Source organism: Saccopteryx leptura, chromosome 4 (genome assembly GCF_036850995.1).
Source record: "Saccopteryx leptura isolate mSacLep1 chromosome 4, mSacLep1_pri_phased_curated, whole genome shotgun sequence".
Lineage (NCBI taxonomy): Eukaryota > Metazoa > Chordata > Mammalia > Chiroptera > Emballonuridae > Saccopteryx > Saccopteryx leptura.
In genome coordinates this window covers 188,065,295-188,209,473 of record NC_089506.1, presented here as the reverse complement: position 1 = coordinate 188,209,473, position 144,179 = coordinate 188,065,295, and the positions used below count along the sequence as shown (strand labels likewise).

Genomic DNA, 144,179 nt, shown 5'->3' with positions numbered 1-144,179 from the left:
TGGACCCACATTTGGTTCTCCAGACCCTTGCCTCCTCTCTGATGTGACTAGTTGATGCCTATGGCCCAATCCCAAATTCAGGTTGCTTTCCTGTCAAGGTCTTGTGACCCTCCCCTCTCAGCTGCCTCTGCCCTCCTGGTCAGCAACAATCTTTCTATCTTTTCTTGGCAAATTATCTTCGGTCTTCGCACCTCCTCTGAAATCAGAATCCCTCTGTGGTGAGTGTTCTCTGTGCCTTCTCCTCCTGCCCCACATCTGGCCAGGACTCAGGTCTTCTGAGCTTTCCTCCCTCTCATCCGGATGGGCCCCTCATTCCTCTCATGGGCTGGGTGTGATCCAACATTCCCATCTTTACTGGCCCTGGCCACTTCACATGGATTCTGGGTTTTCTCATTGATCTGAGATTTTTCTCCGGTGAAGTTTTCTTATTTTTTTTCAAAATATCATAATATTTTGAAATATTAATTGTACATTGTTGCCTCTTAACTATTTGAATTTTTCTTCCCTGCAGTCATCCTTATGTTCAGACAGGACATTATTCTGCCCCAGGGAAGGGGAATGTGGATTTCACTTAAAGAAGCTGTTTCTCAGCTCTGATTTTGAAATTGAAGTAACCAAAAAAAAAAAGTATAGTCCTTAAATTAAGGCTTTTAGAAAGACAAGAGAGTTGGCTCAGCATTCAGAAAGCTGGGGATGATTTCCTTTAGGAGCTCAGCTTAGGGGGTAGAGTTTGGACAATTAGGAGTAGATGTCATTAATGTGATCAATTGTTATAAAACTCATATTTTGACAGTCTGTGTATGTAATGAATTCAAAACCTGCACATTTTAGCTTATATTTCTTCATTCTTAAATTTTGTTTGCCCCTCAACCCCCCAAAAAGGGCCTCATTCTCAGTCTTAGAATTTACTGGTTCTTCCCAAGCTCCCCGTGGGCTGCTTTCCCACAGCTTCCATGCTGTGGCATTTATTGCTTCTGTTGGCAGCAGCATGTTATTATAGAACGGGTTCCATAATAACTTGCCTTCCAGGCCCACTGGCATAGACTGTGGAGTGAGGGCATGGGTGTCCTTCAGGAATCATCCCTCCAGGTAACCTGCCTTCACATTTCTCCCTTAGGGTTGCTGTCTCTTTTCCTGGGGGTCAGACAGGTACATCCAGTCACTGGAAAAAAGAAGGAACAAAAAGTTCCACATGTGTGATTCTTACTCTGTCCTGGGAATGTGACCTTAGTTAAGATCACTTTGTTTCTTTGGGTCTTGGTTTTGTTCATCTATATACTAAAATTTTTTAAAATCATTATTCTTTGAGATCTGATTTAGAATAAGTCCAGAGGCTTTCTGAATCCTTCTAGATGAGTGTGAGAGTGTGAGCTGAGTTAGTTGAGAGCTTCAGACAGCCTTTTTCACTGTACACTGGGAGTTCCAGCTCCTTCAGGGGCCTTTCTGCCTTCATCCCATTCATCACTTCTTCTTCATTCTTCTCCACAGCTAGCCCTTGCTTCCACACTCAGCAGCTTGGGTCTCCAAGGGCACTTCAGGGTCCAGAGGAGCAGCAGGGACCACAGGAAATGCACTATTTTGCTCATGGTTCTTGACTAGAAGATTCTCAACTTCAGACTATTTGGAGACAGAGCCAGGTGTCGTTTTGGGAATGGCTGGCTTTGATCAAGGGGTCACTGGCTCACCTTGAGCTCTCCAGTTTAGGCACATATGAGAAGCAATCAATGAACAACTAAGGTACCACAGCTATGAGATGATGCTTTTTATCTCTCTCTCTGAAAAAATCTAGGATAGTTAAGTCTACGAGTGCTGGAAAGATTAAAGAAAGAAATCAAAATCAAAAGCAGAAATTATTGACTCAAGCAGAGTCTGAACACCAGGAAATTCCTATGATGGTGCAGAAAGAATATTTTGTCTTTTCTAGTTGCAAGAATAAAACAGATGAAACTTAATAATGCCTAATGATTAAAACCTAAGAACAAAAAATGAGCTTTCATAACTTATATACAAAAACCTAAGAAAATCATTAACCAACTCTGACCAAGACACTCCTACCTATCTTATACAATTGTAATATGATGAGTGTTGACAAGAGCTTCGTTAGAGAAGGAAGTCAAGTGTGAAAAGGCATTGGCAAAGGCTTCAGAAGAGATGTAAACAGTGATAAAATTTCTGTTGGCACCTTAAGGGCAAATTTTATAAGAACAGGGCTGGTGTGTGCCATGTTCATTTTTCTGTCCCTAGCAATAGTCCATTTCCTGGCAGAAAGAAGACAATGAATAAACACTTACAAAAATAGATCAATGGGTAAATGAAAATAGAACAAAAGGGACAGCACCAGACCTATCTGAAAGTCTATTTCAAAATTAGTGGAAATAGAGTTCAGTAATAAGATTGAGGGGTGGGCAGTTTGTGTGATATATATTCAGAAGGGATATAGAGAATTTTAAGAACTATCATCTGGAAAAACTAACTTTGAACTAAACTAAGAGGACTCTTCAACTAAGGAACATTATAGAAGTCACACCGAGACTGGTAGGAAATGCGGAAACATGGAGAATGCTGCCCAGCTCCACGGAGCTAATGGCAGCTGGGAGAGACTTGTGTGGCAGTAAGTGAGTTTAGCAGAGAGGAGTGGGTCCTGAGCCCCAGGAACAAAGCCGCAGGCTGCATCCCCTGAGCCTAGAAGAGGCATATGGACAGTATTTAGCTGGAAACAAGACAGGATATTGTTTGTGAGAAAGAGACTGATTTCTCAGACCCAGGATTCTTCTTCAAGGGACTGCACAGAACACCTCTCTCAACCACTCACCCAGGGCTCTGGGGGTAGGGAGAGAGGACAGGACCAGAGTAGCAGGAAGAGAGTGTAATCTAGGAGGCACAGGGGAAACATTTTGAGAGACAGCCACCCTAACCACTGGGACAAATCACTCCCCAAATCTGAAGGGAATATTTCCCCTGGAAACAGCAATACCAGCAAAGGGAAGTAGGACACCAGCCAAACAAGCTCTCCAGCGGCACTCAGAGCAGAGTCGCTTAGAAGGAGGGAGCTTTCGGGACTACAGTAGTGAGTGTTAGGGTCTGAGCTGCAGCGCCCCCACCCACATGGCTGAGGGGTCGCTAGGAGGGCGGGCGGTCGCGGGATGCTGAAGCGCAGTTCTGTCGGCAGGGGCGGAAGCCGGCTGGCAACTACTGGGCCCAGGTGTGAGCTCTGTCTTGCCTCGCTCGGGAGGAGTAGGCGTGCAAAAGTGGTCAAGCCCAGCTGTGGGCCGCCTGTAATCCAGCCTGAGGGAGAAGGGTGGGAACCCCGGAAGAAGTGGAGACCAGCCCTTGATCAAGGGCACAGGAGCATAGCCTTTCCCCACCTGTGGAACCGAGGCTAGTGGCCTGACTTGGGAACCGGCTCCTCCCACAGGGGTGTAGCCAAAAACCCAGAACAGGTAGAGTCCCGCTACTGAGCGTGGGTATGCAGTCCCACCTGGCCTGTGGAGCCAAGATTTGCAGCCATCCCACGATTGGGCTTCTCTTGCTAGGGCGAGGCGGAAGCCTAGAAACAGGCGGAGGCCCACAGCTGAACAAAGGTGCTCACCACTGCCCTCAGGGCCGAGCATAATGCCACCCATGGGGGCGGGGCCAAGGCCAAGGCCAACAAGGCTAGTACACCCAAGCACATGATCACAGCTGCTCCCTTGAAGGAGAGGTGAAAACCACAGCAACAGCCCCAGTAGGCAGGCACCAGCAACACCCATACCCAAATGCCCTAGGCAGCAACAGCAGAGGTGGTGACAGACCTGTAGACAGACCATACCTAGAGAACAGAGGCCACACCCAGTGGACTCCAGTGGCCAAGACCTTCTTTTACACAAAGAAGATAAAAAGGCAGAGACATGCGAAACAAATGAATCAAGAGAAATCCCCAGAAAAGGACTCGAATGAATCAGATATAACCAAATTACTAGATACAGAGTTTAAAATTATGATTGTTAGGATGCTCAAAGATATTAGAACAACCATAGATGTTCATTATGAACACCTAAATAAAGAGATAGCAAATATAAAAAGGACATTGAAATAATAAAAAAGAATCAGTCAGAAATGACAAATACAATATCAGAAATGAAGAACACAATGGAAGGAATTAAAGCAGGATGGATGAGGCTGAGAATCAAATCAGCGAGTTAGAGGACATGATAAATAAAGGTACGGAAGCAGAGCAGAAAAAAAAAGAAACTCAAAAAGTCTGAGGAAACTCTAAGAGAGCTCTGTGACAACATGAAGAGAAATAACATCCGCATCATAGGGGTTCCTGAAGAAGAAGAGAAAGAACAAGGGATAGAGACTTTGTTCAAGCATATCATAGCTGAAAACTTACCTCAGTTAAAGCAAGAAAACATATCACATGTTCAGGAGCACAGAGAACTCCATTAAAGAGAAACCCAAAGAAATCAACACCAAGACACATCATAATTAAAATACCAAAGCTAAGTGATAACGAGAAAATATTAAAAGCTGCTAGAGAAAAAAAGGCTATCACCTACAAGGGAGCCCCCATAAGGAGGACTTCCAACTTCTCAACAGAAACACTTGAGGCCAGAAGGGAATGGCAAGAAATATTCACGGTAATGCAGAATAAGAGCCTACAACCAAGACTACTTTATCCAGCAAGGCTATCATTTAAAATTGAAGGAGAAATAAAATGCTGTCCAGACAAAAAAAAACAACCTCAAGGCATTCACTATAGCCAAACCAAACCAAGGCTGCAAGAAATGCTAAGGGGCCTGTTTTAAACAGATCAAAGGCGAAAAAGAATATAGCAAAAGAGGAATACAATTTTAAAGAATAAAATGGCAATAAACAATTACATATCAATAATAACCTTAAATGTAAGTGGATTAAATGATCCGATCAAAAGACATAGGGTAGCTGTGTGGATAAGAAAACTGGACCCATATATAGCTGTCTACAGGAGACACACCTTAAAACAAAAGATACACATAGACTGAAGATAAAAGGATGGAAAAAAAATATTTCACGCAAAAGTAAATGAAAAAAAGCTGGCGTAGCAATACTTATATCAGACAAAATGGACTTTAAAACAAAGACTATAGTAAGAGATAAAGAAGGTCACTACATAATGATAAAGGGAACAATCCAACAGGAAGATATAACCATTATAAATATCTATGCACCTAATATAGGAGCACCTAAATATATAAAGCAGACTTTGATGGAATTAAAGGGCGAGATCAACAGCAATACTATAATAGTAGGAGATTTCAATACCCCACTAACATCACTAGATAGATCCTAAAGAAAGAAAATTAACAAAGAAACAGCAGACTTAAAGGACATACTAGATCAACTCGATTTAATAGATATCTTCAGAACCTTTAACCCTAAAGCAGCAGAATATACATTCTTATCAAGTGCTCATGGTACATTGTCTAGAATAGACCACATGTTAGGGCACAAAAGTGGTCTCAACAAATTTAAGAAGATAAATCATATCGAGCACTTTCTCTGATCACAATGGCATGAAACTAGAAATCAACCACAACAGAAAAACTGAAAAATACTCAAACACTTGGAAACTAAATAGCACGTTATTAAATACCGAATGAGTAAACAATTAGATCAAAGAAGAAATAAAAAAATTTCCAGAAATGAATGATAATGAGCATACATCAACTCAAAATTTATGAGACATAGCAAAAGCAGTCTTGAGGGGGAAGTTCATAGCATTACAGGCATACCTCAAGAAGCTAGAAAAAGCTCAAATAAACAACTTGACCCTACATCTAAAAGAACTAGAAAAAGAACAGCAAGTATAGCCCAGAGCTAGTAGAAGGAAGGAAATAATAAAGATCAGAGCAGAAATAAATGACATAGAGGCTAAAGAAACAATACAGAGGATCAATGAAATCAGGAGCTGGTTCTTTGAAAAGGTAAACAAGATCGATGAACCTTTAACTAGACTCACCAAGAAAAAGAGAGAGAGGACTCAAATAAATAAAATTAGAAACGAGAGTGGAGAAATAACAACTGACACAACAGAAATACAAAATATTGTAAGGAAATACTATGAAGAACTGTACGCCAAAAAACTAGACAACCTAGATGAAATGGACAACCTCCTTGAAACGTATAATCTTCCAAAAATTAATCTGGAAGAATCAGAAAACCTAAACAGACTGATTACAACAAATGAGATTGAAACAGTTATCAAAAAACTGCCAACAAAGAAAAGTCCTGGGCCTGACGTCTTCATAAGTGAATTCTACCAAATATTCAAAGAAGAACTAACTCCTATCATTCTCAAGCTATTTCAAAAAGTTCAAGAGGAAGGAAGACTTCTAAGCTCCTTTTATGAGGCGAGCATAATTCTGATTCCAAAACCAAGCAAAGACAACACAAAGAAAGGAAATTATAAGCCAATATCCCTGATGAATTTAGATACTAAATCCTCAACAAAATATTAGCAAAACAGATCCAGCAATATATGAAAAAAATCATACACCATGGTCAAGTGGGATTTATTTTAGGGAGGCAAGGCTGGTACAATATTTGCAAATCAATCAATGTGATTCATCACATAAACAAAAGGAAGGAGAAAAACCTCATGATAATTTCAATAGATGCAGAAAAAGCATTTGATAAAATCTAGCACCCATTCATGATCAAAACTCTCAGCAAAGTGAGAATACAGGGAACATACCTCAACATGATAAAGGCCATCTATGACAAACCCACAGCCAAAGTCATACTCAATGGGCAAAAATTAAAAGCAATCCCCTTAAGATCAGGAACAAGGCAAGGTTGCCCCCTTTCACCACTCTTATTCAACATAGTTCTGGAAGTCCTAGCCACAGCAATCAGAGAAGAAAAAGAAAAAAAGTGCATCCAAATAGGAAAAGAAGAAGTAAAACTATCATTATTTGCAGATGACATGATATTGTATATAGAAAATCCTAAAGTCGCAGTCAAAAACACTACTAGACCTGATAAATGAATTCAGCAAGGTGGCAAGATATAAAATAAATACTAAAAAATCAGAGGCATTTTTATACTCTAACAATGAATTGTCAGAAAGAGAAATTAAGGAAGCAATCCCCTTTACCATTGCAACCAAAAAAAATAAAGTAACTAGGAATAAATTTAACCAGGGAGATTAAAGACTTATACTCGGAAAATTATAAAACGTTGATAAAAAAAAATCAGGGAAGATACAAACAAGTGGAAACATATACTGTGCTCATGGTTCGGAAGAATAAACATCATTAAATTGTCTATATTACCCAAAGCAATTTATAAATTCAATACAATACCGATTAAAATACCAATGACTTACTTAAAAAATATAGAACACATATTCTAAAAATTTATATGGAACAAAAAGAGAACACGAATAGCCTCAGCAATCTTGAAAAGGAAGAATAAAGCGGGAAGTATCACACTTCCAGATATGAAGTTATACTATAAGGCCATTGTACTCAAAACAGCCTGATACTGGAATAAGAACAGGCATATAGATCAATGGGACAGAACTGAGAACCCAGAAATTAACCCACACCTTTATGGACAGGTGATATTTGACAAAGGAGGTAAGAGCATACATTGGAGTAAAGACAGCCTCTTCAACAAATGGTGTTGGGAAAATTGGACAGCTATCTGCAAAAAAATGAAACTAGACCACTAACTTACACGATTCACAAAAATAAACTCAAAATGGGTAAAAGACTTAAATGTAAGCCGTGAAACCATAAGCATCTTAGAAGAAAATATAGGTAGTAAGCTCTCTGACATTTCTCGCAGCAATATATTTGCCGATTTGTCTCCACAAGCAAGTGCAATAAAAGACAGGATAAACAAATGGGACTATATCAAACTAAAAAGCTTCTGCACAGCTAAAGACAATAAGAACAGAATAAAAAGACAAACTACACAATGGCAGAATATATTTGACAATGCATCTGATAATGGGTTAATAACCAAAATTTATAAAGAACTTGTAAAACTTAATACCAGGAAGACAAACAATCCAATCCAAAAATGGGCAAAAGAAATGAATAGACACTTCTCCAAAGAGGACATACAGATGGCCAATAGGCATATGAAAAAATGCTCAACATCACTAATGATTAGAGAAATACAAATTAAAACCACAATGAGATATCACCTCACACCAGTCAGAATGGTGCTCATCAACAAAACAACACAGAATAAGTGCTGGCAAGAATGTGGAGAAAAGGGAACCCTCCTGCACTGCTGGTGGGAACGCAGACTGGTGCAGCCACTGTGGAAAACAGTATGGAGATTATAAAATTATAAATTGAACTGCCTTTTGACCCAGCTATCCCACTGTTAGGAATATACCCCACGAACACTATAGCACTGTTCAAAAAGAAGAAATGCACCTCCATGTTTATGGCAGCATTGTTCACAATAGCGAAGATCTGGAAACAGCCCAGTGTCCCTTAGAGGACAAGTGGATTAAAAAGCTTTGGCACATATATACTATGGAATACTACTGAGCCATAAGAAATGATGACATTGTATCATTTACAACAACATGGATGAACCTTGATAACATTATACTGAGGGAAATAAGTAAATCAGAAAAAACTAAGAACTATATGATTCCATACATAGGTGGGAGATAAAAATGAGACTCAGAAACGTGGACAAGAGTGTGGGGGTTACGGGGTGGGGGAAGGAGAGGGAGAGGGTTGGGAGAGGGGAGGGGCACAAAGAAAACCACTTAGAAGTTGACGGAAGACAAGTGGACTTTGGGTGATGGGAATGCAGCATAAGCAAATGTCAAAATAACCTAGAGCTGTTTTCTCTGAACATATTACTCTGATTTATCAATGTTGCCCTATTAAAATTAATAATAAAAAAAAGAATTTGTCTCAGGGCTAATTCAGGCAGTTAGAAGAATAGTATAAGGATGCTAAGTCTGCTTCTCAGGCCACATCCTGCAAAAGGGGCCCCAAGAAAACTGGTGATTTGGCTTCTCTGATTCTGCCAATTGGATTTAAAAATAGGTCAGGAACACCCTGAAATGGAACTAACAATACAAGGGCATAAATTTAAAGGACTTTTAGATAGTATAGCTGATGTATCTGTTATTGCTAAGCTACATTGGCCTCCTTCCTGGCCCACTCATGCAGCAGCCACAGAATTACAAGGTATAGGGCAGAGTAAATCCCCTGAACAAAGTTCTAGTTTTTTACACTGGGAAGATTAAGAAGGTCATTCTGGATTTTTTAAGCCTTATGTGCTCCCTGGGTGGCCAGTTAATTTGTGGGGTAGAGATATTTTGAAAAATATGGGAGCATTGCTTGTCAGTCCTAATGGTTTAGTCAGTACTCAGATGCTTGATCAGGGATTTTTGCCCACTAAGGGACTAGGGAAAGAACAGCGAGGAATTCTCACCCCCATAGAAATGGCACTCAGTACCAGAAGGTGTGGATTAGGATATCAAAATTTAGCATAGGGGCCTTGGTAGCTCCTGCTACCCCAATAATGCATTGTGCAGACCCAATTACTTGGAAATCAGATAATTCTGTATGGGTAGACCAACGGCCCCTTTTTCAGGAGAAATTTAGGGCAGCTGCTCGAATGGTACAAGAGCAGCTAGAGCTTGGACACATTGAACCATCTAACAGCCCATGGAATACACTTCCATATTTTGATCTTGTCACCTCCTTGATTATCATGGGGCATAGACGACCCTTACAGCTTATAGGTTTTGGGCCTCAAAATTATTGTTGTTCCTTTTTTCAAAGGATCAACAACAATGGCTCTGGGAAACTTCCACTAAATGGCAAATCACTTTTGCAAATCAATGGACAACTTTATACTGAAACAGTCAACTTAAAATCAGCTCAAAGACTAGAATTATATGCCATTATCATGGCTTTTCAGCATTTGCCATATTCCTCCTTTAATCTATATACAGACAGCAAATATTTACTTATGGTTATTTCCAGTATAAAGACTGCTGTCTTAGGGACAACTGCAGATAAACTATTTCAGCAGTTCCTCCTTCTTCAAAGACTTGTATGTCAACACAGAGCTCTATGTTTTATAGGACATACTCGAGCTCACTCCATGCTCCCTGGAGCTTTAGCATAAAGGAATGCCCTTGTTGATCAAGCTACCCAAAAGAAAATTATTTGGAGCAACCATGACAGATCAAACAACTCAGTCTCATACTGTTCATCACCAGAATGCTGCAGCCCAGTGTAAACAGCTTCAACTTTCTCAGGAAGCAGCACAGCAGATTGGTAAATCCTGTCCAAGGTGTCCTATTCTACAATCTGTCCCTTCATTTGGAGTTAACCCTCAAGGACTCCTACCAGGACAACTTTGGCAAATGGAGTTTACTCATATACCTTCATTTGGCAAACAGGCCTATGTCCACATTACAGTGGATACTTATTCTGGATTTATATACATAGTAACTTCTGCCAGAACAGGAGAGGCTGATAAGCAGGTTATAGCTCATTGTATGCATTTTTCTATTATTGGATTTCCTAAACTGGTTAAAACTGACAATGCTCCTGCATATGTAGCAAAAGCATTTACTGTATTTTGTCAAACCTTTCGAATTATGGGTATTTCTTACAATCTTTAAAGTCAAGGTATTATTAAAGCATACCCAGCAAATATTTTAAGGTCAATTCAAAAAAATTTAAAAGGGGGGAGTCATATCCTGGAACTCCTACGGGTCTACCATATCATGCTTTTTACTTAAAAATTTTTAAATTTCTTTTGAATGCTGATGAACAGGAGACACCAAATCTTCTCCTGCAAACTTCTACCTTTTTTTATTTGATCCAGCTAATAACACTGTTTTGTCTTTTTCCAAATAGCTCCAGATATACGGAAAAGGTTTATATAGGTGGATGGGGATCCTCAAACCCCTCAGCGAGACCTTCTGAGCATGGCTTTTAAGGTACCAAGAGGCAGAAAAAGCCCAATAGAGATCAGGTGAACTACCAGCTTTTAGGATATGCCATTAAAGGCTCCAATGCCCCAAAGGAGTCTCATAGGAATCCATCTGGGTCCTGCTTCAATATTGAAAAGGATGGTCATTGAGCTAAAGCCTGCTAGGCTTACATGCCTTTGCTGTGAGGAAAAAAGGGACACTGGAAGGTAGGCTTTTCCCTCTCTCCTCTAAGGGAGGGTTCAGTCTCTTCCAGCCCTGCTCCAGCCACCTATGACCTAACCTTGCCCATTATGCTGGGGTTTGCCACTGAAGGCTGAAGGTACCCAGGGCCGTCGGCCCCATCTACGATACTGTGGATGAGCCTAAGGTATTTCTTCCAAGAAGCAGGTAAACTGATCTCATTTACACAAGGGCCACTTTACTATGTCTTGCCTGAATAGTCAGGTTTTTTATTCTTTCCTCAAAGATCTCTGTTGTGGGTGTTGATAGTCCTATTTTCTGCTGCTTTGTTTAATATATAGTGTTTCCTTTATTCCTCCTACCTCAATGCCCCACTCATATTCCAGGCTGGGACCTACTCCTAATTTAGAGCTCCCTCTCCCCCTTTTGCCAACTTCTATTGTGAATTTACCTTTGCCACCCAGCTTAGTGTATCCTAAGGTTCTCTTTACTATGCCACAGTTGCAGAGCTCCAGGGAAAAGCACCCTGGTCTCATCTCTCCAGGCAGAGGAGAACAGAAGCTCCATCTCTACTCATGCTGCAGATGGCTTTTCCAGTCTACCTGAATCATTACCAGCTAGAAGCAGCGGTCATTGGGACTTGGACGTGAGCTGCAAAGTATAGAATTGTGACAACAATTCCAGTACCATGAGGACTTTTCCTGGATGTGGACTTTTTCTGGACTCCCGCTCCTTGTGATAGCTCCTAATGGACTGAACTGTGGTTGGGTTGCATTCGCAGGGATTTGGAATGGTGTAGGTGCCAACTTGGACTTGGTGAACATGTTAAGGACACTATTCTTTTATAGATTCTTGTTGTATTGTCCAAGAGTTTGCTTAAAGGCTTTAATCACTGTAAAAAAAAACCCCCACACATATATATAGAAGACTGGATAAAGAAGATGTGGCACATATACACCATGGTATACTACTCAGCCATAAGAAATGATGACATCGGATCATTTACAACAAAATGGTGGGATCTTGATAACATTATACGGAGTGAAATAAGTAAATCAGAAAAAACCAAGAACTGCATGATTCCATACTTTGGTGGGACATAGAAATGAGACTAAGAGACATGGACAAGAGTGTGGTGGTTATGGGGGGAAGAGGGAAGGAGGGAGAGAAGAAGGGGGCGGGGTAGGGGCACATAGAAAACTAGACAGAAGGTGACAGAGGACAATCTGACTTTGGGTGAGGGGTATGCAACATAATTGAATGAAAAGATAACCTGGAGATGTTTTCTTTGAATATATATACCCTGATTTATTGATGTCACCCCATTAAAATTAATAAAAATTTATTTACAAAAAAAGAAGGGATATAGAAGTCAAATTCTGGAGGCACCCCCCTAATCCAATGAACATCCCATGTCTTCCAATGAATGAGGCACATTCTGCTATTGCATCTTTTCCCTCACAGCCGGTATTTTCTGCATATCTCCTTCCTCTAGTTCAGTGGTTTTTAGTTAGTTTGTTTGTGTTTACAGAGACAGAGACAGTCAGAGAGAGAGACAGAAAGGGACAAACAAGAACAAAAAAAAAAAGAAAAAGAGAAGCATCAAACATCAGTTTTTTGTTGCGGCACCTTAGCCGTTCATTGATTGCTTTCTCATATGTGCCTGGACCATGAGCCTTCAGCAGTCCGAGTAACGAGCCAGAGACTTTGGGTCCAAGCTGGTGAGCTTTGCTCAAACCAGATGAGCCCGCGCTCAAGCTGGCGACTCTGGGTCTTGAACCTGAAGTACTCAGCATCCCAGTCAAACGCTCCATCCACTGCGCCACCGCCTGGACAGGCAAGATATTTCTTATATTGGCATTTACTTGGCAGAGTCAGTGGGATTCTGAAAAAGCCCACACAAGACCTCCCTGCAGACCTGGACCCAGTGCGATGTACAATCAAGGGTCCATTGTGCCCTAAGGCTTCCCATTTTGCATTGGGGGAACTTGAGTTTTTCTCAAAATTCTGGGCCTCCTGGCCTTAAGTAGCAGTCCCTGAGTTTATCTGAGCTGGTTTTAGAGGAACCTTGAGGTGAATAAGAATTGTAGTAACACAGGGAAAAGAAAAAAATGGGTTGCTGCTTTAATATTGTCTTTCTAATTGTAGTGTTTGCTGAGGATCTCAACAAAATTTTTGCTGACTAAACAAGAGCCTAAACTTTCTTTAGCTTGGAAAGAGAGAGGACTCTTGCATCCTCTACCGTAATATCTAGTGAGATCATTATAGTTGTTGAGATCCCGAATCTGGCGTGGTGGAGATGGGTGCTGGGCTCGCTCAATGCAGTAACACGTGATCTTGGAGAAGTCAATGGGAATCCAGGGAAGAGGGGCAGGGCAAACTGAAACAGGAGCACCTCGAAAGAGGGGCTCATGCATTGGAGTGTTGAGATTTGGGTGGCATCTGGCAAGTTTCCCCACCCTTGTTAGGGTATTCTTAGGTGCCTGAGAAAAAAATTTCTCTAGGACATAAATCAGCCCTACAGGGATATCACTGCATTAGGCTCATCGGGACACGTGCATGTAGGTTATGTTATCCCCTAGAACTTTGATCAGACTCTACAGATCTCAAAATAAACATGGGAAATTGTGCCTTCCAGGTCAACAAGGCCAGCACTGTCAGCCTCCCATTTGTAAGTGTAGCAGGCAGTTAGACAGGCATGAGCGGAGTAAGAATGATAGGCCAGGTGCAGAGAGTCACCAGGGCAGAGAGCCCCAGGTGCCTAGCAATGGGCACGACTACAAGTCCTTGCACAGACTTATCCATTGACATTAACACCTGGAGATGACATGTAGTCCTCACCTGTGTTTCAGTTCCAGGCCCAGAAAAGCAGCAAAACTAGGAGGTGAGATCAGTGGTGTAGCGAACATAACTGACACCTCCCTCCCCTTCTACTAGGTTTTTCTTGTTTGTCTTGGATACCATTTGGCGCCCCTCTGCAAGGGGTGACTGGGGCATGATAGACCTCCTTGTCTCCCCTCCACACCCCCCCTATGCTACTGGGAGAGATCCATGGACATCAGGATCAGCTGCAATGACTGATGACCTCTTCCCCTGGTGCTGACCAACAGTAGAGGCCACAACCTTGAGGAAACACACTGAGGAAGCTGATGAGTATTCTACTGAGGTCCTCCCCTGAGACCTCAGATTAAAGCCCTCAGGATGGAGGACCCAGGTCTCTACAAAACATGCCTGCTCTCCCCCTCCCCCTTCCTCTTGGGTGTTTTCCTTGCCTCTCTCTTTCTCCTAAGTTCCAAGGGCCCTTCTTTTGCTTCTGTAACTTGTTTCTTGAGCCCATTTATTCTAAGGCTTTGTTTTCTACTCTGTGACTTCCTAAATGAACTTTCTCATATGGTTTGAGTCTTGGTTCTAAATTCTTTCTTGTCTAGAACTCAAGTACTTAGGTTGTTGAACTGAGGTCTGGCCTGAGTTCACTCATCACTAATGCCTGGTGCCTCTTTTGCACTGATAACATAACTACAGTGGCCGACATGAGGATCCTTTGCTACTTCTAAATTAATCTTTCACATGCACAATTAGAGAAAGCCATGTATAAAACTAGGTGGTATGAATGGAAACCAAATTTAATTAGTCTCTTGAAACTTCAAGATGAAGATTTAGATAAATAGATCCACCTATGATGTTATTTAGGTGTCAATCCAATTCTTTGAAGAATTAATAAATGGCTGTCTTTATTTTAAAAGGAGAAAGGTCATTTGGAATTTGACTTGTCAAAGACAATTATAAATTGTAAATACCTCCAGGGAGAAGTCAGATCTAATTGTTCTTTTATAACTAGTGAGATTGTTTCATGGCTAAATGGTCTTTGTTTGTGTCTGTGTATGTGTATCTATATATATGTATACTGTATATGTGAGATTCCTTTCTATCTCCTGATAGTTCTGTTAAAATTGATTTAAAGGCAATGCTTGCTTATAAGAATTGGATATTCTAAAATTTGCAGTAATATAGGCACTAACCTAAATGTTTTTTCAAGTTCATGTGATCTAAGATTAATCTTTACTTAATAAGCTAGCTTAAGTTTGTTGGTTTAAGTACAACAGATATGTCATTTTGCCTGGGTTTTACAAAAATAAGTTTATGTTGATAATTTGCTTTTATGTTTCTGAAAAATGTTTCTTAAGGTTATAAAATGTTCAAGCTAAAGTATGCTATTTGGCTTCTTACTTTTCATTAGACATTGGGATTTTTTAGAAAGGCTTTAGTTATTGATTTTACAGAGAGAGGAGGTGTGGGTGGCTACAAGAAGTAGTTTCTTCACTGTAGCTGTTCATTGGTTACTTGTCATATGTGCCTTGACCCAGTAGGTCCAGGGTTTCCAACTGGTGACCTCAGTGTTCCAGGTTGGTGCTCTATTCACTGTGCCACCTCAGGCTACAATTCACATTGAGGTTTTAAGGGTTAAAATTTTAATATATCGCCCTGAAAAGTTGGCTCACTAGTAGATTGTAGGCCCAGCATGTGGATGTCCTGGGTTGATTCCCCTTCAGGACACACAGGAGCAGCAACCATCTGCTTCTCCACCCTTCCCCCTCTCCCTTCTCTGTCTCTCTCTTCCCCTCTCATAGCCAATGCTCCACTGGAGGAAGTTGGCCTGGTAGCTAAGGATGGCTCTATGGCCTCGCCTCAGGCGTTAAAATGGCTCTAGTTACAACGGAGCAGATTGCCCCCGTTGGGCAGAGTATCACCCCCTAGTTGGCTTGCTGGGTGGATCCTGGCCAAGCACATGTGGGAGTCCATCTCTTTGCCTCCCTGCTTCTTACTTAAGAAAAATACAGAAACAAAACAAAAATTGTAATATATATAGAAATAACTTTGTAATGTTTCAGCAGGGCCCCTGGAGTTCCTCAAAAAATTATGAAAACTCGTGGGTAGCATTGTCAAAAAAGTGATGTGAACATCTAGGTTATATTGTGCAAATAAACAATGGTTATCATTAAATGAATAGTCAGTGCTATGCAAACCCAAGACAGCCACTTGGTTTTTCCCCGCTCCCTGCCTCCTCATTTTTCAGATTTTGCATTACTTCATGCATCACAGTGCATTTAAGCCAGACCTAGTTGAAGAAACTTCTCAGCTGACATTATTAGAAGGAGACATCTTACACTATTGTCAAAGTTTGATAGAGTCACTTCAAGAATATACCAAGTTGGTAATCACTTTTTTTCACAGTCAGCATTCAGAAGACAATGACATTAAAAATTATTTGACTGCCACCTGGAGATTTTGTTCATTGGAAAGGATACCAAATAAAAGACAGTCTCATTGGAAGGGACCTTATCAGGAACTTAACCCAAAAGTGGACATCCTTTTATTTCTGTTTATGAACATCAAAGACTGCTGGAGGATGGGAAGCTGATGGCACCAGGGGTAGACAGCTATCTCTAGACATCAACAAGGCTTTTATGCCTACTCTTTGATATTGAACTCAGTCTATTTGGAGTAGTTATCCTCTTTTCTTCTTCTTTTTCAAGTGAGAGGAGAGGAGATAGAGAGACAGACTCCGGCATGTGCCCTGATTGGGATCCACCCAGTGATCCACGTCTGGGGACATTGCTCTGCCTATTTGGTGCCATGCTTGCAACTGAGCCATTTTTAGTGCCTGAGGCAGAGGTTGCACAGAGCCATCCTAGGGTCCAGGGAGATGTACTCAAATTAAGCAAGTCTTGGCTACAGGAGGGTAAGAGAGAGAGAGACAGAAAGGGGGAAGGGAAAGGGTGAAGAAGCAGATGGTCGCTTCTTCTGTGTGCCATGACCGCAAATCAAACCCAGGACATCCACACTCCAGGCTGGTGCTCTACCACTGAGCCAACTGGTCAGGGCCTTAGTTTGGTTATCTTTATCTCTCTGATAATGATATTAGTCATTGTGATTGTTGTACTTGCCCTTGGGTTTTTCTATATAGTCCAACTATTTATGATTACTGAACATGTATAATGTAACTATTAATACTCTTTCTGTGGCTTATGTAAGTGTTATACTGGATGCCAAATACAGAAAAAATGAGACAGAAGGCAGAGCTCATATTATGATAGTTCACAGAATAGAAACGATGAAGAATTTTGTTTTTGTTTGTTTAGTTTTGTTTTTGTAATGAAGGCCATAAGACCTGACAGCTTTACACTTTCCTGCCCTTCCGTTTCGGGAAAAATTCAACCTCATCTCCGGTCCATGGTTGTAGTATTACCCCATGTCCAGTGGTCAACAAGACAACTTCAACACTGAGACTTCCTAGGATTGAGCTTCCGAGTACTGTGAGATCACACCATTCAAGCAAGATTGGTCATCCATGCATCCTTTGTGTTGATTTATGACCAAAAATGAGAAATATGGATGAAAAAAAAGGGGGGGGGTTCCATGGAAAGTAATGTCATAGGATGACCTGTGAATAAATTCCTCACAGGGCAGGTCGTGGTGGGTAGTCATGTCCCATGCCTATAACTTCTTTGGTGAAAGGTCATAAGCCAGCCTTGTTCATTGTTCTTATGCATCTAGGTTAACACACCTCTGAATTATCAGAACTAATAACCGTCAAAGGGGATATGAACTCTCAAGAAAGCACATAATCTTGTTAATGATCCTGCAATATAATCTCTGCTTTTCCTTCTCTCACCTGCATACATTCCATTCTTATTTTCTTTTTCTTTCTTTTTATTTTACCAAGAGAAAGAGAGAGAGAGAGAGAGAGAGAGAGAGAGAGAGAGAGGAACAGGAATGGAGAGAGATGAAAAGCATCAACTCGTAGTTTCATCACTTTAATTGTTCATTGATTGCTCTCCATATGTGTTTTGATGGGGGGTGGGGGTCTAATTGGGCCAGTGACCCCTTGCTAAAGCCAGAGACCTTGGGCTTCAAGTCAGTGACCATGGGATCATGTGGATGATCTCATGCTCAAGCTAGTGACTTCAGGGTTTCCAACCTGGGACCTCAGTGTCCAAAATTGATGCTCTATCGACTGTACCACCACAAGTCAGGCAACTTTCTTATTTTCAGATGAATAAAAGAATCTTTAAAACGGTTATTCTCCAGAGCATTTGAGATCTTGCTCTGTGGCATATGTCATCAGTTTGTCTCAAATAAACTGTTATAAAATTCTCTATAGGTTCAAATACTTTTTACATGCACAAACCTGTGTATGGCGGTGGGAGACAATTCAAAAACCTACTGACCACAAGAAATTCATTTAAAAATAAATAAATAAAATTATACAAGTTTTTCATTTCAAAAAAACTTCCAGTTAAATGAATTTGGGTGAATCCAAGAATTCAGATTATTCTTGCCTGCCAGGGAGTGCATCCTGGAGGGATGAAGCCTCTGAAATAGCCTATAGCTGTGTGTGGACCCAAAGGCCAGCTTGGTGTGGGAGAGCTGGAGTAGCTGGAGTAGAAAGCAGTGTCTCATGGGGGTAAGGGAATGCTGGGGAAACTGAGGTACAGAAGAGGCTTCAGATTGAATTAAAGGAGTCGCAGAGTTCCATGACCTCATAACTATAGGGGACATCAGAAGTGGGTGCCTGAACAACACTCAGGAAAATACAGGCAGTGAACATTGCTTCCAATGGGTACCAAGATTTTAAAATGATTCAATTGCTTGGGGGCAGGATGAATGATAATATCGAGTGACATTTCTGTAGCATCTAAAGTTTAATAATCTGACTTACTATGTTTGTCAGGCAAGGTGATTAGTGTTGATTAGGTATCACAGATTAGATCATGGGAAACACTAAGGGGAAACACAACAGTGAGTCAGCTCAGGGACCAGCATTCAAGCCTGTGTCTCCAAATTCACCACCTGTCTGTTTTCTTCACAGCTTCTCCAGGTCTTGGCGATGGCGGTGATGGTCATTCTGAGCTCTCCTCTGTCATGCCCCAGTGAAAGGGTGACTACTGTTTTCCAGATTCCTGCCCCTCATTCCATGGGACAACGAGAGGCTGGGCCAGGCTGCTGTGTTCCACGTGGCAGTAGTAGGGGCCTCTGTACAAAGTGGGGAATGCCACCACCACCCAGTACATATAAGTGCCATCTTTAGTGATAGGACCCTCATTCTGGAAATCAGTCTCTGTTACATTGCTTCCCTGAGTCCAGTACATATTAATTGACCGTGGGTAGAAGTTGTTGGCCTGGAACTTGAGGGTCCTCATGTGTCGTGGGCCCACCTGGCTGGTGATTGACACAGATGGAGGATCTGTGGAGAGACACAGCATGGAGGTTGAGGGTCTGAAGGGGCTGGTTCCTTGTTCTCGTCTCCCTCCAGCCCCGGAGTCAGGGATGAGCCGAGCTCTCAGCTTTTATCTACCTCACCAAGGAAATTTCCAGAGCAGAAGACTTGAGGCATTCTATGAGCCTTCATTGCTGGATAGTGGAATATCTGTGGCTACTTTCTTGCTTCCCAGCACCCCCTGCCCACCCTCGTGCATTGACTACTGCAACTGAGAAATGTGAATGCTCATGCATTGTTTTCTTTTTTCCCAAACATCCAGTGGGCTTGATGGCTCCTGCCTCTCCTGGTTTGAGCCCTGCTCCTAGATTCTGCCTGCTGCTGTGATTCAGACCTTTCTCTGCTCCTCGTACGAGAACATCTTTCTTATTAATTCTCTTTTTTTAACTTAAAAAAATAAAGTTTTTATTGTTATTAGAGAGGGATAGAAGGAGAGGGAAGCATCAACTCATAGTTGCTCCTCGTATGTGCCTTGACCAGGCAAGCCTGGGGTTTCGAACCAGCAACCTCAACACTCTTGGTTGTAGCTTTTTCCACTGCACCACCATAGGTCAGGCTCTGCTTAATATTTCAACCAAGGTCTCAGCTGTTTTAAGCAATCCTGCTCACTCTTACTCATCTTCATCCTTTCTGGGCAGACATTTTATACACCTGCCTTCTCCCCACTGCCAAGCCAACAGGCATATCATAGAGAAATTGACTAGAAACCTCAGGTTATGACTTAGAATGGATCAGAAAAAGCTAAGACCAGAATGGACCTCAGAATTGCCATGCCTGTCCCTGCACTTTAGTGTGAGGTAGGAAGTGTTAGAGGCTTGGGCATTTTCATAATTAATTTTGAAATGGAATCCTGATCTAACTCTCATGGATGTTACTAATGTTAGGCCATATCGCAGGTTTCTAGTTTCAGTACAGAAGTTACTCTCAGTAATTAGTTTATACATGTGATTACCATTTTACTCAGTGGATGCTGAGTGAAGCAGATTACCCTCTGTAATGTGACTGGGCCTCCACTAATCAGTTGAAGGCCACAGAGAGAGGGCTGAGTTCTCCACAGGAAGCAGGAGCTCTGCCTCCAGACTGCCTTTGGGTTCGAGATAGCAGCGTAATCTCTTCTCTGGTCTCCAGTGTGCTGACCTACCCTGTAGATTTCAGACTTCCCAGATTCCACAATGGTTTTGAGTTGTATCCTTAAAAGAAACCTCTCGGATGACGTCAGCAAAATGGCACAGTAGGAAGCGATACCAATAAATCTCCCCCAAAACTCAACAAGATCTTCATCCAGAAACAGAAAAACCTATCTTTGGAGCCTCCAGATGTTTCGCAATACACCCAAAGGTATGGTCGAGCGAAATATTGACTAAATATATAATCAAACCCCGAAGGAGATAGGGAGTAAGAAATGCTACGCTTTCCTCACTAACTTAAACAGGGTGGCTTTCACTGGGAACTGAGAATATAGAAACCGAGGCAGCAAAGGGGGTGAATAGATCCAGGTCGCGGCACAAATGGCCGAACCAGGCTGTGGCACGGAGATCCAAGCTGAGGAAAAACTGTGCCTATGGCAACCCAGTCAATACAAGCTAAGACCCAGCCAAAGAAAGACAAGTGGGGCAGCCATTTTCCCTGATCTCCTGGTCAGCGCACAGATAGTGGGCGAGAGATTCCTCCGACTGCCTCAGCAGTGGGCGCTGGTGTTACCCCATAGAGAGACAGAGTCAGGGGCCTTTGTGTGGGCCAAAAGCTGAATCTTGGGCCACCCCAGCACCCTGAGGGAGCTGCGCACGGGGAGGGAGTGAGAGCCAATTCCAACACTGCAACTTTTCCATGCGAGCGGGGGTTTCACTCAGAGGGTGAGACTTCCGGTCTAATATCCTGGTCTGCGCGCGCAGATAGTGAGCGAGAGTTTCCTCTGAGTGCCTCTGCAGTGCGCACCCGTGTTATCCCACAGAGGGGCAGAGTCAGGGGCCTTTGTGTGGGCCAAAAGCAGAATGTCCAGGCCACCCCAGTGCCCTAAAAATGGTGCGCATGGGGAAGGAGCGAGAGCCAATTCCAACACTGGAACTTTTCCATGTGGGCGGGGATTTCACTCAGAGTGTGAGACTTCCGGCCTGACATCCTGGTCTGTGCACAGATAGTGAGCGAGAGTTTCCTCCAAGCGCCCCAGGAGTGGGTGCCCACTCGTGTTACTGGACAGAGTGGCAGAGCCAGAGGTCTTTGACTGGGCGGAAGCCCCACCTGATTATGCTAGCAGCCCTGACTGACTGAGCCTTACCCACAGCCCTGTGCTGAGTGGAAATAGAGTGGGGAGTGGCCAGTTCTTTGAGCCTCTTACTATCCAGGCAGAGGCAGCAGCAACCGCATATCTGGATTATCAGGCTACTAATTGAGGAAGGAAAGACTAGGAGAAAGGCTCCAGGAACACAGACTCTCTCACTGTCGGAGCCTATAAATGCTAATGAGCCTTGACTGCCAACGAGACTGAAGCACAATACATGACATTGCCATAGAGACTTATCAACTGCAAACCTTTACCTGAGCATGCCAAAGGGACAGAACCCGGGGTACAGAGTCACCGACCAGGAAGAGGGAGAGAAAAGAAAAAGCAAGAAGATAACCTCTCAAAATCAAGAATAATCTGCAGACTTTATAACCTATCCCATTTTATTATATTTGTTCGTTTCTTTCTCATATCTTTATTTTTTATTTTATTTTTTCCTCCTCCAATTTGGTCGTTTAACTCTCTGCTGGTCTTACTCTTTCCTCTCCTTGAACTACACTACCCATAAGTGTTACATCTCCTATTATCTTTTCTTTCCTCTTCCTTTCTCTCTATGAGGGGTGCACTCCAAAACCCTTAACTCTCTCTCTCTCTCTCTCCTCTTTTTTCTTCTTTTAGTGGTTCTCTCTTTTTTCTCTCTCTCTTTCTTTCTTTTCTCCCTCTTTATTAGTTTCTTCCTTTCTCCTTTACATCTCCTCTCATTCAAACCTCAATAACGAACAAATTATCTTATCTGGGATTCAAACTTATGTTTGTGGCATTTGGGTTTTTTTTTACTTCACCTTTTTAACTCACTAGCAGTGCTCCCATCCCTGGCTCTCCATTTTATCTAGTTCTTGTTCCACTAAATACAATAGTAATTTTTTAATTTGTCCCCCCATTTTCCTATTTCCCTCTTATTCCTCTCATCATAACTCTTAGTCAACCAACACCTAAAAGCAAATCATTTTATTCTTGACCCAAATTTTTTCCTTATTTGCTTTTTGTGGGTCCATACCCCCTTTTTTGTTTTGTTTTTTGCCCCTTTATTACTTCTCCCCAATTCAGGCCCTCCAGTACAGGCATTATTTGTTCTATTTAGTACAATATAATTCACAGTTCACAACAAGATTTTCTCAAGAAAGAGGAGAGAGGAGAGGAGAGAAAAAAAGGAGGGGGGGGAATAATTTCCTTTTTTTAAATTTTATTTTTCTTTACTTAATTATTATTTTAAAAAAAACTTTTTGATTTTTGATTTTTATTTTTTTAACTTTTTATTCTTTATTAAATCTCATTAATACTATCAACAAACCACCCTCAGATGCCATTAAGGAAGAGAAAATCGAATATCATGGATACAAAAGAAAGAGAGGTAACACAGCTAGATGAGGAAAAATCTATGGAGAAAAAATTTAATATATTGGAAACCTTGGAGCTAAATGACAGAGAATTCAAGATAGAAATCCTAAAAATCCTCCGAGATATACAAGAAAACACAGAAAGGCAATTTAGGGAGCTCAGAAAACAACTCAATGAACACAAAGAATATATGTCCAAGGAAATTGAAACTATAAAAACAAATCAAACAGAGATGAAAAACTCAATACACGAGCTGAAAAATGAGGTAACAAGCTTAGCTAATAGAACAGGCCAGATAGAAGAGAGGATTAGTGAAATAGAAGACAAGCAACTTGAGGCACAACAAAGAGAAGAAGAAAGAGACTCAAAAATTAAAAAAAATGAGATAGCCCTACAGAAATTATCTGACTCCATCAAAAAGAATAACATAAGAATAATAGGTATATCAGAGGGAGAAGAGAGAGAAAATGGAATGGAGAACATACTCAAACAAATAATAGATGAGAACTTCTCAAGCCTGTGGAAAGAACTGAAGCCTCAAATTCAAGAAGCAAACAGAACTCCGAGTTTTCTTAACCCCAACAAACCTACTCCAAGGCACATCATAATGAAATTGGCACAAACCAACAGCAAAGAAAAAATTATCAAGGCAGCCAGGGAAAAGAAGAATACAACATATAAAGGAAGGCCCATTAGATTATCCTCAGATTTCTCAGCAGAAACTCTACAAGCTAGAAGAGAGTGGACCCCAATATTTAAAGTCCTGAAAGAGAGTAACTTTCAGCCATGAATAGTATAGCCATCAAAGCTATCCTTCAAATATGAAAGAGAAATAAAAACATTCACAGATACAGAAAAGATGAGGGAATTTATCATCAGAAAACCCCCACTCCAGGAATTACTAAAGGGGGTTCTCCAATCAGATATAAAGAACAAAAAAACCACAAAGCCACAAGTAAAAGCTCCAAGAAGAACACAATAAAACCAAATTTAAACTGTGACAACAACAAAAAGAAAGGGGGAGGATAGGATGGAGATTAACAGTAGCAAAGGACAATGGAGTGCAAAAGTACTCACAAAATAGTGCACTACAATGAACAGGGTATGAACCCTTTTCATTACTTAAAGGTAACCACCATTGAAAAAACCACCACAGACTGTAAAGTAGTACAACCATTATGGAGGAAAGTATGGTGGTTCCTCAAAAAACTGCAAATAGAACTACCTTATGACCCAGCAATTCCTCTACTGGGTATATACCCCAAAACCTCAGAAACATTGATACGTGAAGACACATGTAGCCCCATGTTCATTGCAGCACTGTTCACAGTGGCCAAGACATGGAAACAACCAAAAAGCCCTTCAATAGAAGACTGGATAAAGAAGATGTGGCACATATACACTATGGAATACTACTCAGCCATAAGAAATGATGACATCAGATCATTTACAGCAAAATGGTGGGATCTTGATAACATTATAAGGAGTGAAATAAGTAAATCAGAAAAAAACAAGAACTACATGATTCCATACATTGGTGGAACATAAAAATGAGACTAAGAGACATGGACAAGTGTGTGGTGGTTACCAGGGGTGGGGGGAGGGAGGACAGGGGGAGAGTTAGGGGGAGGGGGAGGGGCACAGAGAACTAGATAGAGGGTGGCGAAGGACAATCTGACTTTGGGCGAGGGGTATGCAACATAATTTAATGACAAGGTAACCTAGACATGTTTTCTTTGAATATATGTACCCTGATTTATTAATGTCATCCCATTACCATTAATAAAAATTTATTTAAAAAAAAAAAAAAAGAAAAAGAAAAAACCACCACAGAAGCACATGATTTAAAAAAGATAGCAACAGAGAAAAGATGTATGGAATACAACCAAATAAAAACAAAAGATAGAAAGATGAAAGAGAAGGATCAAACAAGACACAAAACTAACAGAAAGCAATATATAAAATGGCAATAGGGAACTCACAAGTGTCAATAATTACACTAAATGTAATCAGATTAAACTCACCAATAAAAAGGCACAGAGTAGCAGAATGGATTAAAAAAGAAAATCCAACTGTATGTTGCCTACAAGAAACTCATCTAAGTAACAAGGATAAAAACAAATTCAAAGTGAAAGGCTGGAAAACAATACTCCAAGCAAATAACATCCAAAAAAAAGCAGGCGTAGCAATACTCATATCTGATAATGCTGACTACAAGACAGCAAAAATACTCAGAGACAAAAATGGCCATTTCATAATGGCTAAGGGGACACTGAATCAAGAAGACATAACAATTCTTAATATATATGCACCAAACCAAGGAGCACCAAAATATATAAGACAGCTACTTATTGACCTTAAAACAAAAACTGACCAAAAATACAATCATAGTTGGAGACCTCAATAAACCGCTGACGGCTCTAGATAGGTCATCCAAACAGAGAATCAACAAAGATATAGTGGCCTTAAACAAAACACTAGAGCACCTGGATATGATAGACATCTACAGGACATTTCATCCCAAGGTGACTGAGTATACATTTTTCTCCGGTGTACATGGATCATTCTCAAGAATTGACCATATGTTGGGCCACAAAAAAAATCAGCAAATTCAGAAAAATCGAAGTTGTACCAAGCATATTTTCTGATAATAAAGCCTTGAAACTAGAATTCAATTGCAAAAAAGAGGAAAAAAGTTCCACAAAAATGTGGAAACTAAACAACATACTTTTAAAAAATGAATGGGTCAAAGAGGAAATAAGCGCAGAGATCAAAAGATATATACAGACAAATAAAAATGACAATACGACATATCAGAATCTATGGGATGCAGCAAAAGCAGTGATAAGAGGGAAGTTCATATCACTTCAGGCATATATAAACAAACAAGAGAGAGCCCAAGTGAACCACTTAACACCTTAAGGAACTAGAAAAAGAAGAACAAAGACAACCCAAAACCAGCCGAAGAAAGGAGATAATAAAAATCAGAGCAGAAATAAATGAAATAGAGAACAGAAAAACTAGAAAAAATTAATAGAACAAGAAGCTGGTTCTTTGAAAAGATCAACAAAATTGACAAGCCTTTGGCAAGACTTACCAAGGAAAAAAGAGAAAGAACTCATATAAAAAAAAATCCAAAATGAAAGAGGAGAAATCACCACAGACACCGTAGATATACAAAGAATTATTGTAGAATACTATGAAAAACTTTATGCCACTAAATTCAACAACCTAGAAGAAATGGATAAATTCTTAGAACAATACAACCTTCCTAGACTGAGTCAAGAAGAAGCAGAAAGCCTAAACAGACCTATTAATAGAGAAGAAGTAGAAAAAACCATTAAAAACCTCCCCAAAAATAAAAGTCCAGGCCCAGACAGCTATACCAATGAATTTTATTAAACATTCAAAGAAGACTTGGTTCCTATTCTACTGAAAGTCTTCCAAAAAATTAAAGAAGAAGCAATACTACCAAATACATTTTATGAGGCCAACATAACCCTCATACCAAAACCAGGCAAGGACTGCACAAAAAAAGAAAACTACAGACCAATATTTGTAATGAATACAGATGCTAAAATACTAAAACAAAACACTGGCAAACCGAATACAACAACATATTAAAAAAATAATACATCATGATCAAGTGGGATTCATCCCAGAATCTCAAGGATGGTTCAACATATGTAAAACGGTTAACGTAATACACTATATCAACAAAACAAAGAACAAAAACCACATGATCTTATCAATAGACGCAGAAAAGGCTTTTGATAAAATACAACACAATTTTATGTTTAAGACTCTCAACAAACTGGGTGTAGAAGGAAAATATCTCAACATGATAAAGGCCATATATGATAAACCATCAGCTAACATCATATTAAATGGCACAAAACTGAAGGCTTTCCCCCTTAAATCAAGAACAAGACAGGGTTGTCCACTCTCTCCACTCTTATTTAATGTGTACTAGAGGTTCTAGCCAGAGCAATCAGACAAGACAAAGAAATAAAAGGCATCCATATCGGAAAATAAGAAGTAAAGATATCACTTTTTGCAGATGATATGATCCTATACATCGAAAACCCCAAAGAATCCACAAAAAGACTACTAGAAACAATAAGCCAATACAGTAAGGTCGCAGGATACAAAATTAACATACAGAAGTCAATAGCCTTTCTATATGCCAACAATGAAACATTTGAGAATGAACTCAAAAGAATAATCCCCTACACGATTGCAACAACAACAACAACAACAAAAATACCTAGGAATAAACATAACAAAGAATGTAAAGGACTTATATAATGAAAACTATAAACTATTGTTAAGGGAAATCGAAAAAGATATAATGAGATGGAAGAATATTCCTTGTTCTTGGTTAGGAAGAATAAATATAATCAAGATGGCCATATTACCCAAAGCAATATACAAATTTAATGCAATTCCCATCAAAATTCCAATGACATTTTTTAAAGAAATGGAGCAAAAAATCATCAGATTTATATGGAACTATAAAAAATCTCGAATAGCCAAAGCAATCCTAAAGAAAAAGAATGAAGCTGGGGGCATTACAATACCTGACTTCAAACTATATTATAGGGCCACGACAATCAAAACAGCATGGTATTGGCAGAAAAATAGACACTCAGACCAATGGAACAGAATAGAAAACCCAGAAATAAAACCACATATATATAGTCAAATAATTTTTGATAAAGGGGCCAACAACACACAATGGACAAAGGAAAGCCTCTTCAATAAATGGTGCTGGGAAAACTGGAAAGCCACATGCAAAAGAATGAAACTGGACTATAGTTTGTCCCCCTGTACTAAAATTAACTCAAAATGGATCAAAGATCTAAACATAAGACCTGAAACAACTAAGTACATAGAAGAAGACATAGGTACTAAACTGATGGACCTGGGTTTTAAAGAACATTTTATGAATTTGATTCCAAAGGCAAGAGAAGTGAAGGCAAAAATTAATGAATGGGACTATATCAGAATAAGAATTTTTTGCTCAGCAAGAGAAACTGATTACAAAATAAACAGACAGCCAATTAAATGGGAAATGATATTTTCAAACAACAGCTCAGATAAGGGCCTAATATCCAAAATATACAAAGAACTCATAAAACTCAACAACAAACAAACAAACAATCCAAGAAAAAAATGGGAAGAGGACATGAACAGACACTTCTCCCAGGAAGAAATACAAATGGCCAACAGATATATGAAAAGATGCTCATCTTCTTTAGTTATTAGAGAAATGCACATCAAAACAGCAATGAGATACCACCTCACACCTGTTAGATTAGCTATTATTAACAAGACAGGTAATAGCAAATGTTGAAGAGGCTGTGAAGAAAAAGGAACCCTCATCCACTGTTGGTGGGAATGTAAAGTAGAACAACCATTATGGAACAAAGTATGGTGGTTCCTCAAAAAACTGAAAATAGAACTACCTTATGACCCAGCAATCCCTCTACTGGGTATATACCCCCCAAAACTCAGAAACATTGATACGTAAAGACACATGCAGCCCCATGTTCATTGCAGCATTGTTCACAGTGGCCAGGACATGGAAACAACCAAAAAGCCCATCAATAGATGACTGGATAAAGAAGATGTGGCACATATACACTATGGAATACTACTCAGCCATAAGAAATGATGACATCGGATCATTTACAGCAAAATGGTGGGATCTTGATAACATGATACGAAGCGAAATAAGTAAATCAGAAAAAACCAGGAACTGCATTATTCCATATGTAGCTGGGACATAAAAGTGAAACTAAGAGACATTGATAAGAGTGTGGTGGTTACGGGGGGAGGGGGGAGAGGGAGAGGGAAAAGGGGAGGGGGAAGGGCACAAAGAAAACTAGATAGAAGGTGACAGAGGACAATCTGACTTTGGGTGATGGGTATGCAACATAATTGAATGACAAGATAACCTGGACTTGTTATCTTTGAATATATGTATCCTAATTTATTGATGTCACCCAATTAAAAAAATAAGATTATTAAAAAAAAAAGAAAAAGAAACCTCTCTTTCTGGCATATGCATGAGATTCATGCTTTCTGTCTGGAGAACGCTGACTAAATTCTACTACAATGTAGGATGTGATTAACAATCAAAATATGATCAATTGTTATAAAACATACTTAATAGTTTGTCAGAAAATGTTATAAATTTTAATCTTACACAGTTGTGTTTACATTCCTCATCCTGAAATTTTGTATACTAAAAATGTCCTCAGTACTCTGTCCTAAAATCGACTCTGGTTCTGCCCGAGCTCCAGCTGGCCTGCAGGCCTACTGTCGTAGCATCTCACTGTGGAGTGAGGGAATGGGTCTGTTTCTAAAGCATCCTCCAGTTAATATGTTTTATAAGTGCTCTGTGGAGTTGTGTCTTTCTCCCTGAGAGTCAGACAGGTATGTCCAGCCATTGAAAGGAGGGAGAAACAAAAAGTTCCACCGGTGTGGGCTTTGCTCTGTCCTGGCTGCATGACCCAGGACAGGTCACTTCACTTGTCCGGGTCTTAGTTTTGTTCATTTGTCTAATAAGAATTTAGGTTCTAATTCTTTAAGGCCTTATTTAGCATGAGTCCACAGACTCCCTAAATGCTTCTACAAGTGTATAGTCTGAGTTAGTTGACAACCTCAAACAGCCATTCCTCCTGTACACTGGGAATCTTGGCTTCATCTGGGGCCCTCTCCTCGCTCACCTATCTCCTTCATTACCTCTCTTCTGTTCTTCTTTATATGCAGCCCTTATTTCCCAACTCACCATTTTGGGTCTTGTGGGAGAATGCAGGACCCAGAACAAGCAGTGGAGACAGCAGGACAGGCACCATTGTGCTCATTTTGTCGCAGTAGAAGGTACTGTGCTTCTCTGTGTCCTGGAGCAGACTACTTGGAGAGAGTGCCAGTATAGTTTTGAAAATGGCCTGCTTTGAGCCCTGTTCTGGTGAGTTAAATGCACAGGGCAATGAGTATGCCAGGATGGGCTCCTCTCCCAACTGTGAGAAAACAGGATACACAGGCCAGGCTGGGCGGATGGTCCTAATTTTTCTCACAAGACTTCAAAAGGCTTGCTTATTAAGAAATTGTCATAACATCAGGAGTAACTTTTGCTTAAAGATATATAGAGTGCACCTGTAAGATAGCTTAGTAGCAACATAATATCAGAAGACATTAATTGCTATTGCTTCTATGGATCCCCCCATATTTCTCTCATTATATGAAGAAAGAATTTTTGGAAGTATACAAACCTCATGAGAGTGTCTCACTGAGAAAGCCCAGCAACTGCCTTTAGTCATAAAACAAGTCTCTTAGCAAAACATTCTTTTCTTGCTGACTGCATTCCCATCCCAGGCCACGCAACGGGCCATTCCATTACTCCTTTCCTAAGATTCTATTGTCTAGTCAAATTTTATTTATTTACTATATTCACACACTAGTTAAGTTCTAACTATATTCTTCTCAGAGTGTTCCACCATCTGCAGGTCAGGTAAGCAAGAAGAAAGGAAAGTTTCTCTACTCTATCACATGAAAAGGCTAGGGAGGAAAAATGTTGAATTAAGTGAAGGCCGAAAGGTGCTCTGTGCACAGCCACTGCCTTCTACCCATTCACAAGTCACAATCTATTCTTTCTAACATGATTAAGAAGAAATTCTCCTACAAACTTAATCCTTTACGAGGGATATCATAGCCAGCCTCTTATGTTTATGAGCCCAGTTCAAGGGGCTTACAGGCTTCTCTGTGGAACTCACACCCTCTGTCTCATTTCCAAAGAAGTTACTACGAATCTACAGGGAAAGCACGGTACTATTATCTCTGTGCTATAAATAATAGCACACACCCAGAAAAAGGGGGGATATAAGGCCAGATTAATTCAAAAAGTCAAAGGGGGAAGTATCGTTGTGCCTTTCCTTTGCGGTGACTTTGTCAACCTGCAGCCATTGGTCTTCACTGCGGTGAATTTGTCAACCAGCAGCCGTTGGTCTTCTCTGCTGTGATTTTGTCAATCAGCAGTTTTTGATGTTCTTCTGCTGTGACCTTGTCAGCCAGCAGTTGTGGGTCTTCTCTTGCTGTGACCTTGTCAGCCAGCAGTTGTGGGTCTTCTCCTGCTGTGACCTTGTCAGCCGGCAGTCGTTGATCGGCTCCCGACAGGCGCTTCTCCTATGTGCCCTGGCCGGGAATCGAACCCGGGTCCCCCGCACGCCAGGCCGACGCTCTACCGCTGAGCCAACCGGTCAGGGCCATATTTAAATATGTTTTAGAAACTATTTACTCATTTTTTAAAGATAATTTTGTATGGTTTTCTTTTTTTGTGTGTGATAGACAGAGAGAGAAAGAGAGGAACAGACAGACTGGAAAGGAGAGAGATGAGACATATCAATTCTTTGTTGTGGCACCTTAGTTGTTCATTGATTGCTTTCTCATATGTGCCTTGAGCAGGGCCAACAGCAGAGTGAGTGACCTATTGCTCAATCAGTGACCTTGGGCTCAAGGTGGTTAGCCTTGCTCAAACCAGATGAGCCCGTGCTCAAGCTGGGTACCCTGGGGTCTCGAACCTGAGTCCTCTGCATCCCAGTCTGACGCTCTATCCACTGTGCCACCGCCTGGTCAGGCTCAAGATAATTTTGAATGCATAAATGAAAACATGGCAGATACAGAGGAAGCTACTCCTATGGAAATTCAGGTCTTTTCCTGTGCCCCTGTGAGCCATTGGACTATTGGCAGCCCCTCCACCCCTCAAACAGAGCAGGATGCTATTTTAAAGTGACTGTCTGAGGAATTGTGAAGAAGGAGATAGTTTGTGACAATGAAGTCCTCCTGGTGTGGGGCTTCCTGAAGTTACAGTGGTAGGTGTTCCTGCCAGCAGAGGAAGCTGTAGGTGATTTTAGTTGGGTGGGCAGAAAGTGACTGAGGATGGATCCACATTTGGTTCTCCAGACCCCTGCCTCCTCTCTGAATTGACTAGTCAATGCCTATGGCCCAGTCCCAAATTCAGGTCACTTTCCTGTCAAGGCCTTGTGACCCTCCCCTCTCAGCTGCCTCTGCCCTCCTGGTCAGCAACAATCTTTCTACCTTTTCTTGGCAAATTATCTTCAGTCTTTGCACCTCCTCTGAAATCAGAATCCCTCTGTGTGGGGGGGGAGGTGTTCTCTGTGCCTTCTCCTCCTGCCCCACATTTGGCCAGGACTCAGGTCTTCCGAGCTTTCCTCCCTCTCATCCGGATGGGCCCCTCATTCCTGTCATGGGCTGGGTGTGATCCAACATTCCCATCTTTACTGGCCCTGGCCACTAACTTGGATTCTGGGTTTTCTCATTCATCTGAGATTTTTCTCCAGTGATTTTTAAAATTTTTTTCAAAGTGTCATAATATTTTGAAATATTAATTGTACATTGTTGCCTTTTAACTATTTGAATTTTTCTTCCCTGCAGTCTCCTTATGTTCAAACAGGACATTATTCTGCCTGAAGAAAGGGAATGTGGATTTCACTTAAAGAAGCTGTTTCTCAGCTTTGATTTTGAAATTGAAGTATCAAAATAAAAAAGAATAGTCCTTAAATTAAAGCTTTGAGAAAGATAAGAGAGTTGGCTCAGCATTTCGAAGGTTGGGGATGAATTCCTTTAGGAGCTCAGATTAGGGGGTAGAGTTTGGAGAATTAGGAGTAGATGTTATTAATGTTATCAATGTGATCAATTTTTATAAAACTTATATTTTCACAGTTTGTGTATGTAATGAATTAGAAACTTGCACAATTTAGCTTATATTTCTTCATCCTTGAATTTTGTTTGCCTCTCACCCCCAAAAAAGGGCCTCAGTCTCAGTCTTAGAATTGACTGGTTCTTCCCAAGCTCCCCATGGGCTGCTTTCCCAGATACTTACCTTCCAGGCCCACTGTCATAGCCTGTGGGGTGAGGGCATGGGTGTCCTTCAGGAATCATCCCTCCAGGTAACCTGCCTTCACACTTTCCCCTTAGAGTTGCTGTCTCTTTCCCTGGGGGTCAGACAGGTATATCCAGTCACTGGAAAAAAAAAAAGGAACAAAAAGTTCCACGTGTGTGATTCTTACTCTGTCCTGGGAATGTGACCCTAGGTAAGGTCACTTTGTTTCTCTGGGTCTTGATTTTGTTCATCTGTATACTAAAATTTTTTTAAATTATTATTCTTTGAGGTCTGATTTAGAATAAGTCCAGAGGCTCCCTGTATCCTTCTAGAAGAGTGTGAGCTGAGTCTCAGACAGCCTTTCCCACTGTACACTGGGAATTCCAGCTCCATCAGGGGCTTTTCTTCCGTCATCCCATTCATCACCTCTCCTCCATTCTTCTCCAAAGCTAGTTCTTGCTTCCACACTCAGCAGCTTGGGTCTCCAAGGGCATGTCAGGACCCAGAGGAGCAGCAGGGACAGCAGGAAAGGCACTATTGTGCTCATGGTTCCTGACTAGAAGATTCTCATCTTCCTGAGGTCCAGGAGCTTGGAGCAGACTATTTAGAGACAGAGCCAGGGTCATTTTGGGAATGGCTGGCTTTGAGCTCTCCCCAGGTGAGGTGAATGCACAGGTGAGAGTGCCAGGATGGGCTCCTCACCTGACTGAGAAAACAGGATACTTAGTCCAGGCTGGGAAGATGTCTGCTCAGTGAGTCTGAAACCTGGAACAGGTATTCTGGGGACTGTGACCTTGTCTAGGGCTTCCATGGTGTGGCATTTATTGCTTCTGTTGGCAGCAGCATGTTATTATAGGACCGGTTCCACGGTGTGGTTTGGCTTATCTTTCTTCTGCCTAATTGAGTGTGGGTTCTTCAGGCTCTCCACTGATTCTAGAACAAACCTGTAAATAAATTTATTTTCTACTTAAAGTTGGAATAAGAATTTGTTTCTACAACAGATTTAATGATGTGACTCTACTGAAATGGGGAAAGGACTTTCTTAAAGCAACATTCGCGAAGGAAAATGGAGGAATGGGAACCAGGTTTGGTTATAGAACCATATTGGAGCTAAAGCCAGTGAAAACACAAATATCTTTGGGAGGTTCTTACAGACCTCAATATACAGTGGAGGGAGAAACAGCTGATTTAGTTAGGCCTTGTCAACTCAACGTAATGCTCATTGAAGGCAAAAGTTTAGTTTCCCTGAGGCTGCTACCATCAGACAGGGTGAAGGCCTTGAGCATTCAAGGACTAAATCTGGGATGGTTGTCTGATCAGTGTTGGCATAGTGCAGAGAGCATTGACCTGGGATGCTGAAGACCCAGGTTTGAAACACTGAGGTTACCATCTTGAATGCAAGTTGCCTGCTTGAACCTGGGCTTGCCAGGTTGAGTGTGGATTCATCAACATGATCCCATGGTCACTAGTTTGGGCCCAAAGGTTGTTGGCTTAAAGCCCAAGGTTACTGGTTTGAACCCAATGTTGTTGGCTTGAGGAAGGGGTCACTGGTTCACCTTGATCCCTCCAGTCAAGGCACATATGAGAAGCAATCAGTGAACAACTAAGGTGCCATAGCTATGAGCTGATGCTTCTCATCTCTATCTTTCTCTCTCTCTCTCTTAAAAAAAAATTCCTTGATAGTTAAGTCTACAAGTGCTGGAAAGATTAAGGAAAAAAACAAAATTAAAAGCAGAAATTATTGGCTCAAGCAGAGTCTGAACACCAGGCAATTCCTATGATGGTGCAGAAAGAATATTTTGTCTTTTCTAGTTGTGAGGATAAAACAGATGAAACTTAATAATGCCTAATGATTAAAACCTAAGAACAAAAAATGAGCTTTCATAACTTATATACAAAAACCTAAAAAAATCAATAACCAACTCTGACCAAGACACTCCTACCTATCTTATACAATTGTAATATGATGAGTGTTGACAAGAGCTTTTTTAGAGAAGGAAGTCAAGTGTGAAATGGCATTGGGAAAGGCTTCACAAGAAATGTAAACAGGGATAAAATTTCTGTTGGCACCTAAAGGGCAAACTTTATAAGAACAGGGCTGAAGTGTGCCATGTTCATTTCTCTGTCCCTAGCAATAGTCTGCTTCCTGGCAGAAAGAAGACAATGAATAAACACTTACAGGAATAGATCAATGGGTAAATGAACAAAGACCAAAAGGGACAGCACCAGACCTATCTGAGAGTCTATTTCGAACTTATCGGAAATAGCGTTCAGTGAGAAGATTGAGGGGTTGGGCATGTGGTGTGGTATATATTGAGAACGGATATAGAAGTAAAATTCTGGAGGCACACCCCTAATCCAATGAGCATGCTATATATATATATATTTTTTTTATTTTTTAATTTTTATAAAAAAAAATATATATATTTTTTAATTTTTTGCATTTTTCCGAAGCTGGAAACTGGGAGGCAGTCAGACAGACTCCCACATGCGCCCGACTGGGGTCTACCCAGCATTCCCACCAGGGAGCGATGCTCTGCCCATCTAGGGTGTCACTCTGTTGCATCCAGAGCCATTCTAACGCCTGAGGCAGAGGCCACAGAGCCATCCTCAGCGCCCGGCCCATCTTTCCTCCAATGGAGCTTCGGCTGCAGGAGGGGAAGAGAGAGACGGAGAGGAAGAAGAGGGGGAGGAGTGGAGAAGCAGATGGGCACTTCTCCTGTGTGCCCTGGCCAGGGATCAAATCTGGGACCCCTGCATACCAGGCCAATGCTCTACCACTAAGCCTACCAGCCAGGGCCTACATCCTATGTATTTTAATGAAAGAGGTACATTCTGTTGTTACATCTTTTCCCTCACAGCCTGTATTTTCTGCATATATCCTTCCTCTAGTTTAATAATTTTTTTTTTTTTACATAGACAGAATGAGAGAGAGAGTCAGAGAGAGGGATAGACAGACAGGAACGAAGAGAGATGAGAAGCATCAATCATCAGTTTTTGTTGCGACACCTTAGTTGTTCATGGATTGCTTTCTCATATGTGCCTTGACCATGGGCCTTCAGCAGACTGAGTAACCCATTGCTCAAGCCAGCGCCCTTGGGTCCAAGCTGGTGAGCTTTGCTCAAACCTGTTGAGCCTGCATTCAAGCTGGCAACCTCGGGGTCTTGACCCTGGGTGCTTTGCATCCTAGTCCAATGCTCTATCCACTGCACCACCACCTGGTCAGGCTAGTTCAGTAGTTCTTAACCTTTGTGCCATCTACTCCCTTGCTAACACAAATTTTATTTTTTCTTAATTTTTAGAAATTATTTATTCATTCACTATTTTCTTACAGGATAATATTATAAACCATTTTATTTATTCATTTTAGAGAGGAGAGAGGGAGAGAGAATGAGAGAGAGAGAAAGAAAGAGAGAAAGAGAGAGAGATATTAAGGAAGGAGAAGGAAGCATCAACTCCCATATGTGTCTTGACCAGGCAAGCCAGTGTTTCAAACTGGTGACCTCGATATCAGGATAATTTTTCATGCATTATATAAAACAGAATAAAGAGGAAGCCAGTGACATGGAAACACAGTGTTTCCATGCTGTGATGGGCTCTTTGCAGAGGGGTTCCTTGATACAGAGCCACATGCTATCCTAAAGTGACTGAGGAATTGTTAAGAAGGAGATAATGTGTGACAAGGAGGCCCTCCTGGGGTGTCCTGAAATTGCACTTGAAGTTGGTGTGCCTGCCAGAGGAAGCTGTTGGGGATGACTGTTGGCTGGGCAGAGGCGACCTTGGAGGGACTCCTTCATCTTCCCTGATGTGACTTGTTGGTGCCTGTAGCCAAGCCCCACCCTCAGGTCACCTGAGCCCTGTGACCCCTTCTCAGTTGTCTCCTAACCACCTCCTCATGAACACTTTCTACCACTTCTTGCCAAGCTCTCCGAGCCTTTCACTCCTCCTCTGCAATCTGAATCCCCCCAGGAAATTTCTCTGGGTGTGCTGAGTACCTCTTTGCTCTCCCCCCAGCCTCCCTACATCCGACCTGGCCTCAAGTTTTCTGAGGTTTCCTCCCTCTTGTCCACTTGGGCCCCATCACTCTTGTCACGGGGGTGGGGGTGGGATCTCATATTCCTGTCTGCCTGGACCCTGGCATATTCATGTGGACTTTGGGTTTCCTCATTGATCTGAGATTTTTTTTTGTCACGTGATTTTTATTTTTTTTAATTTTACATTGACATTTTAAAATTAGTGATTTATCACTGCATTGTTCCCTCTGGTATTGAATATTTTCCCTTGTAGTCTTCCTGATGTTCATTCAGGCAGGACATTATTTTGCCCAATGGGAGAGAATCTGGATTTCATGACTTAAAAGAGAGTCAGCTCAGAATTTTGAAGGCTGGGAATAATTTCCTTAAGTAGCTGTGCTTAGAGGAGCATCTGGAATAATATGGAATGTGAGGGCTACTAAGATGAAAGGTGGGCCCTGGCCGGTTGGCTCAGTGGTAGAGAGTTGGCCTGACGTGCTGGAGTACCTGGTTCGATTCCCGGCCAGGGCACACAGGAGAAGCGCCCATCTGCTTCTTCACCCCTCCCCCTCTCCTTCCTTTCTGTCTCTCTCTTCCCCTCCTGCCACTAGGCTCCATTGGAGCAAGGTTGGCCGTGGCTGGGGATGGCTCTGTGGCCTGTGCCTCAGGCACTAGAATGGCTCTGGTTACAACAAAGCAATGCCCCAGATGGGCAGAGCATCGCCCCCTGGTGGGCATGCTGGTCAGGCACATGCAAGAGTCTGTCTGACTGCCTCCCTGTTTCCAACTTTAGAAAAATTCCAAAAAAAAAAAAAAAAAAAAAAAAGGTGAAAGATATAGGAAGATCTTGTCACACACAAGAAGGAAAAAAACTGTCTTACGCTGTTGAGGGTTAATAAAAAGTCAGGCTTGAGAGTTATAATCTGTTTTGGGTGTGATCCTGTGACCAAAAGGGATTCTGTGAAAAGTGTCTTCATAGGGTGAGCTGATCATAAACTCCTAAGTAGGCACGGTAGGTAGCCATGCCCCAGACCCATACATTCTTCAATTACAGCCTGGTTTATTATTGTTCCTGTACATCCAGGTTAACACACCTTTGAAATATCAGAAGTAATATCCCTGGAAGGGGGTATTAACCCCTAAAAGAGCACAAAGTCTTGTTAACTATTCTATAAGCCAATCCCTGCCTTACTTTCTCTCCCTCACGTAATGCTCCTCATCATTCTTCCTTAATTTTAAATGCATAAAAAAGCCGCAAACCTGTTATTTTGTGGAGCTTTTGAGATTTTGCTTCTGGCATATGCCATCAGTTTGGCTCAAATAAACTCTTAGAAGGTTTCCCTACAGGTTTAGACATTTCTTATATTGGCATTTACTTGGCAGTGTGAAAAAGCCCACAAAGACCTCCCTGCAGACCTGGACCCAGTGCGACGTACCATCAAGGGCCCATTGTACCCACAGGCTTCCCATTATGCATTGGGGGAACTTGAGTTTTTATCAAAATTCTGGGCCTCCTGGCTTTAAGTAGCAGGCCATGATTTTATCTGAGCTGGTTTTAGAAGATCCTTGAGGTGAATAAGGATTGTAGTAACACAGGGAAAAGAAAAAAATGGGTTGCTGCTTTAATTTTATCTTTCTAATTGTATTGCTTGCTGAGGATCTGAACAAAATTTTTGATGATTAAACAAGAGCTTAAACTTTCCTTAGCTTGGAAATTGAGAGGATTCTTCCATTCCCTACCAGAATCTCCAGTGAGGTCATTATAGTTGTTCAGTTCCCGAATCTGGCGTGGTGGAGATGGGTGCTGGGCTCGTTCAATGCAGTAACACGTGATCCTGGAGAAGCCAGTGGGAATCCAGGGAAGAGGGGAAGGGCTCCCTAGAACGGGTGAACCTCGAAAGAGGGGCTCATGCATTGGAGTGTTGATATTTGGGTGGCATCTGGCAAGTTTCCCCACCCTTGTTCGAGTATTCTTAGGTTTCTGAGAAAAAATTTTCTCTAGGGCATAAATCAGCCCGACAGGGATATCACTGCATTTGGCTCATCTGGAGACGTGCATGTAGGTTATGTTATCCCCTAGAAGTGTGTTCAGACTCTACAGATCTCAAAATAAACATGGGAAATTGTGCCTTCCAGGTCAACAAGGCCCAGCACTGTCAGCCTCCCATTTGTAAGTGTAGCAGGCAGTTAGACAGGCATGAGCGGAGTAAGAATGATAGGCCAGGGGCAGAGGGTCACCAGGGCAGAGAGCCCCAGGTGCCTAGCAATGGGCACGACTACAAGTCCTTGCACAGACTTTTCCCTTGACATTAACACCTGGAGATGACAGCTAGTCCTCAACTGTGTTTCAATTCCAGGCCCAGAAAAGCAGCAAAACTAGGAGGAGAGATCAGTGGTGTAGGGAACATAACTGGTGCTCGGCACACGACTCTTTATTTGCGCCTCCCTCCCCTTCTACTAGGCTTTTCTTGTTTGTCTTGGAGACTATTTGGCGCCCATCTGCGAGGGGAGACTTGGGCATGATAAACGCCTTGTCCCTTCCCCACTCCTCGCCACTACGCTACTGTGAGAGATGCCATGGACATCAGGATCAGCTTCAATGACTGATGACCCTTCTTCTGGTGCTGACCAATCAGTGGAGACCACAACCCTGAGGAAACACACTGAGGAAGCTGATGAGTATTCTACTGAGGTCCTCCCCAGAGACCTCAGATTAAATCCCTCAGGATGGAGGACCCAGGTCTCTAGAAAACATGCCTGCTCTCCCCCTCCCCCTTCCTCTTGGGTGTTTTCCTTGCCTCTCTCTTTCTCCTAAGCTCCAAGGGCCCTTCTTTTGCTTCTGTAACTTGTTTCTTAAGCCCATTTATTCTAAGACTTTGTTTTCTACTCTGTGACTTCCTAAATAAACTTTCTCATATGGTTTGAGTCTTGGTTCTAAATTCTTTCTTGTCTAGAACTCAAGTACTGAGGTTGTTGACTGAGGTCTGGCCTGAGTCCACTCATCACTAATGCCTGGTGCCTCTTTTGCACTGATAACATAACTACAGTGGCCGACATGAGGATCCTTTGCTACTTCTAAATTAATCTTTCGCATGCACAATTAGAGAAAGCCATCTATAAATCTAGGCAGTATGATTGGAAACCATATTTAATTGGTCTCTTGAAACTTCAAGATGAAGATTTAGATAAATAGATCCACCTATGATGTTATTTAGGTGTCAATCCAATTCTTTGCAGAATTAATAAATGGCTGCCCTTATTTTAAAAGGAGAAAGGTCATTTGGAATTTGACTTGTGAAGAGAATTATAAATTGCAAATACCTCTAGGAAGAAGTTGAATCTAATTGTTCTTTTATAACTAGTGAGATTGTCTCATGGCTAAATGGTCTTTGTTTGTGTCTGTGTATGTGTATCTATATATATGTATACTGTATATGTGAGATACCTTTCTACCTCCTGATAGTTCTGTTAAAATTGATTTAAAGGCAATGCTTGCTTATAAGAATTGGATATTCTATAATTTTCAGTAATATAGGCACTAACCTAAATGTTTTTTCAAGTTCATGTGATCTAAGTTTAATCTTTAGTTCGTAAGCAAGCTTAAGTTTGTTGGTTTAAGTAGAACAGACATGTCATTTTGCCTGGGTTTTACAAAAATAAGTTTATGTTGATAATTTGCTTTTATGTTTCTTAAGGTTATAAAATGTTCAAGCTAAAGTATGCTATTTGGCTTCTTACTTTTCATTAGACATTGGGATTTTTTAAAAAAGGTTTTAGTTATTTATTTTACAGAGAGAGGAGGTGGGAGTGGCTACAAGAAGTAGTTGCTTCACTGTAGCTATCACTGGTTAATTGTCATATGTGCCTTGACCCAGTAGGTCCAGTGTTTCCAACTGGTGTCCTCAACGTTCCAGGTTGGTGCTCTATTTACTGTGCCACCTCAGACTACAATTCACATTGAGGTTTTAAGGGTTAATATTTTAATATATGACCCTGGCCAGTTGGCTCACTAGTAGAGTGTAGACCCGGAGTTTGGATATCCTGGGTTCGAATCCCAGACAGGGCACAGAGGAGCAGCGACCATCTGCTTCTCCACCCTTCCCCCTCTCCCTTCTCTATCTCTCTCCTCCCCTCTCATAGCCAGTGCTCCACTGGAGGAAGTTGGCCCGGGTGCTGAGGATGGCAACATAGCCTCACCTCATGTGCTAAAATGGCTCCAGTTACAATGGAGCAGATGGCCCCAGATGTGCAGAGCATTGCCCTCTAGTTGGCTTGCTGGATGGATCCCGGCCAAGCACATGCGAGAGTCTGCCTCTCTACCTCCCTGCTACTTACTTAGGAAAAATAAAAAAAATAAAAATAAAAATTGTAATATATGTAGAAATAACTCTGTAGTGTTTCAGAAAGGCTCCTGAAATTCCTCAAAAGATTTGAAAACTCATGGGTAGCATTGTCAAAAAAGTGATGTGAACATCTAGGTTATATTGTGCAAATAAACAATGGTTATTATTAAATGAATAGTCAGTGCTATGGAAACCCAAGACAGCCACTTGGTTTTTCCTGGCTCCCTGCTTCCTCATTTTTCAGATTTTGCAGTGTTTCATGCATCACAGTGCATTTAAGCCAGACCTAGTTGAGGAAACTACTCAGCTGACATTCTCACAAGGAGACATCTTACACTATTGTCAAAGTTTGATAGAGTCACTTCAAGAATATACCAAGTTGGTAATTACTTTCTTTCACAGTCAGCATTCAGGAGACAATGACATTAAAAATCATTTGACTGCCACCTGGAGATTTTGTTCATTGGAAAGAATATCAAATAATAGACAGTCTCATTGGAAGGGACCTTATCAGGCACTTAACTAAAAAGTGGACATCTATTCCTGTTTATGGACATCAAAGGCTGCTAGGGGATAAGAACCTGATGGCACCTGGGGTAGACAGCTATCTCTAGACATCAACAAGGCTTTTATGCCTACTCTTTGATATTGAACTCAGTGTATTTGGTTTAGTTATCCTTCTTTTCTTCTTCTTTTCCAAGTGAGAGGAGAGGAGATAAAGAGACAGACTCCGACATGTGCCCTGATTGGGATCCACCCGGCGACCCCCATCTGGGGACATTGCTCTGCCTATTTGGGGCCATGCTTGCAATTGTGCCATTTTTAGTGGCTGTGGCGGAGGCTGCACAGGGCCATCCTCAGGGTCCATGGCAATGTGCTCAAACTAATCAAGTTTTGGCTGCAGGAGGGTAAGAGTTTGAGAGAGAGAAAGGGGGAAGGAAGAGGTGAAGAAGCAGATGGCTGCTTCTCCTTTGTGCCTTGACTGGGAATCAAAACCAGAACATCCTCACTCCAGGCAGGTGCTCTACCACTGAGCCAACTGGCCAGGGCCTTGGTTTGGTTAACTTTACCCATTTGATAATGATAATAGTCATTGTGATAGTTGTACTTGTTCTTGGGTTTTTCTATATAGTCCAACTATTTATGGTTACTGAACATGTATAATATAAGTATAAATACTCTTTCTGTGGCTTATGTAAGTGTTATACTGGATGCCAAATACAGAAAAAAATGAGACAGAAAGCAGAGCTTATATCATGATAGTTCACAGAATAGAAACGATGAAGAATTTTGTTTTGTTTTGTTTTGTTTTGTTTTTGTAATGAAGGCCATAAGACCTTACTGCTTCCCACTTTCCTTCCCTTTTATTTTGGGAAAAATTCAACCTCAACTCAGGTCCATGGTTGTAGTATTACCCCATGTCCAATGGTCAACAAGACAACTTCAACACTGAGACTTCCTAGGATTGAGCTTCCTGGTACTGTGAGATCACACCATCCAAACAAGTTTGGTCATCCATGCATCCTTTTTGTTGATTTATGACCAAAAATGAAAACTGTGAATGAAAAAAAAGGGGGAGATTCCAAGGAAAATAATGTTATAGGATGACCTGTTTATAAATTCCTCACAGGGCAGGTCATGGTGGGTAGTCATGCCCCATGCCTATAACTTCTTTGGTGAAAGGTTATAAGCCAGCCTTGTTCATTGTTCTTATGCATCTAGGTTAACACACCTCCGAAATATCAGAAGTAATAACCTTCAAAGGGGATATTAACTCTCAAGGAAGCACATAATCTTGTTAATGATCCTTTAATCTAATCCCTGCCTTGCTTTCTCTCACCTGCTTACATTCCTTTCTTATTTTCTTTTTCTTTCTTTTTATTTTAGCCAGAATAGAGAGAGAGAGAGATAGAGAGGAACAGGAATGGAGAGAGATGAGAAGCATCACCTCGTAGTTTCGTCACTTTAATTGTTCATTGATTGCTCTCCATATGTGTTTTGATGGGGGGTGGGGGTCTAACTGAGCCAGTGACCCCTTGCTCAAGCCAGAGACTTTGAGCTTCAAGTCAGTGATTATGGGATCATGTGGATGATCTCATGCTCAAGCTAGTGACCTCAGGGTTTCCAACCAGGGACCTCATGTCCAAAATTGATGCTCTATCGACTGTACCTCCACAAGTCAGGCACCTTTCTTATTTTCAGATGAATAAAAGTATCTTCAAAATTGTTATTCTCCAGAGCATTTGTGATCTTGCTCTATGGCATATGTCATCAGTTTGTCTAAAATACACTGTATAAAATTCTCTATAGTTATGAATAGTTTTTACATGCACAAACCTGTGTATGGTGGTGAGAGACTCAATTAAAAAAACCTACTGACCACAAAAAATTCAATTAAAAATAAATAAATAAAATTATACAAGATGTTCATGTCAGAAAAACTTCCAATAAAATGAATTTGGGTGAGTCCAAGAACATCAGGTGATTTTTGCCTCCCAGGGAGTGCATCCTGGAGGGATGAAGCCTGTTAAGTAGCCTATAGCTGTGTGTGGACCCGAAGGCCAGCTTGGTGTGGGAGAGAGGAGTATCTGGAGGAGAAGGCAGTGTCTCACGGGGTTAAGGGAATGCTGGGGAAACTGAGGTACAGAAGAGGCTTTAGATTGATTTATAAGAGTTGCAGAGTTCCATGGCCTCATAACTAGAGGGAACATCAGGAATGGGTGCCTGAACAACACTCAAGATACCAAGTGGTCATGCCACACAACAGTGGGGACCCCAGGAAAAGACAGGCAGTGAACATTGCTTCCAGTGGGTACCAAGATTTAAAAATGATTCAAATGCTTGGGGGCAGGATGATTGATAAAATCGAGTGACATTTCTATAGCATCTAAAGTTTAATAATCTGACTTACTATGTTTGTCAGGCAAGGTTATTAGTGTTGATTAGGTATCACAGATTAGATCATGGGAAACACAACAGTGAGTCAGCTCAGTGACCAGCATTCAAGCCTGTGTCTTCAAATGCACCACCTGTCTGTTCTCTTCACAGCTTCTCCGGGTCTTGCCGATGGTGGTGTTGGCCATTCTGAGCTCACCTCTGTCATGCCCTAGTGAAAGGGTAACTACTGGTCTCCAGATTCCTGTCCCTCATTCCATGGAACAACGAGGGGCTGGGCCAGGCTGCTGTGCTCCACATGGCAGGAATAGAGAGGTATTTCCAAAGAGGGGACTTCCACCACCACCCAGTACAGGTAATTGCCATTTTCAGTGAGAAGACTGTCATTCTCCAACTCAGTCTCAACTACATTGCTTCCTCGAGTCCAGTACATACTAATTGGCTCTGGGTAAAAGCCGTTGATCATGCATTTGATGTACACGCTGTGTCCTCCTGGGCCCACCTGGCTGGTGATTGATACAGAGAGACTATCTGTGGAGAGACACAGCATGGAGGTTGAGGGTCTAAAGGGGCTGGTTTCCCGCTCACGTCTCCCCCCAGCCCCGGAGTCTGGGATGAGCATATCTCTCAGCTTTTACCTGCCTCATCAAGAAAACTTCCAGATCAGAGAACTTGAAGCATTCTATGAGCCTTCCTTGCTGGATAGTGGAATACCCGTGTCTACTTTCTTGCCTCCCAGCACCCACTACCCACCCTCGTGCATTGACTACTGCAACTGAGAAATGTGAATGCCATGCATTTTTTTGTTTTTTCCCAAACCTCCAGTGGGCTTGATGGCTCCTGCCTCCCCTAGTTTGAGCCCTGCCCGTAGATTCTGCCTGCTTCTGTGATTCAGACCTTTCTCTGCCCCCTCTCACAAGAACTTCTTTCTTATTAATTCTCTTTTTTCAACTTAGAAAGTAAAGATTTTATTGTTATTAGAGGGAGATAGAAGGAGAAGGAAGCATCAACTCATAGTTTCTCCTCGTATGTGCCTTGAGCAGGCAAGCCAGGGGTTTGGAACCAGCAACCTCAGCACTCTAGGTTGTGGCTTTTTCCCACTGCACCACCACAGGTCAGGCTCTGCTTAATATTTCAACCAAGGTGTCAGCTGTTTCAAGCAATCCTGCTCACACTTACTCATCTTCATCCTTTCTGGGCAGACGTTTTATACACCTGCCTTCTCCCCACTGCCAAGCCAACAGGCATATCATAGAGAGAAATTGACTAGAATCCTCAGGTTATGACTTAGAATGGATCAGCAAAAGCTAAGACCAGAATGGACCTCAGAATTGCCATGCCTGTCTCTGCACTTTAGTGGGAGGTAGGAAGGGGTAGAGGGTGGGGCATTTTCATAATTAATTTTGAAGTGGAATCCTGATCTAACTCTCATGGATGTTACTAATGTTAGGCCATATAGCAGGTTTCTAGTTTCAGTACTGAAGTTATTGTTACTAATTAGTTTATACACATGATTACCATTTTACTCAGTGGATGCTGAGTGAAGCAGATTACCCTCTATAATGTGACTGGGCCTCCACAAATCAGTTGAAGGCCACAGAGAAGAGGCTGAATTCTCCACAGGAAGCAGGAACTCTGCCTCCAGACTGCCTTTGGGCCCGAGATGGCAGCGTAAACTCTTCTCTGGTCTCCAGTGTGCTGACCTTTCCCGCCGATTTCACACTTCCCAGCCTCTATAATGGTTTTGAGTTGTATCCTTAAAATAAACCTCTCTTTCTGGCATATGCATGAGATTCATGCTTTCTGTCGGGAGAACGCTGACTATATTCTACTACAATGTAGGATGTGATTAACAATCAAAATATGATCAATTGTTATAAAAATATTCTTAATAGTGTGTCAGAAAATGTTATAAATTTTAAACTTACACAGTTGTGTTTACATTCCTCATTCTGAAATATTGTATACTAAAAATGTCCTCAATACTCTGTCCTAAAATTGACTTTGGTTCTGCCCGAGCTCCAGCTGGCCTCCCAGGCCCAGTGTAGTAGCATCTCACTGTGGAGTGACAGAATGGGTCTGTTTCTTTTTTTCCTTTTCTTTTCTTTTGAATTTTTCCGAAGCTTGAAACGGGGATGCAGTCAGACAGACTCCTGCATGCTCCCGACCGGGATCCACCCAGCCTGCCCACCAGGGGGCGATGCTCTGTCCATCTTGGGGTGTCGCTCTGCTGCAATCAGAGCCATTCCAGCACCATTCCAGCAGAGGCCACAGAACCATCCTCAGTACCTTGGCAAACTTTGCTCCAATGGAGCCTTGGCTGCGGGAGGGGAAGAGAGAGACAGAGAGGAAGGAGAGGGGGAGGGGTAGAGAAGCAGATGGGCGCTTCTTCTGTGTGCCGTACCGGGAATTGAACTCGGGATTCCCGCATGCCAGGCTGACACTCTACCACTGAGCCAACAGGCCAGGGCCTAGTCTGTTTCTAAAAGCATCCTTCAGTTAATATGTTTTACAAGTGCTCTATGGAGTTGCTGTCTTTCTCCCTGAGAGTCAAACAGGTATGTCCAGCCATTGAAAGGGGGAGAAACAAAAATTTCCACCTGTGTGGGCTTTGCTCTGTCTTGGCTGCATGACCCAGGACAGCTCACTTCACTTGTCCCGGTCTTAGTGTTGTTCATTTGTCCAATAAGAATTTAGGTTCTAATTCTTTAAGGCCTTATTTAGCATGAGTCCAGAGACTCCCTATATGCTTCTACAAGTGTATAATCTAAGGTAGTTGACAACCTCAAACAGCCATTCCTCCTGTACACTGGGAATCTTGGCTTCATCTGGGGCCTGCTTTCTGCCCACCTATCTCCTTCATTACCTCTCTTCTGTTCTTCTCCATACCCAGCCCTTACTTCCCAACTCACCATCTTGTGTCTTCTGGGAGAATGCAGGACCCGGAACAAGCAGCAGAGACAGCAGGACAGGCACTATTGTGCTCATTTTGTGTGAGTGGAAGGTACTGTGCTTCTCTGTGTCCTGGAGCAGACTACTTGGAGAGAGTTCCAGTTATATTTTTGGGAATGGCTGGCTTTGAGCCCTGTTCTGGTGAGTTAAAAGCACAGGCCAATGAGAATGCTAGGATGGGCTCCTCTCCCAACTGTGAGAAAACAGGATATACAGGCCAGGCATGGCGGATGTTGTATTCAGTGAGTCTATGGATTGTCTGCCAATGGGGAGCTCCGACAGCCAATCTGGTGTTTGGACTTTGCATGGGTCCACACATTTGTCACCTTGTTGGCGGCAGCATATGCTTATAGGAGTAGTTCTATGGTGTGGTTGGACCTGTGCTTCTCATGCCTAATTTGGAGTGTCTCCAATGATTCTGAGAAATAGCTGGTAAATAAATACATTTTCTGCTTAAAGTCAGAATAGGAATCTGTTCCATCAACTAATGATGTGACTGTTACTGGAATTGGGACAGGATGTTTTCAGGCAACAGTCACTCAGAGAAATAGAGGAAAGGGAACCAGGCTTGGTTAAGGGTTCAGATTGGAGCTAAATGCAGTTAAAAGCCCAACGTTGGGCACGGTCCTGCAGGCTGTGATAAACAGTGGAGGGTCAAACAGCTGCCTGAATCATCTATTTTGGTCAACTAGAATAAAATGCTTAGTAAAGGCAAATTTTTAGTTCCCAAGTAGCTGCTATCATAGGGCAGTGTGATGAGCTTGAGGAATTCAAGTAAAGAGTTTGGGATATTTGAGTCCATAAGTGCTGAAAAGCTTAAAGAAATACACAGTAAATCAAAAGAAAAATTATCAATTCAAAGCACAACCTGAAAACCAGGCCGTTTCTCATACAGCAGAAGAATTCTTTTGTCTCTTCTAGTTCCAAGGACAAAACAGATGTAAACCTAATAGTGCCTAGTGATTAAAACAAGGTTTCATAGCTCATTCACAAACCTAGAACGTCTAATAGTCAAGTGTGATGGAGACATTCCTACAAATCTTATACAATTGTTACTTACAGTGGGGGACAAGAGGTCTGGAGAACAAACCAAAGTGTGGAATGGCATCAAGAAAGGCTACATGAGATGTTGTCACTGGGCACGATATCGAACAGGTATAGAATTTCTTCTGGCACCAGGGAAAATTTTTCTACGTAATAGTGATGGTATTGTCATGTTCATTTTTATGTCCCTTATACTTAGACCAGTGCCTGGTGTAAAAGGAGATAGTAAACATTTTTAAAAATTTTTATTTATTTTTTTAATGTGAGAGACAAATGAGAAGAGAGAGGGGCAGACAGACAAGAAGGGAGAGAGATGAGAAGCATCAACTCATAGTTACTTCACTTTAGTTGCTCTTTAATTACTTTCTCATATGTGCCTTGACCAGGGGGTGGGGGAACTACAGCTGCGCCAGTGACTCCTTGCTCAAACAAATGACCTTGGGCTCAAGCCACGGACTTTGGGCACAAGCCAGAGAACATGGGGTCATGTCTCTAATCCCACGCTCAAGCCGGTGACCCTGTGCTCAAGCTGGTGAGCTTGTGCTCACACCAGATGAGCCCGCACTCCAGGCGTTGACCTTGCGTTTTGAACCTGGGTCCTCAGTGTCCCTGGCTGACATTCTATTCACTGCGCCACAGCCTGGTCAAGTAGGGACAGTAAACACTTATAAAAATAGGTGAATGGATAAATGAGCAAAAATGAAAAAGAGACAATGCCAGACCTCTCGAAAAGTCACGGAGGACAATTTGATAGAAACAGGGTTTAGATGGAAGACTGAGGGGAAGAGAGGTGGAGTGATAGAATCAAATGGAAGTTGGAGGTAGAATCTATAGGACGCTCATTCAATGAGTATCTCGGTCTTTGATCAATGAGGCACTTTTCACTACTGTGCGTTTTCCCTCACGGCCTGTCTTCTCCGCATACCCCATTCCTCTAAGGGTTATCAGTTCTTAGCCTTCTGTACATCTACATCCTTGTCAGTTATTCTCAAGATAAATTTTATTTAAATATTTTTTTAGAAACTATTTACTCATTTTTTTTCTTTCAAGATAATTTTGTATGATTTTCTTTTTTTGTGTGACAGACAGAGAGAAACAGAGATGGATGGACAGACTGGAAGGGAGAGAGATGAGAAGCATCAATTCTTTGTTGCGGCACTTTAGTTGTTCATTGATTGCTTGCTCATATGTGTCTTGACCAGGGGCCTACAGCAGAGTGAGTAACCTCTTGCTCAAGCCAGTGACGTTGGACTCAACGTGGTGAGCCTTGTTCAAACCAGATGAGCCCGTGCTCAAGCTGGCTACCCTGGGGTCTCGAACCTGGGTGCTCCGCATCCTAGTCAGATGGTCTATCCACTGTGGCACCGCCTGGTCAGTTTCAAGATAATTTTGAATACATAAATTAAAACATGGAAGATACAGAGGAAGCCAGTCCTATGGAAATTCAGGTCTTTTCACGTGCCCCTGTGGGCCATTGGACTGTTGGCAGCCCCTCCACTTCTCAAACAGAGCAGGATGCTATTTTAAAGTGACTGACTGAGGAATTGTAAAGGAGATAATTTGTGACAATGAAGTCCTCCTGGTGTAGGGCTTCCTGAAGTTACAGTGGTAGGTGGTCCTGCCAGCAGAGGAAGCTGTAGGTGATTTTAGTTGGGTGGGCAGAAAGTGACCGAGGATGGACCCACATTTGGTTCTCCAGACCACTGCCTCCTCTCTGATGTGACTAGTTGATGCATACAACCCAATCCCAAATTCAGGTTGCTTTCCTGTCAAGGCCTTGTGACGCTCCCCTCTCAGCTGCCTCTGCCCTCCTGGTCAGCAACAGTCTTTCCATCTTTTCTTGGACAATTATCTTCAGTCTTCACACCTCCTCTGAAATCAGAATCTCTCTGTGGTGAGTGTTCTCTGTGCCTTCTCCTCCTGCCCCACACCTGGCCAGGACTCAGGTCTTCTGAGCTTTCCTCCCTCTCATCCGGATGGGCCCCTCATTCCTGTCATGGGCTGGGTATGATCCAACATTCCCATCTTTACTGGCCCTGGTCACTGACTTGGATTCTGGGTTTTCTCATTGATCTGAGATTTTTCTCCGGTGAAGTTTTCTTATTTTTTTTCAAAGTGTCATAATATTTTGAAATATTAATTGTACATTGTTGCCTCTTAACTATTTGAATTTCTCTTTTCTGCAGTCCTCCTTATGTTCAGACAGGACATTATTCTGCCCCAGGGAAGGGGAATGTGGATTTCACTTAAAGAAGCTCTGATTTTGAAATTGAAGTACCAAATAAAAAAGTATAGTCCTTAAATTAAGGTTTTGAGAAAGATAAGAGAGTTGGCTCAGCATTCAGAAGGCTGGGGTTGATTTCCTTTAGGAGCTCAGTTTAGGGGGTGAGTTTGTAGAATTAGGAGTAGATGTTATTAATGTTATCATTGTGATGAATTGTTATAAAACTCATATTTTGACAGTTTGTGTATGTAATGAATTTGAAACCTGCACAGTTTAACTTATATTTCTTCATTCTTAAATTTTGTTTGCCCCTCAACACCCCAAAAAGGGCCTCATTCTCAGTCTTAGAATTGACTGGTTCTTCCCAAGCTCCCCATGGGCTGCTCTCCCAGATACTTGCCTTCCAGGCCCACTTCATAGCCTGTGGGGTGAGGGCATGGGTGTCCTTCAGGAATCATCCCTCCAGGTCACCTGCCTTCACATTTTCCCCTTGGAGTTGCTGTCTCTTTCCCTGGGGGTCAGACAGGTACATCAGGTCACTGGAAAAAGAGAAGGAACAAATGTTCCACGTGTGTGATTCTTACTCTGTCCTGGGAATGTGACCCTAGGTAAGGTCACTTTTTTTCTCTGGGTCTTGATTTTGTTCATCTATATACTAAAAAATTTTAAAATTATTATTCTTTGAGGTCTGATTTAGAATAAGTCCAGAGGCTTCCTGAATCCTTCTAGAAGAGTATGAGCTGAGTTACTTGAGAGCCTCAGACAGCCTTTCCCACTGTACACTGGGAGTTCCAGCTCCATCAGGGGCCTTTCTCCCGTCATCCCATTCATCACCTCTCCTCCATTCTTCTCCACAGCTAGCCCTTGCTTCCACACTCAGCAGCTTGGGTCTCCAAGGGCACTTCAGGACCCAGAGGAGCAGCAGGGACAGCAGGAAAGGCACTATTGTGCTCATGGTTCTTGACTAGAAGGTTCTCGACTTCCTGAGGTCCAGGAGCTTAGAGAAGACTATTTGGAGACAGAGCCAGGTGTTGTTTTGGGAATGGCTGGCTTTGAGCCCTGACAGGTGAGGTGAATGCACAGGTGAGAGTGCCAGGATGGAGTACTCACCTGACTGAGAAAACAGGATACTTAGTCCAGGCTGGGTAGATGTTTGCTCAGTGAGTCTGAGACCTGGGACAGGTGATCTGGGGACTGCGACCTTGTCCATCTGTCCATGCTGTGGCATTTATTGCTTCTGTTGGCAGCAGCATGTTATTATAGGATGGGTTCCACGGTGTGGTTTGGCTTACCTTTCTTCTGCCTAATTTGAGTGTGGGTTCCTCAGGCTCTCCACTGATTCTAGAACAAACCTGTAAATAATTTATTTTCTGCTTATATTGGAATAAGAATTTGTTTCTACAACAGATTTAATGATATGACTCTACTGAAATGGGGAAAGGACTTTCTTAAAGCAACATTCGCGAAGGGAAATGGAAGAATGGGAACCAGGTTTGGTTATAGGACCATATTGTAGCTAAAGCCAGTGAAAACACAAATATCTTGGGGAGGTTCTTACAGACCTCAATATGCAGTGGAGGGAGAAACAGCTGATTTAGTTAGGCCTTGTCAACTCAACGTAATGCTCGTTGAAGGCAAAAGTTTAGTTTCCCCGAGGCTGCTACCATCAGACAGTGTGAAGGGCTTGGGCATTCAAGGACTAAATCTGGGATGGTTGTTTGATCAGTGTTGGCATAGTGCATAGAGCATTGACCTGGGATGCTGAGGACCCAGGTTTGAAACACTGAGGTTACTGCCTTGAATGCAGCTTGCCAGCTTGAGAGTGGGATCATCAACAGGATTCTATGGTCACTAGTTTGAGCCCAAAGATTGCTGGCTTAAAGCCCAAGGTTACTGGCTTGAACCCAATGTTCCTGGCTTGAGCAAGGGGGTCACAGCTAACCTTGAGCCTGCCAGTCAAGGCACATATGATAAGCAATTAATGAACAACTAAGGTGCTACAGGTATGAGATGATGCTTCTCATCTCTCTTTCTCTCTCTGTCAGAAAAAAATCTGGGATAGTTAAGTCTACATGTGCTGGAAAGATTAAAGAAAAAAACAAAATCAAAAGCAGAAATTATTGACTCAAGCAGAGTCTGAACTCCAGGCAATTTTTATGATGGTACAGAAAGAATATTTTGTTTTTTTCTAGTTGCGAGGATAAAGCAGATGAAACTTAATAATGCCTAATGATTAAAACCTAAGAACAAAAAATGAACTTTCATAACTTATATACAAAAACCTAAAAAAATCAATAACCAACTCTGACCAAGACACTCCTACTTATCTTATACAATTGTAATATGATGAGTATAGACAAGAGCTTCTTTAGAGAAGGAAGTGAAGTGTGAAATGGCATTGGGAAAGGCTTCAGAAGAGATGTAAACAGGGATAAAATTTCTGTTGGCACCTAGAGGGCAAACTTTCTAAGAACAGGGCTGGTGTGTGCCATGTTCATTTCTCTGTCCCTAGCAATAGTCCGTTTCCTGGCAGAAAGAAGACAATGAATAAACACTTACAGGAATAGATCAACGGGTAAATGAACAAAGACCAAAAGGGACAGCACCACACCTACCTGAGAGTCTATTTTGAACTTAGTAGAAATAGAGTTCAGTGAGAAGATTGTGGGATTGGACAGGTGGTGTGGTATATATTCAGAAGGGATATAGAAGTCAAATTCTGGAGGCACCCCCCTAATACAATGAACATCCCATGTCTTCCAATGAATGAGGCACATCCGGCTATTGCATCTTTTCCCTCACAGCCGGTATTTTCTCGGTATCTTCTTCCTCTAGTTCAGTTTTTGTTGTTTGTTTTTTGTTTTTACAGAAACAGAGAGAGAGTCAGAGAGAGGGATAGATAGGGACAGGCAGACAAGAAAAAAAATGAGAAGCATCAATCATCAGTTTTTTGTTGTGACACCTCAATTGTTCATTGATTGCTTTCTCATATATGCCTTGACTGTGGGGCTACAGCAGACTGAGTAACCCCCTTACACAAACCAGCGACCTTGGGTCAAAGATTGTGAGCTTTGCTTAAACTCATTGAACGAGTACTCAAACTGGTGACCTCGGGGTCTCGAACCTTTGTTCTTTGCATCCCATTTTAATGCTCTATCCACTGCGCCACTGCCTGGTCAGGCTAGTTCAGTAGTTCTTAACCTTTGATGCCATCTATTCCCTTGCTAACACAAATTTTATTTTTTCTTTTTTTTTAGAAATTATTTATTCATTTACTATTTTCTTTCAAGATAATATTTTAAACCATTTTATTTATTCATTTTAGAGAGGAGAGAGGGAGAGAGAATGAGAGAGAGAGAAAGAGAGAAAGAGAGCAGGAAGGAGCAGGAAGCATCAACTCCCATATTTGCCTTGACCAGGCAAGGTAGTGTTTCAAACTGGTGACCTCAGCATCAAGATAATTTTTCATGCATTATATAAAACAGAATAAAGAGGAAGCCAGTGACTTGGAAACACATTGTTTCCATGCTGTGATGGGCTCTTTGCAGAGGGGTTCCTTGTACAGAGCCACATACTATCCTAAAGTGACTGAGGAATTGTTAAGAAGGAGATAATTTGTGACAAGGGGGCCCTCCTGGGGTGTCCTGAAATTGCACTTGAAGTTGGTGTGCCTGCCAGAGGAAGCTGTTGGGGATGACTGTTGGCTGGGCAGAGGCGACCTTGGAGGGACTCCTTCATCTTCCCTGATGTGACTTGTTGGTGCCTGTAGCCAAGCCCCACCCTCAGGTCACCTGAGCCCTGTGACCTCCCCTTCTCAGTTGTCTCCTATCCACCTCCTCATGAACACTTTCTACCACTTCTTGCCAAGCTCTCCGAGCCTTTCACTCCTCCTCTGCAATCTGAATCCCCCCAGGAAATTTCTCTGGGTGTGCTGAGTACCTCTTAGCTCCCCTCTCTCCCCCCGCCTCCCTACATCCAACCTGGCCTCACGTTTTCTGAGGTTTCCTCCCTCTTGTCCACTTGGGCCTCATCACTCATGTCACGGGGGTGCGGGTGGGATCTCATATTCCTGTCTGCCTGGACCCTGGCATATTCATGTGGACTTTGGGTTTCCTCATTGATCTGAGATTTTTTTTTGTCACGTGATATCATTTTTTTAAATTTTAAATTGACATTTTAAAATTAGTGATAAATCACTACATTATTCCCTTTGGTATTTGAATATTTTTCCTTACAGTCTTCCTGATGTTCATTCAGGCAGGTCATTATTTTGCCCCAGGGGAAAGGATGTGGATTTCAAGACTTAAAAGAGAGTCAGCTCAGAATTTTGAAGGCTGAGAATGATTTCGTAAAGTGGCTGTGCTTAGAGGGGACTCTGGAATAATATGGAATGTGAGGGCTACTAGGATGAAAGGTGTAGAATAGGAAGATCTTGTACACAAGAAGGGAAAAAACTGTCTCATGCTGTTATGGGTTAATAAAAAGTCAGGTGTGAGGGTTCTGCTCTGTTTTGGGTGTAATCCTGTGACCAAAAGGGGTTCTTTGAAAAGTCTCTTCATAGGGTGAGCTGATCATAAACTCCTAAGTAGGCACGGTAGGTAGCCATGCCCCAGACCCATACATTCTTCAGTTACAGCCTGGTTTATTATTGTTCCTGTACATCCAGGATAACACACCTTTGAAATATCAGAAGTAATATTCCTGGAAGGGGGTATTAACCTTCAAAAGAGCAGAAAATCTTGTTAACTATTCTATAAGCCAATCCCTGTTTTACTTTCTCTTCCTCATATAATGCTCCTCACATTTCCTCCTTAATTTCAAATGCATAAGAGAAGCTGCAAACCTGTTTGTTATTTTGTGGAGCTTTGAGATCTTGCTTCTGGCATATGCCATCAGTTTGGCTCAAATAAACTCTTAGAAGGGTTTCCTACAGGTTTACACATTTCTTATATTGGCATTTTACTTGACAGAGTCAGTGCGATTCTTTAAAACCCCACACAAGACCTCCCTGAAGACCTGGACCCAGTGCGAGGTACAATCAAGGGCCCATTGTACCCACAGGCTTCCCATTTTGCATTGAGGGAACTTGAGTTTTTCTCAAAATTCTGGGCCTCCTGGCCTTAAGTAGCAGGCCATGAGTTTATCTGAGCTGTTTTTAGAGGATCCTTGAGGTGAATAAGAATTGTAGTAACACAGGGAAAAGAAAAAAATGGGTTGCTGCTTTAATTTTGTATTCTTAATTGTATTGCTTGCTGAGGGTCTGAACAAAGTTTTTGCTGATTAAACAAGACCCTAAACTTTCCTTAGCTTGGAAATTGAGAGGACACTTGCATCTCCTACCTGAATCTCCAGTGAGATCATTATAGTTGTTCAGTTCCCGAATCTGGTGTGGTGGAGATGGGTGCTGGGCTCGTTCAATGCAGTAACACGTGATCTTGGAGAAGTCAGTGGGAATCCAGGGAAGAGGGGCAGGGCACCCTGGAATGGGTGCACCTCGAAAGAGGGGCTCATGCATTGGAGTGTTGATATTTGGGTGGCATCTGGCAAGTTTCCCCACCCTTGTTCGAGTATTCTTAGGTTTCTAAGAAAAAATTTTCTCTAGGGCATAAGTCATCCCTACAGGGATATCATTGCATTTGGCTCATCTGGAGACGTGCATGTAGGTTATGTTATCCCCTAGAAGTGTGTTCAGACTCTACTGATCTCAAAATAAACATGGAAATTGTGCCTTCCAGGTCAACAAGGCCCAGCACTGTCAGCCTCCCATTTGTAAGTGTAGCAGGCAGTTAGACAGGCATGAGCAGAGTAAGAATGATAGGCCAGGTGCAGAGAGTCACCAGGGCAGAGAGCCCCAGGTGCCTAGCAATGGGCAAAACTACAAGTCCTTGCACAGACTTTTCCATTGACATTAACACCTGGAGATGACAGCTAGTCCTCACCTGTGTTTCAGTTCCAGGCCCAGAAAAGCAGCAAAACTAGGAGGAGAGATCAGTGGCGTAGCGAACATAACTGACACCTCCCTCCCCTTCTACTAGGCTTTTCTTCTTTGTCTTGGAGACTATTTGTCGCCCCTCTGCAAGGGGTGACCGGGCCATAATAGATTCCTTTGTCTCCTCTCCACACACCTCCCTACGCTACTGGGAGAAATGCCATGGACATCAGGATCAGCTGCAATGACTGATGACCCCTTCCCCTGGTGCTGACCAATCAGTGGAGACCACAACCCTGAGGAAACACACTGAGGAAGCTGATGAGTATTCTACTGAGGTCCTCCCCTGAGACCTCAGATAAAAGCCCTCAGGATGGAGGACCCAGGTCTCTAGAAAACATGCCTGCTTTCCCCCTCCCCCTTCCTCTTGGGTGTTTTCCTTGCCTCTCTCTTTCTCCTAAGCTCCAAGGGCCCTTCTTTTGCTTCTGTAACTTGTTTCTTGAGCCCATTTATTCTAAGGCTTTGTTTTCTACTCTGTGACTTCCTAAATAAACTTTCTCATATGGTTTGAGTCTTGGTTCTAAGTTCTTTCTTGTCTAGAACTCAAGTACTGAGGTTGCTGAACTGAGGTCTGGCCTGAGTCCACTCATCACTAATGCCTGGTGCCTCTTTTGCACTGCTAACATAACTACAGTGGCCAACATGAGGATCCTTTGCTACTTCTAAAGTAATCTTTCACATGCACAATTAAAGAAAGCCATCTATAAATCTAGGCAGTATGATTGGAAACCATATTTAATTGGTCTCTTGAAACTTCAAGATGAAGATTTAGATAAATAGATCCACCTATGATGTTATTTAGGTGTCAATCCAATTCTTTGAAGAATTAATAAATGGCTGTCCTTATTTTAAAAGGAGAAAGGTCATTTGGAATTTGACTTGTCAAAGACAATTATAAATTGTAAATACCTCCAGGAAGAAGTCAGATCTAATTGTTCTTTTATAACTAGTGAGATTGTCTCATGGCTAAATGGTCTTTGTTTGTGTCTGTGTATGTGTATCTATATATATGTATACTGTATATGTGAGATACCTTTCTACTTCCTGATAGTTCTGTTAAAATTGACTTAAAGCCAATGCTTGCTTATAAGAATTGGATATTCTGCCTGACCAGGCTGTGGCGCAGTTGATAGAGCGTTGGACTGGGATGCGGAACACCCAGGTTCGAGACCCTGAAGTCACCGACTTGAGCGAGGGCTCATCTGGTTTGAGCAAAAGCTCACCAGCTTGAGCCCAATGTTGCTGGCTTGAGCAAGGGTTTTCTTGATCTGCTGAAGGCCCGCGGTCAATGTACATAAAAAAAAAAAGAAGAATTGGATATTTTAAAATTTGCAGTAATATAGGCACTAAATAATTGTTTTTTCAAGTTCATGTGATCTAAGATTAATCTTTACTTTGTAAGCTAGCTTAAGTTTGTTGGTTTAAGTAGAACAGATATGTCATTTTGCCTGGGTTTTTCAAAAATAATTATATGTTGATAATTTGCTTTTATATTTCTGAAAAATGTTTCTTAAGGTTATAAAATGTTCAAGCTAAGGTATGCTATTTGTCTTCTTACTTTTCATTAGACATTGGGATTTTTAAAAAAAGGCTTTAGTTATTGATTTTACAGAGAGAGGAGGTGGGGGTGGCTACAAGAAGTAGCTGCTTCCCAGTAGCTGTTCATTGGTTACTTGTCATATGTGCCTTGACCCAGTAGGTCCAGGGTTTCCAACTGGTGACCTCAGCATTCCAGGTTGGTGCTCTATTCACTGTGCCACCACAGGCTAAAATTCATATTGAGTTTTTCTTTGTTTTTTGTTTTATAAATAAATTTTTATTAATTTTAATGGGGTGACATCAATAAATCAGGGTACATATATTCAAAGAAAACATGTCCAGGTTATCTTGTCATTCAATTCTGTTGCATACCCATCACCCAAAGTCAGATTGTCCTCTGTCACCTTCTATCTAGTTTTCTTTTTGCCCCTCCCCTTCCCCCTCTCCCTCTCCCTCTCCCTCCTTCCCTCCCCCTGCCCCCCGTAACCACCACTCTCTTGTCCATGTCTCTTAGTCTCATTCTTATGTCCCACCAATGTATGAAATCCTGCAGTTATTGTTTTTTTCTGATTTACTAATTTTACTCCGTATAATGTTATCAAGATGCCACCATTTTGTTGTAAATGATCCGATGTCATCATTTCCTATGGCTGAATAGTATACCATGGTGTATATGTGCCACATCTTCTTTATCCAGTCTTCTACATATATATATGTTTTTTTTTTACAGTGATTAAAGCCTTTAAGCAAACTCTTGGCCAATACAGCAAGAATCCATAAAAGAGTAGTGTCCTTAACATGTTCACCAATTCCAAGTTGGCACCAATACCATTCTAAATCTCTGAAAAATGGAACCCAACCACAGTTCAATCTGTTAGGAGCTGTCACAAGGAGCAGGAGTCCAGGAAAAGTCTACCTTCAGATTAAGTCCGCATGGCACTGGAATTGTTTTCACAATTCTATACTTTGCAGCTCACGCCCAAGTCCCAATGACCGCTGCTTCTAGCTGGTAATGATTCAGGTAAACTGGAAAAGCCATCTGCAGCATGTGTGGAGATGGAGCTTCTGTTCTCTTCTGCCTGGAGAGATGAGACCATGTTGCTTTTCCCTGGAGCTCTGTGACTGTGGCTTGGTAAAGAGAACCTTGGGATACACTAAGTTCCCACCACACGAGTCTCTCCCTGCTGCCGTTTTCTCCGGGGAGCTGGGCAGCCCTCTCCGAGTTTCCGCTTTTCCTACCAGTCTTGGTGTGGCTTCTTCAGTGTTCCTTGGTTGAAGAATCCTCTTAGTTTAGTCCAAAGTTGGTTTTTCCAGATGATAGTTCTTAAAATTATTTTGTAATCCACTTTGGTTCTGGGAGGTGGATGTTGGTATGTCCGCCTACTCCAGCACCATCTTGACTTCTCTCACATTGAGGTTTTAAAGGTTAAAATTTTAATATATGACCATGGCCAGTTGACTCACTAGTAGAGTGTAGGCCTGGCGTGTGGATGTCCTGGGTTCAATTCCCAGTCAGGGCACACAGCAGCAGCGACCATCTGCTTCTCCACCCTTCCCCCTCTCCCTTCTCTCTCTCTCTCTTCCCCTCTCATAGCCAATGCTCCACTGGAAGAATTTGGCCCGGCTGCTGAGGATGGCACCATGGCCTCTGCCTCAGGTGCTAGAATGGCTCCAGTTACAATGGAGCAGATGGCCCCAGATGGGCAGAGCATTACCCCCTAGTGGACTTGCCCAGTGGATCCTGGCCAAGCACATGCAGGAGTCTGTCTCTTTGCCTCCCTGCTTCTTACTTAAGAAAAATACAAAAAAAAATTGTAATATATGTAGTGATAACTATGTAGTGTTTCAGCAGGGCCCCTGGAATTCCTCAAAAGATTTGAAAACTCATGGGTAGCATTGTCAAAAAAGTGATGTGAACATCTAAGTTATATTGTGCAAATAAACAATGGTTATAATTAAATGAATAGTCAGTGCTATGGAAACCCAAGACAGCCACTTGGTTTTTGGCTCCCTGCCTCCTCATTTTTCAGATTTTGCATTCCTTCATGCATCACAGTGCATTTAAGCCAGACCTAGTTGAGGAAACTACTCAGCTGACATTCTTACAAGGAGACATCTTACACTATTGTCAAAGTCACTTCAAGAATATACCAGGTTGGGAGAGACAAGATGGCGCTGGAGTAGGCGGACGTACCAGCATCTACCTCCCAGAACCAAAGTGGATTACAAACTAATTTTATGAACTATCATCTGGAAAAACCAACTTTGGACTAAACTAAAAGGACTATTCAACCAAGGAACGCTGAAGAAGCCACACAGAGACTGGTAGGAAAAGCGGAAACGTGGAAATGCGGAGAGGGCTGCCCAGCTCCTCGGAGCAAACGGCAGCAGGGAGAGACTCACGTGGCGGGAAGTGAGTTTAGCAGAGGGGAAAGGGTCCTGAGCCCCAGGAACAAAGCCCCAGCCTGCAGCCCCAGAGCCCAGAAGAGGCATAAGGACAGTATTTAGCTGGAAACAAGTCAGGATACTGTTTGTGAGAGAGTCTGATTTCTCAGACCCAGGATCCTTCTTGAAGGGACCATGCAGAACATCTCTCTCAAAAACAATCACCTGGGGCTCCTGGGGACGGGGGGAGAGAGGAGGAAACCACAGTAAAGGAAGAGAGTGCAATCTAGGAGGCATAGGGAGATACATTTTAGGAGATAGCCACCCTAACCCCTGGGACGAGTCACTCCCCAAAGCTGAAGTGAATATTTCCCCCAGAAACAGCAATACCAACAAAGGGAAGCAGGAGAGCAGCCAAACAAGCTCCCCCGCAGCATTCAGAGCAGAGTCGCATAGAAGGAGGGAGGTTTCGGGTCTACAGTAGTGAGTCTTAGGGTCCAAGCTGCAACGCCCCCACCACGCGGCTGAGGGTGCACCAGAGAGCGGGCGGCAGCGGGAGACAAAAGCGCGGTTCTGCTGGCAGGGGCGGAAGCCGGCTGGCCACCACTGGGCTCAGGTGTGAGCTCAATCTTGCCCGGCTAGGGAGAAGGGGGCGTGCAAAAGCGGTCAAGCTCAGCTGCCGGCAGCCTGTAATCCAGCCTCCGGGAGAAGGGCGGGAACCCCGGAAAGGGTAGAAACCAGCCCCAGAGCAAGGGCAGAGGAGCACAGCCCTGCCCCGCCCGTGCAACCCAGGCTTGTGGTCTGACTTGGTAGCCGGCTCCTCCCGCGGGGGTGGAGCCAAAAGCCCAGAAGAGGCGGAGTTCTGCTACGGAGCTGAGCTTGGGCACGCAGCCCTGCCCGGAGGTAGAGCCAAGGCTAGCAGCTGTTCCTTGAGTGGGATCATCCTGCAAAGGCAGGGCAAAAGCTCGGAAACAGGCGGAGACCTGCAGCTGAGCAAAGGTGCTCGCCAGTGCCCTCAGGACCGAGCATAACGTCACACACAGGGGCGGGGCAAAGGCCAAGGCCACCAACCCTTGTGCACCCGAGCACGTGACCACAGCCACTCACGTGAAGAGAAAATGCGGAGGCAGAGAAATACAACACAAATAAACCAAGAGAAATCCCTGGAAAAGGACCTAAGTGAATCAGATATAACCAAATTACCAGATGCAGAGTTTAAAATAACGATTGTTAGGATGCTCAAAGATATTAGAACAACCATAGATGGCCATTACAAAAACCTAAATAAAGAGATAACAAATATAAAAAAGGACATTGAAATAATAAAAAAGAATCAGACAGAAATGACAAATACAATATCTAAAATAAAGAATACAATGGAAGGAATTAAAAGCAGGATGGATGAAGCAGAGAATCGAATCAGTGAGTTAGAGGACACAATAAATAAAGGCACGGAAGCAGAGCAGAAAAAAGAAAAGAGACTCAAAAGTCTGAGGAAACTCTAAGAGAGCTCTGTGACAACATGAAGAGAAATAACATCCGCATCATAAGGGTTTCTGAAGAAGAAGAAAAAGAACAAGGGATAGAGACTTTGTTCAAACATATTATAGTGGAAAACTTCCCCCAATTAAGGCAGAAAAACATTTCACATGTTTAGGAAGCACAGAGAACTCCATTAAGGAGAAACCCAAAGAAACCAACACCAAGACACATCATAATTAAATTACCAAAGCTAAATGATAAAGAGAAAATATTAAAAGCTGCTAGAGAAAAAAAGACTATCACCTACAAAGGAGCCCCCATAAGGATGACTTCTGACTTCTCAACAGAAACACTTGAGACCAGAAGGGAATGGCAAGAAATATTCAAAGTAATGCAGAACAAGAACCTACAACCAAGACTACTTTATCCAGCAAGGCTATCATTTAAAATTGAAGGAGAAATAAAAAGCTTTACAGACAAAAAAAAACTCAAGGATTTCACTGCAACCAAACCAAGGCTGCAAAAAATGCTAAGGGACCTGCTGTAAACAGATCAAAGGGAAAAAAGAATATAGCAAAAGAGAAAAACACTTTTAAAGAAAAAAAAATGGCAATAAACAATTACATATCAGTAATAACCTTAAATGTTAATGGATTAAATGATCCGATCAAGAGACATAGGGTAGCTGCGTGGATAAGAAAACAGGACCCATACATATGCTGTCTACAAGAGACACACCTTATATCAAAAGATGCACACAGACTGAAGATAAAAGGATGGAAAAAAATATTTCACGCAAATGGAAATGAAAAAAAAGCTGGGGTAGCAATACTTATATCAGACAAAATGGACTTTAAAACAAAAACCATAGTTAGAGATAAAGAAGGTCACTACATAATGATAAAGGGAGCAATCCAACAGAAAGATATAACCATTATAAATATCTACGCACCTAATATAGGAGCACCTAAATATATAAAGCAGACTTTGATAGACTTAAAGGGCGAGATCAACAGCAATACTATAATAGTAGGGGATTTCAATACCCCATTAACATCATTAGATAGATCCTCAAGAAAGAAAATTAACAAAGAAACAGCAGACTTAAAAGACATATTAGATCAACTCAATTTAATAGATATCTTCAGAACCTTTCACCCTAAAACAGCAGAATATACATTCTTTTCAAGCGCTCATGGTACATTCTCTAGAATAGACCACATGTTAGGGCACAAAAGCGGGCTCAACAAATTTAAGTAGATTGAAATCATATCGAGCACTTTCTCTGATCACAATGGCATTAAACTAGAAATCAACCACAATAGAAAAATGGAAAAACATTCAAACACTTGGAAACTAAATAGCACGTTATTAAACAATGAATGGGTTAACATTGAGATCAAAGAAGAAATTAAAAAATTCCTACAAATAAATGATTATTCCTAGGTATTTTATTTTTTTTGTTGCAATCGTGAAGGGGATTATTTTTTTGAGTTCGTTTTCTAATATTTCATTGTTGGCATATAGAAAGGCTATGGACTTTTGTATGTTGATTTTGTATCCTGCGACCTTACTGTATTGGTTTATTGTTTCGAGTAATCTTTTTGTGGAGTCCTTTGGGTTTTCGATGTATAGGATCATATCATCAGCAAAAAGTGATACCTTTACTTCTTCTTTTCCGATGTGGATGCCTTTTATTTCTTTGTCTTGTCTGATTGCTCTGGCCAGAACTTCTAGCACCACGTTAAATAAGAGTGGAGAGAGTGGACAACCCTGTCTTGTTCCTGATTTAAGGTGGAAAGTCCTCAGTTTTACGCCATTTAATATGATGTTGGCTGATGGTTTATCATATATGGCCTTTATCATGTTGAGATATTTTCCTTCTATACCCATTTTGTTGAGAGTCTTAAACATAAAATTGTGTTGTATTTTATCAAAAGCCTTTTCTGCGTCTATTGATAAGATCATGTGGTTTTTGTTCTTTGTTTTGTTGATATGGTGTATTACGTTAACCGTTTTACGTATGTTGAACCATCCTTGAGATTCTGGGATGAATCCCACTTGATCATGATGTATTATTTTTTTAATATGTTGTTGTATTCAATTTGCCAGTATTTTGTTTAGTATTTTAGCATCTGTATTCATTAGAGATATTGGTCTGTAGTTTTCTTTCTTTGTGCCATCCTTGCCTGGTTTTGGTATGAGGGTTATGTTGGCCTCATAAAATGTGTTTGGAAGTATTGCTTCTTCTTCAATTTTTTGGAAGACTTTGAGTAGAATAGGAACCAAGTCTTCTTTGAATGTTTGATAGAATTCACTAGTATAACTGTCTGGGCCTGGACTTTTATTTTTGGGGAGGTTTTTAATAGTTTTTTCTATTTCCTCCCTGCTGATTGGTCTGTTTAGGTTTTCTGCTTCTTCATGACTCAGTTTAGGAAGGTTATATTGTTCTAGGAATTTATCCATTTCTTCTAGATTGTTGTATTTGGTGGCATATAGTTTTTCATAGTATTCTACAATAATTCTTTGTATATCTATGATGTCTGTGGTGATTTCTCCTCTTTCATTTTGGATTTTATTTATTTGAGTCCTGTGTCTTTTTTCCTTAGTGAGTCTTGCCAAGGGTTTGTCAATTTTGTTGATCTTTTCAAAGAACCAGCTCCTTGTTTTATTGATTTTTTCTATAGTTTTTCTGTTCTCTATTTCATTTATTTCTGCTCTGATTTTTATTATCTCCTTTCTTCGGCTGGTTTTGGGTTGTCTTTGTTCTTCTTTTTCTAGCTCCTTAAGGTGTGAAGTTAAGTGGCTTACTTCGGCTCTCTCTTGTTTGTTCATATAGGCCTGAAGTGATATGAACTTTCCTCTTATTACTGCTTTTGCTGCATCCCAGAGATTCTGATATGTCGTATTTTCATTTTCATTTGTCTGTATGTATCTTTTGATCTCTGCGCTTATTTCTTCTTTGACCCATTCATTTTTTAGAAGTATGTTGTTTAGTTTCCATAATTTTGTGGGTTTTTCCCCCTCTTTTTTACAGTTGAATTCTAGTTTCAAGGCTTTATGATCAGAGAATATGCTTGGTACAATTTCAATTTTTCTAAATTTGCTGATATTGTCTTTGTGGCCCAACATATGGTCAATTCTTGAGAATGTTCCATGTACACTAGAGAAAAATGTATACTCTGTCGCTTTGGGATGAAGTGTCCTGTAGATGTCTATCATATCCAGGTGTTGTAATATTTCGTTTAAGGCCACTATATCTTTATTGATTCTCTGTTTGGATGACCGATCTAGAGCCGTCAGCGGTGTATTGAGGTCTCCAAGTATGATTGTATTTTTGTCAGTTTTTGTTTTAAGGTCAATAAGTAGCTGTCTTATATATTTTGGTGCTCCTTGGTTTGGTGCATATATATTAAGGATTGTTATGTCTTCTTGATTCAGTGTCCCCTTAATCATTATGAAATGACCATTTTTGTCTCTGAGTACTTTTTCTGTCTTGTAGTCAGCATTATCAGATATGAGTATTGCTACACCTGCTTTTTTTTGGGTGTTGTTTGCTTGGAGTATTGTTTTCCAGCCTTTCACTTTGAATTTGTTTTTATCCTTGTTGCTTAGATGAGTTTCTTGTAGGCAGCATACAGTTGGATTTTCTTTTTTAATCCATTCTGCTACTCTGTGTCTTTTTATTGGTAAGTTTAATCCATTTACATTTAGTGTAATTATTGACACTTGTGGGTTCCCTATTGCCATTTTATAAATTGCTTTCTGTTAGTTTTGTATCTTGTTTGATTCTTCTCTTTTGTTTTTCTATTGTTTGTTTTTGTTTGTTTGTATTCCATACTTCTTTCCTCTGTTGCTACCTTTTTTAAGTCAAGTGTTTTTGTGGTGGTTTTTTCAAGGGTGGTTACCATTAAGTAATGAAAAGGGTACCTACCATATTCATTGTAGTACCCTTTCTTATGAGTATTTCTGCGCTTCATCGTCCTTTGCTACTTTTAATCTTCATCCTTTCTCCCCTTTTTTTTCTTTTGTTGTCACAGTTTAGGTTTGGTTTTATTGTTTTCTTGGTGGAGCTGTTACTTGGGGTTCTGTTTTCTTTTGTTCTTTGAATCTGGTTGGAAAACCCCCTTTAGTATTTCCTGGAGTGGGGGCTTTCTGCTGATAAATTCTCTCATCTTTTCTGTATTTGTGAATGTTTTTATATCTCCTTCGTACTTGAAGGATAGCTTTGATGGGTATAGTATTCTTGGCTGAAAGTTCCTCTCTTTCAGGGCTTTGAATATTGGGGTCCACTCTCTTCTAGCTTGTAGAGTTTCTGCTGAGAAGTCTGATGATAATCTAATAGGTCTTCCTTTATATGTTGTATTCTTCTTTTCCCTGGCTGCCTTGAGAATTTTTTCTTTGTCATTGGTTTGTGTCATCTTCATTATGATGTGCCTTGGAGTGGGTTTGTTGGGGTTAAGAAAACTCGGTGTTCTGTTTGCTTCTTGAATTTGAGACTTTAATTCTTTCCACAGGCTTGGGAAGTTCTCATCTATTATTTGTTTAAGTATATTCTCCATTCCATTTTCTCTCTCTTCTCCCTCTGATATACCTATTATTCTTATGTTATTCTTTCTGATGGAGTCAGACAATTCCTGTAGGGTTTTCTCGTTTTTTATTATTTTTGAGTCTCTTTCTTCTTCTCTCTGTTGTGCCTCAAGTTGCTTGTCTTCTATTTCACTAATCCTATCTTCTATCTGGGCTGTTCTATTAGCTAAGCTTGTTATCTCATTTTTCAGTTCGTGAATTGAGTTTTTCATTTCTGTTTGATTTGTTTTTATAGTTTCAATTTCCTTGGTAATATATTCTTTGTGATCGTTGAGTTGTTTTCTGATTTCCCTAAATTGCCTTTCTGTGTTTTCTTGTATATCTCTGAGTATTTTTAAGATTTCTATTTTAAATTCTCTGTCATTTGGCTCCAAGGCTTCCAGTATGCTAAATCTTTTCTCCATAGATTTTTCCACATCTATTTGTGTTACCTCTCTATCTTTTGTATCCATAATATTCGATTTCCTTTTTCTTATTGGCATCTGAAGGTGGTCTTGTTGATATTCTTAATTAAAATTAATAAAGAATAAAAAGGGAAAAAAAAGAAAAAAAAAAAACACTCCACACACAAAAAAAGTAATGATTTATTATTTCCCCCTTTTTTCTTTCTTCTCCTTCCCTCCTCTCACCTCTTTAGGTAAATATCGTGATGACCTGTGAATTATATTATGCTAAATGGAACAAAAATTGCCTATAACGGAGGGCCTGATTTGGGGTGAAGAGTTCAAGGTGCAAAAAAGGGAGTAGGGACCTACTAAATGCAAAAAAAAAAAAAAAAAAAAGGAGGATATCTTAGACAAGCATCAAATGATTTGCTTGTAAGTGATGGTTGACTAAAAGATATAATGAGAGGGATAAGAGGGAAACAGAAAAAAGGAGAGAAAAAATAATATTTAAAGAAGAAAAAAATAAAAATAAGTAAAAATCTGTTGTATTAAGTGGAGTGAAGACTAAATACAATGGAGACTTTGGGTTGGGAGGAATGCTTGTGAGTTAAAAAGCAATGTAAAAAGTACCCAAAATGCCACAAAAACAAACAAATAAAGGAAAACCAAGAACAAAAGCAGAAAAGAAAAGAAAAGAAAAAAAAAAAAAAAAAAGAACAAACAACAAAAACAAAAAAAACTTTAGTCCCAAATTAAATAATTTGTTCGTAATTGAGGATTAAATGAGAGGAAAAGTAAAAGGAGAAAAGAAGGAACGAATAGAAAGGAAAAAATAAGAAAAAGAGAGAAACAAAGGAAGAAAAAAAGGAAAGGGAAAAAAACAAAAAGAAAACAAAAGGGGAGAGAGTGAGAGTTAAGGGTTTTGGAGTGTAACCCTAAGGGAGAGTAAGGATGAAGAAAAGAAATAAAATGTAACACTTATGGGTAGTGTAGTTCAAGAAAAGGGTAGCATAAGATGGGCAGAGAATAAAAGGATCAAGGTGGAGGAAATACAAATAAAGACAATAAGAAAGAAGAGAGAAACAACAACAACAAAGAATTAGTGAAACAAGTTATAAAGTCTGTGGATTTTTCTTGATTTTGAGAGGTTAACTTCTTCCTTTTTCTTTTCTCTCCCTCTTCCTGGTCGGTGACTCTGTACCCCAGGTTCTGCCCCTGTGTCACGCTTAGGTAGGGATTTGCAGTTGATGGGATTCTATGGCAATGTCATATAATTGGCTTTAGTCTCACTGGTAGTCAAGGCTTGTTGGCGTTTGTAGAGTCCAACAATGAGAGAGAGTTTGCTTTCCTGGAGTCTCTCCCCTAGTCTCCCCTTCCTGAATTAGCAGCCTGGTGATCCAGCTATGAGGCTGCCACTGCTTCTGTCTGGGGAGTAAGAGGCTCAAAGAGCTGGGAAATCCCCACTCTATCCTCACTCAGCGCAAGGCTCTGGGTAAGGCTCTGGCAGTCAGAGCCTCCAGCGTAATCAGGCGGGGCTGGGAGTCAATTGTTGTCAAGGTGACTGTTCAGCGCCTATCATTCAGTTGGACCACTCAACCCAGGCTTTCCACACTTGGTAGCCTGTTTTGGCTGGAAAGAAGATGCACTATTCGCTGCTTGCTATATAGATCTTAATATCTGCCAAGTCCCTCTTGTTAGGTATATCCCTGAATATGGAGGCTCTGTCAATCAGAAGTTGCCCCCGCCCCTTTAGCGAAAGGCACTGAAAAATATTATGCCTCTTGTCTTGGATCGCTGAACTGGGAGAGATCTTATCAATTAGAGCCCCGTGGGTGCGTAGATTTTGTGGGTTTAGCTAATTTCAGTGATTGGATCCACAGCTGTGCTCCAGAGAGTATTTCAGGCTGCCTGCGCACCCCTCCCCCAACGCTTGATTGTTAGCTCGAATGGCTGGGTGAGGTGCCCCGTCCACGGAGAGAATCTCCTGACTAGGAAAGACAGGTTTGGCGCCCCTCCTGGACTGCGTCACGGGGCGCGCGCGCGCACGGCTTCTCAGAACTCGCCAGTGGTGGCCGGCACTCCTGGGGAAGCGGGGCTCGCGCACGCGGCTTCTCAGAGCAAGCCGGTGGTTGCCCGCACTCCCCGGGACGCGGCTCAGGGCGCGCGAGTGCGCGGCTTCCCAGAGCACGCTGGTGGTGGCCGGCACTCCCCGGCATGCGGCTCGGGGCGTGAGCACACGGCTTCTCCGAGCACGCCGGTGGTTGCTGGCACTCCCCGGGGCGCGCGGGCGCGCGGCCTCTCAGAGCACTCTGGTGGTTGCCGGCACTCCCTGGGACGTGGATGGGGCATGCTTGCGGCTCCTCAGAGCACAGAGCACACCGGTGGTTGCCGGCACTCCCTGGGACGTGGCTCGGGGCGCTGGGACGCGGCTCGGGGCGCTGGGACGCGGCTTGGGGCGCGCGCGCGCTGGGCTTTTCAGAGCACGCCGGTGGTTGCCGGCACTCCCCGGGACGCGGCGGGGGCAGCTGCACGTGTGGGTTAACTCACCCCAGGCGTATTCCCTCCTGGGCAACAGTCCCTCTGCTTTCAGTGTGGATGCTCCGAGGATAAATTTTTCTGCTTCTAGTTGACAAATTTGTTGAGATTTTGGGGAGATCTGTCGGACGCGCTGCTCACGGCGCCATTTCTGTGACGTCACTCCCCTACAAACAAATGATAATGAGCATACATCAACTCAAAATTTATGGGACACAGCAAAAGCAGTCCTGAGAGGGAAGTTTATAGCATTACAGGCATACCTCAAGAAGCTAGAAAAAGCTCAAATAAACAACTTAACCCTGCATCTAAAAGAACTAGAAAAAGAACAGCAAGTAAAGCCCAGAGCTAGTAGAAGGAAGGAAATAATAAAGATCAGAGCAGAAATAAATGACATAGAGGCTAAAGAAACAATACAGAGGATCAATAAAACCAGGAGCTGGTTCTTTGAAAAGGTAAACAAGATCGATGAACCTTTAACTAGACTCACCAAGAAAAAAAGAGAGAGGACTCAAATAAATAAAATTAGAAATGAGAGTGGAGAAATAACAACTGACACAACAGAAATACAAAATATTGTAAGAAAATACTATGAAGAACTGTACGCCAAAAAACTAGACAACCTAGATGAAATGGACAAATTCCTTGAAACATATAATCTTCCAAAAATCAATCTGGAAGAATCAGAAAACCTAAACAGACCAATTACAACAAATGATATTGAAACAGCTATCAAAAAACTCCCAAAAAAGAAAAGTCCTGGGCCTGATGGCTTCACAAGTGAATTCTACCAAATATTCAAAGAAGAACTAACTCCTATCCTTCTCAAGCTATTTCAAAAAATTCAAGAGGAAGGAAGACTTCCAAACTTTTTTTATGAGGCAAGTATAATTCTGATTCCAAAACCAGGCAAAGACAACACAAAGAAAGAAAATTATAGGCCAATATCCCTGATGAACTTAGATGCAAAAATCCTCAACAAAATATTAGCAAACCGGATCCAGCAATATATTGAAAAAATCATACACCATGATCAAGTAGGATTTATTCTTGGGAGGCAAGGCTGGTACAATATTCGCAAATCAATCAATGTGATTCATCACATAAACAAAAGAAAGGAGAAAAATCACATGATAATTTCAATAGATGCAGAAAAAGCATCTGATAAAGTCCAGCACCCATTCATGATTAAAACTCTCAGCAAAGTGGGAATACAGGGAACATACCTCAACATGATAAAGGCCATCTATGACAAACCCACAGCCAACATCATACTCAATGGGCAAAAATTAAAAGCAATCCCCTTAAGATCAGGAACAAGGCAGGGGTGCCCCCTTTCACCACTCTTATTCAACATAGTTCTGGAAGTCCTAGCCACAGCAATCAGACAAGAAAAAGAAATAAAAGGCAAGGATATAAAATCAATACTCAGAAATCAGAGGCATTTTTATACACTAATAATGAACTGTCAGAAAGAGAAATCAGGGAATCAATCCCCTTTACCATTGCAACCAAAAAAATAAAGTACCTAGGAATAAATCTAACCAAGGAGATTAAACACTTACTTGTACTCAGAAAATTATAAAACATTGATAAAAGAAATCAGGGAAGATACGAATAAGTGGAGGCATATACCGTGCCCATGGTTAGAAAGAATAAACATCATTAAAATGTCTATATTACCCAAAGCAATTTATAAATTCAATGCAATATCGATTAAAATACCAATGACTTTCTTCAAAGACATAGAACACATATTCCAAAAATTTATATGGAACCAAAAAAAGAAAACGAATAGCCTCAGCAATCCTGAAAAGGAAGAAAAAAGCAGGAGGTATCACACTTCCAGATATCAAGTTATATTATAAAGCCATTGCACTCAAAACAGCATGGTACTGGCATAAGAACAGGCACATAGATCAATGGAACAGAACAGAGAACCCAGAAATAAACCCACAGCTCTATGGACAACTGATATTTGACAAAGGAGGTAAGACAATACAATGGAGTAAAGACAGCCTCTTCAACAAATGGTGTTGGGAAAACTGGACAGCTACCTGCAAAAAAATGAAACTAGACCACCAACTTACACCACTCACAAAAATAAACTCAAAATGGATAAAAGACTTAAATGTAAGCCGTGAAACCATAAGCATCTTAGAAGAAAACATAGGCAGTAAGCTCTCCAACATCTCTCGCAACAATATATTTGCTGATTTGTCTCCACAGGCAAGTGAAATAAAAGACAGGATCAACAAATGGGACTTTATCAAACTAAAAAGCTTCTGCACAGCTAAAGACAATAAGAACAGAATAAAAAGACAAACTACACAATGGGAGAATATATTTGTGGGTGTTGATAGTCCTATTTTCTGCTGCTTTGCTTAATATATAGTGTTTCCTTTATCCCTCCTACCTCAATGCCCCACTCATATTTCAGGCTGGGACCTACTCCTAATTTAGAGCTCTCTTTCCTCCTTTTGCCAACTTGTATTATGAATTTACCTTTGCCACCCAGCTTAGTGTATCCCAAGGTTCTCTTTACCAGGCCACAGTCACAGAGCTCCAGGGAAAAGCACCCTGGTCTCAACTCTCCAGGCAGAGGAGAACAGAAGCTCCATATCCACGCATGCTGCAAATGGCTTTTTCCAGTCTACCTGAATCATTACCAGCTAGAAGCAGCGGTCATTGGGACTTGGACATGAGCTGCAAAGTATAGAATGGTGACAACAATTCCAGTGCCATACAGACTTTTCCTGTGGGGAACTTTCCTGGACTCCTTCTCCCTGTGACAGCTCCTAACAGACTGAACTGTGGTTGGGTTGCATTTTTCAGGGATTTGGCATGGTGATGGGGCCAACTTGGACTTGGTGAACATGTTAAGGACACTACTCTTTTAGGGATTCTTGCTGTATTGGCCAAGAGTTTGCTTAAAGGCTTTTAATCACTGTAAAAAAAAAAATAGAGGACTGGATGAAGAAGATGGGGCACATATACACCATGGTATACTATTCAGCTAGGAGAAATGATGACATCAGATCACTTGCAGCAGAATGGTGGAGTCTTGGTAGCATTGTGTGGGGTGAAATGGGCGAATCAGAAAAAAACAGGAACTGCAGGATTCCATACATTGGTGGGATATAGAAGCGAGACTAAGAGGCATGGACGGGAGTGTGGTGGTTTCGGGGGGTGGGGGGAGGGAAGGAGGGAGAGGGGGAGGGGGAGGGGTACAGAGAGAACTGGATGGAGGGTGGCGGAGGACGATCTCTCTTCGGGCGATGGGTATGCAACAGAACTAAATGACAAGATAACCTGGAAATGTTTTCTTTGAATGTATGTACCCTGATTTATTGATGTCACCCCATTAAAATAAAAATTTATTTAAAAAAAAAAAAAAAGAATATACCAGGTTGGTAATCATTTTCTTTCACAGTCAGCATTCAGGAGACAATGACATTAAAAATCATTTGACTGCCACATGGAGATTTTGTTCATTGGAAAGGATATCACATAAAAGACTGTCTCATTGGAAGGGACCTTATCAGGCACTTAACTAAAAAGTGGACATCTATCCCTGTTTATTGATATCAAAGACTGCTGGAGGATGGGAAGCTGATGACACCAGGGCTAGACAGCTATCCCTAGACATCAACAAGGCTTTTATGCCTACTCTTTGATATTGAACTCAGTCTATTTGGTTTAGTTATCCTTCTTTTCTTCTTCTTTTTCAAGTGAGAGGAGAGGAGATAGAGAGACAGATTTCAACATGTGCCCTGATTGGGATTCACCCAGTGACCCCCGTCTGGGGACATTGCTCTGCCCATTTTGGGGCCGTGCTTGCAACTGAGCCATTTTTAGTGCCTGTGGTGGAGGCTGCACAGAGCCATCCTCAGGGTCTGGGGCAATGTACTCAAACTAATCAAGTCTTGGCTGCAGAAGGGTAAGAGAGAGAGAGAGAGAAAGGGGGAAAGGAAGGCGTGAAGAAGCAGATGGTCACTTCTCCTATGTGCCATGACTGGGAATCAAACTCAGACATCCACATCCAGGCTGGTGCTCTACCACTGAGCCAACTGGCCAGGGCCTTGGTTTGATTATCTTACCTCTCTGATAATGATATTAATCATTATAATAGTTGTACTTGCCCTTGGTTTTTCTATATAGTCCAACTATTTATGGTTACTGAACATGTATAATACAACTATTAATACTCTTTCTGTGGCTTATGTAAGTGTTATACTGGATGCCAAATACAGAAAAAAATGAGACAGAAAGCAGAGCTCATATCATGATAGTTCACAGAATAGAAACGATGCAGAATTTTGTTTTTGTTTTGTTTTGTTTTTGTAATGAAGGCCATAAGTCCTGACTGCCTTCCACTTTCCAGCCCTTCCCTTTTGGGAAAAATTCAACCTCAACTCAGGTCCACAGTTGTAGTTTTACTCCAGACCCAATGGTCAACAAGACAACTTCAACACTGAGACTTCCTAGGATTGAGCTTTCTAGTACTGTGAGATCACACCATCCAAGCAAGTTTGGTCATCCATGCATTGTTTGTGTTGATTTATGACCAAAAATGAAAACTGTGAATTAAAAAAGGGGGGGATTCCATGGAAATTAATGTCATAGGATGACCTGTTTATAAATTCCTCACAGGGCAGGTCATGGTGGGTAGTCATGCCCCATGCCTATAACTTCTTTGGTGAAAGGTTATAAGCCAGCCTTGTCCATTGTTCTTATGCATCAGCGGTTCTCAACCTGTGGGTTGTGACCCCGGCAGGGGTCAAATGACCAAAACACAGGGGTCACCTAAAGCAATCGGAAAATACATATTTCCGATCGCTTTAGCCGCTGAGAAGCTGCGCTACCGTCTGCAGCAGCGCTATTCAGCTTGAACGCTCGCCATTATGGATGTGCGTTCCCAACGAATGCCTGCGGTCATGCGCAGACATGATTGCATCATCCGTCTGGGGGCCTAAGGGGCGTAGGGAAGCGGGGGTGGGGTGGGTGGGGGGAATGCTCCACAGTCCATAGCATCACATTACGTGTGTCCAGTGCTTGCTGAGGTCATCAGTGGGCAAGTGCAGCAAGTACCGGAGAACAGAAGCCTAGGAGGTGGAGAGGCAATGAGAATACATAATGCATATCAGGTATTTACATTCCGAATCATAACTGTAGCAAAATTACAGTTATGAAGTAGCCACCAAAATTATATTTGGTTTGGGTTCACCGCAACATGAGGAACTGTATTGCGGGGTCACTGCATTAGAAAGGTTAAGAACCACTGATCTAGGTTAACGCACCTCCGAAATCTCAGAAGTAATAACCTTCAAAGGGGATATCAACTCTCAAGAAAGCACATAATCTTGGGCCCTGGCCGGTTGGCTCAGTGGTAGAGCGTCAGCCTGGCGTGCAGAAGTCCTGGGTTCGATTCCTGGCCAGGGCACACAGGAGAAGCGCCCATCTGCTTCTCCACCCCTCCCCCTCTCCTTCCTCTCTGTCTTTCTCTTCCCCTCCCGCAGCCAAGGCTCCATTGGAGCAAAGATGGCCTGGGCGCTGGGGATGGCTCTTTGGCTTCTGCCCCAGGCACTAGAGTGGCTCTGGTCGCAACAGAGCGACGCCCCGGAGGGGCAGAGCATCGCCCCCTGGTGGGCAGAGCGTCGCCCCTGGTGGGTGTGCCGGGTGGATCCCGGTCGGGCGCATGCAGAAGTCTGTCTGACTGTCTCTCCTCGTTTCCAGCTTCAGAAAAATACCAAAAGAAAAAAAGAAAGCACATAATCTCGTTAATGATCCTTTCATCTAATCCCTGTATTGCTTTCTCTCACCTGCTTACATTCCTTTCTTATTTTCTTTTTTTTTTCCTTTTTAATATAGCAAGAAAAGAGAGAGAGAGGAAAAGAGAGGATCAGGAACGGAGAGAGATGAGAAGCATCACCTCATAGTTTCATCACTTTAATTGTTCATTGATTGCTCTCCACATGTGTTTTGATGGGGGGTGGGGGTCTAATTGAGCCAGTGACCCCTTGCTCAAGCCAGAGACCTTGGGCTTCAAGCCAGTGACCATGGGATCATGTGGATGATCCCATGCTCAAGCTAGTGACCTCAGGGTTTCCAACATGGGACCTCACCATCCCATATTGATGCTCTATCCACTGTACCACCACAAGTTAGGCACCTTTCTTATTTTCAAATGAATAAAAGAATATGAAAAATTGTTATTCTCCAGAGCGTTTGAGATCATGCTCTGTGCATATGTCATCAGTTTGTCTAAAATAAACTGTTATAAAAATCTCTATAGGTATGAATAGTTTTTGTATGGACAAACCTGTGTATGGTGGTAGGAGACTCAATTAAAAAACCTACTGACCACAAGAAATTCAATTAAAAATAAATAAATAAAATTATACAAGATGTTCATGTCAAAAAAACTTCCAATAAAATGAATTTGGGTGAGTCCAAGAACATCAGATGATTCTTGCCTGCCAGGGAGTGCATCCTGGAGGAATGAAGCCTCTCAAATAGCCTATACCTGTGTGTGGACACAAAGGCCAGCTTGGTGTGGGAGAGAGGAGTAGCTGGAGGAGAAGGCAGTGTCTCACGGGGGTAAAGGGAATGCTGGGGAAACTGAGGTACAGAAGAGGCTTTAGATTGATTTATAAGAGTTGCAGAGTTCCATGGCCTCATAACTAGAGGGGACATCAGGAGTGGGTGCCTGAACAACACTCAAGACACCAGGTGGTCATGCCAAACAACATTGGGACCCCAGGAAAAGATGGGCAGTGAACATTGCTTCCAGTGGGTACCAAATTTAAAAATGATTCAAATGCTTGGGGCAGGATGAATGATAAAATCGAGTGACATTTCTATAGCATCTAAACTTCAATAAACTGACTTAGTATGTTTGCCAAGCAAAGTGATTAGTGTTTATTAGATATCACAGATGAGATCATGGGAAACACTAAGGGGAAACACATCAGTGAGGCAGCTCAGCGACCAGCATTCAAGCCTGTGTCTCCAAATGCACCACCTGTCTGTTTTCTTCACAGCTTCTCCGGGTCTTGCCGATGGCGGTGATGGCCATTCTGAGCTCAACTCTGTCCTGCCCCAGTGAAAGGATGACTACTGGTTTCCAGATTCCTGCCCCTCATTCCATGGGACAATGAGGGGCTGAACCAGGCTGCTGTGCTCCACGTGGCAGTAGTAGTGGCCTCTGTCCGAAGAGGGGACTTCCACCACCACCCAGGACTGGTAAGTGCCATTTTCAGTGAGAAGACTGTCATTCTCCAACTCAGTCTCCACTACATTGCTTCCCCGAGTCCAGTACACACTAATTGACCGTGGGTAAATGTTGTTGGTCTTGCACTTGAGATACGTGCTGTGTCCTCCTGGGCCCACCTGGCTGGTGATTGACACAGAGAGAGGATCTGTGGAGAGACACAGCATGGAGGTTGAGGGTCTGAAGGGGCTGATTTCCCGTTCACCTCTCCCCCAGCCCCGGAGGCAGGGATGAGCAGAGCTCTCAGCTTTTACCTGCCTCACCAAGGAAACTTACAGATCAGGGAACATGAGGCATTCCATGAGCCTTCCTTGCTGGATAGTGGAATACCCGTGGCTACTTTCTTGCCTCCCAGCACCCCCTGCCCACCCTCATGCACTGACTGCTCAACTGAGAAATGTGAATGCCATCCATTGTTTTGTTTTTTCCCAAACCTTCAGTGGGCTTGATGGCTCCTGCCTCCCCTAGTTTGAGCCCTGCTCCTAGATTCTGCCTGCTGCTGTGATTCAGACCTTTCTCTGCCCCCTCTCACAAGAACTTGTTTCTGATTAATTCTCTTTTTCCAACTTAAAAAAATAAATATTATATTGTTATTAGAGAGAGATAGAAGGAGAGGGAAGCATCAACTCATAGTTGCTCCTTGTATGTGCCTTGAGCAGGCAAGCCAGGGGTTTTGAACCAGCAACCTCAGCACTCCAGGTTGTGGCTTTTTCCACTGCACCACCACAGGTCAGGCTCTGCTTAATATTTCAACCAAGGTGTCAGCTGTTTCAAGCAATCCTGCTCACACTTACTCATCTTCATCCTTTCTGGGCAGACGTTTTATACACCTGCCTTCTCCCCACCGCCAAGCCAACAGGCATATCATAGAGAGAAATTGACTAGAATCCTCAGGTTATGACTTAGAATGGATCAGAAAAAGCTAAGACCAGAATGGACCTCAGAATTGCCATGCCTGTCCCTGCACTTTAGTGGGAGGTAGGAAGGGGTAGAGGGTGGGGCATTTTCATAATTAATTTTGAAATGGAATCCTGATCTAACTCTCATGGATGTTACTAGTGTTAGGCCATATAGCAGGTTTCTAGTTTCAGTACAGAAGTTACTCTCACTAATTAGTTTATTCATGTGATTACCATTTTACTCAGTGGATGCTGAGTGAAGCAGATTACCCTCTGTAATGTGACTGGGCCTCCACTAATCAGTTGAAGGCCACAGAGAAGAGGCTGAGTTCTCCACAGGAAGCAGGAACTCTGTCTCCAGACTGCCTTTGGACCCGAGATGGCAGCATAATCTCTTCTCTGGTCTCCAGTGTGCTGACCTACCCTGTAGATTTCAGACTTCCCAGCATCCACAATGGTTTTGAGTTGTATCCTTAAAATAAACCTCTCTTTCTGGCATATGCATGAGACTCAAGTTTTCTCTCTGGAGAAATCTGACTAAATTCTACTACAATGTAGGATGTGATTAACAATCAAAATGTGATCAATTGTTATAAAACATATTCTTAATAGTTTGTCAGAAAATACTATAAATTTTACACTTACACAGTTTTGTTTACATTTTTCATCCTGAAATTTTGTATACTAAAATAATCCTCAGTACTCTGTCCTAAAATCCACTTTGGTTCTGCCCGAGCTCCAGCTGGCCTCCCAGGCCCAGTGTAGTAGCATCTCACTGTTGAGTGAGGGAATGGGTCTGTTTTTAAAAGCATCATCCAGTTAATATGTTTTACAAGTGCTCTATGGAGTTGTGTCTTTCTCCCTGAGAGTCAGACAGGTATGTCCAGCCATTGAAAGGAGGGAGGAACAAAAAGTTCCACCTGTGTGGGTCTTGCTCTCTCCTGGCTGCATGACCCAGGACAGGTCACTTCACTTGTCCGGGTTTTAGTTTTGTTCATTTGTCTAATAAGAATTTAGGTTCTAATTCTTTAAGGCCTTATTTAGCATGAGTCCAGAGGCTCCCTAAATGCTTCTACAAGTGTATAATCTGAGTTTGTTGACAACTTCAAATAGCCATTCCTCTTGTACACTGGGAATCTTGGCTTCATCTGGGGCCCTCTCCCCGCCCATCTATCTCCTTCATTACCTCTCTTCTGTTCTTCTCCATACCCAGCCTTTGCTTCCCAACTCACTATTTTGGGTCTTCTGGGAGAATGCAGGACCCAGAACAAGCAGCAGAGACAGCAGGACAGGCACCGTTGTGCTCATTTTGTCTGAGTGGAAGGTACTGTGCTTCTCTGTGTCCTGGAGCAGACTACTTGGAGAGAGTGCCAGTATAGTTTTGGGAATGGCTGGCTTTGAGCCCTGTTCTGGTGAGTTAAATGCACAGGCCAATGAGAATGCCAGGATGGGCTCCTCTCCCAACTGTGAGAAAACAGGATACACAGGCCAGGCTGGGCGGATGCTGTAATCAGTGAGTCTACAGACGGTCTGCCAGTGGGGAGTTCCGACAGCCAATCTGGTGTTTGGACTTTGCATGGGTCCACACATTTGTCCCCATGTTGGCAGCAGCATATGCTTATAGGAGTAGTTCTATGGTGTGGTTGGACCTGTGCTTCTCATGCCTAATTTGGAGTGTCTCCAATGATTCTGAGAAATAGCTGGTAAATAAATGCATTTCCTGCTTAAAATCAGATTAGAAATCTGTTTCACCAACTAATGATGTGACTGCTACTGAAATAGGGACAGGATGTTTTCAGGCAACAGTCACTCAGAGAAATGGAGGAAAGGGAACCAGGCTTGGTTATGGGGCCAGATTGGAGGTAAAGTCAGTTAAAAGCCCAATGTTGGGCACGGTCCTGCAGGCTGTGATAAACAGTGGAGAGCCAAACAGCTGTCTGAATCATCTATTTTGGTCAACTAGAATAAAATGCTCAGAAGGCAAATTTTTAGTTCCCAAGCGGCTGCTACCATAGGACAGTGTGATGGGCTTGAGGAATTCAAGAAAAAAGTTTGGGATATTTGAGTCCATAAGTGCTGAAAAGCTTAAAGAAATACACAGTAAATCAAAAGTAAAATGATCAATTCAAAGCACAGCCTGAAAACCAGGAAATTTCTCATACAGCAGAAGAATTCTTTTGTCTCTTCTAGTTCCAAGGACAAAAGAGATGTAAACCTAATAGAGCCTAATGATTAAAACAAGGTTTCATAACTCATTCACAAACCTAGAACGTCTAATAGTCAAGTGTGACCGAGACATTCCTACAAATCTTGTACAATTGTTACTTACAGTGGGGGACAAGAGGTCTGGAGAACAAACCAAAGTGTGGAATGGCATCAAGAAAGGCTTCATGAGAGATGTTCTGCTTAGGCAGGAGATCGAACAGGTATAGAATTTCTTCTGGCAGAGGAGAATATTTTCTAAGGAATAGTTATGGTATTTGTCATGTTCATTTTTATGTCCCTTATACTTATACCAGTGCCTGGTGTAAAAGGAGATAGTATACATTTTTTAAAATTTTTACTTTATTTTTTTAATGAGAGAGACAAATGAGGAGAGAGAGGGGCAGACAGACAAGAAAGGAGAGAAATGAGAAGCATCAACTCATAGTTACTTCACTTTAGTTGTTCATTGATTGCTTTCTCATATGTGCCTTGACCAGTGGGCGGGGGAACTACAGCTGAGCCAGTGATTCCTTGCTCAAGACAGTGACCTTGGGCTCAAGCCAGCGACCTTGAGCTCAAGCCAGGGACTTTGGGCTCAAGCCAGAGAGCATGGGGTCATGTGTATAATCCCACGCTGAAGCCAGCGACCCCGTGCTTAAGCTGGTGAGCTTGTGCTCACACCAGATGAGCCCGCACTCAAGCCGTTGACCTTGGCGTTTTGAATCTGGGTCCTCAGTGTCCCCGGCTGAGATTCTATTCACTGCACCACAGCCTGGTCAAGTAGAGACAGTAAACACTTATAAAAATAGGTGAATGGATAAATGAGCAAAAATGAAAAAGAGACAATGCCAGACTTCTGGAAAGGTCACAGAGGACAAGTTGATAGAAACAGGTTTTAGATAGCAGACTGAGGGGAAGAGTTGTGTAGTGAAAAAATCAAAAGGAAGTTGGAGGTAGAATCTATAGGACCCTCATTCAATGAGTATCTCGCTCTTCGATTAATGAGGCACATTTCACTACAGTGTGTTTTCCCTCATGGCCTGCCTTCTCCGCATACCCCATTCCTCTAAGCGTTATCAGTCCTTAGCCTTCTGTACATCTACATCATTGACAGCTATTCTCAAGATAAATTTTATTTAAATATTTTTTAGAAACTGTTTACTCATTTATTTTCTTTCAAGATAATTTTGTATGATTTTTTTTTTTTTTTTGTGACAGACAGAGAGAGACAGAGAGGGACAGACAGTCTGGAAGGGAGAGAGATGAGACACATCAATTCTTTGTTGTGGCACCTTAGTTGTTCATTGATTGCTTTCTCATATGTGTCTTGACCGGGGGTCTACAGCAGAGTGAGTGACCTCTTGCTCAAACCAGCGACTTTGGGCTTAAAGAGGTGAGCCTTGCTCAAACCAGATGAGCCCATGCTCAAGCTGGCTACCCTGGGGTTTCAAACCTGGGTCCTCCGCATCCCAGTCTGATGTTCTATTCACTGCGCCACTGCCTGGTCAGGCTCACGATAATTTTGAATGCATAAATAAAAACATGGAAGATACAGAGGAAGCTACTCCTATGGAAATTCAGGTCTTTTCCTGTGCCCCTGTGGGCCATTGGACTGTTGGCAGCCCCTCTACCCCTCAAACAGAGCAGGATGCTATTTTAAAGTAACCGTCTGAGGAATTGTGAAGAAGTAGATAATTTGTGACAATGAAGTCCTCCTGGCATGGGGCTTCCTGAAGTTACAGTGGTAGGTAGTCCTGCCTGCAGAGGAAGCTGTAGTTGATTTTAGTTGGGTGGGCAGAAAGTGACAGAGGATGGACCCACATTTGGTTCTCCAGACCCCTGCCTCCTCTCTGAATTGACTAGTCGATGCCTATGGCCCAGTCCCAAATTCAGGTCACTTTCCTGTCAAGGCCTTGTGACCCTCCCGTCTCAGCTGCCTCTGCCCTCCTGGTCAACAACAATCTTTCTACTTTTTCTTGGCAAATTATCTTTGGTCTTCGCACCTTCTCTGAAATCAGAATTCCTCTGGGGGGGGGGTTTCTCTGTGCCTTCTCCTCCTGCCCCACATCTGGCCAGCACTCAATTCTTCTGAGCTTTCCTCCCTCTCATCCGGATGGGCCCCTCATTCCTGTCATGGGCTGGGTGTGATCCAACATTCATATCTTTACTGGCCCTGGCCACTAACTTGGATTCTGGGTTTTCTCATTGATCTGAGATTTTTCTGTGATGAAGTTTTCTTATTTTTTTCAAAGTGTCATAATATTTTGAAATATTAATTGTACATTGTTGCCTCTTAACTATTTGAATTTTTCTTCCCTGCAGACCTCCTTATGTTCAGACAGGACATTATTCTGCCCCAGGGAAGGGGAATGTGGATTTCATTTCAAGAAGCTGTTTCTTAGCTTTGATTTTTTTTTTTTTTCATTTTTCTGAAGCTGGAAACAGGGAGAGACAGTCAGACAGACTCCCGCATGCGCCCGACCGGGATCCACCCGGCACGCCCACCAGGGGCGAAGCTCTGCCCACCAGGGGGCGATGCTCTGCCCATCCTGGGCGTCGCCATGTTGCGACCAGAGCCACTCCAGCGCCTGAGGCAGAGGCCACAGAGCCATCCCCAGCGCCCGGGCCATCTTTGCTCCAATGGAGCCTTGGCTGCGGGAGGGGAAGAGAGAGACAGAGAGGAAAGCGTGGCGGAGGGGTGGAGAAGCAAATGGGCGCTTCTCCTGTGTGCCCTGGCCGGGAATCGAACCCGGGTCCTCCGCACGCTAGGCCGACGCTCTACCGCTGAGCCAACCGGCCAGGGCTCTTAGCTTTGATTTTGAAATTGAAGTACCAAATAAAAAAGTATAGTCCTTAAATTAAGGCTTTTGAGAAAGATAAGAGAGTTAGCTCAGCATTCTGAAGGCTCAGCTTAGGGGGTAGAGTTTGGATAATTTGGAGTACATGTCATTAATGTTATTAATGTGATCAATTGTTTTAAAACTCATATTTTGACAGTCTACGTATGTAATGAATTCAAAACCTGAATAGTTTAGCTTATTTTTCTTCATTTTGTTTGCCCCTCAACCCCCCAAAAAGGGCCTCATTCTCCATCTTAGAATTGACTGGTTCTTCCCAAGCTCCCCATGGTATGCTCTCCCAGATACTTGCCTTCCAGGCCCACTGGCATAGCCTGTGGGGTGAGGGCATAGGTGTCCTTCAGGAATCATCCCTCCAGATCACCTGCCTTCACACTTTCCCCTTAGGGTTGCTGTCTCTTTCCCTGGGGGTCAGACAGGTACATCTAGTCACTGGAAAAAAGAAGAAACAAAAAGTTCCACGTGTGTGATTCTTACTCTGTCCTGGGAATGTGACCCTAGGTAAGGTCACTTTGTTTCTCTGGGTCTTGGTTTTGCTCATCTGTATACTAAAAATTTTTAAATCATTATTCTTTGAGGTCTGATTTAGAATAAGTCCAGAGGCTTCTTGAATCCTTCTAGAAGAGTGTGTGCTGAGTTAGTTCAGGGCCTCAACAGCCTTTCCCACTGTACACTGGGAGTTCCAGCTCCATCAGGGTCCTTTCTCCCGTCATCCCATTCATCACCTCTCCTCCATTCTTCTCCACAGCTAGCCTTTGTTTCCACACTCAGCAGCTTGGGTCTCCAAGGGCACTTCAGGACTCAGAGGAGCAGCAGGGACAGCAGGAAAGGCACTATTGTGCTCATGGTTCTTGACTAGAGGATTCTCAACTTTCTGAGGTCCAGGAGCATGGAGCAGACTATTTGGAGACAGAGCCAGGTGTCGTTTTGGGAATGGCTGGCTTTGAGCCCTGCCAGATGAGGTGAATGCACAGGTGAGAGTGCCAGGATGAACTCCTTACCTGACTGAGAAAACAGGATATTAGTCCTAGCTGGGCAGATGTCTGCTTATTGAGTCTGAGACCTGGGACAGGTGATCTGGGGACTGTGACCTTGTCCAGCGCTTCCATGCTGTGGCTTTTATTGCTTCTGTTGGCAGTAGCATGTTATTATAGGACGGGTTCCATGGTGTGGTTTGGCCTATATTTCTTCTGCCTAATTTGAGTGTGGGTTCTTCAGGCTCTCCACTGATTCTTGAAGAAACCTGTAAATAAATTTATTTTCTGCTTAAAGTTGGAATAAGAATTTGTTTCTAGGGGTGATGTCACAGAAATGGCGCCGTGAGCAGCACGTCCGACCGATCTCCCCAAAATCTCAACAAATTTATCAACTAGAAACAGAAAAATTTATCCTCGGAGCATTCCGGAGTTCCACCCACACACTGAAAGCGAAAGGACTGTTGCCGAGGAGGGAGTACGCCTGTGGTGAGTCAACCCACATGTGCAACTGCCCACCCACACTCGGGGAGCGGCAGCCTAGGCACTGGCGGCAGCTGGCGTGCCCTGTGAAACCGCGCATGCGCCCCGTGACGCGGTCCGGAGAGTCCCCGGCCACCGGCGTGCCCCGAGAAACCACGCGCGCGCCCCGTGCCGCGGTCCAGAGAGTCCCCTGCCACCGGCGTGCCCCGAGAAACCGCGTGCGCCCCGTGCCGCGGTCCGGAGAGTCCCGGCCACTGGCGTGCACTGAGAAACCGCACGCGAGCCCTGTGCCACGGTCCAGGAGGGGCGCCAAGCCTGTCTTTCCTAGTCGGGAGATTCTCTCCGTGGGCGGGGCACCTCACCCAGCCATTCAAGCTAACAATCAAGCGTTGGTGGAGGGGTGCGCAGGCAGCCTGAAATACTTTCTGGAGCACAGCTGCGGGTCCAATCACTGAAATTAGCTTAACCTACGAAATCTGCGCACCCATGGGGCTCTAATTGATAAGATCTCTCCCAGTTCAGCGATCCAAGACAAGAGGCGTTATATTTTTCAGTGCCTTTCGCTAAAGGGGCGGGGGCAACTTCTGATTGACAGAGCCTCCATATTCAGGGATATACCTAACAAGAGGAACTTGGCAGATATTAAGATCTATACAGCAAGCAGCGAATAGTGCATCTTCTTCCCAGCCGAAACAGGCTACAAAGTGTGAAAAGCCTGGGTTGAGTGGTCCAACTGAATGGTAGGCGCTGAACAGTCACCTTGACAACAATTGACTCCCAGCCCCACCTGATTACACTGGAGGCTCTGACTGCCAGAGCCTTACCCAGAGCCTTGCGCGGAGTGAGGATAGAGTAGGGATTTCCCAGCTCTTTGAGCCTCTTACTCCCCAGACAGAAGCAGTGGCAGCCTCATAGCTGGATCACCAGGCTGCTAATTCAGGAAGGGGAGACTAGGAGAGAGACTCCAGGAAAGCAAACTCTCTCATTGTTGGACTCTGCAAACGCCAAGAAGCCTTGACTACCAGCGAGACTAAAGCCAATTATATGACATTGCCATAGAATCCCATCAACTACAAATCCCTACCTAAGCGTGACACAGGGGCAGAACCTGGGGTACAGAGTCACCGACCAGGAAGAGGGAGAGAAAAAAAAAAGGAAGAAGTTAACCTCTCAAAATCAAGAAAAATCCACAGACTTTATAACTTGTTCCACTAATTCTTTGTTGTTGTTGTTTATTTCTTCTTTCTTATTGCCTTTATTATTATTTGTATTTCCTCCACCTCGGTCCTTTTATTCTCTGCCCATCTTATGCTACACTTTTCTTGAACTACACTACCCATGAGTGTTACATTTTATTTCTTTTCTTCATCCTTACTCTCCTTTAGGGTTACACTCCAAAACCCTTAACTCTCACTCTCTCCCCTTTTGTTTTTTTTGTTTGTTTGTTTTTGGTTTTTTTCCTTTCCTTTTTTTCTTCCTTCGTTTCTCTCTTTTTCTTACTTTCTCCTTTCTATTCGTTTCTTCTTTTCTCCTTTTACTTTTCCTCCCATTCAATCCTCAATCACGAACAAATTATTTAATTTGGGACTCAAGTTTTTTTGTTTTTTTTTTCCTGCTTTTGTTCTTGGTTTTCCTTTGTTTGTTTGTTTTTGTGGCATTTTGGGTACTTTTTACTTTGCTTTTTAACTCACTAGCATTCCTCCCAACCCAAAGTCTCCATTGTATTTAGTCTTCGCTCCACTTATTACAACAGATTTTTACTTATTATTTTTATTTTTTCTTCTTTAAATATTATTATTTTTTCTCTCCTTTTTTCTGTTTCCCTCTTATCCCTCTCATTATATCTCTTAGTCGACCATCACTTACAAGCAAATCATTTTATGCTTGTCTAAGATTTTCTCCTCTTTTTTTTTTTGCACTTAGTAGGTCCCTACTCCCTTTTTTGCCCCTTGAACTCTTCACCCCAAATCAGGCCCTCCGTTATAGGCAGTTTTTGTTCCATTTAGCATAATATAATTCACAGGTCATCACGATATTTCCCTAAGGAGGTGAGAGGAGGGGAAGAGAAGAAAGAAAAAAGGGGGAAATAATAAATTATTACTTTTTTGTGTGTGGAGTGTTTTCCTTTTTTTTTCTTCATTTTTTTTCTTTTTATTCTTTATTAATTCTAATTAACACTATCAACAAGACCACCTTCAGATGCCAATAAGAAAAAGGAAATCGAATATTATGGATACAAAAGATAGAGAGGTAACACAAATAGATGTGGAAAAATCTATGGAGAAAAGATTTAACATATTGGTAGCCTTGGAGCCAAATGACAGAGAATTTAAAATAGAAATCTTAAAAATACTCAGGGATATACAAGAAAACACAGAAAGGCAATTTAGGGAAATCAGAAAACAACTCAACGATCACAAAGAATATATTACCAAGGAAATTGAAACTATAAAAACAAATCAAACAGAGATGAAAAACTCAATTCACGAGCTGAAAAACGAAGTAACAAGCTTAGCTAATAGAACAGCCCAGATAGAAGATAGGATTAGTGAAATAGAATACAAGCAACTTGAGGCACAACAGAGAGAAGAAGAAAGAGACTCAAAAATAATAAAAAACGAGAAAGCCCTACAGGAATTGTCTGACTCCATCAGAAAGAATAACATAAGAATAATAGGTATATCAGAGGGAGAAGAGAAAGAAAATGGAATGGAGAATATACTCAAACAAATAATAGATGAGAACTTCCCAAGCCTGTGGAAAGAACTAAAGCCTCAAATTCAAGAAGCAAACAGAACACCGAGTTTTCTTAACCCCAACAAACCCACTCCAAGGCACATCATAATGAAGATGACACAAACCAATGACAAAGAAAAAATTCTCAAGGCAGCCAGGGAAAAGAAGAGTACAACATATAAAGGAAGGCCTATTAGATTATCATCAGATTTCTCAGCAGAAACTCTACAAGCTAGAAGAGAGTGGACCCCAATATTTAAAGCCCTGAAAGAGAGGAACTTTCAGCCAAGAATACTATACCCATCAAAGTTATCCTTCAAGTACGAAGGAGATATAAAAACATTCACAAATACAGAAAAGATGAGAGAATTTATCAGCAGAAAGCCCCCACTCCAGGAAATACTAAAGGGGGTTTTCCAACCAGATTCAAAGAACAAAAGAAAACAAAACCACAAGTAACAGCTCCACCAAGAACACAATAAAACCAAACTTAAACTGTGACAACAAAAGAAAAAAAAAGGGGAGAAAGGATGAAGATTAACAGTAGCAAAGGACGATGAAGCGCAGAAATACTCATAAGAAAGGGTACTACCATGAATATGGTAGGTACCCTTTTCATTACTTAATGGTAACCACCCTTGAAAAAACCACCACAAAAACACTTGACTTAAAAAAGGTAGCAACAGAGGAAAGAAGTATGGAATACAAACAAACAAAAACAAACAATAGAAAAACAAAAGAGAAGAATCAAACAAGATACAAAACTAACAGAAAGCAATTTATAAAATGGCAATAGGGAAACCACAAGTGTCAATAATTACACTAAATGTAAATGGATTAAACTTACCAATAAAAAGACACAGAGTAGCAGAATGGATTAAAAAAGAAAATCCAACTGTATGCTGCCTACAAGAAACTCATCTAAGCAACAAGGATAAAAACAAATTCAAAGTGAAAGGCTGGAAAACAATACTCCAAGCAAACAACACCCAAAAAAAAGCAGGTGTAGCAATACTCATATCTGATAATGCTGACTACAAGACAGAAAAAGTGATGGACTAGGGTGACGTCACGGAAATGGCGCCGTGAGTAGCGCGTCCGACAGATCTCCCCAAAATCACAACAAATTTATCAACTAGAAACAGGAAAATTTATCTTCGGAGCAAACTGAAAGCAAAAGGACTGTTATCGCTCGAATCTGAGAGACGAGGGTGTGGAGAAAGCTACCGCAGGGACGTTCATTCAAGCCGCGAGAAAGTTCGCCTGTGTGCTATCAACAAGACCACCCTCAGATGCCAATAAGAAAGAGGAAATCGAATATTATGGATACAAAAGAAAGAGAGGTAACACAAATAGATGTGGAAAAATCTATGGAGAAAAGACTTAACATATTGGAAGCCTTGGAGCTAAATGACAGAGAATTTAAAATAGAAATCTTAAAAATACTCAGAGATATACAAGAAAACACGGAAAGGCAATATAGGGAGATCAGAAAACAACTCAATGAACACAAAGAATATATTACCAAGGAAATTGAAACTATAAAAACAAATCAAACAGAAATGAAAAACTCAATTCACGAGCTGAAAAACGAGGTAACAAGCTTAGCTAGCAGAACAACCCAGATTGAAGATAGGATTAGTGAAATAGAAGACAAACAACTTGAGGCACAACAGAGAGAAGAAGAAAGAGACTCAAAAATAATAAAAAACGAGAAAGCCCTACAGGAATTGTCTGACTCCATCAGAAAGAATAACATAAGAATAATAGGTATATCAGAGGGAGAAGAGAAAGAAAATGGAATGGAGAATATACTCAAACAAATAATAGACGAGAACTTCCCAAGCCTGTGGAAAGAACTAAAGCCTCAAATTCAAGAAGCAAACAGAACACCGAGTTTTCTTAACCCCAACAAACCCACTCCAAGGCACATCATAATAAAGATGACACAAACCAATGACAAAGAAAAAATTCTCAAGGCAGCCAGGGAAAAGAAGAGTACAACATATAAAGAAAGGCCTATTAGATTATCATCAGATTTCTCAGCAGAAACTCTACAAGCTAGAAGAGAGTGGACCCCAATATTTAAAGCCCTGAAAGAGAGGAACTTTCAGCCAAGAATACTATACCCATCAAAGCTATCCTTCAAGTATGAAGGAGATATAAAAACATTCACAAATACAGAAAAGATGAGAGAATTTATCAAGAGAAAGCCCCCACTCCAGGAAATACTAAAGGGGGTTTTCCAACCAGATTCAAAGAACAAAAGAAAACAACACCACAAGTAACAGCTCCACCAAGAACACAATAAAACCAAACTTAAACTGTGACAACAAAGGGAAAAAAAAAAGGGGGGAGAGAATGGAGATTAACAGTAGCAAAGGACGATGAAGTGCAGAAATACTTATAAGATAGGGTACTACAATGAATATGGTAGGTACCCTTTTCATTACTTAATGGTAACCACCCTAGAAAAAACCACCACAAAAACACATGACTTAAAAAAGGTAGCAACAGAGGAAAGAAGTATGGAACACAAACAAACAGAAACAAATGATGGAAAAACAAAAGAGAAGAATCAAACTAGATACAAAACTAACAGAAAGCAATTTATAAAATGGCAGTAGGGAACCCACAAGTGTCAATAATTACACTAAATGTAAATGGATTAAACTTACCAATAAAAAGACACAGAGTAGCAGAATGGATTAAAAAAGAAAATCCAACTATATGCTGCCTACAAGAAACACATCTAAGCAACAAGGATAAAAACAAATTCAAAGTGAAAGGATGGAAAACAATACTCCAAGCAAACAACACCAAAAAAAAAGCAGGTGTAGCAATACTCATATCTGATAATGCTGACTACAAGACAGAAAAAGTACTCAGAGACAAAAATGGTCACTTCATAATGATTAAGGGGACACTGAATCAAGAAGACATAACAATCCTTAATATATATGCACCAAACCAAGGAGCACCAAAATATATAAGACAGCTACTTATTGACCTTAAAACAAAAACTAACAAAAATACAATCATACTTGGAGACCTCAATACTCCGCTGACGGCTCTAGATCGGTCATCCAAACAGAGAATCAATAAAGATATAGTGGCCTTGAACGAAATACTAGAACACCTGGATATGATAGACATCTACAGGACACTTCATCCCAAAGCGACAGAGTATACATTTTTCTCTAGTGTACATGGAACATTCTCAAGAATTGACCATATGTTGGGCCACAAAGACAATATCAGCAAATTTAAAAAAATTGAAATTGTACCAAGCATATTTTCTGATCATAAAGCCTTGAAACTAGAATGCAACTGCAAAAAAGAGGAAAAAAATCCCACAAAAATGTGGAAACTAAACAACATGCTTCTAAAAAATGAATGGGTCAAAGAAGAAATAAGCACAGAGATCAAAAGATACATACAGACAAATGAAAATGAAAATACGACATATCAGAATCTCTGGGATGCTGCAAAAGCAGTAATAAGAGGAAAGTTCATATCACTTCAGGCCTATATGAACAAACAAGAAAGAGCCGAAGTAAACCACTTAACTTCACACCTTAAGGAACTAGAAAAAGAAGAACAAAGACAACCCAAAACCAGCCGAAGAAAGGAGATAATAAAAATCAGAGCAGAAATAAATGAAATAGAGAACAGAAAAACTATAGAAAAAATCAATAAAACAAGGAGCTGGTTCTTTGAAAAGATCAACAAAATTGACAAACCCTTGGCAAGACTCACCAAGGAAAAAAGGCACAGGACTCAAATAAATAAAATCCAAAATGAAAGAGGAGAGATCACCACAGACATCATAGATATACAAAGAATTATTGTAGAATACTATGAAAAATTATATGCCACCAAATACAACAATCTAGAAGAAATGGATAAATTCCTAGAACAATACAACCTTCCTAGACTGAGTCATGAAGAAGCAGAAAGCCTAAACAGACCAATCAGCAGGGAGGAAATAGAAAAAACTATTAAAAACCTCCCCAAAAATAAAAGTCCAGGCCCAGATGGTTATACTAGTGAATTCTATCAAACATTCAAAGAAGACTTGGTTCCTATTCTACTCAAAGTCTTCCAAAAAATTGAAGAAGAAGCAATACTTCCGAACACATTTTATGAGGCCAACATAACCCTCATACCAAAACCTGGCAAGGATGGCACAAAGAAAGAAAACTACAGACCAATATCTCTAATGAATACAGATGCTAAAATTCTAAACAAAATACTGGCAAACCGAATACAACAACATATTAAAAAAATAATACATCATGATCAAGTGGGATTCATCCCAGAATCTCAAGGATGGTTCAACATACGCAAAACGGTTAACGTAATACACCATATCAACAAAACAAAGAACAAAAACCATATGATCTTATCAATAGATGCAGAAAAGGCTTTTGATAAAATACAACACAATTTTATGTTTAAGACTCTCAACAAAATGGGTATAGAAGGAAAATATCTCAACATGATAAAGGCCATATATGATAAACCATCAGCCAACATCATTTTAAATGGCATAAAACTGAGGACTTTCCACCTTAAATCAGGAACAAGACAGGGTTGTCCACTCTCTCCACTCTTATTTAACGTGGTGCTAGAAGTTCTGCCCAGAGCAATAAGACAAGACAAAGAAATAAAAGGCATCCATATTGGAAAAGAAGAAGTAAAGGTATCACTTTTTGCTGATGATATGATCCTATACATCGAAAACCCGAAGGACTCCACAAAAAGATTATTAGAAACAATAAACCAATACAGTAAGGTCGCAGGATACAAAATTAACATACAGAAGTCCATAGCCTTTCTCTATGCCAACAATGAAATATTAGAAAACGAACTCAAAAAAATAATCCCCTTCACGATTGCAACAAAAAAAATAAAATACCTAGGAATAAACATAACAAAGAATGTAAAGGACCTATATAATGAAAATTACAAAGCATTGTTAAGAGAAATCGAAAAAGATACAATGAGATGGAAAAATATTCCTTGTTCTTGGATAGGAAGAATAAATATAATCAAAATGGCCATATTACCCAAAGCAATATACAAATTTAATGCAATTCCCATCAAAATCCCTATGGGATTTTTTAAAGAAATGGAACAAAAAATCATCAGATTTATATGGAACTATAAAAAACCCCGAATAGCCAAAACAATCCTAAGGAAAAAGAATGAAGCTGGGGGCATTACAATACCTGACTTTAAACTATATTATAGGGCCACAATAATCAAAACAGCATGGTATTGGCAGAAAAATAGACACTCAGACCAATGGAACAGAATAAAAAGCCCAGAAATAAAACCACATATATATGGTCAAATAATCTTTGATAAAGGGGCCAACAACACACAATGGAGAAAAGAAAGCCTCTTCAACAAATGGTGTTGGGAAAACTGGAAAGCCACATGCAAAAGAATGAAACTCGACTACAGCCTGTCCCCGTGTACTAAAATTAATTCAAAATGGATCAAAGACCTAAATATAAGACCTGAAACAATAAAGTACATAGAAGAAGACATAGGTACTAAACTCATGGACCTGGGTTTTAAAGAACATTTTATGAACTTGACTCCAATGGCAAGAGAAGTGAAGGCAAAGATAAATGAATGGGACTACATCAGAATAAAAAGTTTTTGCTCAGCAAGAGAAACTGATATAAAAATAAACAGACAGCCAACTAAATGGGAAATGATATTTTCAAACAACAGCTCAGATAAGGGCCTAATTTCCAAAATTTACAAAGAACTCATAAAACTCAACAACAAACAAACAAACAATCCAATAAAAAAATGGGAAGAAGACATGAATAGACACTTCTCCCAGGAAGAGATACAAATGGCCAACAGATATATGAAAAAATGCTCAGCTTCATTAGTTATTAGGGAAATGCAAATCAAAACTACAATGAGATACCACCTCACCCCTGTTAGATTAGCTATGATCAACAAGACGGGTAATAGCAAATGTTGGAGAGGCTGTGGAGAAAAAGGAACCCTCATTCACTGTTGGTGGGACTGTAAAGTAGTACAACCATTATGGAGGAAAGTATGGTGGTTCCTCAAAAAACTGCAAATAGAACTACCTTATGACCCAGCAATCCCTCTACTGGGTATATACCCCAAAACCTCAGAAACATTGATACGTGAAGACACATGTAGCCCCATGTTCATTGCAGCACTGTTCACAGTGGCCAAGACATGGAAACAACCAAAAAGCCCTTCAATAGAAGACTGGATAAAGAAGATGTGGCACATATACACTATGGAATACTACTCAGCCATAAGAAACGATGACATCAGATCATTTACAGCAAAATGGTGGGATCTTGATAACATTATAAGGAGTGAAATAAGTAAATCAGAAAAAAACAAGAACTACATGATTCCATACATTGGTGGAACATAAAAATGAGACTAAGAGACATGGACAAATGTGTGGTGGTTACCAGGGGTGGGGGGAGGGAGGACAGGGGGAGAGTTAGGGGGAGGGGGAGGGGCACAGAGAACTAGATAGAGGGTGGCGAAGGACAATCTGACTTTGGGCGAGGGGTATGCAACATAATTTAATGACAAAATAACCTAGACATGTTTTCTTTGAATATATGTACCCTGATTTATTAATGTCATCCCATTACCATTAATAAAAATTTATTTAAAAAAAAAAAAAAAAATAAAGACAGAAAAAGTACTCAGAGATAAAAATGGTTTCATAATGATTAAGGGGACACTGAATCAAGAAGACATAACAATCCTTAATATATATGCACCAAACCAAGGAGCACCAAAATATATAAGACAGCTACTTATTGACCTTAAAACAAAAACTGACAAAAATACAATCATACTTGGAGACCTCAATACACTGCTGACGGCTCTAGATCGGTCATCCAAACAGAGAATCAATAAAGATATAGTGGCCTTAAACGAAATACTAGAACACCTGGATATGATAGACATCTACAGGACACTTCATCCCAAAGCGACATAGTATACATTTGTCTCTAGTGTACATGGAACATTTTCAAGAATTGACCATATATTGGGCCACAAAGACAATATCAGCAAATTTAGAAAAATTGAAATAATACCAATCATATTCTCTGATCATAAAGCCTTGATACTAGAATTCAACTGTAAAAAAGAGGGGGAAAACCCCACAAAATTGTGGAAACTAAACAACATACTTCTAAAAAATGAATGGGTCAAAGAAGAAATAAGCGCAGAGATCAAAAGATATATACAGACAAATGAAAATGAAAATACGACAGATCAGAATCTATGGGATGCAGCAAAAGCAGTAATAAGGGGAAAGCTCATATCACTTCAGGCCTATATGAACAAACAAGAAAGAGCCGAAGTAAACCACTTAACTTCACACCTTAAGGAACTAGAAAAAGAAGAACAAAGACAACCCAAAACCAGCCGAAGAAAGGAGATAATAAAAATCAGAGCAGAAATAAATGAAATAGAGAACAGAAAAACTATAGAAAAAATCAATAAAACAAGGATCTGGTTCTTTGAAAAGATCAACAAAATCGACAAACCCTTGGCAAGACTCACCAAGGAAAAAAGACACAGAACTCAAATAAATAAAATCCAAAATGAAAGAGGAGAGATCACCACAGACATCATAAATATACAAAGAATTATTGTAGAATACTATGAAAAACTATATGCCACCAAATACAACAATCTAGAAGAAATGGATAAATTCCTAGAACAATACAACCTTCCTAGACTGAGTCATGAAGAAGCAGAAAGCCTAAACAGACCGATTAACAGGGAGGAAATAGAAAAAGTTATTAAAAACCTCTGCAAAAATAAAAGTCCAGGCCCAGACGGTTATACTAGTAAATTCTATCAAACATTCAAAGAAGACTTAGTTCCTATTCTACTCAAAGTCTTCCAAAAAATTGAAGAAGCAATACTTCCAAACACATTTTATGAGGCCAACATAACCCTCACACCGAAACCTGGCAAGGACGGCACAAAGAAAGAAAACTACAGACCAATATCTCTAATGAATACAGATGCTAAAATTCTAAACAAAATACTGGCAAATCGAATACAACAACATATTAAAAAAATAATACATCATGATCAAGTGGGATTCATCCCAGAATCTCAAGGATGGTTCAACATACATAAAACAGTTAACGTAATACACCATATCAACAAAACAAAGAACAAAAACCACATGATCTTATCAATAGACGCAGAAAAGGCTTTTGATAAAATACAACACAATTTTATGTTTAAGACTCTCAACAAAATGGTTATAGAAGGAAAATACCTCAACATAATAAAGGCCATATATGATAAACCATCAGCCAACATCATATTAAATGGCGTAAAATTTAGGACTTTCCACCTTAAATCAGGAACACGACAGGGTTGTCCACTCTCTCCACTCTTATTTACCGTGGTGCTAGAAGTTCTGGCCAGAGCAATCAGACAAGACAAAGAAATAAAAGGCATCCATATTGGAAAAGAAGAAGTAAAGGTATCACTTTTTGCTGATGATATGATACTATACATCGAAAACCCTAAGGACTCCACAAAAAGATTATTAGAAACAATAAACCAATACAGTAAGGTCGCAGAATACAAAATTAACATACAAAAGTCCATAGCCTTTCTATATGCCAACAATGAAACAACTGAGAAGGAACTCAAAAGAATAATCCCCTTCACGATTGCAACAACAACAAAAAATACTTAGGAATAAACATAACAAAGAATGTAAAGGACCTATATAAAGAAAACTACAAGGCATTGCTAAGAGAAATAGAAAAAGGCACAATGAGATGGAAAAATATTCCTTGTTCTTGGATAGGAAGAATAAATATAATTAAAATAGCCATATTACCCAAAGTAATTTATAAATTTAATGCAATTTCCATCAAAATTCCGATGACATTTTTTAAAGAAATGGAACAAAAAATCATAAGATTTATATGGAACTATAAAAAACCCCGAATAGCCAAAGCAATCCTAAGGAAAAAGAATGAAGCTGGGGGCATTACAATACCTGACTTTAAACTATATTGTAGGGCCACAATAATCAAAACTGCATGGTATTGGCAGAAAAATAGACACTCAGACCAATGGAACAGAATAGAAAGCCCAGAAATAAAACCACATATATATGGTCAAATAATCTTTGATAAAGGGGCCAACAACACACAATGGAGAAAAGAAAGCCTCTTCAACAAATGGTGTTGGGAAAACTGGAAAGCCACATGCAAAAGAATGAAACTCGACTACAGCCTGTCCCCGTGTACCAAAATTAATTCAAAATGGATCAAAGACCTAAATATAAGATCTGAAACAATAAAGTACATAGGAGAAGACATAGGTACTAAACTCATGGACCTGGGTTTTAAAGAACATTTTATGAACTTGACTCCAATGGCAAGAGAAATGAAGGCAAAGATAAATGAATGGGACTACATCAGAATAAAAAGTTTTTGCTCAGCAAGAGAAACTGATATCAAAATAAACAGACAGCCAACTAAATGGGAACTGATATTTTCAAACAACAGCTCAGATAAGGGCCTAATAACCAAAATTTACAAAGAACTCATAAAACTCAACAACAAACAAACAATCCAATAAAAAAATGAGAAGAGGACATGAACAGACACTTCTCCCAGGAAGAAATACAAATGGCCAACAGATATATGAAAAGATGCTCAGCTTCATTAGTTATTAGAGAAATGCAAATCAAAACTACAATGATATACCTCCTCACCCCTGTTAGATTAGCTGTTATCAACAAGACGGGTAATAGCAAATGTTGGAGAGGCTGTGGAAAAAAAGGAACCCTCATACACTGTTGGTGGGAATGTAAAGTAGTACAACCATTATGGAGGAAAGTATGGTGGTTCCTCAAAAAACTGAAAATAGTACTACCTTATGACCCAGCAATCCCTCTACTGGGTATATACCCCAAAACCTCAGAATCATTGATATGTAAAGGCACATGTAGCCCCATGTTCATTGCAGCACTGTTCACAGTGGCCAAGACATGGAAACAACCAAAAAGCCCTTCAATAGAAGACTGGATAAAGAAGATGTGGCACATATACACTATGGAATACTACTCAGCCATAAGAAATGATGACATCAGATCATTTACAGCAAAATGGTGGGATCTTGATAACATTATACGGAGTGAAATAAGTAAATCAGAAAAAAACAAGAACTACATGATTCCATACATTTGTGGAACATAAAAACGAGACTAAGAGACATGGACAAGAGAGTGGTGGTTACCAGGGGTGGGGGGAGGGAAGATGCAGGAGGGAGGGAGAAAGAGAGTTAGGGGGAGGGGGAGGGGCACAGAGAAAACTAGATAGAGGGTGACAGAGGACAATCTGACTCTGGGTGAGGGGTATGCAACATAATTTAATGACAAGAAAACCTAGACATGTTTTCTTTGAATATATGTACCCTGAATTATTAATGTCATCCCATTAACATTAATAAAAATTTATAAATAAAAAAAAAAGAATTTGTTTCTACAACAGATTTAATGATGTGACTCCTACTGAAATGAGGAAAGGACTGTCTTAAAGCAACATTCGCGAAGGGAAATGGAGGAATGGAAACCACGTTTGGTTATAGAACCATATATTAGCTAAAGCCAATGAAAACACAAATATCTTTGGGATGTTCTTACAGACCTGAATATGCAGTGGAGGGAGAAACTGCTCATTTAGTTAGGCCTTGTCAACTAAACATAATGCTCGTTGAAGGCAAAATTTTATTTTCTAAGAGGCTGCTAGTATCAGATAGTGTGAAGGCCTTGACAATTCAAGGACTAAATCTGGGATGGTTGTCTGATCAGTGGAAGCATAGTAGATAGAACATTGACCTGGGATGCTGAGCATTCAGGTTTGAAACAATGAGGTTACCGCCTTGAATGCAAGCTTGCCTGCTTGAGCATGGTCTTGCCAGCTTGAGTGTGGGATCATCAACATCATCTCATGGTCACTAGTTTGAGCTCAAAGGTTGCTGGCTTAAAGTCCAAGGTTACTGGCTTGAACCCAATATTGCTGATTTGAGCAAGGGGTCACTGGCTCACCTTGATCCCTCCAGTTAAGGCACATATGAGAAGCAATTAATGAACAACTAAGGTGCCACAGCTATGAGCTGATGCTTCCCATCTCTCTCTCTCTCTCTCTCTCTCTCTCTCTCTCACTCTCTCTCTCTCTCTCAAAAAAAAAATCTAGGATAGTTAATTCTATAAGTGCTGGAAAGATTAAAGAAAAAAAAGCCAAAAGCAGAAGTTATTGACTCAAGCAGAGTCTGAACACCAGGCAATTCCTATTATGGTGCAGAAAGAATATTTTATCTTTTCTAGTTGCGAGAATAAAATGGATGAAACTTAATAATGCCTAATGTTTAAAACCTAAGAACAAAAAATGAGCTTTCATAACTTATATACAAAAACCTAAAAAAAAATCAATAACCAACTCTGACCAAGACACTCTTACCTATCTTATACAATTGTAATATGATGAGTGTAGGCAAGAGCTTCATTAGAAAAGGAAGTCAAGTGTGAAATGGCATTGGCAAAGGCTTCACAAGAAATGGAAACAGGAATAAAATTTCTGTTTGCACCTAAAGGGCAAATTTTATAAGAATAGGGCTGGTGGGTGCCATGTTCATTTCTCTGTCCCTAGCAATAGTTCATTTCCTGGCAGAAAGAAGACAATGAATAAACATTTACAAAAATAGATCAATGGGTGAATGAACAAAAACCAAAAGGGACAGCACCAGACCTATCTGAGAGTCTCTTTCAAACTTAGTGGTATAGAGTTCAGTGAGAAGATTGAGGTGTTGGGCAGGTTGCATGGTATATATTCAGAAGGGATATAGAGAATTTTAAGAACTATTATCTTGGAAAACCAACTTTGAACTAAACTAAGAGGACTCTTCAACCAAGGAACACTGAAGAAGCCACACGGAGACTGGTAGAAAAATCAGAAATGCGGAGAGGGCTGCCCAGCTCCCCAGAGCGAAGGGCAGCTGGAAGAGACTCATGTGTCTGTAAGTAAGTTTAGCAGAGAGGGGAGGGTCCTCAACCCCAGGTACAAAGCCCCAGCCTGCAGCTCCAGAGACTAGAAGAGGAATATGGACAGTATTTAGCTGGAAACAAGACAGGATACTGTTTGTGAGAAAGAGACAGATTTCTCAAACCCAGGATTCTTCTTAAAGGGACCGTGCAGAACACCTCTCTCACAACCACTCACCCGGGGCTCTGGGGGACAGGGAGAGAGGAGAAGACCGGAATAGCAGGAAGAGAGTGTAATCTAGGAGGCACAGGGAGAAATATTTTGAGAGACAGCCACCCTAACCTCTAGGACGAGTCACTCCCCAAATCTGAAGCAAATATTTCCCCTGGAAACAGCAATACTAGCAAAGGGAAGCAGGACACCAGCCAAAAAAGTTCTCCCGCAGCACTCAGAGCAGAGCCGCTTAGAAGGAGGAGCTTCGGGACTACAATAGTGAGTGTTAGGGCCTGAGCTGCAGTGCCCCCACACACATGGCTGAAGGCTCGCTGGGAGGGTGGGTGGTGGTGGGATGCGGAAACGTCGTTCTGTCAGCAGGGGCGGAAGCCTGCTGGCCACCACTGGGCCCAGGTGTTAGCTCAGTCTTTCCCGGCTGGGGAGAAGTAGGCATGCAAAAGTGGTCAAGAACAGCTGTGGGCCGCCTGTAATCCAGCCTGAGGGAGAAGGGCAGGAACCCAGGAAGGGGTGGAGACCTGCCCTGGAGCAAGGGTGCAGGAGCACAGCCTTGTCCGGCCCATGGAACCAAGGCTTGTGGCCTGACTTGGGAGCAGGCTCCTCTCGTGGGGGTGGAGCCAAAACCCCAGAACAGGCAGAGTTCCGCTACTGAGCATGGGCATGCAGTTCCACCTGGCCTGTGGAGCCAAGGTTTGCAGCCGTCCCACGAGCGAGCTTCTCCTGCAAGGGCAAGGCGGAACCCTGGAAAGAGGCAGAGATCTGCAGCTGAGCAAAGGTGCTCGCCACTGCCCTCAGGCCAAGCATAACACCACCCACGGGGCTGGGTCCAAGGCCACCAAGGTTTGTACACCTGAGCACGTGATCACAGCCACTCCCATGAAGGAGAGGTGAAAACCAGAGGAACAGCCCCAGTGGCAGGCATCAGCAACGCCCATACCCAAACGCCCTAGGCAGCAACAGTAGAGGGGGTGGCAGACCTGCAGAGAGATTATACCTAGGGAACAGAGGCCACACCAAGTGGACTCCAGTGGCCAAGACATTCTTTTACACAAAGAAGATGAAAAGGCAGAGAAATGCAACACAAATGAATCAAGAGAAATCCCGAAAAAAGGACCTGAATGAATCAGATATAATCAAATTACCAGATACAGAGTTTAAAATTACGATTGTTAGGATGCTCAAAGATATTAAACAACAATAGATGGTCATTACGAACACCTAAATAAAGAGATAGCAAATATAAAAATGGACATTGAAATAATAAAAACGAAACAGTCAGAAATGACAAATACAATATCAGAAATGAAGAACACAATGGAAGGAATTAAAAGCAGGAGGGATGAAGCTGAGAATCGAATCAGTGAGTTAGAGGAAACGATAAATAAAGGCATGGAAGCAGAGCAGAAAAAAGAAAAGAAACTCAAAAACCCTGAGGAAACTCTAAGAGAGCTCTGTGACAACATGAAGAGAAATAACATCTGCATCATAGGGGTTCCAGAAGAAGAAGAGAAAGAACAAGGGATAGAGACTTTGTTCAAGCATATCATAGCTGAAAACTTCCCTCAATTAAGGCAGGAAAACATCTCACATGTTCAGGAAGCACAGAGAACTCCATTAAAGAGAAACCCAAAGAAATCAACACCAAGACACATCATAATAAAAATACCAAAGCTAAGTGATAAAGAGAAAATATTAAAAGCTGCTAGAGAAAAAAAGACTATCACCTACAAAAGAGCCCCCATAAGGATGACTTCGGACTTCTCAACAGAAACACTTGAGGCCAGAAGGGAATGGCAAGAGATATTCAAGGTAATGTAGAATAAGAGCCTACAACCAAGACTACTTTATCCAGCAAGGCTATCATTTAAAATTGAAGGAGAAATAAAAAGCTTTCCAGAAAAAAAAAAAAAAACCTCAAGGAATTCACTATAGCCAAACCAAGGCTGCAAGAAATGCTAAGGAGCCTGTTGTAAACAGATCAAAGGAGAAAAACAATATAGCAAAACAGGAATACAATTTTAAAGATAAAAATGGCAATAAACAATTACATATCAATAATAACCTTAAATGTAAATGGATTAAATGATCCGATCAAAAGACATAAGGTAGCTGCGTGGATAAGAAAACTGGACCCGTACATATGCTGTCTACAAGTTACACACCTTAAAACAAAAGATGCACATAGACTGAAGATAAAAGGATGGAAAAAAAAATTTCACGCAAATGGAAATGAAAAAAAAGCTGGGGTAGCAATACTTATATCAGACAAAATGGACTTTACAACAAAGACTATAGTAAGAATTAAAGAAGGTCACTACATAATGATAAAGGGAGCAATCCAACAGGAAGATATAACCATTATAAATATCTATGCACCTAATATAGGAGCACCTAAATATATAAAGCAGACTTTGATGGATTTAAAGGGCGAGATCAACAGCAATACTATAATAGTAGATAATTTCAATACCCCACTTACATCACTAGATAGATCCTAAAGAAAGAAAATTAACAAAGAAACAGCAGACTTAAAGGACATACTAGTTCAACTTGATATAATAGATATCTTCAGAACCTTTCACCCTAAAGCAGCAGAATATACATTCTTTTCAAGTGCTGATGGTACATTCTCCAGGATAGACCACATGTTAGGGCACAAAAGTGGTCTCAACAAATTTAAGAAGATAAATCGTATCGAGCACTTTCTCTGATCACAATGGCATGAAACTAGAAATCAACCACAACAGAAAAACTGAAAAATACTCAAACACTTGGAAACTAAATAGCACATTATTAAACAATGAATGGGTAAACAATTAGATCAAAGAAGAAATAAAAAAAATTTCTAGAAATGAACGATAATAAGCATACATCAACTCAAAATTTATGAGACACAGCAAAAGCAGTCTTGACAAGGACGTTCATAGCATTACAGGCATACCTCAAGAAGCTAGAAAAAGCTCAAATAAACAACTTGACCCTACATCTAAAAGATCTAGAAAATGAACAGCAAGTAAAGCCCAGATCTAGTATAAGGAAGGAAATAATAAAGATTAGAGCAGAAATAAATGAGATAGAGGCTAAAGAAACAATACAGAGGATCAATAAAACCAGGAGCTGATTCTTTGAAAAGGTAAACAAGATCGATGAACCTTTAACCAGACTCACCAAGAAAAAAAGAGAGAGAGGACTCAAATAAATAAAATTAGAAATGAGAGTGGAGAAATAACAACTGACACAACAGAAATACAAAATATTGTAAGAAAATACTATGAAGAACTGTACGCCAAAAAACTAGACAACCTAGATGAAATGGACAAATTCCTTGAAACATATAATCTTCCAAAAATTAATCTGGAAGAATCAGAAAACCTAAACAGACCGATTACAACAAATGAGATTGAAACAGTTATCAAAAAACTCCCAACAAAGAAAAGTCCTGGGCCTGATGGCTTCACAAGTGAATTCTACCAAATATTCAAAGAACTAACTCCTATCCTTCTCAAGCTATTTCAAAAAATTCAAGAGGAAGGAAGACTTCTAAGCTCCTTTTAGGAGGCGAGCATAATTCTGATTCCAAAACCAGGCAAAGACAACACAAACAAAGAAAATTATAGGCCAATATCCCTTATGAATTTAGATGTTAAAATCCTCAACAAAATAGTAGCAAACCAGATCCAGCAACATATTTAAAAAATCATACACCATGATCAAGTGGTATTTATTCTTGGGAGGCAAGGCTGGTACAATATTTGCAAATCAATCAATGTGATTCATCACATAAACAAAAGGAAGGAGAAAAACCACATGATAATTTCAATAGATGCAGAAAAAGCATTTGATAAAATCCAGTACCCATTCATGGTCAAAATTCTCAGCAAAGTGGGAATACAGGGAACATACCTCAACATGATAAAGGCCATTTATGACAAACCCACAGCCAACATCATACTCAATGGGCAAAATTTAAAAGCAATCCCCTTAAGATCAGGAACAAGGCAGGGGTGCCCCCTTTCACACTCTTTTTCAACATAGTTCTGGAAGTCCTAGCCACAGCAATCAGACAAGAAAAAGAAATAAAGGGCATCCAAATTGGAAAAGAAGGAGTAAAACTATCATTATTTGCAGATGATATGATATTGTATATAGAAAACCCTAAAGTCTCAGTCAAAAAACTACTAGACCTGATAAATGAATTCAGCAAGACAGCAGGATATAAAATTAATACTCAGAAATCAGAGGCATTTTTATACACTAACAATGAACTGTCAGAAAGAGAAATTAAGGAATCAATCCCCTTTACCATTGCAACCAAAAAAATAAAGAACCTAGGAATAAATTTAACCAGGAAGATTAAAGACTTATACTCAGAAAAGTATAAAACATTGATAAAAGAAATTAGGAAGATACAAACAAGTGGAAGCATATACTGTGCTCATGGTTCAGAAGAATAAACATCATTAAAATGTCTATATTACCCAAAGAGTTTTATAAATTCAATGCAATTCTGATTAAAATACCAATGACTTACTTCAAAGATATAGAACACATATTCCAAAAATTTATATAGAACCAAAAGAGAACACGAATAGCCTCAGCAATCTTGAAAAGGAAGAATAAAGCGGGAGGTATCACACTTCCAGATATCAAGTTCTACTATAAGGCCATTGTACTCAAAACAGCCTGGTACTGGCATAAGAACAGGCATATAGATCAATGGGACAGAACTGAGAACCCAGGAATAAACCCACAGCTCTATGGACAATTGATATTTGACAAAGGAGGTAAGAGCATACATTGGAGTAAAGACAGCCTCTTCAACAAATGGTGTTGGGAAAATTGGACAGCTACTGCAAAAAAATGAAACTAGACCACCAACTTACACCATTCACAAATCAACTCAAAATGGATAAAAGACTTAAATGTAAGCCATAAAACCATATGCATCTTAGAAGAAAACATAGGTAGTAAGCTCTCTGACATTTCTCACAGCAATATATTTGCTGATTTGTCTCTACAGGCAAGTGAAATAAAAGACAGGATAAACTAATGGGACTTTATCAAACTAAAAAGCTTTTGCACAGCGAAAGACAATAAGAACAGAATAAAAAGACAAACTACACAATGGCAGAATATATTTGACAATGAGTTTGGTAAGGGGTTAATAACCAAAATTTATAAAGAACTTGTAAAACTCAATACCAGGAAGACAAACAATCCAATCCAAAAATAGGCAAAAGAAATGAATAGACACTTCTCCAAAGAAGACATACAGATGGCCAATAGGCATGTGAAAAAATGCTCAACATCACTAATGATTAGAGAAATGCAAATTAAAACCACAATGAGATATCACCTCATACCAGTCAGAATGGCGCTCACCAACAAAACAACACAGAATAAGTGCTGGCGAGAATGTGGAGAAAAGGGAACCCTCCTGCACTGCTGGTGGGAATGCAGACTGGTGCAGCCACTGTGGAAAACCGTATGGAGATTCCTCAAAAAATTAAAAATCAAACTGCCTTTTGACCCAGCTATCCCACTGTTAGGAATATACCCCAAGAACACTATAGCACTGTTTGAAAAGAAGAAATGCACCCCCATGTTTATGGCAGCATTGTTCACAATAGCGAAAATCTGGAAACAGCCTAAGTGTCCATCAGAGGATGAGTGGATTAAAAAGCTTTGATACATATATACTATGGAATACTACTCAGTCATAAGAAATGATGACATTGGATCATTTACAACAACATGGATGAACCTTGATAACATTATACTAAGCAAAATAAGTAAATCAGAAAAAACTAAGAACTATATGATTCCATACATAGGTGGGACATAAAAATGAGACTCAGAGACATGGACAAGAGTTTGTGGGTTATGGGGTAGGGGGGAGGAGAGGGAGGGGCTTGGGGGGAGGGGAGGGGCACAAAGAAAACCAGTTAGAAGTTGATGGAAGACAATTGGACTTTGGGTGATGGGAATGCAGCATAAGCAAATGTCAAAATAAACTTGAGCTGTTTTCTTTGAACATATGTACCCTGATTTATCAATTTCACCCCATTTAAATTAATAATAAAAAAAAGAATTTGTGTCAGTGCTAATTCAGGCAGTTAGAAGAATTGTATAAGGATGCTAAGTCTGCTTCTCAATCCACATCCTGCAAAAGAGGCCTCAAGAAAATTGGCGATTTGGCTCCTCTGATTTTGCCAATTTGATTAAAAAATATATTAATAGTTCAGGAACGCAATGAAATGGATCTAACAATACAAGGGCATAAATTTAAAGGACTTTTAGATAGTGGAGCTGATGTATCTGTTATTGCTAAGCTACATTGGTCTCCTTCGTGGCCCACTCATGCAGCAGCCACAGAATTACAAGGTATAGGGCAGAGTAAATCCCCTCAACAAAATTCTAGTTTTTTACACTGGGAAGATTAAGAAGGTCATTCTGGATTTTTAAAGCCTTATGTGTTCCCTGGATGGCCAGTGAATTTGTGGGGTAGAGATGTTTTGAATAATACGGGAGCATTGCTTGTCAGTCTTAATGGTTTAGTCAGTACTCAGATGCTTGATTTGGGAATATTTGCCCACTAAGGAACTAGGGAAAGAACAGTGAGGAATTCTTACCCCCATAGAAATGGCACCCAATACCAGAAGGTGTGGATTAGGATATCAAAATTTAGTATAGGGGCCTTGGTAGCTCCTGCTACCCCAATAATGCATTGTGCAGACCCAATTACTTGGAAATGAGATAATCCTGTATGGGTAGACCAATGGCCCTTTTCTCAGGAGAAATTTAGGGCAGCTGCTAGATTGGTAAAAGAGCAGCTACAGCTTGGCCACATTGAACCATTTAAGAGCCCATGGAATATACACTTTCATAGTTTGAGCCTGTTGCCTCCTTGATTATCAGGGGGCATGGGTGCATGGGCGACCCTGACAGCTTATAGGTTTTGAGCCTCAAAATTATTGTTCCTTTTTTCAAAGGATCAACAACAATGGCTCTGGGAAACTTCCACTAAATGGCAAATCGCTTTTGCAAATCAATGGACAACTTTATACTGAAACAGTCAACTTAAAATCAGCTCAAAGACTAGAATTATATGCCATTATCATGGCTTTTCAGCATTTGCCATATTCCTCCTTTAATCTATATACAGACAGCAAATATTTACTTATGGTTGTTTCCATTATAAAGACTGCTGTCTTAGGGACAACTGCGGATGAACTATTTCAGCAGTTCCTCCTTCTTCAAAGATTTGTATGTCAACACAGACCTCTATGTTTTATAGGACATACTCGAGCTCACTCCATGCTCCCTGGAGCTTTAGCACAAAGGAATGCCCTGTTTATCAAGCTACCCAAAAGAAAATTATTTGGAGCAACCATGACAGATCGAACAATTCAGTCTCATACTATTCATCACCAGAACGCTGCAGCCTTGTGTAAAGAGCTTCAACTTCCTCGGGAAGCAGCATGGCAGATTGGTAAGTCCTGTCCAAGGTGTCCTATACTACAATCTTTCCCTTCATTTGGAGTTAACCCTCAAGGACTCCTACCAGGACAACTTTGGCAAATGGAGGTTACTCATATACCTTCATTTGGCAAACAGCCCTATGTCCACATTACAGTGGATAGTTATTCTGGATTTATATACATAGTAACCTCTGCCAGAACAGGAGAGGCTGCTAAGCAGGTTATAGCTCATTGTCTGTATGCATTTTTCTATTATTGGATTTCCTAAACTGGTTAAAACTGACAATGCTCCTGCATATGTAGCAAAAGCATTTACTGTATTTTGTCAAACCTTTCAAATTATGGGTATATCTTACAATCTTTAAAGTCAAGGTATTATTAAAGCATACCCAGCAAATATTTTAAGGTCAATTTAAAAAAATTTAAAAGGGGGGAGTCATATCTTGGAACTCCTACAGGTCTACCATATCATGCTTTTTACTAAAAAAAATTTAAATTTCTTTTGAATGCTGATGAACAGGAGATGCCACATCTTCTTCTCCTGCAAACTTCTACCTTCTTTTATTTGATCCAGCTAATAACACTGTTGTTTTTTTTTCCAAATAGCTCCAGATATACAGAAAAGGTTTATATAGGCGAATGGGGATCCTCAAACCCCTCTGCGAGATCTTCTGAGTATGGCTTTTAAGGTACCAAGAGGCAGAAAAAACCCAATAGAGATCAGTTGAACTACCAGCTTTTAGGATATGCCCTTAAAGGCTCCAATGCCCCAAAGGGGTCTCATAGGAATCCATCTGGGTCCTGCTTCAATAGTGAAAAGGAAGGTCATTGAGCTAAGCCTGCCAGGCTTACATGCCTTTACTATGAGGAAAAAGGGACACTGGAAGGTAGTCTTCCTTCTCGCTCCTCTAAGGGAGGGTTCAGTCTCTTCCAGCCCTGCTCCAGCCACCTATGACCTAACCTTGCCCATAATGCTGGGGTTTGCCACTAAAGGCTGAAGGTGCCCAGGGCCATCGGCCCAATCTACAATGCTGTGGACGAGCGTAGAATATTTATTCCAAGAAGTAGGCAAACTGATCTCATTTGCACAAGGGCCACTTAACTATGTCTTGCCTGAATAGTCAGGTTTCTTATTCTTCCCTCAAAGATCTCTGTTGTGGGTGTTGATAGTCCTATTTTCTGCTGCTTTTTTAAATATATAGTGTTTCCTTTATTCCTCCTACCTCAATGGACCCACTTATGTTCCAGGCTGGGACCTACTCCTAATTTAGAGCTCCCTCTCCCCCTTTTGCCAACTGCTATTGTGAATTTACCTTTGCCACCCAGATTAGTGTATCCCAAGGTTCTCTTTACCATGCCACAGTTGCAGAGCTCCAGCGAAAAGCACCCTGGTCTCATCTCTCCAGGCAGAGAAGAACAGAAGCTCCATCTCCACACATGCTGCAGATGGCTTTTCCAGTCTACCTGAATCATTACCAGCTAGAAGCAGCGGTCATTGGGACTTGGACATGAGCTGCAAAGTATAGAATTGTGACAATTCCAGTGCCATGCGGACTTTTCCTGGATGTGGACTTTTTCTGGACTTCTCCTTGTGATAGCTCCTCATGGACTGAACTGGGGTTGGGTTGCATTCTCAGGGATTTGGAACGGTTTTGGTGCCAACTTGGACTTGGTGAACATGTTAAGGACACTATTCTTTTATGGATTCTTGTTGTATAGGCCAAGAGATTGCTTAAAGGCTTTAATCAGTGTAAAAAAAATACATACATATATATATATATATATATATATATATATATATATATATATATATATATATATATATGACTAGATAAAGAAGATGTGGCACATATACACCATGGTAACTACTCAGCCATAAGAAATGATGACATTGGATCATTTACAACAAAATGGTGGGATCTTGATAACATCATATGGAGTGAAATAAGTAAATCAGAAAAAAACCAAGAACTGCATGATTCCATACATTGGTGTTACATAAAAATGAGACTAAGAGACATGGATAAGAGTGTGGTGGTTATGGGGGGGAGGGAAGGCGGGAGGGGGGGAGGGGGAGGGACACATAGAATACTAGATAGAAGGTGACAGAGGACAATCTGACTAAGGGTGATGGGTATGCAACATAATTGAAAGAAAAGATAACCTGGACATGTTTTCTTTGAATAGATGACCCCTGATTCATTGATGTCACCCTATTAAAATTAATAAAATTTTATTTATAAAAAAAATAGAAGGGATATAGAAGTCAAATTCTGGAGGCGCCCCTCTAATCCAATGAACATCTCATGTCTTCCAATGAATGACTGGAGGGAGAAACAGCTGATTTAGTTAGGCCTTGTCAACTAAAATATAATGCTCCTTGAAGGCAAAATTTTAGTTTCCAAGAGGCTGCTACCATCAGACAGTGTGAAGCGCTTGAGCATTCAAGGACTAAATCTGGGATGGTTGTTTGATCAGTGGTGGCATAGTACATAGAGCACTGACCTGGGATGCTGAGGACCCAGGTTTGAAACACTGAGATTACCGTCTTGAATGAAAGCTTGCCTGCTTGAGCCTGGGCTTGCCAGCTTGAGTGTGGGATCATCAACAATATCCCATGGTCACTAGTTTGAGCCCAAAGGTTGCTGGCTTAAAACCCAAGGTTACTAGCTTGAACCCAATGTTGCTGGCTTGAGCAAGGGGTCACAGCTCACCTTGAGCCCTCCAGTCAAGGCACATATGAGAAGCAATTAATGAACAACTAAGGTGCTGCAGCTAGAGCTGATGCTTCTCATCTCTCTTCCACTCTCAGTCAGAAAAAAAATTCTGGGATAGTTAAGTCTACATGTGCTGGAAAGATTAAAGAAAAAAAAAACAAAATCAAAAGCAGAAATTATTGACTCAAGCAGAGTCTGAACTCTAGGCAATTTCTATGATGGTACAGAAAGAATATTTTATCTTTTCTAGTTGTGAGGATAAAACAGATGAAATTTAATAATGCCTAATGATTAAAACCTAAGAACAAAAAATGAGCTTTCATATATTATATACAAAACCTAAAAAAATCAATAACCAACTCTGACCAAGACATTCCTACCTATCTTATACAATTGTAATATGATGATTGTTGACAAGAGCTTCATTAGAGAAGGAAGTCAAGTGTGAAATGGCATTGGGAAAGGCTTCAGAAGAGTGTAAACAGGGATAGAATTTCTTTTGGTACCTAAAGAACAAACTTTATAAGAACAGAGCTGGTGTGTGCCATATTCATTTCTCTGTCCCTAGCAATAGTCCATTTCCTGGCAGAAAGAAGACATTGAATAAACACTTACAAAAATAGATCAATGAGTAAATGAACAAAGACCAAAAGGGACAGCACCAAACCTACCTGAGAGTCTATTTTGAACTTAGTGGAAATAGAATTCAGTGAGAAGATTGAGGGGTTGGGTGGGTGGCGTGGTATATATTCAGAAGGGATACAGAAGTCAAATTCTGGAGGCACCCCCCTCCAGAATGAATGAGGCACATCCTGCTATTGCATCTTTTCCCTAACAGCTTGTATTTTCTCAATATCTCCTTCCTCTAGTTCAGTTTTTTTTTGTTTTGTTTTTTGTTTTTACAGAAACAGAGGGAGAGTCAGAGAGGGATAGATAGGGACAGACAGACAGGAAAAAAATGAGAAGTATCAATCATCAGTTTTTTGTTGTGACACCTCAGTTGTTCATTGATTGCTATCTCATATTTGCCTTGACTGTGGGGCTACAGCAGACTGAGTAACCCCCTTGCACAAGCCAGCGACCTTGGGTCAAAGCTGGTGAGCTTTGCTCAAACACGTTGAGTGCGCACTCAAACTGGCGACTTCGGGGTCTCCAACCTGAATCCTCCACATCCCAGTTCAACGCTCTATCCACTGTGCCATGACCTGGTCAGGCTAGTTCAGTAGTTCTTAACCTTTGGTGCCATCAACTCCCTTGCTAAGACAAATTTTCTTTTTTCTTAGAAATTATTTATTTATTCACTATCTTTTTAAAGATAATATTTTAAACTATTTTATTTATTCATTTTAGAGGGGAGAGAGGGAGAGAGAATGAGAGGGAAAAGAGAGAGAGAAGGAGGAAGGAGCAGGAAGCATCAACTCCCTTATGTGCCTTGACCAGGCAAGCTAGTGTTTCAAACAGGTGACCTCAGCATCAAGATAATTTTTCATGCATTATATAAAACAGAATAAAGAGGAAGCCAGTGACATGGAAACACAGGTGTTTCCATGCTGTGATGGGCTCTTTGCAAAGGGGTTCCTTGATACAGAGCCACATGCTATCCTAAAGTGACTGAGGAATTGTTAAGAAGGAGATAATCTGTGACAAGGGGTCCCTCCTGGGGTGTCCTGAAATTGCACTTGAAGTTGGTGTGCCTGCCAGAGGAAGCTGTTGGGGATGACTGTTGGCTGGGCAGAGGCAACCTTGCAAGGGCTCCTTCATCTTCCCTGATGTGACTTGTTGGTGCCTGTAGCCAAGCCCCACCCTCAGGTCACCTGAGCCCTGTGCCCCCTTCTCAGTAGCCTCCTAAACATCTGCTCATGAACACTTTCTACCACTTCTTGCCAAGATCTCTGAGCCTTTCACTCCTCCTCTGCAATCTGAATCCCCCCAGGAAATTTCTCTGGGTGTGCTGAGTACCTCTTTGCTCTCCCCCCAGCCTCCCTACATCCGACCTGGCCTCAAGTTTTCTGAGGTTTCCTCTCTCTTGTCCACGTGGGCCCCATCACTCTTGTCACGGGGGTGGGGGTGGGATCTCATATTTCTGTCTGCCTGGACCCTGGCATATTCATGTGGACTTTGGGTTTCCTCATTGATCTGAGATTTTTTTTGTCACGTGCTTTTTATTTTTTTTAATTTTAAATTGACATTTTTAAATTGGTGATCTATGACTACATTGTTCCCTTTGGTATTTGAATATTTTTCCTTGCAGTCTTCCTAATGTTTATTCAGGCAGGACATTATTTTGCCCCAGGGGAGAGGATGTGGATTTCATGACTTAAAAGAGAGTCAGCTCAGAATTTTGAAGGCTGGGAATGATTTCATTAAGTAGCTGTGCTTAGAGGGGACTCTGGAATAATATGGAATATTAGGGCTACTAGGATGAAAGGTGTAGGATAAGAAGATCTTGTCACACGAAAAGGAAAAAAACTGTCTTGTCCTGTTGAGGGTTAATAAAAAGTCAGGCATGAGAGTTCTGCTCTGTTTTGGGTGTAATCCTGTGACCAAAAGGGGTTCTGTGAAAAGTGTCTTCATAGGGTGAGCTGATCATAAACTCCTAAGTAGGCACGGTAGGTAGCCATGCCCCAGACCCATACATTCTTCAGTTACAGCCTGGTTTATTATTGTTCCCGTACATCCAGGTTAACACACCTTTGAAATATCAGAAGTAATATCCCTGGAAGGGGGTATTAACCCTGCAAAAGAGCACAAAATTTTGTTAACTATTTTATAAGCCAATCCCTGTCTTACTTTCTCTTCCTCACATAATGCTCCTCATCTTTCCTCCTTAATTTCAAATGCATAAGAGAAGCTGCAAACCTGTTATTTTGTGGAGCTTTGAGATTTTGCTTCTGGCATATACCATCAGATTGGCTCAAATAAACTCTTAGAAGGGTTTCCTACAGGTTTACACATTTCTTATATTGGCATTTACTTGACAGAATCAGTGGGATTCTGAAAAAGCCCACACAATACCTCCCTGCAGACCTGGACCCAGTGCGAGGTACAATCAAGGCCCATTGTGCCCACAGGCTTCCCATTTTGCATTGAGGGAACTTGAGTTTTTCTCAAAATTCGGGGCTCCTGGCCTTAAGTAGCAGGCCCTGAGTTTATCTGAGCTGTTTTTAGAGGATCCTTGAGGTGAATAAGGATTGTAGTAATACAGGAAAAGAAAAAAATGGGTTGCTGCTTTAATTTTGTCTTTTTAATTGTATTGGTTGCTGAGGATCTGAAAAAATTTTTGCTGATTAAACAAGAGCCTAAACTTTTCTTAGCTTGGAAAGAGAGAGGACACTTGCATCCCCTACCGGAATATCCAGTGAGATCATTATAGTTGTTCAGATCCCGAATCTGGCGTGGTGGAGATGGGTGCTGACTCGTTCAATTCAGTAACACATGATCTTGGAGAAGCCAGTGGGAATCCAGGGAAGAGGGGCAGGGCACCCTGGAATGTGTGCACCTCAAAAGAGGGGCCCATGCATTGGAGTGTTGAGATTTGGGTGGCATCTGGGAAATTTCCACACCCTTGTTCGGGTATTCTTACGTGCTTGAGAAAAAATTTTCTCTAGTGCATAAGTCATCCCTACAGGGATATCACTGCATTTGGCTCATCTGGAGACATGCATGTAGGTTATGTTATCCCCTAGAAGTGTGTTCAGACTCTACAGATCTCAAAATAAACATGGGAAATTGTGCCTTCCAGGTCAACAAGGCCCAGCATTGTCAGCCTCCCATTTGTAAGTGTAGCAGGCAGTTAGACAGGCATGAGCGGAGTAAGAATGATAGGCCAGGTGCAGAGGGTCACCAGGGCAGAAAGCCCCAGGTGCCTAGCAATGGGCACAACTACAAGTTCTTGAACAGACTTTTCCCTTGACATTAACACCTGGAGCTAGTCCTCACCTGTGTTTCAGTTCCAGGCCCAGAAAAGCAGCAAAACTAGGAGGAGAGATCAGTGGCGTAGCGAACATAACTGACGCCTCCCTCCCCTTCTACTAGGTTTTTCTTGTTTGTCTTGGAGACCATTTGTCGCCCCTCTGCAAGGGGTTACCGGGGCATGATAGACCACCTTGTCTCCCCTCCACACACCTCCCTACGCTACTGGGAGAAATGCCATGAACATCAGGATCAGCTGCAATGACTGATGACCCCTTCCCCTGGTGCTGACCAATCAGTGGAGACCACAACCCTGAGGAAACACACTGAGGAAGCTGATGAGTATTCTACTGAGGTCCTCCCCAGAGACCTCAGATAAAAGCCCTCAGGATGGAGGACCCAGCTCTCTACAAAACATGCCTGCTCTCCCCCTCCCCCTTCTTCTTGGGTGTTTTCCTTGCCTCTCTCTTTCTCCTAAGCTCCAAGGGCCCTTCTTTTGCTTCTGTAACTTGTTTCTTGAGCCCATTTATTCTAAGGCTCATGCTTTTTACTCTGTGACTGTCTAAACAAACTTTCACATATGGTTTGAGTCTTGGTTCTTAATTCTTTCTTGTCTAGAACTCAAGTACTGAGGTTGTTGAACTGAGGTCTGGCCTGAGACCACTCATCACTAATGCCTGGTGCCTTTTCGCACTGCTAACATGACTACAGTGGCCGACATGAGGATCCTTTGCTACTTCTAAATTAATCTTTTGCATGCACAATTAGAGAAAGCCATGTATAAAACTAGGCAGTATGAATGGAAATCATATTTAATTGGTCTCTTGAAACTTCAAGATGAAGATTTAGATAAATACATCCACCTATGATGTATTTAGGTGTCAATTTAATTCTTTGAAGAATTAATAAATGGCTGTCCTTATTTTAAAAGGAGAAAGGTCATTTGGAATTTAACTTGTCAAAGAGAATTATAAATTGTAAACACCTCCAGGAAGAAGTCAGATCTAATTGTTCTTTTATAACTAGTGAGATTGTCTCATGGCTAAATGGTCTTTGTTTGTGTCTGTGTATTTATATCTATATATATGTATACTGTATATGTGAGATTCCTTTGTACCTCCTGATAGTTCTGTAAAACTTGATTTAAAGGCAATGCTTGCTTATAAGAATTGGATATTCTAAAATTTGCTGTAATATAGGCATTAACCTAATTGTTTTTCAAGTTCATGTGATCTAAGATTAATCTTTAGTTAGTAAGCTAGCTTAAGTTTGTTGGTTTAAGTAGAACAGGCATGTCATTTTGCCTGGGTTTTACAAAAATAAGTTTATGTTGATAATTTGCTTTTATATATCTGAAAATTTTCTTTCTTTCTTTTTTTTTTCTTTCTGAAATTGGAAATGGGGAGGCAGTCAGACAGACTCTTGCATGCACCTGACCGGGATCCACCCGGCATGCCCACCAGGGGGCGATGTTCTGCTGATCTGGGGCGTTGCTCTGTTGCATCCAAAGGCATTCTAGCGCCTGAGGCAGAGGCCACAGAGCCATCGAAAGCGCAGGGGTCAACTTTGCTCCAATGGAGCCTTGGCTGCGCGAGGGTAAGAGAGAGACAGAGAGGAAGGAGAGGGGGAGGGGTGGAGAAGCAGATGGGTGCTTCTCCTGTATGCCCTGGCCGGGAATCGAACCCAGGACTCCTGCACGCCAGGGCGACGCTCTACCACTGAGCCTTTTGGCCATGGCCTGAACAATGTTTCTTAAGGTTATAAAATGTTCAAGTTAAAGTATGCTTTTGGCTTCTTACTTTTCATTAGACATGGGGATTTTTAAAGAAGGTTTTAGGTATTGGTTTTACAGAGAGAGGAGGTGGGAGTGGCTACAAGAAGTAGTTGCTTCACTGTAGCTGTTTATTGGGTACTTGTCATATGTGCCTTGACCCAGTAAATCCAGGGTTTCCAATTGGTGACCTCAGCGTTCCAGGTTGGTGCTCTATTCACTGTACCAACACAGGGTACAATTCACATTGAAGTTTTAAGGATTAAAATTTTAATATATGACCCTGGCCAGTTGGCTCACTAGTAGATTATAGGCCCAGCGTGTGGATGTCCTGGGTTCGATTCCCAGTCAGGGCACACAGGAGCAGTGACCATCTGCTTCTCCATCCTTCCCCTTCTCCCTTCTCTGTCTCTCTCTTCCCCTCTCATAGCCAATGCTCCACTGGAGGAAGTTGGCCCAAGTGCTAAGGATGGCACCATGACCTCTGCCTCAGGCATTATTTGGCTCCAGTTACAATGGAGCAGATGGCCCCAGATGGGCAGAGCATTGCCCTCTAGTTGGCTTGCTGGGTGGATCCCAGCCAAGCACATGCGGGAGTCTGTCTCTTCCTCACTGCTTCTTACATAAGAAAAATACAAAAAAAAAAAAAATCCAAAACAAAAATAATAACATATGTAGAAATAAATCTGTAGTGTTTCAGAAGGGTTCCTGGAATTCCTCAAAAGATTTGAAAACTCATGGGTAGCATTGTCAAAAAAGTGATGTGAACATCTAGGTTATATTGTGCAAATAACAATGGTTATAATTAAATGAATAGCCAGTGCTATGGAAACCCAAGACAGCCACTTGGTTTTTCCCTGCTCCCTGCTTCCTCATTTTTCAGATTTTGCATTTTTTCTTTTTTTCTTTTTTTTTAATAATTTTATTTTTTTAATGGGGTGACATCAATAAATCAGGATACATATATTCAAAGATAACAAGTCCAGGTTATCTTGTCGTTCAATTATGTTGCATACCCACCACCCGAAGTCAGATTGTCCTCTGTCACCTTCTATCTTGTTTTCTTTGTGCCCCTCCCCACCCCCTATCCCTCTCCCATTCCCCCCTCCCCTCCGTAACCACCACACTCTTATCAATGTCTCTTAGTTTCACTATTATGTCCCACCTACGTATGGAATAATGCAGTTCCTGTTTTTTTCTGATTTACTTATTTCGCTTCGTATCATGTTATCAAGATCCCACCATTTTGCTGTAAATGTTCCGATGTCATCATTTCTTATGGCTGAGTAGTATTCCATAGTGTATATGTGCCACATCTTCTTTATCCAGTCATCTATTGATGGGCTTTTTGGTTGTTTCCATGTCCTGGCCACTGTGAACAATGCTGCAATAAACATGGGGCTGCATGTGTCTTTACGTATCAATGTTTCTGAGTTTTTGGGATATATACCCAGTAGAGGGATTGCTGGGTCATAAGGTAGTTCTATTTTCAGTTTTTTGAGGAACCACCATACTTTCTTCCATAATGGTTGTACTACTTTACATTCCCACCAACAGTGTATGAGGGTTCCTTTTTCTCCACAGCCTCTCCAACATTTGCTATTACCTGTCTTGCTAATAACAGCTAATCTAACAGGTGTGAGGTGGTATCTCATTGCCGTTTTGATTTGCATTTCTCTAATAGCTAAAGAAGATGAGCATCTTTTCATATATCTGTTGGCCATTTGTATTTCTTCCTGGGAGAAGTGTCTATTCATATCCTCTTCCCACTTTTTTATTGGATTGTTTGTTTGTTTGTTGTTGAGTTTTATGAGTTCTTTGTATATTTTGGATATTAGGCCCTTATCTGAGCTGTTGTTTGAAAATATCATTTCCCATTTAGTTGGCTTTCTGTTTATTTTGTTATCAGTATCTCTTGCTGAGCAAAAACTTCTTAGTCTGATGTAGTCCCATTCATTAATTTTTGCCTTCACTTCTCTTGCCATTGGAGTCAAATTCATAAAATGCTCTTTAAAACCCAGGTCCATGAGTTGAGTACCTATGTCTTCTTCTATGTACTTAATTGTTTCAGGTCTTATGTTTAGATCTTTGATCCATTTTGAGTTAATTTTTGTACAGGGGGAGAGACTGTAGTCCAGTTTCATTCTTTTGCATGTGGCTTTCCAGTTTTCCCAGCACCATTTATTGAAGAGGCTTTCTTTTCTCCATTGTGTGTTGTTGGCCCCTTTATCAAAAATCATTTGACTATATATATGTGGTTTTATTTTTGGACTTTCTATTCTGTTCCATTGGTCTGAGTGTCTATTTTTCTGCCAATACCATGCTGTTTTGATTGTCGTGGCCCTATAATAGAGTTTGAAGTCAGGTATTGAAATGCCCCCAGCTTCATTCTTTTTCTTTAGGATTGCTTTGGCTATTCGGGGTTTTTTATAGTTCCATATAAATCTGATGATTTTTTGCTCTATTTCTTTAAAAAACGTCATTGGAAGTTTGATGGGAATTGCATTAAATTTGTATATTGCTTTGGGTAATATAGCCATCTTGATTATATTTATTCTTCCTAGCCAAGAACAAGGTATATTTTTCCATCTCATTATATCTTTTTCGATTTCCCTTAACAATGGTTTATAGTTTTCATTATATAAGTCCTTTACATTCTTTGTTATGTTTATTCCTAAGTATTTTATTTTTTTTGTTGCAATCGTGAAGGGGATTATTCTTTTGAGTTCCTTCTCAGTTGTTTCATTGTTGGCATATAGAAAGGCTATTGACTTCTGTATGTTAATTTTGTATCCTGGGACCTTACTGTATTGGCTTATTGTTTCTAGTAGTCTTTTTGTGGATTCTTTGGGGTTTTCGATGTATAGTATCATATCATCTGCAAAAAGTGATACCTTTACTTCTTCTTTTCCGATATGGATGCCTTTTATTTCTTTGTCTTGTCTGATTGCTCTGGCTAGAACCTCTAGTACCACATTAAATAAGAGTGGAGAGAGTGGACAACCCTGTCTTGTTCCTGATTTAAGTGGGAAAGCCTTCAGTTTAGTGCCATTTAATATGATGTTAGCTGATGGTTTATCATATATGGCCTTTATCATGTTGAGATATTTTCCTTCTATACCCATTTGTTGAGAGTCTTAAACATAAAATTGTGTTGTATTTTATCGAAAGCCTTTTCTGCATCTATTGATAAGATCATGTGGTTTTTGTTCTTTGTTTTGTTGATATGGTGTATTACATTAACCGTTTTACATATGTTGAACCATCCTTGAGATTCTGGGATGAATCCCACTTGATCATGATGTATTCTTTTTTTAATATGTTGTTGTATTCGATTTGCTAGTATTTTGTTTAGTATTTTAGCATCTGTATTCATTAGAGATATTGGTCTGTAGTTTTCTTTTTTTGTGCCATCCTTGCCTGGTTTTGGTATGAGGGTTATGTTGGCCTCATAAAATGTGTTTGGAAGTATTACTTCTTCTTCAATTTTTTGGAAGACTTTGAGTAGAATAGGAACCATGTCTTCTTTGAATGTTTGATAAAATTCGCTGGTATAGCAGTCAGGGCCTGGACTTTTATTTTTGGGGAGGTTTTTAATGGTTTTTTCTATTTCTTCTCTACTGATAGGTCTGTTTAGGCTTTCTGCTTCTTCTTGACTCAGTCTAGGAAGGTTGTATTTTTCTAGGAATTTATCCATTTCTTCTAGGTTGTTGAATTTAGTGGCATAAAGTTTTTCATAGTATTCTACAATAATTCTTTTTATATCTACGGTGTCTGTGGTGATTTCTCCTCTTTCATTTTGGATTTTGTTTATATGAGTTCTTTCTCTTTTTTCCTTGGTAAGTCTTGCCAAGGATTTGTCAATTTTGTTGATCTTTTCAAAGAACCAGCTCCTTGTTATATTAATTTTTTTATAGTTTTTCTGTTCTCTAATTCATTTATTTCTGCTCTGATTTTTATTATCTCCTTTCTTCGGCTGGTTTTGGGTTGTCTTTGTTCTTCTTTTTCTAGTTCCTTAAGGTGGGAAGTTAAGTGGTTCACTTGGGCTCTCTCTTGTTTGTTCATATATGCCTGAAGTGATATGAACTTCCCTCTTATCACTGCTTTTGCTGCATCCCATAGATTCTGATATGTCGTATTGTCATTTTCATTAGTCTGTATATATCTTTTGATCTCTGCACTTATTTCTTCTTTGACCCATTCATTTTTTAAAAGTATGTTGTTTAGTTTCCACATTTTTGTGGGATTTTTTTCCTCTTTTTTGCAGTTGAATTCTAGTTTCAAGGCTTTATGATCAGAAAATATGCTTGGTACAACTTCAATTTTTCTGAATTTGCTGATGTTGTTTTTGTGGCCCAACATATGGTCAATTCTTGAGAATGATCCATGTACACTGGAGAAAAATGTATACTCAGTCATTTTGGGATGAAATGTCCTGTAGATGTCTATCATATCCAGGTGCTCTAGTGTTTTGTTTAAGGCCACTATGTCTTTGTTGATTCTCTGTTTGGATGACCGATCTAGAGCCGTCAGCGGTGTATTGAGGTCTCCAAGTATGATTGTGTTTTTGTCAGTTTTTGTTTTAAGATCAATAAGTAGCTGTCTTATATATTTTGGTGCTCCTTGGTTTGGTGCATATATATTAAGAATTGTTATGTCTTCTTGATTCAGTGTCCCCTTAGCCATTATGAAATGGCCATTTTTGTCTCTGAGTACTTTTCCTGTCTTGTAGTCAGCATTATCCGATATGAGTATTGCTACACCTGCTTTCTTTTGGATATTTTTTGCTTGGAGTATTGTTTTCCAGCCTTTCACTTTGAATTTGTTTTTATCCCTGTTACTTAGATGATTTTCTTGTAGGCAGCATACAGTTGGATTTTCTTTTTTAATCCATTCTGCTACTCTGTGCCTTTTTATTGGTGAGTTTAATCCGTTTACATTTAGTGTAATTATTGATACTTGTGAGTTCCCTATTGCCATTTTATGTCTTGCTTTCTGTTAGTTTTGTGTCTTGTTTGATCCTTCTCTTTTGTTTTTCTATCTTTTGTTTTTATTTGGTTGTATTCCATACATCTTTCCTCTGTTGCTATCTTTTTTATCTCATGTGCTTCTGTGGTGGTTTTATCAATGGTGGTTACCTTTGAGTAATGAAAAGGGTCCCTACCCTGTTCATTGTAGTGAACTATTTTGTGAGTACTTTTGCACTCCATCGTCCTTTGCTACTGTTAATCTCCATCTTCTCCCTCTCTTTCTTTTTGTTGTTGTCACAGTTTAAATTTGGTTTTATTGTGTTCTTCTTGGAGCTTTTACTTGTGGCTCTGTTTTTTTTTTTGTTCTTTGTATCTGATTGGAGAACCCCCTTTAGTAATTCCTGGAGTGGGGGTTTTCTGATGATAAATTCCCTCATCTTTTCTGTATCTGTGAATGTTTTTATTTCTCCTTCATATTTGAAGGATAGCTTTGATGGGTATAGTATTCATGGCTGAAAGTTCCTCTCTTTCAGGACTTTAAATATTGGGGTCCACTCTCTTCTAGCTTTTAGAGTTTCTGCTGAGAAATCTGATGATAATCTAATGGGCCTTCCTTTATATGTTGTATTCTTCTTTTCCCTGGCTGCCTTGAGAATTTTTTCTTTGCTGTTGGTTTGTGTCAATTTCATTATGCTATGCCTTGGAGTAGGTTTGTTGGGGTTAAGAAAACTTGGAGTTCTGTTTGCTTCTTGAACTTGAGGCTTTAGTTCTTTCCACAGGCTTGGGAAGTTCTCATCTATTATTTGTTTGAGTATGTTCTCCATTCCATTTTCTCTCTCTTCTCCCTCTGATATACCTATTATTCTTATGTTATTCTTTTTGATGGAGTCAGATAATTCTTGTAGGGCTATCTCATTTTTTTTAATTTTTGAGTCTCTTTCTTCTCTCTGTTGTGCCTCAAGTTGCTTGTCTTCTATTTCACTAATCCTCTCTTCTATCTGACCTGTTCTATTAGCTAAGCTTGTTACTTTGTTTTTCAGCTCGTGAATTCAGTTTTTCATCTCTGTTTGATTTGTTTTTATAGTTTCAATTTCCTTGGAAATATATTCTTTGTGTTCATTGAGTTGTTTTCTGAGCTCCCTAAATTGCCTTTCTGTGTTTTCTTGTATATCTCAGAGGATTCTTAGGATTTCTATCTTGAATTCTCTGTCATTTAGCTCCAAGGTTTCCAATATATTAAATTTTTTCTCCATAGATTTTTTCTCATCTAGCTGTGTTACCTCTCTTTCTTTTGTATCCATGATATTCAATTTTCTCTTCCTTAATGGCATCTGAGGGTGGTTTTGTTGACAGTATTAATGAGATTTAATAAAGAATAAAAAGTTTAAAAAAATAATAAAAAAATTAAAAATCGAAAAGAGTTGTTTTTTTAAAAAAATTAATAATGAAATAAAGAAAAATAAAATAAAATAAAAATTAAAAAAAAGGAAATTATTCCCCCCCTCCTTTTTTCCTCTCCTCTCCTCTCCCCTCTTTCTTGAGAAAATCTTGTGGTGGACTGTGAATTATAACAAACAATGCCTTTGATGGAGGGCCTGAATTGGGGAAAAGTAATAAAGGGGCAAAAAAAAAAAAAAAAAAAAAAAGAAAAAAAAAAAGAGCGTATGGACCCACAAAAAGCAAATAAGGAAAAAATTTGGGTCAAGAATAAAATGATTTGCTTTTAGGTGTTGGTTGTCTAAGAGTTATGATGAGAGGATTAAGAGGAAAACGGAAAAATGGGGGGACAAATTAAAAAATTACTATTGTATTTAGTGGAACAAGAACTAGATAATATGGAGAGCCAGGGATGGGAGCACTGCTAGTGAGTTAAAAAGGTGAAGTAAAAACCCCCCAAAATGCCACAAACATAAGTTTGAATCCCAGATAAGATAATTTGTTTGTTATTGAGGTTTGAATGAGAGGAGATGTAAAGGAGAAAGGAAGAAACTAATATAGAGGGAGAAAAGAAAGAGAGAGAGAGAAAAAAAGAGGGAACCACTAAAAGAAGAAAAAAGAAAGGAGAGAGAGAGAGAGAGAGTTAAGGGTTTTGGAGTGCAACCCTCATAGAGAGAAAGGAAGAGAAGAGAAAAGATAATGGGAGATGTAACACTTATGGGTAGTGTAGTTCAAGGAGAGGAGAGAGTAAGACCGGTAGAGAGTTAATTGGCCAAATTGGAGGAGGAAAAAAAAAGTATCAAGAATGAAGATAAGAGAAACAAACGAACAAATATAATAAAATGGGATAGGTTATAAAGTCTGCAGATTATTCTTGATTTTGAGAGGTTATCTTCTTGCTTTTTCTTTTCTCTCCCTCTTCCTGGTTGGTGACTCTGTACCCCGGGTTTTGCCCCTTTGGCACGCTCAGGTGGAGGTTTGCAGTTGATAAGTCTCTATGGCAATGTCATGTATTGTGCTTTAGTCTCGTTGGCAGTCGAAGCTCCTTAGCATTTATAGGCTCCGACAGTGAGAGAGTCCGTGTTCCTGTAGCCTTTCTCCTAGTCTTTCCTTCCTCAATTAGTAGCCTGATAATCCAGCTATGGGGTTGCTGCTGCCTCTGCCTGGATAGTAAGAGGCTCAAAGAGCTGGCAACTCCCCACTCTATTTCCACTCAGCACAGGGCTCTGGGTAAGGCTCAGTCAGTCAGAGCTGCTAGCATAATCAGGCGGGCTTTCCGCCCACTCAAAGACCTCTGGCTCTGCCACTCTGTCCGGTAACACAAGCGGGCGCCCACTTCCGGGGCGCTTGGAGGAAACGCTCACTCACTGTCTGCGACCAGGATATCCGGCCAGCAGTCTCACGCTCTGAGTGAAACCCCCAACCGCATGGAAAAGTTGCAGCGTTGGAATTGAGTCTCGCTCCGTCCCCGTGCGCGGCTTTTGCAAGGCGCTGGGGCGGCCCGAGATTCTGCTTTGGCCCACACAAAGGCCCCTGACTCTGCCCCTCTGTGCGATAACACGGGCACACACTGCCGAGGCACTCGGAGGAATCGCACACTCCTTATCTGCGCGCGCAAACCAGGATATGAGGCCGGCCGCGTTTCCCTCTGAGTGAAACACCCTCCAGCATGGAAAATCTCCACCGTTGGAATTAGTTCTCACTCCCTCCCGTGCGTGGCTTTCCCAGGGCGCTGGGGCTGCCCAGAGACTCTGCCCTTGGCCCACAGAAAGGCCTCTGACCCTGCCTCTCCGTGGGGCAACACGGGCACCCACTCTTGGGGCCTAGTAAGAAATTCTCGCCCACTAACTGCGCACCGACCAGGAGACCGGATAAAATGGCCGCGCCGCTTGTCTTTCTTTGTTTGGGTTTGGCGCGAGTGTTAGCTTGTATTGCCCGGGTTGCCACAGGATCAGATTTTCCTCGGCTTGGATCTCCGTGCCACAGCCTGGTTCGGCCGTTTGTGTCGTGGCCTGGATGAATTCACCCCCTTTGCCCGCCTCAGTTTCTATATTCACAGTTACCAGAGAAAGCCGCCCTGTTTAGGTTAGTGAGGAAGGCGGAGCATTTCTTACTCCCTATTTCCTTCGGGGTTTGGTTATATATTTAGCCAATTTTTCACTCAATCATACCTTTGGGTGTATTGCGAAGCATCTGGAAGCTCCAAGTATAGGTTTTTCTGTTTCTGGTTGAAGATCTTGTTGAGTTTTGGGGGAGATTTATCGGTATCGCTTCCTACCCCGCCATTACTCTGACGTCATCCCCAGATTTTGCATTTTTTCATGCATCACAGTGCATTTAAGCGAGACCTAGTTGAAGAAACTTCTCAGCTGACATTCTGACAAGGAGACATCTTACACTATTGTCAAAGTTTGATAGAGTCACTTCAAGAAAATACCAGGTTGGTAATCACTTTCTTTCACAGTCAGCATTCAGGAGACAATGACATTAAAAATCATCTGACTGCCACCTGGAGATTTTGTTCATTGGAAAGGATATCTAATAAAAAACAGTCTCATTGGAAGGGACCTTATCAGGCACTAGACATCAACAAGGCTTTTATGCCTACTCTTTTATATTGAACTCAGTCTATTTGGTTTAGTTATCCTTCTTTTCTTCTTGTTTTCCAAATGAGAGGACAGGAGATAGAGAGACAGACTCCGACATGTGCCCTGATTGTGAATCACCGGGTGACCCCAATCTGGGGACATTGCTCTGCCCATTTGGAGCCATGCTTGCAACTGAGCCATTTTTAGTGCCTGAAGTGGTGGCTGCACAGAGCCATCCTCAGGGTCCGGGGTGCTGTGCTCAAACTAAGCAAGTCTTGGTTGTAGGAGAGTAAGTAGAGAGAGAGAGAAAGGGGGAAGGAAAGGGGTGAAGAGGCAGATGGTCACTTCTCCTGTGTGCCATGACCGGGAATTAAACCCAGGACATCCACACTCCAGGCCGGTGCTCTACCACTGAGAAAACTGGTCAGGGCCTTAGTTTGGTTATCTTTACCTCTCTGATAATGATATTAGTCATTGTAATAGTTGTACATGTGCTTGGGTTTTTCTATATAGTCCAACTGTTTATGGTTACTAAACATGTATAATATAACTATTAATATTCTTTCTGTGGCTTATGTAAGTGTTATACTGGATGCCAAATACTGAAAAAATGAGACTGAAGGCAGAGCTCATATCATGATAGTTCTCAGAATAGAAATGATGCAGAATTTTGTTTTTGTTTGTTTGGTTTTGTTTTTGTAATGAAGGCCATAAGACCTGACTGCCTTCCACTCCTTCCCTTCCCTTTTGGGAAAAATTCAACCTCAACTCAGGTCCACAGTTGTAGTATTACCCCATGTCCAATGGTCAAGAAGACAACTTCAACACTGAGACTTCCTAGGATTTAGTTTCCTAGTACTGTGAGATCACACCATCCAAGCAAGTTTGGTCATTCATGCATCCTTTGTGTTGATTTATGATCATAGATGAGAAATGTGAATGAAAAAAAAAAGGGGGGGGGACATTTCAAGGAAAATAATGTCATAGGATGACCTGTTTATAAGTTCCTGACAAGGCAGGTCATGGTGGGTAGTCATGCCCAATGCCTATAACTTCTTTGGTGAAAGGTTATAAGCCAGCCTTGTTCATTGTTCTTATGCATCTAGGTTAACACACCTTGAAATATCAGAAGTAATAACCTTCAAAGGGGATATTAACTCTCAAGAAAGCACGTAATCTTGTTAATGATCCTGCAATATAATCCCTGCCTTTCTTTCTCTCACCTGCTTACATTCCATTCTTACTTTCTTTTTCTTTCTTTTTATTTTAGCAAGAAAGGGAGAGAGAGAGAGAGAGAGAGAGAGAGAGAGAGAGAGAGGGAGAGAGGAATAGGAACGGTGAGAGATGAGAAGCATCACCTCGTAGTTTTGTAACTTTAATTGTTCATTGATTGCTCTCCATATGTGTTTTGATGAGGGGTGGGGGTCTAATTGAGCCAGTGACCCTTGCTCAAGCCAGAGACCTTGGGCTTCAAGCCAGTGACCATGGGATCATGTGGATGATCCCATGCTCAAGCTAGTGACCTCAGGGTTTCCAACCTGGGACCTCCGCATCCCAAATTGATGTTCTATCCACTGTACCACCACAGGTCAGGCCCTTTCTTATTTTCAGATGAATAGAAGAATCTGCAAAACTGTTATTCTCCAGAGCATTTGAGATCTTGCTCTGTGCATATGTCATCAGTTTGTCTCAAATAAACTGTTATAAAAATTCTCTATCGGTATGAATAGTTTTTACATGGACAAACCTGTGTATGGTGGTGGGAGATAATTCAAAAACCTACTGACCGCAAGAAATTCAATTAAAAATAAATAAATAAAATTATACAAGTTTTTCATGTCAAAAAAACTTCCAATTAAAAGAATTTGGGTTCGTCCAAGAACATCAGATGATTTTTGCCTCCTTGGGAGTGCATCCTGGAGGAATGAAGCCTCTCAAATAGCCTATAGTTGTGTGTGGACCAGAAGGCCAGCTTGGTGTGGGAGAGCTGGAGTAGCTGGAGTAGACGGCGTGTCTCACGGGGGTAAGGGAATGCTGGGGAAACTGAGGTACAGAAGAGGCTTCAGATTGAATTAAAGGAGTCGCAGAGTTCCATGGCCTCATAACTAGAAGAGACATCCGGAGTGGGTGCCTGAACAACACTCAAGATACCAGGTGGTCATGCCACACAACAGTGGGGACCCCAGGAAAAGACGGGCAGTGAACATTGCTTCCAGTGGGTACCAAGATTTAAAAATGATTCAAATGCCTGGGGCAGGATGATTGATAAAATCAAGTGACATTTCTATAGCATCTAAAGTTTAATAATCTGACTTACTATGTTTGTCAGGCAAAGTGATTAGTGTTGATTAGATATCACAGATTAGATCATGGGAAACACTAAGGGGAAAAACAACAGTGAGTCAGCTCAGCGACCAGCATTCAAGCCTGTGTCTCCAAATGCACCACCTGTCTGTTCTCTTCACAGCTTCTCCGGGTCTTGCCGATGGCGGTGATGGTCATTCTGAGCTCACCTCTGTCATGCCCCAATGAAAGAGTGACTACTGGTCTCCAGATTCCTGTCCCTCATTCCATGGGACAACAAGGGGCTGGGCCAGGCTGCTGTGCTCCATGTGACAGGAGTAGAGGCTTCTGTCCAAAGCGGGGACTACCACCAACACCCAGTACATGTAAGTGCCATCTTTAGTGATAAGACCCTCATTCTGGAAATCAGTCTCCGTTACATTGCTTCCCCGAGTCCAGTACATATTAATTGACCGTGGGTAGAAGTTGTTGGCCTGGCACTTGAGTGTCCTGATGTTTCGAGGACCCACCTTGCTGGTGATTGACACAGAGGGACGACCTGTGGAGAGACACAGCATGGAGGTTGAGGGTCTAAAGGGGCTGGTTTCCCGCTCACGCCTCCCCCCAGCCCCGGAGTCTGGGATGAGCAGGGCTCTCAGCTTTTACCTGCCTCACCAAGGAAACTTCCAGAGCAGAGAACTTGAGGCATTCCATGAGCCTTCCTTGCTGGATAGTGGAATACCCGTGGCTACTTTCTTGCCTCCCAGCACCCCCTGCCCACCCTCGTGCATTGACTACTGCAACTGAGAAATGTGAATGCCATGCATTGTTTTGTTTTTTCCCAAACCTCCAGTGGGCTTTATGGCTCCTGCCTCCCCTAGTCTGAGCCCTATCCCTAGATTCTGCCTGCTGCTGTGATTCAGACCTTTCTCTGCTCCTCCCACAAGAACTTTTTTCTGATTAATTTTCTTTTTTTAACTTAAAAAAATAATTTTTTTATTGTTATTAGAGAGAGATAGAAGGAGAGGGAAGCATCAACTCATAGTTTCTCCTCGTATGTGCCTTGACCAGGCAATCCTGAGGTTTGGAACCAGCAACCTCAGCACTCCAGGTTGTGGCTTTTTCCACTGCATCACCACAGGTCAGGCTCTGCTTAATATTTCAACCAAGGTCTCAGCTGTTTCAAGCAATCCCGCTCACACTTACTCATCTTCATTCTTTCTGGGCAGACATTTTATACACCTGCCTTCTCCCCACCACCAAGCCAACAGGCATATCATAGAGAGAAATTGACTAGAAACCTTAGGTAATGACTTAGAATGGATCAGCATAAGGTAAGACCAGAATGGACCTCTGCATGACCATGCTTGTCCCTGCACTTTAGTGGGAGGTAGGGAGTGGTAGAAGGTGGGGCATTTTCATAAATAATTTCAAAATGGAATCCTGATCTAACTCTCATGGATGTTACTAATGTTAGGCCATATAGCAGGTTTCTAGTTTCAGTACTGAAGTTACTCTCACTAATTAGTTTATATATGTGATTACCATTTTACTCAGTGGATGCTGAGTGAAGCAGATTACCCTCTGTAATGTGACTGGGCCTCCACTAATCAGTTGAAGGCCACAGAGAAGAGGCTGAGTTCTCCACAGGAAGCAGGAACTCTGCCTCCAGAGTGCCTTTGGGACTGAGATGGCAGCGTTATCTCTTCTCTGGTCTCCAGTGTGCTGACCTACCCCGCAGATTTTGAGTTGTATTTTTATAATAAATCTCTTTTTCTGGCATATGCATGAGATTCATGCTTTCTCTCTGGAGAATGCTGACTAAATTCTACTACAGTGTAGGATGTGATTAACAATCAAAATATGATCAGTTGTTATAGAATATATTCTTAATAATTTCAGAAAATGTTATAAATTTTAATCTTACACAGTTGTGTTTACATTCCTCATCCTGAAATATTGTATACTAAAAATGTCCTCAGTACTCTGTCCTAAAATTGACTCTGGTTCTGCCCGAGCTCCAGCTGGCCTCCCAGGCCCACTATTGTGGCATCTCACTGTGGAGTGAGGGAATGGGTCTGTTTCTAAAAGCATCCTCCAGTTAATATGTTTTACAAGTGTTCTATGGAGTTGTGTCTTTCTCCCTGAGAGTCAGACAGGTATGTCCAGCCAATGAAAGGAGGGAGAAACAAAAAGTTCCACCTGTGTGGGCCTTGCTCTGTCCTAGCTGCATGACCCTGGACAGGTCACTTCACTTGTCCCGGTCTTAGTTTTGTTCATTTGTCTAATAAGAATTTTAGGTTCTAATTCTTTAAGGCCTTATTTAGCATGAGTCCAGAGACTCCCATTATGCTTCTACAAGTGTATAATCTGAGTTAGTTGACAACCTCAAACAGCCATTCCTCCTGTACTCTGGGAATCTTGGCTTCATCCTGGGCTCTCTCCCCATCTATCTCCTTCATTACCTCTCTTCTATTCTTCTCCATACGCAGCCCTTGCTTCCCAATTCACCATTTTGGGTCTTCTGGGAGAATGCAGGACCCAGAACAAGCAGCAGAGACAGCAGGACAGGCACCATTGCGCTCATTTTGTCGGAGTGGAAGGTACTGTGTCCTGGAACGGACTACTTGAGAGAGTTCCAGTTATATTTTTGGGAATGGCTGGCTTTGAGCCCTGCCCTGGTGAGGTAAATGCACAGGCCAATGAGAGTGCCAGGATGGGCTCCTCTCCCAACTGTGAGAAAACGGGATACACAGGCCAGGCTGGGCTGATGTTGTTATCAGTGATTCCATGGACTGTCTGCGAACAGGGAGCTCCGACAGCCAATCTGGTGTTTGGACTTTGTCATGGGTCCACACATTTGTCCCCCTGTTGGCAGCAGCATGTGCTTATAGGAGTAGTTCTATGGTGTGGTTGGACCTGTGCTTCTCATGCCTAATTTGGTGGGTCTCCAATGATTCTGAGAAGTAGCTGGCAAATAGCTGGTAAATAAATGCATTTTCTGCTTAAAGTCAGAATAGGAATCTGTTTCATCAACTAATGATGTGACTGCTACTGAAATAGGGACAGGATGTTTTCAGGCAACAGTCACTCAGAGAAATGGAGGAAAGGGAACCAGGCTTGGTTATGGGACCAGATTGGAGCTAAAGGCAGTTTAAAGCCCCATGTTGTGCACGGTCCTGCAGGCTGTGATAAATAGTAGAGGGTCAAACAGCTCACTGAGTTATCTATTTTGGTCAACCTGAATAAAATGCTCAGTGAAGGCAAAATATTAGGTGCTAAGCTGACATTACCATAAGGTAGGTGAAGGACTTGAGAAATTCAAAGACCAACTTTGTTATGATCGAATCCACAGGGTCAAAAGCTTAACATGAAAGAGGATCAACTTGATAGCAGAAAGAATTAACTCAAAGCAAAGTCTGAAAAGCAAGAGATTTTTACAAAAGTGCTGAAAGAATCTTTTGTGATTTCTAGTTTAAGGATGAAATGGACCAAAAATCTAATAGCGCTAAATTATTTAGACCTAAGAACAAAGAATGAATTTTAATAGCTGTGTGTGGTCAAGACATTTCTACAAATCGTGTACAATTGCTACTAACGGTGGATAATAAGAGCTTCATCAGAGAAGGAGGTCAATGTGTAATGGCATCTGGAAGGGCTTCATGAGAGATGTTGTTGGGCAAGATATTGAACAGAGATAGAATTTCTGTTGACAGCAGGGGACAAATTTTGTAAGGATATGGATGGTGTATGTTATGTTAATTTCTCTGTCCCTAGTGATAGTTCGTTTACTGGCAGATAGAAGACACTGGATAAATACTTACAAAAGCAGTCAATGGATAAATAAGCAGCAACCAAAAAGGATAGTACCAGACCTATCTGAGGTTGGTGGCCAATTTGGTGGAAACAGATTTCAAGAGGAAGATTGAGGGCATGGCAGTGGGGGTGATATAACCAAAAAGGGAGGTTGGAGTTAGATTCTAGAGTGCCCCCATCCACAGAACATCTGCTGTCTTCCAATGAATGAGGCACATTTTACTATTGAGTCTTTCCCCTCATAGTCTGTCTTCTCTGCATACCCCATCCCTCTAGGTCAAAAGTTCTTAGCCTTTTGTGCCATCTACTCCCTTGGTAAGACAAATTTTATTTTTCCTTAATTTTTAAAATGTATTTATTTACTTTTCCCATTTAAGGTGATTTTTAATGCATTATAAATAAACACATAGAATTAAGAGGAAGCCAGTTATATGGAAATGCAGTTTTTTCCATGCATCTTAGTGGCCTGATGAGTTGTTTGCAGAAGGCTCCCCAGATACAGAGTAACATGCTATCCTAAAGTGACTGAGCAGTTGTTTTGGAGGTAATTTGTTGCAAGGAAGTCCTCCTGAGGTGGAGCTTCCTGAAATTGCACTTCCTGTTGGACCTGCTCTCAGAGGAAACTGTTGGTGTTCTTTGAGTGGGGAGGAGGTGACCACATTCGGTTCTCTGGACCCCTTTATCCTCCCTGGTGTGACCAGTTGATCCCCATGGCCCCGTCCCAAATTCAGGTCACATCCTTGTCAGAACCTTGTGACACTCCCCTCTCAGATGCCTCACACCCGCCTGGTCAGCAGCCATCTTTCTCTCTCTTCTCGGCAAACTATCTTAGGCCTTCATACTTCCTCTGAAATCTGAATCCTTCCAGAAAGTTTCTCTGGGTGTGGGTGGCTCTGTGCCTCCTTCCTCTCCCCCACAGCCTGCTGGGTCTCCAGTCTTTTGCGATTTCCTCCTTCTCATCCATGTCTGCCTTGTTTCTCCTCTCATAAGTGCGCTGAGATCTCACATTCAAATCTACTTTAGCCTTCGGCTGTTCAGCTGGACTTCTGTTCTGAAAATTGATCTGAAAATGTTCTCTTGTGACATGCTTTTCCTTATTTGTTCAAAGGATTTAAAGTTTCTTTTGAAATACCACTGGCTGGTTTATTTCCTTCTGAGTTGTTTGGTGTTTCTTCCATTACTCAATATCAAAGACAACATTTCCACATACTTTCCATCAAATACAGCATAATTAAAAATACTCATGTGACAGAGAATTAAAGGACCATGTGCCTTATTCAGGCCACTTTCTCCCTAGGAAGATCAGGATAAGAACAGAAGTTAAACTTAGGTTCCCTTCTTGAGTCTCAGAGTGGGCTGACAATGTCCTTATCTGTCCCCATTCTTGTCCCAAACCCAGAGCTTTTGAGAGTTGTTTAATGAATTAAGTAGGATTCTGAGATGTACCATTCCTCTAAACCCTCCTGTTTCTCTTCCACTAGCTCATCTACCCTTTTATCCCCTTTCCTCAAAGAGTCTTGGCCTTCCTCCTGCTCAGTACTGGTGAGTAGAACATAAGAAGCTGAGAACACTTAGTCTAGGTGGTAGACGGTCCCTCTGAGCATCTCTGAACACCGTCTTCCAGACAGGCTTCAGACACTTCATTGAGATGCTCTCTGCTTCTGACTTCTGATTGGTGTTCAAGACTGCAGGGTCCAAGGGGACTCAGGCTGGGACTTTTTTGTTGAATTTGACGAATCTGTTCATTGTAAGATACCTCCAGAATGATACCCTGCTGTGTGTGTGTGTGTGTGTGTGTGTGTGTGTGTTTCACTCAAAAGCTCCCAACCCAACAGTCCCTGTAAGGTGTGAGACTATGAGACAATGAAGGTATGGCCTCCCAGACCCCATACGCAATAAGTTGGTCTGGGTTTATTTTCTGCTTTGTTCATGGCATTGTTTCCATCTCTATTTTTTGTTGTTAATTTTAATGTTTTATTCTTAGAATTTATTTTATCATGTAAAGCAGTTGAGCATTAAGTCAAAAAATTTTTCTGTTTTAGATAAACTTCCACATTGTTAATTCAATTACATACATAATCAGCCCTTGCCAGGTAGCTCAGTTGATTAGGGTGTCATCCCAATAACTTAGGTTGTGGGTCCAATCTCTGGTCAGGGCACATACAAGAACCAATCAACAAATGCATAAATAAATGGTACAACAATAAATGTTTCTTTCTCTCTCTCTTCCTTCCACTCTCTGTAAAATCAGTAAACAAACAATTTTAGAAAAGACAATTAGGCCCTGGTCAGATAGCTCAGTTCATTGGAGCAGCATCTGATATGCAGGGGTTGTGGGTTTGATTCCCAGTTAGGGCACATACAAGAACAGATCAATGTTTCTGTCTCTCTCTCTCTGTCTCCCTTCCTTTCTCTCTAGAAATCATTAAGTAAATTTTTAAAAAGACTATCACATATACAATCTTTTTTCAGCTCCTCCTCCCTTTTATGTGAATCAATTTCCCAATGAAACTTTTTTGCTTTAGACAATAAGTATTTTTTTTCCAATGCCTGGTTTATGCAAAGTAATATGGTTTTTAAACTACTTTTCCTTTATATTTTTACAGCTATTAGCTGGTTATCTTTGAGCTATTTGCCTCCATGTCTCCAAATAAAATGTTACTGAATGTTTCAGTGCCAGGCATTATTATAAAGCCAATATTCTGGAAGATGATTTACTTTCTTTTCCCAAACTCCACCGCATAGACCCATTTCCCATTATCCATCCTCTTAATATAAATATAATACATGAGATGTTAGGTAGGTTATTTATTGATTTTTAGAGAGAGAGGAATGGAAAAAAAGAGAAACAGAACCATCATTCTGTTTCTGTCTGTGTTCTGATTGGGGATCAAACCCACAACTTCTGCACATCAGAAGCTGCTTTTCATTATTATGACTATGTAATAAATACCTTTATAGCTCTGCTATGTAGTAAACTTACTTTTCCACATAACTTTTTGTTTTCAATGAAGTTAATAGTTATTACCTTTTTTATGTTATTATTCAACTGCAAACTCATCTAACATATTCATCTAATCACAATAGTCAGAATTCTTGGGTGGGTTTAGACAGTTTGCTCTCCACACCTGAGACCTCCTTTACTTATCATCACCCTGGAACTTCTGTCTCTTACCTGTGTGGCATGTTCCATTTCATCTATCTATCTATCTATCTATCTATCTATCTATCTATCTATCTATCTATACACATATATAGATATATAGATATATCTTTCTCTGTTAGTTTATTTTTCATTTCAATGGAGCATATAATCAAGAAGCTTCTAGAAGTAAATTTTTGAGTGCTTGTATATCTGAAAATGTCTTTTTATACCTTCACACTTGATTGACAGTTTGGCTAGTCATAGAATTTTAGGTTAGAAATACTTTTTTTCAGAGGTTGAAGGCATTTTTTCTGCTTTCATTGATACATTTGAAATGTCTAGAGCTATTCTGATTTCTGAATCTTTCGTGTGTGATCTGCTCTTTTCTGTCCCATCTAGAAGCTTGTAAACATTTTATCTTTCTCTCTAGTTTTTAGAAATTTTGGCCCTGGCAGGTTTGTTTAGCAGTAAAATGTCAGCCTGGCATGTGGAAGTCCTGCGTTCGTATTCTGGTCAGGGCACATCTGCTTCTCCACCCCTCTCCCCACCTCTCTCTCTCTTTCTCTCCCACAGCCATGGCTCAAATGTTTCAAGCAAAGTTGGCCCTGGGTGCTGAGGATGGCTTCATAGCCTCTCCTCATGCGCTCCTCATGCTCTACAATAGCTCAGCTGCTGAGCAATGGAGCAGCGGCCCAGACAGGCAGAGCATCACTTGGTAGGGGGCTTGCTGGGTGGATCCTGGTTGGGGCACATGCAGAGTCTGTCTCTGCTTCCCATCTCTCACTTAATAAAAAAAGAAAGAAAGAAAGAAAGAGAAAGAGAGAGAGAGAGAGAGAGAAAGAAAGAAAGAGAGAGAAAAAAAATCATAACAATATGCTTTGGTATGAGTTTATTCCTTCTCAATTCTTTCTTTATGGAACTTCTATTGCATAGCTGTTGGACCTCCTGGTTGTTAATTTTCTCATCCATTTTCTCCTATTATCCCTTTTCTTTTTACTATAGTTTCAGGAAGATATCCTCAACTGAAAAAACCATGTCTGTCTTGGCTGAGGGCTCCACAAACAGAATGACTCATCCCTCTACTCCCACAACTAATAAAAAACCTGAAACTTTCCAGGGCCAGCTAAAGGGCTGGAGAGGGACCCATAATGACAAGAGGACTCTCCCTTCCCTTGGAAGAGAGGGCTATCATAAGAGACAGAGAAACCTGGGGGAGGGGAGGTGAACCTGAGCTTCGCCTCAACCAACCACTCATGGCTGAAGGGGAGAAGAGCCAAGGAGGGTCAGCAAGAAGGGCATCAATTCTTCACGGCTATGCCCTGCCAGGAGAGAACTGAGTTATGGCATTGATCACAAGTGAAAATGTGATTCTGCCTTATTCCTTTGGAAGGTGCTTTCCCTTTCCTCCACGATTGCCCTGAGAACCAGAGGGGGCATCCCATGTGATGGTTGTGAAAGGAGTAGGGGGTGAAGAACACTGGTTGCCACCCCACTGCCTTGGGGTGCTGTAGATTGGAGGGGCACTGAACAGACTCTCCGCACACCTCCAAACACACACAGAGGGGTAGGACAACGGGCTGTTGTAGCCCAGAATCCCGAACCTTTCTTATGTCCCATATCCATGAGAGTTGACAATGGTTAGTATGTTAGCACCATTCTGAGGCTATTCTACCTCATCAGTAGGAGCAGGGGAAGTCAACCTTTTTATACCTACCGCCCACTTTTGTTTCTCTGTCAGTAGTAAAATTTTCTAACCGCCAACCGGTTCCACAGTAATGGTGATTTATAAAGTAGGGAAGTAACTTTACTTCATAAAATTTATAAAGCAGAGTTACAGCAAGTGAAAGCATATAATAATAATTACTTAACAAGTACTTTATGTCAAATTTTTGCTAAGTTTGGCAGAATAAATCTTTATTAAACAACATACTGTAGTTAAATCTACCTTTTTATTTATACTTTGGTTGCTCCGCTACCGCCCACCATGAAAGCTGGAACTCCCACTAGTGGGCAGTAGGGACCAGGTTGATTACCACTGAGTAGGAGCAATCAGCTTGTGAGTCAGGGAACAACCAGTTGATGGAACACAGAAGTAGGGGTGAGGGAAGGAGCTGCAGATAGTGCTCTTGGGAAGGGCAGTCAGCCATGGGCCTTGAGGTTTTGGCACATTTGTACTGGGCATATTAAGTATGAAATTTTCTGTTTGATTTTTACCCAGGCTATTTTTCAGGGAAGTGTTTGCAGTAAGAACCCTCAAGGAATGAGGTACTGATCCCCTTTGGAAAAAGATCAGGCTTGTGACAGTGCATGCATTCCTCAGGCTCAGTGTTCTTTGAATACACTGCAAGCCTACTGCCTGTAGAGTATCCATCTGGGTCCTGTGGAGTTACTATCTTGAAGTTAGGGGTCCAGGACAACCCTGGCCAACATGATACTCATGCTGCTTACTGTGTCATGATCACCAGTCTTTTGTCTCTATCCCAGAGCTCTACTGTTTTCTGCCAGCATCCATGAAACAATAACAGACTAATTTATTGGCTGGAAAGTAGGGTTAAATTCTAGACTTTGACAAGTATCTGCACTGCCTCTATCTGTATTTGTATCCCTGCTGGCAAAGGGAACTTTGTGTGTCAAGCTGATCAACTCGCCTGCTGATCAACCAGCCATGGGGAAAAGGCGTTGAGTAGACCCCTCTTGTATAGAAGTGCTGGTGCAAATTTGGGAAACCTGATCAACAACTTCAGGGAAGACGGGATGATTCAGTTCTCGCTGCCAGCCTCCTCAAACTTTGTCATTCAATGTCTTCTCTTCAGTAAGGTCCAAGCCGGGCATTTACATTTGTGTTGGTGTTTCTTGAGTCTAAGCAGTAATATCCCATGTGCCACAAGAGGGAGCCTATCAATGGGCTGGGAGAGGAAAACCAGATCTGCTGACTCACCCGAGTCAGTGGAATAGTTTAATTATTTGGATATCTTGTAAATACTGATAAAACAGACACAACAACATTCCTAACTATTCCAAAACCAAATGAAAATTATTTTTAATCTTTTTATTATGTATATTTCAGCTTTTGTTTCCATCAAGAGTTCAACTGCCCAGTGGAGTGAGTGTAGCGTGATTGTTTGCTCTTTCATTTTGCTTTTATTACTCCTATCCTGAATTCTTTTTTTTTTTTTTTTTTTTCATTTTTCTGAAGCTGGAAACAGGGAGAGACAGTCAGACAGACTCCCGCATGCGCCCGACCGGGATCCACCCGGCACGCCCACCATGGGGCGACGCTCTGCCCACCAGGGGGCGATGCTCTGTCCATCCTAGGTGTCGCCATGTTGCGACCAGAGCCACTCTAGCGCCTGGGGCAGAGGCCAAGGAGCCATCCCCAGCGCCTGGGCCATCTTTGCTCCAATGGAGCCTTGGCTGCGGGAGGGGAAGAGAGAGACAGAGAGGAAAGCGCGGCGGAGGGGTGGAGAAGCAAATGGGTGCTTCTCCTGTGTGCCCTGGCCGGGAATCGAACCCGGGTCCTCCACACGCTAGGCCGACGCTCTACCGCTGAGCCAACCGGCCAGGGCCTGAATTCTTGATAATCCCCAACTCTCACACCCATTTTCAATCATTCCTCATTGGGGCCTGACCTGTGGTGGTGCAGTGGATAAAGATGTGCTACCTGGTCTTCTGAACTTGAGTTTCCTCCTATCCTCTATCCCCATCAGTGGGCTATAGGGTCTCAGGGACTTACTGCCTTCATAGTCATAGAGAAAGAATGCTTGGTTCCTGGGACAGGCAGTGGCCTAAACTTGGGGAAGACTTCACTGGGCATGGAAAGTCTGGTGTAAAGAAAGTGACAGAGCAAGGACCTGCAAAAGAAAAGAGGACTATGAGGAGTAGGACTGTGAGTCCCATTATGGGGCAGCAGAAGGTCAAGAAGGAAGACCTGGGCACTGAGATCAATAGCTGCTGCACAGCTATAAGGGAAGAAGGACTTGCTTTTATTTGTTAAAAAGTAAAGGACCCTGGCAGGTTGGCTCAGTAGTAGAGTGTTGGCTGGAGTGTGGAAGTCCCGGGTTCGATTCCCAGCCAGGGCACATAAGAGAAGCACCCATCTGCTTCTCCGCCCTTACCCCCTTACCCTTCTCCTTTCTCTCTATCTCTCCCTTCCCTTCCCACAGCCAAGGCTCCATTGGAGCAAAAGTTGGCCCTGGCACTGAGGATGGCTCCATGGCCTCCACCTCAGGTGCTAGAATGGCTCCAGTTGCAATGGAGCAATGTTCCAGATGGGCAGAGCATCACCTCCTTGTGGGCTTGCCGGGTGGATTCCAGTCAGGTGCTTGCAGGAATCTGTCTCTGCCTCCCCGCTTCTCACTTTAGAAAAATACCAAAAAAAAAAAAAAAAAAGTGCAGGAAGGAGAATTTTCTAGAAAGTCAGGTAATGAACCGGATAGGATCAGCATTGGATAAAACCAGATGCTATCTCTTTATCACCAGTTCTTTGAGTCAAACTGTTGCTAAGCTGGATCCTTGCCATACCCATGAGAAATTAATTTGCTGACTATTTGTAAATTGTATAGATTTTAAACCCACAAAATCTTTAAAAATTATCTTATATTTTTGTTTCCTCCAGATTTTCATGTGAGAATGGGCTCAGGATTAATTTAGTTCCCTTCTCTCCAAGTCATGTCGTATCCCAGACCCAGTGACATTATTTCCAATTCTCTGGGGTGATGTTTTCCTTCTTGTTCTGATACTTTCCTTCTGCTGACTCCTCTTCAACCTTGTTTCTGGTGGTGTCTATCTCACTCTCCCCAAAACCAGGTAGATATATCCATCTGGAAAAGAGGGAGGGAGTGAGGGAGAGAAGAAAGATATTTCTTCCTAACATTGTGGGGTACAGAGAGGCCAGGCCTCTGCACTTATTTCTACTCCCTAACCTTCGGTGATCCCTGCACCCTGGGTGTCCTGCTAATCCAGGTCTTGGCACATGTTGTCAACCATATGGCTGTGGGAGGAGGCTGGTCCCATCTGGTGGGAAGAGGAAGGACAAAGAGGGTATTGTCTGGTGGACTAAAGAAGTGGGATGGGAGTTCTCTTTACCCTTGGGGGATTCTTTCCTGGCACCAATCCTCAGAAACTTATTGTGAAAGAGAAGTTTGTCTTAGTGCTTTACGGTCCTATCAGAAGCTTAGAAATAATTAGGCAGAACCCCCCCACCCCAGCCCCCAGCAGCAACCTTGGCCTCCTTCCCTGATACCCACACTGACTCGGGCACTGTGGACATTTATAAATGGGGCCATTGAAGAATCAGAAGAAATTCATGCAACTTTGAAAAGTATCCCTATTCCTTGGGCCCTGTGCCTTTCCCCACTTTCCACCCCCACTTTAGATATGTAGACAAGGAGTTTGGTCACTCTGACTGAACTGTCTATATAGCTGCAAATAGTGGGGTCAGAGCTCTCAGCTTTCAAAGAGAACTATAAGTTACTTGTAAGTGAATTAGACTGAGAACACATCAATTGAAGGGTTGGGTCTCTATCTGGAAGTACCCTGCAACCTCATGTGAGGTGGATGCAGTAGTGATTCCCAGAGTTCTTTCTCGAAGTAACCAACAGCCATTTACTCAAATAACCATACAATGGGGAAGGGGAATACTAAGATCTTTTGTGGTTGCATACATGATTTGAGCTGGCACTGAGAACTCTGAGGATTCAAAACTCCATCATAGCACATGTGGAGATTTGGTAATAACTCCCTCTTACAGTTACAGCATACAGACACTGCCTCTGAATACCAGACCCATCTGGTATTCATTTCTCATGTTCTAGAATGTATAGTCAGAATGGATGAACTTGACAGGTGGCTGAATCTTTGACTACTGAAGTAAAGTTATTACATAGCAAAGGGCAAGGGAGTTAGTTCACCTCCACCCTCCACTAGGCCAAGAGAATAAATAGAAAACTTTATTGCACCCTAGGAAAAATGGCAGAAACAGTGGCATCTTCTAAAAATTAAAGAACACATGGCAGTGGTCTCCATCCTATCCCCGTTTAATTCACCGGTCTAGGCTTTATAAAACACAGTGGATCATGGCAGATGGATTACTGAAGAATTAACCAAGTAGGAGCCCCAGGGACCAGATGTAGTGTATTAGTAGAGCAAGATAACACAGCCTTTGTTATATGGTAAGTAGCTATTGATCTGATTGATGTGCATACTGAGTCATTGTTAGAATAATGTGTAAAATCATTATTACTCCTTTGTATTTCAAAAAGTTTAAATTTTGCCTGGCTTGTGGTGGTGCAGTGGATAGAGTGCTGACCTGGAATGCTGAAGTTGCTGGTTCAAAACCATGGCTTGCCTGGTCAAGGCACGTAAAATAAGTAATCAATAAACAGCTAAAGTGAGGCAACCATGAATTGATACTCTTCTCCCCCCCCCCCCATCTTACTCTCTCCCCTCTCTCTGTAATTCAGTAAATACTTTTTTTTAAGCAAGAGAAAGACAGAGAGGGATAGACAGGGACAGACAGACAGGATGGGAGAGAAATGAGAAGCATCAACTCATAGTTGCAGCACCTTAGTTATTCACTGATTGCTTTCTCATATGTGCCTTGATCGGGGGGTTCCTGCCTAGCTAGTGACCCTTTGCTCAAGCCAGCAACCTTAGGCTTAAGCCAGCGACCATGGAGTCATTTCTATGATCCCTTGCTCAGGCCAGCGACCCCACACTCAACCTGGTGAGCTTGCGCTCAAGCCAGTGACTTCGGGGTTTCAAACCTGGGTCCTCAGTATCCCAGGATGATGCTTTATCCACTGCACCACCACCTGGTCAGGCTCAGTAAATAAAATCTTTTTAAAAATCCACACTTACTTGTGCCTAAAAATGTGACAAAGTCCATTTTTCTCTTTAAAAAAAATTTAAATTTTAACATTAATTTTCATATCCATCTGGCTAGTTTATAAACAAATTCTTTTCTTTAGAGCTTCAAATTTACTTTGTTCATTTACAGTGTGTTATTAGTGAGGAATTGTAAATCACATTGCAAATTTTGGGGGTCTTTGATTATTGAACACTTAGTAAGCTTGTCTTTTGTTTCAAGAAAATCTTGCCTTGGAGTTATCAGTACAGGAAATCTTAGCAAAACTCTTCCCACAACACAACCAACAAGCATTGGTAAAGAGCACATATCATTAATTATTCTCCATTTTTTTTTCAGCAGTTTCACAAATATACACTCAATGATTTTATCAACTATATTTGTAGGAATTTTCTTACAGTCTGCTGGCATTTGCATAAAGAATTGTAAATCAGACTTATAGACCTAAAAGATAGTAGGAAGCAATTAAATAATATCTTAAACTTAGGAGGGAAAATAGCTGTCCATCTAGAGTTTTATGCCTAACTATATAACAATGTAAGATTGAGGATAAAATGAAAGCTTTTTAAGACCAAGAGGATCAAGAGTTTACCCCTAACAGTTCCCTAGTAGAGGAACTACTGAAGGTTGTACTCCAAGAAGAAAATTCAGCACACCCATGCTAATAGCAGCATTTCTCACAATATCCAAGAAGTTAAAGAAGTAAATGACCATCAATGGATGAATGGATAAACAATATGTGATACATGCATACATATATACATACAATGGAATATCATGTAACCTTAAAAAGAAAGTTCTGATATATGCTGCAACATGGATGAACCTTGAAGACATTATGCTAAGTAAAATAAGCCAGTCACAAAAGAACAAATAGTGTATGATTCCACTGATATGAGGTATATAAATAGCCAATGTCATAGAAACAGAAAGCAGAATGGTGGTTTCTAGGAGCTAAGAGGAGAGAGAAATGGGTACAAAGTTTCAGTTTTTCAAGATGAAAGATTTGCTGAAGTCTGCTGCACAATGCGAATACTTAACACTACTGAACCTATAAAAAAGTAGTTGATGGTTTAAAAAAAGAAAAAAAAGAAAATGTAATCATTTAAAATTGAAGAAATAAAAAGCTTCCTAGACCAAAAAGCCCCCCAAAACTCAAGGAATTCATTACAACAAAACCAGTACTGCAAGAAATGTTAAAGGGCTTGCTATAAAAGGAGCAAAGGAAAAAAGAAATCAAGAGAAAAAGGATTGTAAGTTTAAAGAATAAAATGGCAATAAATAAGTACATGTCAATAATAACCTTAAGTGTAAATGGATTAAATGCTCCAATCAAAAGACATAGTGTAGCTGCATGGATAAGAAAACAGGACCTGGATATATCCTATCTACAAGAGACCCATCTCAAAACAAAAGATACACATAGACTGAAAGTGAAGGGATGCAAAAAAATATTTCATGCAAATGGAAATGAGAAAAAAAAAAGCTGGGGTAGCAATACTTATATCTGACAAAATAGCCTTTAAAACAAAGGCTATAGTAAGGGACCAAAAAAGAGTCATTATATAATGGTAATGGTAGCAGTATAATAGGAGGACATAACCATTGTAAATATTTATGTACCTAATATAGGAGCACTGAACTATACAAAGCAGATTTTGATGGACATAAAGGGTGAGATTGACAGCAGTACTATAATATTAGGGTATTTTACCACTCTTTTAACATCAATGAATAGATCCTCCCAGACAGAAAATTAACAAAGAAACAGTGGCCTTAAATGACACACTAGATCAACTGGATTTAATTGATATCTTTAGAACATTTCACCCCAAACTAGCAGAATATACATTCTTTTCAAGTGCTCATGGTACATTTTCTATGATAGACCATATGTTAGGACACAAAACAAGTCTCAATAAATTTAAGAAGATTGATGTCACATCAAGCATCTTCTCTGACCGCAATGGCATGAAACTGGAAAACAACTGCAATAGAAAAACTAAAAAACATTCAAACACTTGAAGGCTAAATAGCATGTTATCAAATAACAATTGGGTTAACAATGAGATCAAGGAAGAAATAAAAAATTTCCTTGAAACAAATGAAAATGAACATGCAGCTACCCAAAATTTATAGGACACAGCAAAAACAGTCCTGAAAGGGATGTTCATAGCATTACAGGCATACTTCAAAAAGCAAGAGAAAGTTCAAATAAATAACCTTACCCTGCACCTAAAAGAACTAGAAAAAGAACAACAAATAAAGCCCAGAGGAAGTAGAAGGAAGAAAATAATAAAGATCAGAGTGGAAATAAATTACATAGAGGCTTAAAAAAATACAAAATATCAATGAAACCATGAGCTGGTTCTTCAAAAGGTAAACAAGATAGACAAACCTTTAACCAGACTCAAGACAAAAAGAGACAGGACCCAAATAAATAAAATTAGAAATGAAAGTGGAGAAGTAACAACTGACACCACAGAAATACAAAGAATTGTAAGAAAATACTAAGAAGATCTATATGCCTAAAAATTTTATAACCTAAGTGAAACAGAGAAATTTCTAGAAACACATAATCTTCAAAAACTCAATCTGGAAGAATCAGAAAACCTAAACAGATCGATTACAACAAATGAAATTGAAACAGTTATCAAAAAACTCCCAGCAAACAAAAGTCCTGAACCAGATGACTTCATAGGTGAATTTTACCAAACAATCAAAGAAGAACTAACACCTATCCTTCTCAAGCTATTCCAAAAAATTCAAGAGGAGGGAAGACTTCCAAGCTTATTTTATGAGGCAAGCACAATCCTCATTCCAAAACCAGGTAAAGACAACACAAAGAAAGAAAATTATTGGTCAATATACCTGATAAACATAGATGCTAAAATTCTCAACAGAATATTAGAAAAACCAGATCTAGCAACACATTAAAAAGATCATACATCATGATCAAATGGGATTTATTCTGGGGAGGCAAGGTTGGTACAATATTCACAAATCAATAAATGTGATCCATTATATAAACAAAATGAAGGATAAAAATCACATGATTATATCAATAGATACAGAAAAAATATTTGCTGAAATCCAATACCCATTTATGATAAAAACTTAGCAAAGTGGGAATAGACAGAACATACCTCAACATAATAAAGGCTATCTATGACAAACCAACAGCCAACTAATAAGCAAAAATGAAAAGCAAACCCTTAATATCAGGAACAAGACAGGGGTGCCCCCTTTCACTACTCTTTTTCAACATAGTTCTGGAAGTCCTAGCCACAGCAATCAGCCAAGTAGAAGAAATAAAAGGCATCCAAATTGGAAGAGAAGAAGTAAAACTGTCATTATTTGCTGATTACATACTATACATAAAAACCCTAAAGTCTCAGTCAAAAAACTACTAGATCTGATAAATAAATTTGGCAAGGTGGCAGGATATAAAATTAATATTCAGAAATAAGTGGCATTCTTATATACCAACAATAAACTGTCAGAAAGAGAAATGAAAGAAACAACCCCCTTCACTATTACAACAAAAAAAATGAAGTATCTAGAAATAAATTTAACCAAGGACGTAAAAAAAACTTGCACTCAGAAAATTATAAGACACTGAAAAAAATCAAGGAAGATACAGACAAGTGGAAGCACATACCATGTTCATGGATAGGAAGAATAAACATCATTAAAATGTCTATACCAGGGGTCTCAAACTCGCGGCCTGCCGAACAATTTTGTGCGGCCTGCAGACTAATCCATGAAGTTCAAAATATTTTGGATAAAATTAAGTAAGCCTAGGGGCCTACTAGTATTTTTCATTTCTCTAGCATCCTAGCTAGATATTAGCTTAGTTAACAGCAGTTGTGATGCAAACTACAGTTTCTGGTCGTTTTGTGACACTGAGTAAACTGCATGTACGATTGTGCTTGTTGTACTGATTTTTTTTTGTTTTCAACTGCAGTGAGAAAAGTATTGCATAACAGTTGCCTTTTGCAGACCTAGTGCAGCCCGCCAAATGGCTGTGATCTTGCTCTGCGGCCCACATGCTGAGTTGAGTTTGAGACCCCTGGTCTATACTATCCAGCCTGACCAGGCAGTGGCACAGTGGATAGAGCATCAGACTGGAATGTGGAGGACCTAGGTTTGAAACCC

General features: G+C 41.2%; 3 protein-coding genes across 6 annotated transcripts in view; all 3 read right to left on the bottom strand.

Moving 5' to 3' along the window:
* The window catches only part of LOC136403458 (zinc-alpha-2-glycoprotein-like), a 35,634-nt gene extending 5,698 nt beyond the window's left edge, over positions 1–29,936 (bottom strand). The window contains exons 1-2 of one of the 2 annotated variants that reach the window (XM_066382205.1): positions 29,828–29,936; positions 19,351–19,379 (exon numbers count right to left, since the gene is read on the bottom strand). In XM_066382205.1, the coding sequence (XP_066238302.1) occupies positions 19,351–19,379; positions 29,828–29,903 (105 nt within the window). In that variant the 5' untranslated portion in view covers positions 29,904–29,936. The remainder of the gene's footprint in view (positions 1–19,350; positions 19,380–29,827) is intronic. The other variant, XM_066382206.1, reaches the window with a different exon arrangement.
* A 14,329-nt stretch (positions 29,937–44,265) lies between these two features.
* LOC136403457 (zinc-alpha-2-glycoprotein-like) lies at positions 44,266–47,388 on the bottom strand. Its single transcript, XM_066382204.1, has 2 exons — positions 47,102–47,388; positions 44,266–44,720 (listed from the first exon to the last, which is right to left on the bottom strand). The coding sequence occupies exons 1-2, from the start codon at positions 47,175–47,177 to the stop codon at positions 44,416–44,418; spliced, it is 381 nt and encodes a 126-aa protein (XP_066238301.1). The 5' UTR covers positions 47,178–47,388; the 3' UTR covers positions 44,266–44,415.
* A 28,725-nt stretch (positions 47,389–76,113) lies between these two features.
* LOC136403456 (zinc-alpha-2-glycoprotein-like) lies at positions 76,114–128,914 on the bottom strand. Of its 3 annotated transcripts, none has more exons than XR_010751139.1 (2): positions 78,720–79,009; positions 76,114–76,736 (listed from the first exon to the last, which is right to left on the bottom strand). XR_010751139.1 is itself a non-coding variant. In XM_066382201.1 (2 exons), the coding sequence occupies exons 1-2, from the start codon at positions 128,780–128,782 to the stop codon at positions 76,432–76,434; spliced, it is 381 nt and encodes a 126-aa protein (XP_066238298.1). In that variant the 5' UTR covers positions 128,783–128,906; the 3' UTR covers positions 76,170–76,431. The 3 variants fall into 3 exon arrangements, 2 of the variants coding, with proteins under 2 accessions (XP_066238298.1, XP_066238299.1); XM_066382201.1 differs by lacking the exon at positions 78,720–79,009 and adding an exon at positions 128,707–128,906 and having other exon boundaries at positions 76,170–76,736; XM_066382202.1 differs by lacking the exons at positions 76,114–76,736; positions 78,720–79,009 and adding exons at positions 126,194–126,754; positions 128,707–128,914.
* Positions 128,915–144,179: the final 15,265 nt, after the last annotated feature.

Excerpts from the sequence above, each read along its gene's own strand:
- LOC136403456 (XM_066382201.1), bottom strand. The coding sequence starts at position 128,782 with ATGAGCGCAATGGTGCCTGTCCTGCTGTCTCTGCTGCTTGTTCTGGGT. Across the intron at positions 76,737-128,706 it reads CTCCCAGAAGACCCAAAATG|ATCCTCTCTCTGTGTCAATC; the intron begins GTGAATTGGGAA and ends GTCTCTCCACAG.
- LOC136403457 (XM_066382204.1), bottom strand. The coding sequence starts at position 47,177 with ATGAGCACAATAGTGCCTGTCCTGCTGTCTCTGCTGCTTGTTCCGGGT. Across the intron at positions 44,721-47,101 it reads CTCCCAGAAGACACAAGATG|ATAGTCTCTCTGTATCAATC; the intron begins GTGAGTTGGGAA and ends GTCTCTCCACAG.